Source organism: Rattus norvegicus, chromosome 2 (genome assembly GCF_036323735.1).
Source record: "Rattus norvegicus strain BN/NHsdMcwi chromosome 2, GRCr8, whole genome shotgun sequence".
In the NCBI taxonomy this organism is placed as follows: domain Eukaryota; kingdom Metazoa; phylum Chordata; class Mammalia; order Rodentia; family Muridae; genus Rattus; species Rattus norvegicus.
In genome coordinates, this window is record NC_086020.1 from 131,024,452 (window position 1) to 131,168,630 (window position 144,179).

Below are 144,179 nucleotides of genomic sequence, written 5' to 3' on the forward strand. Positions count from 1 at the left end.
ATTTCATTTTTTTTTATTTTAAAGATACTGTTTCTGTGTAACAGCCCTAGCTGTCCTGGAACTCACAAAGATTCACCTGCCTCTGATTAAAGGCCTAGTGAAGAACATTTAATTTATTTTTCCATTTTTATTAACGTGAGTATTTCTTATTTATATTTCAATTGTTATTCCCTTTCCCGGAGTCCAACATCCCCCTAGCCCCTCCCCCTCCCCTTCTGTATGGGTGTTCCCATCCCCACCCTCCCTCCATTACCGCCCTGCCCCCAACAATCACGTTCACTGGGGGTTCAGTCTTGGCAGGACCAAGGGCTTCCCCTTCCACTGATGCTCTTACTAGGCTGTTCATTGCTACCTTTGAGGTTGGAGCCCAGGGACATGCCTGCATTTCTTATTGACAGGATAAAATTTGGGTTGAACGCTTTATGGGTGGGTTGGTGTTTCCATTGCTCCACTGGGGTTCCTATCTGGCTTCAGGAGGAAACCTCTTCTGGCTCCATATCCTAATATACTGAGTCACAACTAAGGCCACTCCTATCGATTCTTGGGTGCCTCTTTAATCCCAGGTCTCTGTTTAGTTTTGGGGATGCAGCACCCCACAACCTTCTTATGCCTGTCAATTGCAGATTTCCATTCATTTCCATGGAATTTTTGTGGGAATTTTGCCATCTCTCTTGTCCTTCCCAACACCTGATCTTGAACAACCCAGTTCTACTCCCTCTCAGTTCTCTCCCTCCATCTGCCTCATTTGACTATTTTATTCCCCCTAATAAGTGAGATTCAAGCATCCTTGCTTGGGCCTTCCTTCTTGTTTAGCTTTTTTAGATATGTGGAATATAACACGGTACCATTATTTTGTGGCTAATATCCACTTAAAACTGAGTAATACTATGCATGTCCTGTTAGGACTGGGCAATCTTACTTAGGAGGATACTCTCAATTTCCATCCATCCACTGGCATGTGAAATTCATGATGTATTTGTTTTTTAATCACTGAATATTATTCCATTGTATAATCTACAACACTTTCTTTATCCATTCTTCAGTTGAGGAATGACTAGGTTCTTTTCGGTTTATGGTTATTACAAATAAAGCTGCTATGAACATAGTGAAGCAAATGTATCTGTGGAATGTTGGAGCATCTGTTTTTGTTGTTGTTATTTTCTTTTTTCTTTTATTGGCTATTTTCTTTATTTACATTTCAAATATTATTCCTTTTCCTGGTTTCCCCTCTGGAAATCCCCTCTCCCATGCCCCTTACCCCTGCTTCTGTGAGGGTGACCGCCACCGACCCACTCCTTACTGCCTCACCACCCTGGAATTCCCTTACACTGGGGCATAAAGCATTCACAGGACCAACGGTCCCTCCTCTCATTGATTCCAAACAAGGCCATTCTGTGCTACATATGTGTCTGGAGACATAGTTCACTTCATATGTACTCTTTGGATGATGGTTTAGTCTCTGGGAGCTCTGTGGGATCTGGTTGGTTGATATTGTTTTTCTTCCTATGTGACTGCAAAACCCCTTTAGCTCCTTCAGTCCTTTCTCTAACTCCTTCACTGGAGACCCTGTGATCAGTCTGATGATTGGCTGCGAGCATCCACATCTGTATTGGTCGGGCTCTGTTAGAGCCTCTCAGAGACAGCTATACCAGGCTCCTGTCAGCAAGGGCTTCTTGGCATCAGCAATACTGTCCGGATTTGTTGTCTGCAGATAGGACAGATCCCTAGATGGGGCAGTCTCTGGATGGCCTTTCCTTTAGTCTCTGCTCTACACTTTGTCTCTGCATTTTCTTAGGACAGGAGCAATTCTGGATTACTGTTTTTGAGATGGGGGAGTGGTCCCATTCCTCAGCCTGGGGCCATGCCTATCCACTGGATATGGTATCTAAATTCTCCCCTTTGTTGGGTATTTCATTTAATGTTAGCCCTGTTGGATACTGGGAACTTCTTGGGTGTCTGGACTCAAGGACTTTCTAGTGGCAACCCCCAGTTCCCCAGACACCACTTCTACATAATTCTTTTCAAATTCCTGACCCTGTATACTTCTCTCCCATCTCCTCTCATACCTGATCCAAAGTCCTTTTTCCCTCTCCAGATCTCTCTCTCCCTTTACTACCTATGATTATTTTCTTCTACCTTCTGAGTAGGACTGAAGCATCCACACTTTGGTCTTTCTTCTTAGGTTCCATATGATCTGTGAGTTGATTTGTGAGTATTCAGAGCTTTTTTCTTTTTTCCTTTTTCCTTTTTTTGTTTTGTGCCAATATCCACTTATATGTGAGGACATGTCATGCATGTTATTTTGTGATTGGAATACATAACTGAATGAGTACCACTCAGTTGTCTGTGAATTTCATGAAGTTATTGTATTTAATAACTGAGTAGTACTCCATTGTTTAAGTGTACCACACTTTTTGTATCCATTCCTTTGTTGGGTTGTTTCCAGCATCTGGCTATTATAAATAAGGCTGCTATGAACATAGTGGAACATTTGTCCCTGTTATTTTTTAGAGCATCTTTTGGGTAAATGCCTAGGAGTGGTATACTTGGGTCCTCAGGTAGAACTATTCCCAATTTTCTGAGGAACTGCCAGACTGATTTCCAGAGGGTTTGTAACAGCTTGCAATCCCACCAGCAATGTAGAATATTCCTGTTTCTTCGTATCCTCACCAGCATCTGCTGTCACTGTGTTTTTTTTTATCTTAGTCATTCTGACTGGTGTGAGGTAGAATCTCAATATTGTTTTGATTTGAATTTCCCTCACAACTAAGGATATTGAACATTTCTTTATGTGCTTCTCAGCCACTCAATATTCCTAGTTGAGAATTCTTTATTTAGCTCTGTACCCCACTTTTTAATTGGGTTATTTGATTCTCTGGATCTTAATCTTGAGTTTTTTTTATATTTTTGATATTAGCTCTTTATAGGATGTAAGGTTGTTAAAGATCTTTTTCCCAATCTGTGGGTTGTCTTTTTGTCCTTTTGATAGTGTTCTTTGCCTTACAGAAGCTTTTTAAGTTTATGAGGTCCTATTTGTCAATTGTTGCTATTAAGCATGAGCCATTGGTGTTCAGGAAATTTTCTCCTGTGCCAATGTGTTTTACATTATTTCCCAATTTCTCTTCTATTGGACTCAGTGTGTCTAGTTTTATGTGGGGATCCTTGATCCTCATGGACATGAGCTTTGTACAAAGAAATAAGAATAGATCAATTTCCATTTTCCTATACATGGACAGACAGTTGAACCATCACCATTTGTTGAAAATGCTGTCTTTTCCACTGGATGGTTTTTGATTCTTTGTCAAAGATCAAGTGACCTTAGGTGAGTGGGATCATTTCTGGGTCTTCAATTCTATTCCATTGATCTACCTGCTTGTCTGTACCAATACTATGCTGTTTGTTTGTTTGTTTTATTTTTTATCACTATTGCTCTATAGTGCAGCTTGAGGTCAGGGATGGTGGTTCCCCCAGAAGTTCTTTTATTGTTGGAAATGGTTTTGCTATCCTGAGTTTTTTGTCAAGAGTAATATAGAATTACTCTTTCTATATTTCCAACCAAAAACAGCACAGGACCAGATGGTTTTAGTGCAGAATTCTATGAGTCCTTCAAGAAGAACTAATACCAATAATTCTCAAACTACTTCATAAAGTAGAAACAGAAGGAACACTATGAATTTACAGTTACACTGGTACCGAAGCCACACAAAGACACAACAAAGAAAAAGAACTTTAGGTCAGTTTTCTCCATGAATATTGATGAAAAAAATACTCAATAAAATTCTCGCAAACCAAATCCAAGAATGTATCAAAAGAAATATTCAACCTCCTCAAGTAGACTTCAACCAAGGAATACAGAGATGGTTCAATACACAGAAATCCATCAATATAATACACTATATAAACAAACTCAAAGTAAAAAAAAAACCACATAATCATCTCATTAGATGGTGAAATATCTTTGACAGAATGCAAGACACCTTCATATTATAAGTATTAGAAAGATCAGGAATTCAAGGTACATGCCTAAACAATAAAAGCAATATACAGCAAACCAATAGCCACCATCAAACTAAATGGAGAGAAACTTGAAGCAATCCCTCTAAAATCAGGGATGAGATAAGTTCCCTTTCTCCCTTATCTACTCAAAGTTCTGGCCAGAACAATTAGGCAAATTGGATACAAAAGGAGGAAGTCAGGATATCCCTATTTCTGGATGATATGATATTATACATAAGGAATCCCAGAAACACTACAAGAGAACTCCTACAGTTAATAAAGAACTTCAGCAGTGGCTGGATATAAAATAAACTCAAACAAATCAGTAGCCATTCTCTACTCAAAGGATAAAGAGGCTGAAAAAGAAAGTAAGGAAATGACACCCTTTACAATGATCACAAATAATATAAAATATCTTGGTGTAACTCTAACCAAGCAAGGGAATGAGCTGTATGATAAGTACTTCAAGTCTCTGAAGAAAGAAATCGAAGAAGACCTCAGAAGATGGAAAGATCTCCTGGATCAGCAGGATTAACAAAGTAAAAATGGCCATTTTACCAAAAGTAATCTACAAATTCATTGCAATCCCTATCAAAATCCCAGTTTTATGAGAAACTACCAAATTGATTTCCAAAGTGCTTGTACATATTTGTACTTCCACAAGCAGTGAAGAATTGTTCCCCTTGGTCCACATCCTTGCCATCACATGCTATCACTAGAGATTTTGATCTTAGTCATTGTGATGGCTCTGAGCCTCAGAAATTATTTTTTTTCTTTTTTCTTTTTTTTCGGAGCTGGGGACCAAACCCAGGGCCTTGTGCTTGCTAGGCAAGCACTCCACCACTGAGCTAAATCCCCAACCCCACCTCAGAGATTATTTAATTTGCCTTTCCCTGAAGACTATGGAATTTGAATATTTCTTTAAGTGCTTCTCCACTGTAATATTTCTCTATTGAGAATTCTTTGTTTGGATATGTATCCCATATTTAAATTGGGTTATTTGGATTATTGGTGTCTACCTCTTGAGTTCTTTGTAAATTTTGGATATTAGCACTCTGACAGATGTGGGCTGTCTGTGAGCTGCCATTTGTAATATTTACAGTGTCCTTTGCCTTACAGAAGTTTGTAGTTGCATGAGGTCCCATTTATCAAATGTTGATCTTAGAACCTGAACATTTGGTACTCTGTTCAGGAACTTGTCTCCTATACCAATGCATTGAAGCCCATTTCCTACTTTCTCTTATATGATCTTAGAACATAAGCCATTGGTGTTTTGTTCAGGAAATTTTCCCCAGTGCCCACATGTTTGAAACCTTTCCCCACTTTTTCTTCTATTAGTTTGAGTGTATCTGGTTTGATGTGGAGGTCCTTGATCCACTTGGACTTAAGCTTTGTACAGGATGATAAGAATGGATCGATTTGGCAGCAGCTCTCTGCTCCCAGACCCGGTGAGAGAGAGACCCAACCGCCTGGTCAGGTGGGCACTCCTGAGGCTGCAGAGCGGAAGAGACCACCAACACTGCTCACCCCTGCCCACATCCCTGGCCCAAGAGGAAACTGTATAAGGCCTCTGGGCTCCCGCGGGGGAGGGCCCAGGAGCGGCAGGACCCCTGCCACAGACACCGCCGGACCCTGAAGGAAACAGACCGGATAAACAGTTCTCTGCACCCAAATCCCGTGGGAGGGAGAGCTAAACCTTCAGAGAGGCAGACAGGCCTGGGAAACCAGAAGAGACTGCTCCCTGCACACACATCTCGGACGCCAGAGGAAAAAGCCAAAGACCATCTGGAACCCTGGTGCACTGAAGCTCCCGGAAGGGGCGGCACAGGTCTTCCTGGTTGCTGCCGCTGCAGAGAGCCCCTGGACAGCACCCCATGAGCAAACCTGAGCCTCGGGACCACAGGTAAGACCAAATTTTCTGCTGCAAGAAAGCTGCCTGGTGAACTCAAGACACAGGCCCACAGGAACAGCTGAAGACCTGTAGAGAGGAAAAACTACACGCCCGAAAGCAGAACACTCTGTCCCCATAACTGACTGAAAGAGAGGAAAACAGGTCTACAGCACTCCTGACACACAGGCTTATAGGACAGTCTAGCCACTGTCAGAAATAGCAGAACAAAGTAACACTAGAGATAATCTGATGGCGAGAGGCAAGCGCAGGAACCCAAGCAACAGAAACCAAGACTACATGCCATCATCGGAGCCCAATTCTCCCACCAAAACAAACATGGAATATCCAAACACACCAGAAAAGCAAGATCTAGTTTCAAAATCATATTTGATCATGATGCTGGAGGACTTCAGGAAAGACCTGAACACACTTAGGGAAGCACAGGAAAACATTAATAAACAAGTAAAAGCCTACAGAGAGGAATCGCATAAATCCCTGAAAGAATTCCAGGAAAACACAATCAAACAGTTGAAGGAATTAAAAATGGAAATAGAAGCAATCAAGAAAGAACACATGGAAACAACCCTGGACATAGAAAACCAAAAGAAGAGACAAGGAGCTGTAGATACAAGCTTCACCAACAGAATACAAGAGATGGAAGAGAGAATCTCAGGAGCAAAAGATTCCATAGAAATCATTGACTCAACTGTCAAAGATAATGTAAAGTGGAAAAAGCTACTGGTCCAAAACATACAGGAAATCCAGGACTCAATGAGAAGATCAAACCTAAGGATAATAGGTATAGAAGAGAGTGAAGACTCCCAGCTCAAAGGACCAGTAAATATCTTCAACAAAATCATAGAAGAAAACTTCCCTAACCTAAAAAAAGAGATACCCATAGACATACAGGAGGCCTACAGAACTCCAAATAGATTGGACCAGAAAAGAAACACCTCCCGTCACATAATTGTCAAAACACCAAACGCACAAAATAAAGAAAGAATATTAAAAGCAGTAAGGGAAAAAGGTCAAGTAACATATAAAGGGAGACCTATCAGAATCACACCAGACTTCTCGCCAGAAACTATGAAGGCCAGAAGATCCTGGACTGAAGTTATACAGACCCTAAGAGAACACAAATGCCAGCCCAGATTACTGTATCCAGCAAAACTCTCAATTAACATTGATGGAGAAACCAAGATATTCCATGACAAAACCAAATTTACACAATATCTTTCTACAAATCCAGCACTACAAAGGATAATAAATGGTAAAGCCCAACATAAGGAGGCAAGCTATACCCTAGAAGAAGCAAGAAACTAATCGTCTTGGCAACAAAACAAAGAGAATGAAAGCACACAAACATAACCTCACATCAAATATGAATGTAACGGGAAGCAATAATCACTATTCCTTAATATCTCTCAATATCAATGGCCTCAACTCCCCAATAAAAAGACATAGATTAACAAACTGGATACGCAACGAGGACCCTGCATTCTGCTGCCTACAGGAAACACACCTCAGAGACAAAGACAGACACTACCTCAGAGTGAAAGGCTGGAAAACAACTTTCCAAGCAAATGGTCAGAAGAAGCAAGCTGGAGTAGCCATTCTAATATCAAATAAAATCAATTTCCAACTAAAAGTCATCAAAAAAGATAAGGAAGGACACTTCATATTCATCAAAGGAAAAATCAACCAAGATGAACTCTCAATCCTAAATATCTATGCCCCAAATACAAGGGCACCTACATATGTAAAAGAAACCTTACTAAAGCTCAAAACACACATTGCACCTCACACAATAATAGTGGGAGATTTCAACACCCCACTCTCATCAATGGACAGATCATGGAAACAGAAATTAAACAGTGATGTAGACAGACTAAGAGAAGTCATGAGCCAAATGGACTTAACGGATATTTATAGAACATTCTATCCTAAAGCAAAAGGATATACCTTCTTCTCAGCTCCTCATGGTACTTTCTCCAAAATTGACCATATAATTGGTCAAAAAACGGGCCTCAACAGGTACAGAAAGATAGAAATAATCCCATGCGTGCTATCGGACCACCACGGCCTAAAACTGGTCTTCAATAACAATAAGGGAAGAATGCCCACATATACGTGGAAATTGAACAATGCTCTACTCAATGATAACCTGGTCAAGGAAGAAATAAAGAAAGAAATTAAAAACTTTTTAGAATTTAATGAAAATGAAGATACAACATACTCAAACTTATGGGACACAATGAAAGCTGTGCTAAGAGGAAAACTCATAGCACTGAGTGCCTGCAGAAAGAAACAGGAAAGAGCATATGTCAGCAGCTTGACAGCACACCTAAAAGCTCTAGAACAAAAAGAAGCAAATACACCCAGGAGGAGTAGAAGGCAGGAAATAATCAAACTCAGAGCTGAAATCAACCAAGTAGAAACAAAAAGGACCATAGAAAGAATCAACAGAACCAAAAGTTGGTTCTTTGAGAAAATCAACAAGATAGATAAACCCTTAGCCAGACTAACGAGGGGACACAGAGAGTGTGTCCAAATTAACAAAATCAGAAATGAAAAGGGAGACATAACTACAGATTCAGAGGAAATTCAAAAAATCATCAGATCTTACTATAAAAACCTATATTCAACAAAATTTGAAAATCTTCAGGAAATGGACAATTTCCATGCAGATACCAGGTATCGAAGTTAAATCAGGAACAGATAAATCAGTTGAACAACCCCATAACTCCTAAGGAAATAGAAGCAGTCATTAAAGGTCTCCCAACCAAAAAGAGCCCAGGTCCAGACGGGTTTAGTGCAGAATTCTATCAAACCTTCATAGAAGACCTCATACCAATATTATCCAAACTATTCCACAAAATTGAAACAGATGGAGCCCTACCGAATTCCTTCTATGAAGCCACAATTACTCTTATACCTAAACCACACAAAGACACAACAAAGAAAGAGAACTTCAGACCAATTTCCCTTATGAATATCGACGCAAAAATACTCAATAAAATTCTGGCAAACCGAATTCAAGAGCACATCAAAACAATCATCCACCATGATCAAGTAGGCTTCATCCCAGGCATGCAGGGATGGTTTAATATACGGAAAACCATCAACGTGATCCATTATATAAACAAACTGAAAGAACAGAACCACATGATCATTTCATTAGATGCTGAGAAAGCATTTGACAAAATTCAACACCCCTTCATGATAAAAGTCCTGGAAAGAATAGGAATTCAAGGCCCATACCTAAACATAGTAAAAGCCATATACAGCAAACCAGTTGCTAACATTAAACTAAATGGAGAGAAACTTGAAGCAATCCCACTAAAATCAGGGACTAGACAAGGCTGCCCACTCTCTCCCTACTTATTCAATATAGTTCTTGAAGTTCTAGCCAGAGCAATCAGACAACAAAAGGAGATCAAAGGGATACAGATCGGAAAAGAAGAGGTCAAAATATCACTATTTGCAGATGACATGATAGTATATTTAAGTGATCCCAAAAGTTCCACCAGAGAACTACTAAAGCTGATAAACAACTTCAGCAAAGTGGCTGGGTATAAAATTAACTCAAATAAATCAGTTGCCTTCCTCTATATAAAAGAGAAACAAGCCGAGAAAGAAATTAGGGAAACGACACCCTTCATAATAGACCCAAATAATATAAAGTACCTGGGTGTGACTTTAACCAAGCAAGTAAAAGATCTGTACAATAAGAACTTCAAGACACTGAGGAAAGAAATTGAAGAAGACCTCAGAAGATGGAAAGATCTTCCATGCTCATGGATTGGCAGGATTAATATGGTAAAAATGGCCATTTTACCAAAAGCAATCTACAGATTCAATGCAATCCCCATCAAAATACCAATCCAATTCTTCAAAGAGTTAGACAGAACAATTTGCAAATTCATCTGGAATAACAAAAAACCCAGGATAGCCAAAGCTATCCTCAATAATAAAAGGACTTCATGGGGAATCACTATCCCTGAACTCAAGCAGTATTACAGAGCAATAGTGATAAAAACTGCATGGTATTGGTACAGAGACAGACAGATAGACCAATGGAATAGAATTGAAGACCCAGAAATGAACCCACACACCTATGGTCACTTGATTTTTGACAAAGGAGCCAAAACCATCCAATGGAAAAAAGATAGCATTTTCAGCAAATGGTGCTGGTTCAACTGGAGGGCAACATATAAAAGAATGCAGATCGATCCATCCTTATCACCCTGTACAAAGCTTAAGTCCAAGTGGATCAAGGACCTCCACATCAAACCAGACACACTCAAACTAATAGAAGAAAAACTAGGGAAGCATCTGGAACACATGGGCACTGGAAAAAATTTCCTGAACAAAACACCAATGGCTTATGCTCTAAGATCAAGAATCGACAAATGGGATCTCATAAAACTGCAAAGCTTCTGTAAGGCAAAGGACACTGTGGTTAGGACAAAACGGCAACCAACAGATTGGGAAAATATCTTTACCAATCCTACAACAGATAGAGGCCTTATTTCCAAAATATACAAAGAACTCAAGAAGTTAGACCGCAGGGAAACAAATAACCCTATTAAAAATGGGGTTCAGAGCTAAACAAAGAATTCACAGCTGAGGAATGCCGAATGGCTGAGAAACACCTAAAGAAATGTTCAACATCTTTAGTCATAAGGGAAATGCAAATCAAAACAACCCTGAGATTTCACCTCACACCAGTGCGATTGGCTAAGATGAAAAACTCAGGTGACAGCAGATGCTGGCGAGGATGTGGAGAAAGAGGAACACTCCTCCATTGTTGGTGGGATTGCAGACTGGTAAAACCATTCTGGAAATCAGTCTGGAGGTTCCTCAGAAAATTGGACATTGAACTGCCTGAGGATCCAGCTATACCTCTCTTGGGCATATACCCAAAAGATGCCTCAACATATAAAAGAGACACGTGCTCCACTATGTTCATCGCAGCCTTATTTATAATAGCCAGAAAATGGAAAGAACCCAGATGCCCTTCAACAGAGGAATGGATATAGAAAATGTGGTACATCTACACAATGGAATATTACTCAGCTATCAAAAACAACGAGTTTATGAAATTCGTAGGCAAATGGTTGGAACTGGAAAATATCATCCTGAGTGAGCTAACCCAATCACAGAAAGACATACATGGTATGCACTCATTGATAAGTGGCTATTAGCCCAAATGCTTGAATTACCCTAGATCCCTAGAACAAACGAAACTCAAGACGGATGATCAAAATGTGAATGCTTCACTCCTTCTTTAAATGAGGAAAAAGAATACCCTTGGCAGGGAAGGGAGATGAAAACAGAGACTGAAGGAACACCCATTCAGAGCCTGCCCCACATGTGGCCCATACATATACAGCCACCCAATTAGACAAGATGGATGAAGCAAAGAAGTGCAGACCGACAGGAGCCGGATGTAGATCGCTCCTGAGAGACACAGCCAGAATACAGCAAATATAGAGGCGAATGCCAGCAGCAAACCACTGAACTGAGAATAGGTCCCCTATTGAAGGAATCAGAGAAAGAAATGGAAGAGCTTGAAGGGGCTCGAGACCCCAAAAGTACAACAATGCCAAGCAACCAGAGCTTCCAGGGACTAAGCCACTACCTAAAGACTATACATGGACTGACCCTGGACTCTGACCCCATAGGTAGCAATGAATATCCTAGTAAGAGCACCAGTGGAAGGGGAAGCCCTGGGTCCTGCTAAGATTGAACCCACAGTGAACTAGTCTATGGGGGGAGGGCGGCAATGGGGGGAGGGTTGGGAGGGGAACACCCATAAGGAAGGGGAGGGGGGAGGGGGATGTTTGCCCGGAAACCGGGAAAGGGAATAACACTCGAAATGTATATAAGAAATACTCAAGTTAATAAAAAAAAAAAAAAGAAAGAATGGATCGATTTGCATTCTTCTACATGCTGACCTCATTTCTTTAGGGTTTATGGGTCTGTTTAGTTTATCTGATCTTGACTTAAGTTTGGTAAGTGCAATAATCTGTGTTGAAGATCGTCTATTTCTTTAAGACTTTCCAATAGTGTGGAGAACACATTTTGGAAGGAAGCCCTAGTGATTCTTTGAATTTCCTCAGTGTTGGCTATTTTGTCTCTCTTCTCTTTACTTTTAAAATTTGCATACTGCCTCTCTATCTTTGGGATAGTTTGGCTAATGTTTTGTCTATCTTGTTGATTTTCTGAAAGAACAAGCTCTTTGTTTCATTGATTCTTTGCCTTGTTTTATTTGTTTCTTCTTGATTTATTTCAGCCCTGGTTTTGATTATTTCCTGCTTTCTACTCCATTTTGATGTGGTTGCTTATCCTTTTTTCCCTAGAGTTTTCAGGTGTTTTTCAAAATGCTGATATGAGAACTTTATTATTTCTTTATGGAGACACTTAGTGATATGAACTTTGATCTTAGCAGTGTTTTAATTGTGTTTCATAAATTTGGGTATGTTTTGCCTTCATTTTCATTGAATCATAGAATTTTTCTAAGTTCTTTCTTTATTTCTTCCTGATCATTTAGTAGAGAGTTGTTCAATTTCCATGAATGTGTAGGCTTTCCAGTGTTTCTGTTGTTAAAGTCCAGCTTTAATCCATGGTGGTTTGATTAGATACAAGAAATAATTGCAATTTTCTTGTATCTACTAAGACTTGCTTTGTGACCCATTACATTGTAAATTTTGAAGAACTATCCATGAGGTACTGAGAAGATGTTATATTCTTTTGTGTTTGGGTGAAATACACTACCAACATCTGTTAGGTCCATTTGATTCATAATGCCTGTAAGTTTCATTATTTCTCTGTTTACTTTTTGTGTAGAAATAATGCCAGTTGGTGAGAGTGGGGTTGTGAACACACCCATTATGAAAGTATGGGATTCAATATATGATTTAAGCTTTAGCAATATTTCCTTTACAATTGAGGGTGCCCTTGCATTTGGGTCATAGATGTTCAGAATTGAACATCTTGGTAGATTATTCTTTTGATGATTATGAAGTGTTCTTCCCTGACTCTTGATTAATTTTGGTTTAAAATTTATTTTAGTAGATATTAGAATGGCTACTCCAGGCTTCTTGGGTTCAGTTGCTTGGAAAATATTTTCACTCCTTTATTCTGAGCTAATGCCTATCCGTATTTGTGAGATGTGATTGGTGTATGCAACAGAATGATGGATACTGCATTTATATCCATTCTGTTAGTCTGTCTTTTTATTGGGGAAATAAATCCATTGATGTTGAGATATATTAATTACCAGTGATTGTAACTTCCTGTTATTTTGATATTGGTGGTGTGTGTTTTTGTGTGTGTGTGTGTGTGTGTGTGTGTGTGTGTGTGTGCGTGTATACTTGCCTCTTTTTTGTAGGTATGGAATTACTTAATTCCTGTGTTTTCTTTGATGTAGTTTTCCTTCTTGGTTTGGGCATTTCCTTCTAGTATTTTCTGTAGTGTTGGGTTTGTTTTTAAATACTGTTCGGATTTGGATTTGTCTTGAAATATCTTGTTTTCTCTATCTATGTTAATTGACTGCTTTGCTAGGTAGTCTAGATTGGCAACTGCAAATTTTTAAAGGTTGCAGGAAATCTGTCCATTCTCTTCTAGCTTTTAGGGTCTCTGTTGAGAAGTTGGTCTGTCTTTGTATGTTAAGTGGCACTTTTACCTTGTTGCCTTTAATGTTCTTTCCTAGTTCTGTAGATTTTGTATTTTAATTATGTGATGGGAGGATTTTCTTTTCTTTTCTTGTCCAGTCTAATTGGTGTTATATAAGCTTATTGTATGTTTATAGGCATATCTTTCTTTAAGTTGAGAAAGTTTTCTTCCATGATTTTGTTGCAATTATTTTCTGGGCCTTGAAGCTGGAACTCTTCATCTTTTTCTCTTCTTATTATTCTTGGGTTAGGTCATTTTATGATATCTGAATGTCTTGTGTCTGAAAAATTTTTAGATTTAGCGTCTTCTTTTATTGATGTCTCAATTTCTTTCTTTCTTTTTTTTTGTATCTTCTATGTCTGAGATTTTTTCTTCCTTCTCCTGTATTATGTTTGTATTGCTTGCATGTATTGTATGTGTTCTTTTCCCAAGGGTTTCCATATCTAGAATTTCCTTAGTTTCTGTTTTCTTTACTGCTTCCATTTCTACATACAGGCCTTGCTTTCACAGGTTGGTTTTCTTACTGTCATCTACTTAATTGTATTTTTCCATATGTCCTTAAGGGATTTATTTGTTCCCCTCTATCTTTTGTATTGTATTTCCCTGTATTTCTTTAGGGGATTTATTCATTCCCTCTTTTAAGGCCACTATAATCTTTATACAATTGGATTTAAGGTCACTCTCTTGTGTTATAGTTGTGTTGGGATATCTAGGGCTTATTGTAGAGGGTTAGCTGTAGTTTGGGGGTGTCATACTACCTTGGTTCTTTTTCATTGCGTTCTTTTGAGGTCCATCTGAATCATTTTAGTTCTGAGTGTTCTTGTTATAGAAGGTATTGGTAGAGGGAGAAACCTTGATGTTTCTAGGGTGGCAGCCCTCTAATAGGTATTCTTGTGCTGTATATTTCTGTACCTCTAGTTCTACAAAGTTCAAGAGATTCAGGTCATATGAAGGTGGATATAGAGATGGGAGGAGAATGCACATCCAACTCAATGGCAAGCTTTTCTGGGCAGTCTGACTTGGCCCAGAGGACTCAGAGATCATGGAGGATGACTAGAGAAGGGGAGCTAACCTTTATGGTTTGAGAGTTTTAGGTCTGATGGAGGAGAAGAAATAGATGGTGGCAGAATGGAGGTCCCCCTTGAACAGCAGACTGATCAAGGCAGTTTGGCTTAGCCCAGAGGTCTCAGAGAGTCCGGAGGATGGGTTGAGGAAGCAAAGATTTCCTCTATGACTCAGCACTCTGATGGAGCTGGAGGAGAGGCAGCTGGAGAATGGACTGAGGTTTATTTATTTATTTTTTAATGTCTCTTAATGTTTCTCATGCTTCTCACAGGTTACTGACAGGTTTCCCTTTTTGTTTTGAATGACATAGTGTGGCAATGCTAACATTGTAAGGTTATCAATCTGATTTGTATACTTTTCCTTCATGTCTTACGTTTAAATTTAATTTGAATAGATGAAGACTAGCCTAAATTCCTCAGGGACTTCAGTATTCATTCCAAATGGAAATGAAAACACATAAAATATCTCTTCTTGGAATATCCTATACTGTAGTTTAGTCACTGGGAATCAGATCATCACATGTTTTATCAGTGACAAGAAAGAATTAGCTAATGGATGAGTCTTATCTAAATAAAATCTTGTCTGATTCCAATTACTCTCAACTGTGAGTTATGTCTCCAAGGGTATAAAATTAGTGAAATCCCTGGAGACGTTTTTCTATCCAACAGCTTGTCATGTTATAGATTCTTCTTCTGGTTGTGTATCATATTGGTAACAGGAACACTTCTAACTAACTTTGAAAGATTTATGGCTGTGAACATCTTTTCTGTTTAAGTTACTCCCTTGCCCATTGACCAAAAATGATATAAGATTAGAGCTGTATACCAATTAAACTCTGTATAACTTTAAAAGAGATTGGGGACTATGAATAATACAAATAGATGTTTAAGTATGATTTCAGTGGACCTTATTTGCTTTCTGAAAATTTGCTGGCTCGGTCAGGATTCACCTTACTCATCATAGCCTATCTTGAGCTAATATTCACTAAAGGTTTCTTACACTACTGAATATGTTATTCAATATTTTCCAAGGGGAGACTATTTCATAGGCATGAGTTCAAAGTCTTTGATCTTCAATGAAACACTCATTTTTTAATTTTTTTATGCTGAACCCTTTATGTTAGTTCCTTTGGAAATTCAATAAGCACATATTTATTGACTTTCATAACTTTCTTCACTGGAAAAAAGAACTACTAAATAAAACTTGTTATACACAATTAACGTGTAGCTTGGATATTTATTTTATCTTTGCAACCATTTTGGCAAAAAGATGCAGGTATTCCATCACTAAGAATAAATCATTAAGTGGAATTAGTCCTCTGGTGGACTGAAATTCTAAATTAGATAATTACTTATAGAGAGTTATGATAATCCCCTTTTCAAGCAAGCCGGAGGCCAAGTAATATATTTTAAAAAGTACATCATCTATCATATTTCCTCATTTATATCATTATAATGCTTACTATTTGATTATGATTGTTGTTGTTGTTGTATAGGATCTGTGCATGTGCACGTCTGTGTGTGCTTTCATGAGTGTCTCAGTGTGCCACTGAAGATCAGGGAGCACTTTTGTAGAGTGTTTTTTTCTCCCAAGCCAACATATAATGACTCTAGGAATTCTTAGGTTTGCACTATAACATGCTTTACCTGCTTTACCTGCTATATTTTTAGCCCAGTACAAAGCTCCTGTGTATTACATTAGCTAAGAAACTAGAATAGTATATACCACAAAGAAAGATGGCAGCTATCTCCCTAAGACATCACTTGAAGTAATGCATATAGATTTATACCACACTTATTGCATTCAAGAAATATTTTAGGAATCCCTTTATTGACAAGTGAATAAAAACAGTTAAGGTAAATTTCACTACCGCTCCTGTCTGAGATAGTAGTAGAAGATATGCTCCTGTCAATAGTTACGGATTTAATGATGTACACAATCAAATTTGTCTTTAGGTTGCAGCTTGATCTACAAAGGAAGGCAGCTTTCACTGTACATTACCATGTGGGCAAGCTGAGGAATTTAAACACACACCTAAATTATCAAACTAATTGCCCCAAATCTATTCCTAGGGTATAAAACCATCTCTTTTTCTACCAATTTTTTCTTTAAAACATTTATTTAAATGCAAAAGTTTTTAACGTATGAGTCATGACTTCTTTGGGGGTCAAACACCCTTTCACAGAAATTGCCTAAGACCATCAGAGTATACTGATATTGACATTATGATTCATAACAGTAGCTAAATTGCAGTTACGAAGTTTCAATGCAACTAATTTTTATATTGGTGGGTTCACCACAAGAAAACAGTATTAAAGGATTGCAGCTTTAGGAAAGTTGTCAAACACTGCTTTAAAGACTTTGTTTTCCATGAGAAGAAAGTGTATTTTTGACAATAAAATTTCTATAAAAAGCTTTAAGGGAAATCACTTTTAAATCCAGGAAATTATCTACATTGTTAAAGAACTTCATGTTCTGTTCCCACTGCATTGATTGAAAACAACATTTGAAAGGAAGATTAGCCAATGTGATAGCACTGACAATGGCAAAGGAATCCATCATGATCGACAGGACTATGGGAATATCAGAAATGCAGCCAGAAAGTCTGCCAACACTGCAATCAGTTACACTTCTGTATGTAACTTTTTGACCTAAACAGTAAATGTAGATGTACTGGTCTGGCATCTCTACTGCTCTATTTTCATTGAACTAGATTTCTTTCTAAGGCATAGTTATGACTCATAAGGACTTCAGAATAATCAAAGACAGTCCCATAAATTAGCTACTGTCCCTTTAGTAGGATTATTATGGATAAAAGGGAAAGAAAGCAGACATACAGAGTCTACAGGGATCAGGGGTTCAATACAATTGAACACCAATAGAAATGCTGCAGCTCGTATTTGTATGCCAAGTATTAAAAAACACTCCAGGCTTTCTAGAAAGCAGCGAAGATTTGGTAGTTTAAATAGTGTCAGTCCTTTTTCTTTGTTCTAAGGCTCAAGACCACTCACTCCTTTCCTGGATACATATTCAAGATAGTTGTCTGTTTAATGGGCTGATCTTTCTTGGTTTTATCCCCTGTAACTAATTTATCAAATATATTCCACCATGTTTTAATACTCACCTGTTTGTCCTGGAACGTACACGGTCTGTAGACCATGTATGCCAAATTCCCAGAGATCATTTTGCTCCTGCCTTCCTTAGGGCTAGTGTTAATGGTGTATGTTACCACTGCTTGGCTCACCTGATTCTTTCTAATGACAAAAAATTGTAGAGTTTTATGGGAAATGTCTTAGACAGCAAAAGATTTTTGCTTTTTTGCATAGTTTCACACAGGTCTCTAGGAAAATTTGTTTTGTTGAGATTTATCAAAAAGTTCCTGATTAAAAGATTGATTAAAACTGTTACCCACAGTATCTTCTACTAATTTTACATTCTGTAGAGAATTTTCATTTTAAGCTGCTTTACATTTGCTTATTTTGTGTTCAAAACATAGTTACTGCCATATTGTTCTTGGTTAGGTAAAATAGTATTTCCTGATACTTGGGGGCTAAAGGCATGTGCCACTATGCTATGCCTAACAACACAAGTCCATCTCTAGGATCCACATGTGGGAAGGGGAGACTCTTTGCAACATTATCTTCTGACTTATGCATGCATAAAGTATCATGCAAATGTACAATAAATAATTACAATGTACTATACATTGTAAAATTTCTCTTTTTTTAGTATGGAGGTCATATATGAATCAGATAGCTATAAGAACTAAATATAAGCATATTTATATAAAGATATACTAATTATAATTTTAAATCAAATTTTAATTATTTTCCAAATTATAATTGTATATTTACATTCATATTAAATTTTACACTATCATTGTGACCCAGTTAATGTCTACTTATAAAATATGAGGGATAGTAGAGTAACCAGTGAAAGTTGGTTCTTTCCTTTTATTATATGGGTCCTAAGAACTGAACTCAGATGCTTAGTTTGGCCACTGGTACCTTTACTGAACACTCTAGCTCATGCCAATTCCCTTCAAATGCTTAAGAAAATAAAAATGAAAGATAACTTGGTTACTTTATCAAACAGAACAGTGAAAACTGTTTTAACACTGGACTACAATATGGATACTTTAGATGACAACTTTTATCCAACATTGGATTAGTTTCTATTCAGTCAGGAACAATGAAAAATTTCATTGACACTAGGAATGAAAGAGATAAATTCTTTTATTTATAGACATCATTGTACAACTACATAATGCACTAAATTGTTAGATTATTAGGACTAAGCTATTAAAAGTAACACAGTATTGTAACTATGCATCACAAAATCTGGATGGAAAAATATGTTGTGCTTTCGTATGGTACATTAAATATTCATGAACTAAAGTAACTTTAAAGTTCCACTTATGTAGAAATAAAATCTGACAAAATACATGAAAGAAAATCAAAGATGACCTAAGTCAAGTGATAATCATTATTCTTGAGAAAGAACTAAATATTATTGCTAATGCTACACAGACGTAAGTTGAGTCAGCCCATTGGTACTACAGACTACCTGAGCGCACTTTTCAGCACCAATGTCCTATGTTTTCCTATCACTTATGACACCAGTTTCAGGTCTCCTACCTCCTTTTCCATCCTCCTTGACTTCTTACACACATGTAGTACACATTCAAGACAACACACACTCATACACATAAAACACAAATAAAAATTAAAGGATATACATCATTTTTTGCAGAACAATTTCCTATTGCTTATTAACCACATTATAATATAAATTCTTCTATCAATGAATCCCTGGGCATCAACTACCTTTTACTTATGTTGAGGAATGCTGCCTTAAAGAAAAGTGCCCATATGTTAATATCGTGGTGATATATCTATTTCTGAGTTGATATCCAATGCTATAGTATAATGCCATTTGATTTTTAATTTCTTCAAGTCTCCATTGACGTTTTCATATTGATTGTTTTCATCTATATTTCTAGTAATAATGTGTTACAAAAATCCCATTTTCACATCACTGAAGAGTTCTTTGCTAGTTTACTGATTAGGTTTCCTTGAGAGACAGGGGTATCCATATCCACCAGTGTAGTGATTCTAATCACCACTGGCCATGGTTGTGTCCCTTTCTTTAAAATCATTTCTGGAAGTTCACTTCCTATTCTCATATCATGTTACTTAAAGTTCCTAGACCAAGTTTTATGTTCTTTATATACTTTGTTTTGGAATGGTTTTTTTCCAACTGAATTGTCTTTCGCTGCTCTATAACTTGTTTCCTTTGCTACATAAAGAAACTTTTCCTACAACTAAAAAATTAGAAGAAATTGATTGCCTGGAAAAGGTGGAAGAAGACGTAATACATACACAGCACAGCTTTAGAGCTATACAGCTATGGAGACTAGTCATGGGTTAAAAACACTAGCAGGTTGCCGCCCTCACGGAGAGCTGACAGCCAGTGTCCAGGAGCGATTACATGCCTGAGAGCAGAGGTAAGACCAACTATTTTGCTCAAAGTGACCTACCTACCTTGTCGACTTAGGACACAAAAAGGCAGATGTCCTATGGGACCGGGCAATTTTGGTTTCTGGCTGTGGCCTGAACTTCTCTAATCCAGGTCCAGAGTTCCCTGATCCCAAATGCCACGGGAGAGAGAGCTGAACACACTGAGGTGCGGGCAATACTAAAACTGCAGGGCAGGACAGATTGCCACTTCTGCCCACCTTTGCCCACATCCTTGGCCAAAGAGGAAACTGCATAGTGCCTCTAGACACAGGAATATGCGAGCAGTCAGCTGCCAGAGCCTCATGGTAGAGAACCGCACCCAGATGAGAACTGAACCAGTCAAAGAGCTCTCTGGACCCAAAACCCTTGGGGGGAAGAGCTAGACCATCAGAGGTGCACACACTCTTGAGGACTCAGAGACTACTCTGCTCACATTTCTGACTCAAGGGGAAAATGCCTAGCTCCATTTGTGCACCCCTGTGCACAGGGACCTAGGAACAGTAGGGGCAGGACCCTTCTGGTTCCTGCCCTCGTGGAGAGCTGAAAGCCAGCCACCAGGAGAGACTACATGCCTGAGAGCAGAACATTCTATCCCCATAATTGGCTGAAAGAAAACAGGAAAACAGGTCTACAGGAGTGCTGACACACGGGCACCCAGGAAGGTCAAGCCACCATCAGAAACAGCAAGACAAGCTAATAACAGAGACCACTTGATGGCAAGAGGCAAGTGCAGGAACCCAAGCAACAGAAACCAAGACTACTTGGCATCACCAGATCCCAGTTCTCCCACCAAAGCATACAGTGGATATCCAAACACACCAGAAATGCAAGATCTAGATTTAAAATCACATTTTATCATGATGATGGAGGACTTTAAGAAGGTTATAAATAGATCATTGAATGCGGAGCCAGCTCCCGGGGTCTCTGTGTGGTCTCCTTGTCAGCAGAGCTGGGCCTACACGAAAGCAACCATGTCTAAGGGACTCGTATGGGCATTGATCTTGGCACCACCTACTCCTGTGTGAGTTTCTTCCAGCATGGAAAGGTGGAAATAATTGCCAATGACCAGGGTAACTTCACCACACCGAGCTATGTTGCTTTCACTGACACAGAATGATTAATTGGGAATGCGGCCAAGAATCAGGTTGCAATGAACTCCACCAACACAGTTTTTTATGTCAAACGTCTGATCAGATGTAGGTTCAATGATGCGGTTGTTCAGTCTCACATGAAGCACTGGCTCTTCAAGGTGGTGAATGACGCAGGCAGGCCCAAAGCCCAAGTCAACTACAAAAGGGAGACGAAAATTCTCTACCCAGAGGAAGTGTCCTCAATGGTTCTGACAAAGATGAAGGAAATTGTAGAAGCTTTCCTTGGAAAGATTGTTAAAAATGCAGTGGTCACAGTGCCAGCTTACTTCAGTGACTCTCAGTGGTAGGCAACAAAAGATGCTGGAACTATTGCTGGCCTCAATGTACTTCGAATTATCAAGGAGCCAACTACTGCTGCTATTGCCTATGGCTTTGATAAGAAGGTCAGAGCTGAAAGGAATGTGCTGGTTTTTGACTTGGGAGGTGGCACTTTTATCATTATCAAGGATGGATTTTTGAAGTCAAATCAACAGCCGGAGACACCCACTTGGGTAGAGTTGACTTTGACAACTGAATGGTCAATCATTTCATTGCTGAGTTTAAGCAAAAACAAAAGTGAGAACAAGAGAGCTGTCAGGCGTCACTGCCTGTGAGCGAGTCAGGTGCACCCTCTCCTCCAGCACCAAGGCCCGTATTGAGATTAATTCTCTCTATGAGGGAATTGACTTCTATACCTCCATTACCCGTGCTTGATTTGAGGAGTTGAATGCTGACCTGTTTCGTGGCACATTGGACCCTGTAGAGAAGGCCCTTCGAGATGCCAAACTAGACAAGTCACAGTTCCGTGATATTGTCCTGGTGGGTGGTTCTACCAGAATCCCCAAGATCCAGAAACTTCTGCAAGACTTCTTCAATGGAAAAGAACTGACTAAGAGCATTAACCCCAATGAAACTGTTGCCTATGGTGCAGTTGTCCAGGCAGCCATTCTATCTGGAGACAAGTCTGAAAATGTTCAGGATTTGCTGCTCTTGGATGTCACTCCTCTTTTCCTTGGGATTGAAACTGCTGATGGAGTCATGACTGTCCTCATCAAGCGCAATACCACCATTCCCACCAGGCAGACCCAAACTTTCACCACCTACTCTGACAACCAGCCAGGTATACTCATCCAGGTGTATGAATGTGAAAGTGCCATGACCAAGGACAACAACCTGCTTGGGAAATTTGAGCTCAAAAGCACACCTCCAGCACCCTGTGGGGTTCCTCAGATTGAGGTTACTTTAGACATTGATGTCAATGGCATCCTCAATGTTTCTGCTGTAGATAAGAGCACAGGAAAGGAGAACAAGATCACTATCACCGATGACAAGGGCTGCTTGAGTAAGGAGGATATTAAGTGCAACAAGCTGGGAAGTACAAAGCTGAGGATGAGAAGCAGAGAGATAAGGTTTCCTCTAAGAACTTTCTGGAGTCTTATGCTTTCAACACGAAAGGAACTGTTGAAGATGAGAAACTTCAAGGCAAGATCAATGATGAAGACAAACAGAAGATTCTTGACAAGTACAATGAAATCATCAGCTGGCTAGATGAGAACTAGACTGCAGAGAAGGAAGAATTTGAGCATCAGGAGAAAGAACTGGAGAGGGTCTGCAACCCTATCATTACCAAGCTATACCAGAGTGTTGGTGGCATGCCTGGAAGAATGCCTGGTGGCTTCCCTGGTGGAGGATTTCCTCCATCTGGTGGTGCTTCTTCAGGCCCCATCACTGAAGAACTGAATACAATCAGTCTAAGTAGAGAGTATAGCATTGTTCCACAGGAACCCAAAATAAGTAATGTGGAATAATGAAACTATTTAAATTGGCACCACACCAAATAAAAAGTTCATAAATAACTACCTTAAGGAAATACAGGACAACACAAGTAAACAAGTAGAAGCCCTTAGAGAGGAAACACAAAAATGCATTGAAGAACTACTGGGAAAAAAAAAACAAACAGGAGAAGGTAATGAACAAAACCATCCAGGAGTTAAAAATGGAAAGAGAAACAATAAATAAAGCACAAAGGGAGACAACCCTGGGAATAGAAAACCTAGGGAAGAGATCAGGAGTTATAGATTCAACCATCACCAACAGAATACAAGAGATAGAAGAGAGAATCTCAGGAGCAGAATATATCATAGAAAAACAGCAACACGAGTGTCAAAGATAATGTAAAACGGAAAAAAATTCCTAGCCTACAGCATCCAGAAATTCCAGGACATAATGAGAAGATCAAACCTAAGGACAATAGGTATAGAAGAGAGTGAAGACTCCCAACTTAAAGGGTCAGTAAATATCTTCAACATAAACATAGAAGAAAATTACCCTAAGGTAAAGAAAGAGATGCCCATAAACGTACAAGAAGCCTACAGAACTCGAAATAGATTGGACCAGAAAAGAAATTTCTCCCATCATATAATAGTCAAAATACCAAATGCACAAAACAAAGAAAGAATATTAAAAGAAGAGAAAAACGTCAAATGATATATAAAGGCAGACCTATCAGAATTACACCAGACTTCTCCCCAGAGACTATGAAAGCCAGGAGATCATGGACAGACATCATACAGACCATAAAGAACAAAAAATGTGGTACATCTACACAATGGAATATTACTCAGCTATCAAAAACAATGACTTTATGAAATTCGTAGGCAAATGGTTGGAACTGGAAAATATCATCCTGAGTGAGGTAACCCAATCACAGAAAAACACACATGGTATGCACTCATTGATAAGTGGCTATTAGCCCAAATGCTTGAATTACCCTAGATGCCTAGAACAAATGAAACTCAAGACGGATGATCAAAATGTGAATGCTTCACTCCTTCTTTAAAAGGGGAACAAGAATACCCTTGGCAGGGAAGAGAGAGGCAAAGATTAAAACAGAGACTGAAGGAACACCCATTCAGAGCCTGCCCCACATGTGGCCCATACATATACAGCTATCCAATTAGACAAGATGGATGAAGCAAAGAAGTGCAGGCCGACAGGAGCCGGATGTAGATCTCTCCTGAGAGACACAGCCAGAATATATCAAATACAGAGGCGAATGCCAGCAGCAAACCACTGAACTGAGAATAGGACCCCCGTTGAAGGAATCAGAGAAAGAACGGGAAGAGCTCGAAGGGGCTCGAGACCCCTTATGAACAACAATGCCAAGCAACCAGAGCTACCAGCCACTACTTAAGGACTATACATGGACTGACCCTGGACTCTGACCTCATAAGTAGCAATGAATATCCTAGTAAGATCACCAGTGGAATGGGAAGCCCTTGGTCCTGCTAAGACTGAACCCCCAGTGAACGTGATTGTTGGGGGGAGGGCGGCAATAGGGGGAGGGTGGGGAGGGGAACACCCATAAAGAAGGGGAGGGGGGATGTTTGCCTCGAAACCGGGAAAGGAAATAACACTCGAAATGTAAATAAGAAACACTCAAGTTAATAAAAAAAATAAAAAAAATAAAAAGATCTGGGCTGAGAAGAAATGCAGAGAGGAATAACTTAGAGACTATAGGTAACATAAGAGAGCAATGTGCAGAATGCAGAGGAAAAGAGGATAAAAGAAGAAGCTGGAGAGAGCAGAAGAAGCAGCCAGGTTTCTCCTTACCATGGGACAGAACAGGTCATTTCTCAATAGCAACGCAGGCTTAGTCTTATTAAAAGGAACAAGTCTTTTCTCTTACAAACGGGTTTAATTCATTTAGCATTAAAAGGGTAGAAGCTATTTCTTTCTCTATTAATAAAGATTGGAGCTCATGTTTCACCCAGAAAAAAAAAAAGAACACAAATATCCAGCAAAACTATCAATTAACATTGAGGAAGAAATGAAAATATTCCATGAAAAATTCAAATTTACGCAATGCCTTTCTACAAATCCAGCTCTACAAAGGATAATAAATGGCAAAGCTCAACACAAGGAGGTAAACTATAACCAGAAAAAGCAAGAAAGTAGTCTCCTTGCAACAAAACCAAAAGAAAAGAAGCACACAAATATTATCCCACCTCCAAGTATGAAAATAACAGGAAGCAACAATCACTATTTCTTAATATCTCTCAAAATCAATGCACTCAATTCCCCAATAAAAAGACAGATTAACAGACTGGATGCATAAAGATGAACAGGCATTTTGCTGCCTACAGGAAACACATGTCAGAGAAAAAGACAAAAGATATCTCAGAATAAAAGACTGGTAAACCACTTTCCAAGCAAATGTCCTGAAGAAAAGCTAGAATTGCCATTCTAATATAAACTAATATTGACTTTCAAACAAGAGTCATCAAAAAAGATAAGGAAGGACACTTCATAATCATCAAAGGAAAAATCCACCAAGATGAACTCTCAATCTTAAATATCTATGCTCCAAACACAAGGGCACCTACAAACATAAAAGAAACTAAAGCTCAAAGCATACATTGGACCTCACAAAAAATAGTAGAAGATTTCAACACCCTAATCTCATCAATATACAGATCATGGAAAGAGAAATTAAATGGAGACATTGAGAGATAAACAGAAGTTACGAACCAAATGGACTTAACATATATTTAGAGAACATTCTACCCTAAAACAAAAGGTTATACCTTCTTCTCATCACCTCATGGAACCTTCTCCAAAATTGACCATATAATCGGTCACAAAATAGGCTTCAACAGATACAGAAAGTTAGAAATGATACCTTGCATCCTATCAGACCACCACGGACTAAGGCTGGTCTTCAATAACAACAATAAGGAAAGAATACCCACATATACATGGAAGTTGAACAATGATCTACTCAATGATAACTTGGTCAAGGAAGTAATGAAGAAAGATATTAAAGACTTCTTAGAATTTAATAAAAATGAAGGTACAACATATTCAAACTTATGGGACACAATGAAAGCTGAGCTAAGAGGAAAACTCATAGCTCCGAATGCCTGCAGAAAGAAACAGGAGAGAGCATTTGTCAGCAGCTTGACAACAAAACTAAAAGCTCTAAAACAAAAGCCAATATATGCAAGAGGAGTAGAAGGCAGGAAATAAACTCAGGGGTGAAATCAAACAAGTAGAAACAAGAAGGACTAAACAAAGAATCCACAGAACCAAAGCTGGTTCTCTGAGCAAATCAACAAGATAGATAAACCCTTAGCCAGACTAACCAAATGACACAAAGAGCATGCCCAAATTAACAAAATCAGAAATGAAAAGGGAGACATAACAAGACAATAAGAGGAAATTCAAAAAAATCATCAGATCTTATTACAAAAGCCTATATTCAACTACACTTGAAAATCTTGAAGAAAAGGACAATTTCCTAGACGAATACCAGGTACCAAAGTTAAATCAGTAACAGATAAATGATTTTAACAACCCCATAACTACTAAAGAAATAGAAGAAGTCATTAAAAGTCTCACACCCAAAAAAGCCCAGGACCAGATGGGTTTAGTGCAGAATTCTATCAGACCTTCATAGAAGACCTCATACCAATACTGTCCAAATTTTCCATGAAGCCATAATTACTCTTATACCTAAACCACACAAAGACCCAACAAAGAGAGAGAACTTCAGACCAATTTCCCTTATGAAATTCGACGTAAAAACACTCAATAAATTTCTTACAAACTGAATCCAAGAACACATCAAAACAATCATCCATCGTAATCTAGTAGGTTTCATCCGAGGTTTTCAGGGATGGTTCAATGTAAACAAAACCATCAGTGGAATCCACTATATAAACACACACAAAGATAAAAACCACATGATCATTTCGTTAGATGCTGAGAAAGCATTTGACAAAATTCAACACCCCTTCATAATAAAAGTCCTGTAAAGAACAGGAATTTAAGGCCCATACCTATACATAGTAAAAGCCATATACGGCAAACCAGTAGCTAACATTAAACTAAATGGAGAGAAAGTTGAAACAATCCCACTAAAATCAGGGACTGGACAAGGCTGCCCACTCTCTCCCTACTTATTCAATATGGTTCTCAAAGTCCTAGCCAGAGCAATCAGAAAAAGAAAGGGGGGCAAATGGATACAAATTGGAAGGGAAAAATCAAAATATCGCTATTTGGAGATATGATAGTATATTTAGGTGATACCAAAAGTTCCACCAGAGAACCAATAAGCCTGATATTCAACTTCAGTAAAGTGGCTGGGCATAAAATTAACTCAAAAAAAAAAAAATCAGTAGCCTACATTTACACAAAAGATAATCAGGCTGAAAAAGAAGTTAGGGAAATGACACCCTTCATAATAGTCCCAAATAATATACCTCAGTGTGACTTTAACCAAACAAGTGAAAGATCTGTATGATAAGAACTTCAAGCCTTTGAAGAAAGAAAATGAGGAAGATCTCAGAAGATGGAAAGATCTTACATGCTCATGGATTGGCAGGATTAATATAGTAAAGATGGCCATTTTACCAAAAGCAATCTACAGATTCAATGCAATCCCCGTCCAAATTCCTACTCAATTATTTATAGAGATAGAAAGAGAAATTGGCAAATTCATTTGGAATAACAAAAATCCCAGGATAGCGAAAACTATACTCAACAATAAAAGAACTTCTGGGGTAATGACCATCCCTGACTTTAAGCAGTATTAGAGCAATAGTGATAAAAACTGTATGGTATTGGTACAGAGACAGGCAGGTAGATCAGTGGAACAGAATTGAAGACCAAGAAATGAACCCACATTCCTATCACCACTTGATATTTGACAAAGGAACTAAAATCATCCAATGGAAGAAAGATAGCATTCTCAACAACTAGTGCTGGTTCAAGTGGAGGTCAGCATGTAGAAGAATGCAAGTTGATCCATTCTTATCACCATGTACAAAGCTTAAGTTCAAGTGGATCCAGGACCTCCACATCAAACCAGATACACTCAAACTAATAGAAGAAAAAGTGGGGAAGAGTCTCAAACACATGGGCACTGGAGAAAATTTCCTGAACAAAACACCAATGGCTTATGCTCTAAGATCAAGAATTGACAAATGAGACCTCATAAAACTGCAAAGCTTTTGTAAAGCAAAAGATTCTGTCATTAGGACAAAAGGGCAACCAACAGGTTTGGAAAAGATCCTACCAAGCCTACATCTGATAGAGGGCTAATATCCAAAATATAAAAAGAACTCAAGAAGTTAGACTCCAGAGACCCAAATCACCCTATTAAAAATGGGGTGCAGAGCTAAACAAAACATTCTCAGCTGAGGATTATCGAATGGCCAAAAAGCACCTAAAGACATGTTCAAAATCGTTAGTCATCAGTGAAATACAAATCAAAACAACCCTGAGATTCCACCTCATACCAGTCAGAATGGCTAAGATAAAAATCTCAGGTGACAGAAGATACTGATGAGAAAGTGGAGAAAGAGGAACACTCTTCCATTGTTGTTGAGACTGCAAACTGGTATAACCACACTGGAAATCAGTCTGGACGTTCCTCAGAAAATTGGACATTGCACTACCTGAGGATCCAGCTATATCTCTATTGGGCATATACACCAAAAATGCTCAAACATACAACAAAGACATATGCTCTACTATGTTCATAGCACCCTTCTTATAATAGCCAGAATCTGGAAAGAACCCAGATGTCCTTCAACAGAGGAATTGATTCAAAAAATTGGTACATCTACACAATGGAATACTACTCGGATCTCGAAAACAATGACTTCATGAAATTCATAGGCAAATGGATGGAACTAGAAAATATCATCCTGAGTGAGGTTACTCAATCACAGAAAAACACACTTGGTATGCACTCATTGATAAGTGGATATTAGCCAAAAAGCTCAAATTACCCAAATGCAATCCACAGACCACAGGAAGCTCAAGAAGAAGGATGACCTAAGTGTAGATGTTCCCACTCCTTCTTAAAATGGTGAAAAATATTCATAGGAGTGGATATGGAAGCAAAGTTCTGAGCAGTGCCTCAAGGAATGGCCATTCACAGCCTGACACTGACACACCTGTGGCATATATACATATATGTATGTATATATCCACCAAAACTAGATAAGATTGATGAAGCTAAAAATGTAAGTAAAGAAATATATAATAAAAAATTAAAAAATAGAATTTTTGATAAGTACATTCTGAGTTCTTAAAAGGTCATTGAAATGGCAATTGGTATAAAAATTTCAAATCCAAACTCTGTTCAACCTTGGAAGCAACCACATTTTTACTCAAGGAAGCAATTCATTTAGATACTTTTCTCTTCATTGTAACTGATGATTTTGCAATGTTTTCTGAAACCAGAATATACAAGATTGCTGTATTTCCTGATTCCAAAGTTCATGTAAACAACCTTAAGAAAGGAATCTGATTTATATCTCTTCTTTGAGTATCTTAGTAATATTTTCCCTTCTCCTCGGACTTAATTTTGTCCTGAATTTAAATTATTTATGCCAATCTAAATAACATAACTAACACCTACTTTGTTCATATGAAGGGTCAAAATACAAAACTTCAGTGAGTGTTTAACACTAATGCCTTGTGCACAAAATTATGCATCCATTATATGTATTCATACATACATACATACATACATACATATATATATGCACACATATGTATATATGGAACTTCCATTTCATTAAGCAGAATAAAAATGTGATTTAATTCACTATTTATGTATAAATTAATTATCTCTAGGGATTTAAGAAGAATTTAAACAAACACTGTGTTTCTTTGAATCCCATATGTTTACTGATCTATGGCAGCTCTGAACTTATTACAATACTATTTTTTATTGTATTTTTTTTATTTATATTTCTTTTACCTTTCTCACATTACATTTCTTTTCTGAGTTTCCCATCCATAAATCCCCATCCCAACCCCTCCCCCTTCTATGAGGGTGTTCCCCCATCTATCCACTCACCCTTTCCTCCTCCCTGCCCTGACATTCCCTTATTCTTGGGGTTCAGCCTTGTCATGGCCAAGGGCTTCTCCTTCCATTGGTGCCCAACAAGGTCATTCTCTGCTACATATGCAGCTGGAGCAATGGATCAGTCCATGTATAGTCTTTGGGTAATGGTTTAATCCCTGGGAGCTCTGGTTGGTTGGCATTGTTGTTCTTATGGGGTTGTAAACCCTTCAGCTCCTTTAATCCTTTCTCTAACTCCTCCCCTGCCCTACTAGGGGATTAAGCCCATACACATACAGTCAACAAACCCAGACAACATTGTTGATGCCGAGAAGTGCATGCTGACAGGAGCCAGATATAGCTGTCTCCTGCGAGTCTCTACCAGAGCATTTTAAATACAATACTATTTTTAAGACTTATTTTTGTTTTAGGTATATGAACATTTTGCGTAGAGGTCTATGTGTATCCCACATATATGCTGGGTATGCACAAAGACTATAAGGAAGGAATATATGTGATATAAACACCTAATTCCAGGTAAAACACATATGGTGGTGAAACACAAAGTGGGTCCTGGGAACTAAACTTCACCAGTCTTTGAGTGCATCATGTATATTCAAATCTCTGAGCATTCTCTCCTGTACCAGGTATTATATTTAATGTAGACAATTTATATATTTTCACCTTACTGGTTAGATATTTACCTGTTGTATATGTGTGGGTACAATCTGACCAATATTATCAATAGTTAAGACTAATATTTCAATACCTAGAGAGTTTCGGTGCAATTAAAAAGTTCTTTGAGTTTGATTTTAAACATATAAGTGAACATTTTCTTTTCCAAGATTTGGGTGGGATATCTTAATTTTTACTGTATAGATTTAACAAATACACACCACAAACATAGGAAAAATAGCATCTGAGATTATAGATATTGTTACTAAGCATGTCAGCCGATTTTTCTATTAGATGTTCATGGGGCAGGAAAGCCATACATCTCAAGATGTTTTCAAACTTTGAAAACCTTGTCTTTGGACCAGCAGGAATTAGGACTGTTCCCTCCTTGTTCTGGGCCTGCATGGCTTAGTAGCACCCATAACCTTTATAACCCTCACCTCTGCTACCCTTGGGATAGTCATGTAACCTGATGGCCAAATTATAGGTTTAACATCCTCTCCCCCTACACCCTGTAAGAGCATGGCCATAAATACCTGGAGTTCCTCTTCTTGCAAATAAAGCATTCCCAGCGACTCAGCCACAGTCATAGTGTATACTCAATCCCAAAACCCTTACCCCTAGCCCATGGTTTATATAACTCTTGTTACCCCAAAAAAAGGTGAGCTAAAATTGTCTCAGAGAAGGCTATTTCTCCGTGCACTCATTGATCAAGGTCTTCTGGAGCCCACCAGGCAAGCTCCACCTCATTTACTCCAGCCTGGCTGGTGTGCAATAGGGCCTAGACACCCCAAGGGCAGAAGCATACCTGGAATGGCAGTTGTTGATACAGTAACTGCAAGTTACTACACAGCCAGATTCCAAGTGATCTTTCTGGACCAAATTTGAGTGAAAGGAAATAATTGAAATTCTAAGAAATGTGGTACTCAACCTACTGCTGACTGTAGTTAGAACAAAATGAATGCGAAAAATGATTATCAATCAACTGCGCAGGTGTTTGGAAATGTATAACATTAGGACCCAGAAAATTTTAAAACATTTGCTGTCTTCCAGGAAGAAGTGTTTGACACTGAAACCATTCAATTGTCTGTAGAAGCCCATATATGCTTGACTCAGAGAGTGGCACTATGAGGAAGTGTGGCCTTGTTGGAATACATGTGTCACGGAAGAAATGGGCTTTATACCCTTATCCTAGTTACTTGGATGTCATTCTTTCACTAGCAGCCTTCAGATGAAGATGTTGAATTCTCAGCTTCTCCTTCACCATGCATGCCTCATACTGCTATGCTCTTGCCTTGATGATAGTAGACTGAACTCTGACCGTTTAAGCCAGACCCAATTAAATGGTGTCCTTAGAAGAGTTGCCTTGCTGCCCACTCTCTCCCTACTTATTCATTATAGTTCTCGAAGTCCTAGCCAGAGCAATCAGACAATAAAAGGAGATCAAAGGGATACAGGTTGGAAAGGAAGAAGTCAACATATCACTATTTGCAGACAATATGATTGTATACTTCAGTGATGCCAAAAGTTCCAACAGAGAACTACTAATCCTGATGAACACCTTCAGGAGAGTGGCTGGGTAAAAAATTAACTCAAATAAATCAGTAGCCTTCCTCTACACAAAAGAGAAACAAGCCGAGAAAGAAATTAGGGAAATGACACCCTTCATAATAGTCCCAAATAATATAAAATACCTTGGTGTGACTTTAACCAAGCAAGTGAAAGATCTGTATGATAAGAACTTCAAGCCTCTTAAGAAAGAAATTGAAGAAGATCTCAGAAGATGGAAAGATCTCCCATGCTCATGGATTGGCAGGATTAATATAGTAAAGATGGCCATTTTACCAAAAGTGATCTACAGATTCAATGCAATCCCCATCAAAATTCTAACCCAATTCTTCATAGAGTTAGACAGAACAATTTGCAAATTCATCTGGAATAAGAAAAAAAACCCAGGATAGCTAAAACTATCCTCAACAATAAAAAGACTTCCAGGTGAATCGCTATCCCTTAACTCAAGGGGTATTTCAGAACAATAGTGATAAAAACTGCATGGTATTGGTACAGAGACAGACAGATAGACCAGTAGAATAGAGTTGAAGACTCAGAAATGAACTCACACACCTATGGTCACTTGATTTTCAACAAAGGAGCCAAAACCTTCCAATGGAAAAAAGATAGCATTTTCAGCAAATGGTGCTGGTTCAACTGGAGGTCAGCATGTAGAAGAATGCAAATTGATCCATGCTTATCACCCTGTACAAAGCTTAAGTCCAAGTGGATCAAGGACCTCCACATCAAACCAGACACACCCAAACTAATAGGAGAAAAAGTGGGGAAGCATCTCAAACACATGGGCACTGGAGAAAAATTCTTGAACAAAACACCAATGGCTTATGCTCTAAGATCAAGAATTGCCAAATGGGATCTCATAAAACTGCAAAGCTTCTGTAAAGCAAAGGACACTGTGGTTAGGACAAAACGGCAACCAACAGATTGGGAAAAGATCTTTACCAAGGCACAGACTAAAAAATATGCCATGGGTGGCATGATTCTGTATTTGTCACTCTCAGAAAACACATTCTCTAACAAAAGAGAGATAGATGTGACAATATTATCAAAAGGAAGCTACTTGAGGGTGCTGGGAACTTGCCTCATTACATAAGAGCACCTGTTCTGTGAGCATGCAGACTTGCTTTAAATCATTAGCAATCATGTAAAAATTTGGGTATTGTCATATCCCTTAGTAAGCCCCAGACTTAGCAGAGTAGAGTCAGGAGAATCACTGGGCTTCCTGGCTGCCAACTGAACTCCAAGAAAATAAAGAAGAAATAAAAAGAGCAAGACATTTTACATCCTCCACAGCGATTCACACTAGAACACATGTAAACTTATACATGCGCGCGTGCGCGCACACACACACACACACACACACACACACACACACACGCACACACACACACATCCTTGATAATTGAGAGAAATAAATAAAACATTTTATTTTTAAAATGTAATTCTGACTCATCACTTGTCTTATTCAGCAAGGTACGTAATTCAACACCAACAATTTCACCTGTGACTTCCAATAGAGTATTTACTGATGTTTCTACACATCCTCAATTTTTGTTTCATGCAGTCAAAAGGGAGCATTAATTGAAACAGGGAGGAGTTATAACACCTTTTAGTTGGTCAGATCAGTTTTAGCAGAGAGTTTGCAGAGATGGAAAACTTCTGCAGCATCAGCTTATGAAGACATGATACTCAAAACATTTTCTTCTCTTGTAGTATTGTCAACACCAGGAAACATGCTGACATCTGCTATGACAGATGATATGGGCTGCGAAAGCAGCTTTGTGCATCTGTCCTATTAAAAACAAATATCATCTTCCACAAGAACAGAAACAATGAGTTTCACATGCTTAGAAAACTTTGTTATTACAAAGCCTAGGAATAGTTTAATGTGTCTAGAGTTCTTGCTGAAGCAATGCTAAAGAGCCACAGCTTCTTCGGATTGCAAATGAACTAAAGTATTCTTTTAAGTCTTGGATAAAATTAAATTTAGGAATGTATTTCAAGTTATCTGGCGGCATAACTTTAAAAAAATATTTCGACATTTTTTCCAGACATAGTACTTCTTACTGAAGGAAAGAGGAATGCCAGTTAAATGGTCTCCACTTAAAAGTTTAGTATTTGTAAGCATTTTAGGTGAAAAAATGAGCAAACTTCCCATTCATTTCATTTTCATAATATTTTAATTTGAATCCCAAAGCCACCTATTTTTGTCAGTACTCTTGGAAAGTTTCTCCTTTCAATGTCTCTGCTTATTCAGAACATTGCACATTTATTCTGGACCTTTCTTATTTTGGAGGATTGTGCTTTATTTTCCTCTGTGACTTTATGAAGAGAGATAAAAATTGCAATCTGTCAGTGACTTTTCCTCATAACCCTGGACCCAGTTCTCCACTGCAAATTGCAAACTTGGCAAAAAGTTGTTTCCATTTGCTTCATTGATTTTAAAAGTGATTGGATTTGGGAACTGCTGTTGAGGATCAAATCCCATCACAGTAAAATTTGTGTTTGTATTCAATGGCATCTGTTGCCTTGTTGCTAACCCTCTCCTTTCGATTTAATGCAACTACAGGTTATAGTTGAGAACAGTGAAAGTCATTTTCACTGGCTAATTGGGGCAAAATTTCACATTGTATGAAGTCTGTGTCTTCAAAAGGAATTTTTGTGAGGTCCTTTGTAATGTACTCCTAGTTCTTGAGCTTGAAATGTAAGATATTCTGTGTTAAGTCACTTGGTCTCCAGATAGTGGCACTGTTTTGGAAGGTCATGGGGTAGATGGTGGGGAATTGCTGAAGGAAGCACATCCCTGAGCATGGGCTTTTTCTTTCTGTTTCGTGAGTGAGGAAGCAATGTGATCAGCCACATTGTCTTTCCTTCCCTTATCACATTGGACTCTTATCCTCTGGGGCCTTAAATCAAAACAAACAAGGAAAAGTAACAAATACATAAAAAACAATAAATATTTTTCTCCCAACAAACTACTCTTTTGTAATTTGTCTTTTTTTTTTTTAGGTTATTTTATCACAGCCAAAGCCCAAACCGAAACAAACCCAAAGAAATACAAACAAAACATTAAAACTTGCCAAAGTTCTCACAGAACTTACAGAGTTGCCAGCCAATATCAGGCTTAACTTGATCCAGATTCCTTAAAAGGGATACCATCATTCCCTACACTGCCTGGATGGTCAGAAAAAGGCCTGGATAGCTCAAAGGTCTAAACAAACAAACCAACAAACAAATACATTGAAATCAGATGATATGGTTCCTAATGATATTCTGCACTACTCAAAGATCAGTTCAGTAGTCATCAGGTATATTTCCTCCAGCAGCAGATAGAAATGGTACCAAGCTACAGCCTGAAATAATGTAGAGAAAGTGTAAAATGGAGGTCTCCATCACATTTATGGAGTATAACATGAGAACATGGCTCACTAAATCAACTAAGCAAGACACATACTAACTCAGACATTGAAATGGAAAGTGTGGATCTTCCATTGGTCTGAGCCAGGTCCTCTATGCATGTATATGTTATGGCTGCTGGCTTTTCGTTTTTGTGAAACTTCTAATAGTGAGAGTGGTTGCATCTCTGACTCCTTTTTGTTGATGTTGTTTTTGTTTGTTTGCTTGTTTTTTGTTTCTTGTTTTCTCATCATTCACTGTGATCTCTTGGAGGCCAGCTCTTTTCTGAATGGAAATAGAGGGAGAGTGGGTCTAGGGAAGAGGAAAGGTAGTGGGAAGTCTCTTTTTCTTTCTTTCTTTCTTTCTTTCTTTCTTTCTATCTCTATCTCTATCTACACACACACATATTCACATATATGTATATATGGAAAGATTAACATATAGATATGTATATATGTATATATGAATTTCTAACTTATCCAGAAAATAATGTGGTGTGTATGTAGTGTGTGTGTGTGTGTGTGTGTGTGTGTGTGTGTATGTGTTATGTGAATGTATATGTGCATATAAATGGCAGGGAGACACACATACACAAAGAGACATAGAGACAAAGAGAGATAGAGGAATGTAAATATTGTTGTTTATGTTATTTTCTTTTATTGAAAATATTTCATATAGCATATTTAGAGCTTCTCCTCTGCCACTTCAAGATTCTAGCCATCTCTCTTCCATCTCAATCTATTCCCATTTTTCTGCCCTAGAAAAGAAGCAGACTTATAAATAATAAGAAGGAAATAAGAAAAGATAAAACAAATACAAACAACAGTAGAGAAAGAACCAAAGACAAAGTCACAACAAATGACATACAGGGGCAAAGACACACACATTCACGCACAGAGCAATTGCTTAGAAACACAAAACCACAGCTATGACATATAGGCAAAGGATCTATATGGTAAAAATAGGTAAATAGTGGATAAATAAGGATAAATTAAAGAGTTAAAATATAAACAAACAAACAAGTAACTAAATACATGTCCTCACTAAACATTATGAGACAAAGAACATCCACAAATGCCCTTGAATCAATTTGCTGTTGGCCATGAGCTGCTGGGGATGCAGCATACACTTGAGAATGATTTGCATAACCAGAGAGACACTGAAGAAGAAAATTAATCCTTCATTTATGAGTGATTATCAATGGGAGACGTCTTCTAGATTAAGTATGTGGGCTTTTGTCCACTTTTCCTCTGAGTGCTAGGATCTCTTCTGGCACAGACCCCTGTTGGCTGTAAGCATGTCCCAGAGTAGTAGTATTTAATTTTCTCTTAGGTTTCTGGCCTATAGAGTACTTGCCCACATGTGCAATGTCAGGGATATGCTTCATGTCATGGAGTAGGTCTTAATATTGGTTGATTATTATCCCTAACTCACTCTTAAACCCTACAAACCACAGCCCAGCATTTTATCAAGACCACCAGTTACTCCCCAAAATCTGACAGTAAGTCCAAATAGCTTAGTATGCTATTTTCAGAAATCCATTCACATCATGTCACCACTATTCAAAATTGGCTAACAGGCTAATAATTCACAGAACATCTGAATCTGTCCTCAAGAAGCCAGAAGTTGATGGTCTCATATTAGCCGTGTAGTTGAGTCTTTATGATCATCAAGGCTGCATATGTGAGGACCATCAACAGTCACTGAGGACAATTGGTTTCACTGAGAGCTCATTGATGTAAATGTTAATGTTATAAAAATACTTCACAACAATACCACTAATCAAATATTTGAGTGGCATTCTCTATCCTTGTTAAAACATTAACTATCCCAATACCCAATGATTTAGTAATTTGATCCTTGGAGCCAGGTGGTGCCTACAGAAATGAGAGTGTCAAGGACACTTCTGAATTTCAGAAATACTTATGTACTATCAAAGCAAGCTACGCTCAATGCACAACATAACAATGAGGAGAGTAACAGCATTGTTGCATGATCTTTCAGAAAACTGTGGCACTGCATGCCATAGCCTTGAAATGCCCCTTCCTTCCTTATGTTCACATAAAATAAAAGTCAAATCAACTAAACAAAGGGGAAAAAACTGAAATGAATAAAAATGTGTGCTATTACCTGAAAAAGAATTAAGCACTAATATGTGTCCTGGGAATTCAGCAAGCTATTATTATCTGCTCAGTAACCCATGTTCCTTTTGTTTTGGAGGATGCTATTCATAGAAGGACATGTTAAACTAAACTGACAATGCCACGACTTGCAATCTCTATGTTAAGCAGAGTAAGAACCAGTATAAAAAATCCAGTGACTCTGTTCAAGGTGGCACAATAGGATACACTGGTTACTTACCCTCTCAACTTGTTCCCAGCAGCCTTGCTCTGTTATTAAGAGGTCTCACATCCTGTCTTGTATTTTTCTCAGGTTCTCAATCCTCTTTCTCTAGCAAAGTTGAGTATACCTCTCTGGCATTACAATAGCCATGCACAGAAAATAGAATCTTAATCATGAATTGGTCTTACTGATGTAGGCACAGACAATATATTTATTAGGGTTTAACTTACACACTGAGAAGACCCACCTTGAGGCTTGAATATGAAGTGGTCCTAACACATCCCCCTTACTTTCAGATATTTGAAAGTTGTTCCCTTGCTGAATATTGAGAAGGTGCTAGAACATTTAAGAGGGAAAGCCTTATTGAAGAAATTGGGTCACTGGGGTCTTGCCTTGATTGTTATCTCTGATTCATTTCCTGATTGCTCTCTGCCCTGGACTCAGATGCAATGTGAACAGGTACTTCAGGAACCTGACCCTCTTCCTGCACTGCAACAGACAGCATCCTATCAACCTATGAGCCAAAGTAGTCCTTTCCCCTCACATTGCTTACTGTCAGATACATGATCACACCAATAAGAAGGGCAAATACTACAACCACATAACTTACCACAGATCGCTTCCAGTAGCAGAGGTTAATATTTGAAAATGGCTTGGACTTGGGGATTTGTGTGGAACATGTCTGGCAGTAGTCTTCAATTTCAAACTAGTTACATTTCAATAATGTCTAATTAATAATTTAGTTCTTTCCCTACAGCAAATTATTTAGTCCACCCAAAGAGAGTTGAGTATCATCTCTTAGTTCTAATTATCATGATGTTCTATTTTATTCCAAAAATCTACGTCTCTGAGTGAAGAATGAAACTTTGATGCTAAGAAAGCATCAGAGCAACTCTAGGGCCAGAGAGGAGAAGGAGAATGTAGCACTATATCATGGTTCCTCATTAGAGCTCCTCTCACTTAAATTTTTACAATCCTTGTCTCATCTCAATTTACTGTTTGTCTGATCACTATCTTTCCAGGATGATGAAAAGCCAACTTCACTAGATCCAGACATTTCAAAACTTGTTAAAAGTCTTTTCCCTTCTCTATATAGATGAAAGAAAAACCAGAACTTTTTGGGACATCTAGGAGATTTGATCTACAAAGTTCAAGTAATATTTAGACTTAGTAAGTTTGTGTGTGTGTGTGTGTGTGTGTGTGTGTGTGTGTGTGTGTGTGTAAGAATAATAAATAAGAACTCGTAACTTTTTGAGGGACTAGGGGAGGACACAGAAGACAGATCAGGAAAAAGTAGGAGGTAAATTATGTAAATTCATAAAGAACACTTCAAGAATAAAGTTATTTCACATCAATAATACCTTAAGTTAGTTAATTTAGTTACATTAACCGTAAGTTAGCCAATAAAATAGTGTGTATATTTTATGCTCCTAAATTCCAGCATGGTGAAGATTTCACCACCATAGATTGAATATATTTCTCTTTAATGCATTGTGTTCAAATGTTCAGATAATGAAAATTTGTCCTTTATGTTTTTTCACTTGTGTAAGACATCAAATTTTAACATGCATAGGGGAGGTATTCTTTGGAAATATGTACATTTATAAATATTTCTCATATCTGTGCAATGCATTTAAATCATTTCATTTTTTTCTACCAATACTCAAGTATATTCAGTCTGTGTATTATTTACCTATGGCAATAAATTCTTATCAGTCTCTGATGTCAGGGTGAGAAACTGTAATTGTCCTTTGGCTTGCTGTTGTTTTACTAAGGGATCAACGTTTCTTAAATAAAACAAAACAAAACAAAACAGTGTGTGTGTGTGTGTGTGTGTGTGTGTGTGTGTGTATAGGCATGCTTCTCTCACCTCTTTCTTTGTGTGTGTGTGTGTGTGTGTGTGTGTGTGTGTGTGTGTGTGTGTGTGTGTGTGCATTTCTGTACATGTGCCTGTAGAGGTCAGAAAAGGGCATTGAGACTTCTAGAGCTATAGTTGCCTTTGAAAATGCATGCTGGGAAATAACCAAGAGACCTGTAGAAGCACAACAATCACTCTTAAACTTTCACCCATCACTCCAGACCCCAGGTTTTGAAGAAGTTAAGAGCACAAAATGTTTAATTGCTGGTCAATGTCCAAAATTATGTTAGCTGGTCAGAGAAGGGAAAGGTATGGACTGTTGTTTGACAGAGCAATGAATTCACATTTGCAATGATATATAAGGTCTTTTCATAAAATACATAAAAACTGAAAGATGGACTCTAAGGCACGTTCCATAAATCACATAGGGTCAGGCATACTAAGTCTTCTGGTCTCCACTTTCCTTATTTGCTCTACTAGCATCTCCATGTGCAACTGTGCATCTACAACTTAATGAAAAACAGGTGCACATCCTCTCTACTCAGCAGGATCCAGGCTCCATCTGGGCTCCAGGGTACATCAGGGATTACTGAGTGTCTTAGTTAGGGTTTTACTGCTGTGAACAAACACCACAACCGAGGCAACTCTTAAAATGACAATGTCTATTAGGGCTGCCTTGCAGGTTCAGAGGTTCAATCCATTACCATCAAGGTGGGAACATGGCAGTGTCCAAGCATGCATGGTGTAGGTAGAGCTGAAAGTTCTACATCTTCATCTGAAGTCTGTTTGCAGAATACTGGATCCCAGGTAGCTAGGACAAGGATATTAAAGCCCACACCCACAAGGCTAAACATACTCCTACAAAGCCATACCTCCCAACAGTGCCACTTCAGGGGCCAAGCATATACATTTCATCACACTGAGGGTTAGATTTAGAGAACACTTACACTTCAGATCACTGTCCAATAGCAGGTTTCCAGTCCTCTCTTTCACTTGAAACTCAGAACAATGTTGGAAATGTTTAAATTAACAATAAGAGGAAATATTTATTTATATATTGTATACAATATAGAAATATGAAATATATTTCACTTACTTTATCTATAATATGTAATATTTATTAATATTTACATTATTATTCTGAAAGTATAGAACCTTATGAAATTGTAGAGATTAATTTAGGGTTATCCACAGCTAAATATTAAGACCACATCTATAAATTATCTTTCATCGGTTACACATTTACTTTTAAAATTCTTGTATTTTTGTGCGTTTGTACAAGTATATTTATGGATCTGTCTAATCAGTGTGTATATTAATTTCAATTATCTGGAGACCTTTTCAATATTTTTAATATTTGAACATGTGCATGAAATAACTTAATAAAAGATATTGTTTACAATTTGCTATGTGTATTTTTGTACTAGGATGTTCATTTGTGGAGTAACTGAGTTCATCCTAATTCAAATAGCAAATTGAGCTATTTATATTTTTCAGTGTACTCATTTATAAGGTAGCAGATCTGATATTGAAATGGAAGGGAAGCTGGGCAGCATTTCTGTGTAAGACTCAATCAACTCTAAACATAGCTCACAGAGTGATCTGTGGTAAAAAGCAGCCGCTGTCCTTTAGCAAACCACTGAAGTGAATTTAGTGGCTGGGAAAACTGCCAGACAAACAAAAATGCCCACCAAATTCTTCCAGCCATACAATTACAACATCAAACCAAGCTTAATTGCTACTGCCGATATCTGTCCTTACTGGGCCCTTCACCTCACCCTGGCACAACCTCTAAGCCCTTAAACTGTAACAGCAGACTGTACTTTAGTCTGAGGGAAAATAACTGTTCTCAAATGATTATGTGAAATTGAGTATGCATTCATAGTATAGTTTCTTTTAAAACACAGAATGTTTATTTTTTAAATTGTTTTAGTTTTACTTATGTGCATGTGTCTGTGTATGTTCACATGAGTTCAGGCACCTATAGCATCCAGGGTAGGTTTTAGTAGCTCTTAGAATTGGAGTTACAGGTGGTTGTAAAAGGTCCTATTAAGGTGTCCTCTGAAAACACAAAATAGGCTTTAAAATGTTGATATAATATATTTTATATGAATAAAATAAATAAAAATTCAAAGGTAAAGTATAATTATATGATTTCTTCCACTGCTTTTCCTTCCTCCATTCACTTCATGTAGCCTTTCTCACTCCCTCAAAAATTCTCAAATTCATAATCTCTTACATATGTGTGTGAGTATGCTCTCATGTTTCTGTGTGTATGTGTGTGTGTGCATGTGAGTCTGTGTATGCATGTGCATATATGTGTGCATGTGTGTGAACACATGTGTATGTATGTATGTATGTATGTATGTATGTATGTATGTGCATTTAGTGTTCTATTTAGTGCTAATTACATGTATATGATTTCAGGGTTGTGCACTTGGTATTGCATGACTAAACAGAGACTCTTTGTTCACTACACATTCTAAACCACTGAAAAATCTCACTACTCCAGAAATTCCTGCCTTCTACTGCTCTACATTTTCCTCCAGGTAACAGGTTTTATATTTTTCTCAGTTTCAATCTCTAAAATCAGAAATTTAGCTGAACTTTCAGTTTTGTTTTTATTGATTTAGTTTTAGAGGCAGCCCCCCCCCCCACCTTAAGCTCATTATATTCTGCATATGCTGAATGGCTATTACTAAGTTTGCAAAACATTTCATAAATATTAAAAGCTACACTTAAATTGAGTTGTTAGTCCAGTTGTGTTTGTTTATGCCGATAATCCCAGCCATTGGAGGGTGTAGGCAGGGGCATCAGAAGTTTTAGATCAACCTAAACTTAGTGAGTTTGAGACCAGCCTGAATACGTGAGACCCTCACAAATGAAAACAAAACAAAATCATAAGTGATTATTTTTAATCTAAATTACTTTCTGATAGAATGACAAAATCATTTTTATTATGTCTCAAGCACTCAGTATGCAAGTCTGCACAAAGAGTCCCTAGGAGCTCTGGTTGGTTGGCATTGTTGATCTTATTGGGTTGCAAGCCCCTTCAGCTCTTTCAAACCTTTCTCTAACTCCTCCAATGGAGACCCCGTTCTCAGTTCAATGGTTGGCTGTAAGCATTTGCCTCTGTATTTGTCACACTCTGAACTTTTCAATTCTGAAATATCTGCTAAGTTTCTTGATTCTTTTGTTGAACTCATTTGTGTTATAGCCATATAAAATGTCTATATTTTTTATCCAGGGTTTCTACTCTGCCTTTGCCCATTTTTCCCTGGATAAAATATATACAACTTTTTATGATTAACAATGTGCCTTAAACAGCCAAGAGCTGGGCAGATATCTATATTCTATCCTGTTAGAATCTACTTTCATACTGATAACCCCAAGTTATTGCTAACTATGTTTCATCTGGACTTAACTATAATTGGCCAGCCATTGGGACCATGTTTTTATGACCTCTATCCCATAGTGGTTTTTCTCCCTCCCTCACTTTCTTCTCTCCCTCATCTGGTTCTCCTTTGACCCTAAGCCTGGAAATCCTAAACTCCCTCTATGTCTCTTTTGCCTACCTATTGTTTATTGCATCTTTTTTACTAATCAGAAATAATTTGGGGCAGGGTAATATAGAACAATTTGCGTTTACAAGTAGACTTCAGGTCTTGGGGGCCTGCACTTAACAATATATTAGACAGTAAGACCATACCTCAACAAAATAGCAAAATAAAGGTATTTTTATTATGTCACAATCAGTCAGTATGCAGGTCTGTACAAATATCTCTACTTTTTATTGAAAGAAAAGACATTTTATGGCTATAATGCAAATAAGTACAACAAAAGAATCAGGAAACTTATCAGGTATTTCAGAATTGAAAAGCTCAGGGTGTGCTCATTTTTTTTCCATTTCCTTTTGATGCCATATTTAAAGTCTATTGCTCTTTAAATTTGCTCATTACAGCTGCCAAAGTATTTGTAGTGTGGGTGTTATGACACACGAGTACAGGGTATGCCATTTGATATACAGATTACTTTTCCAACTGCAGACAATGGAAGTAATGGATGTTCCAAGTTCTCTGCCCTTCACTCATTTGCCTAAGAGCAGGATGGAAGTTGTCAAAGCACTGCTGCTCCTCCCTTTGGATAATAAGCATTAGTCACTGCAGATTGAGGCTACTCTCGATCTTAGTAATCCACTGTCTATATTGAGGAATCTACTCACCAAATCTCCCATGGGCTATGATTCTCCCCTTTAGAAAACTAAAATTCTGTTCCCTGTTTTATCATTTTTCTAATACTGTATTGTCTTTCTGCTAGGATGTTACATATGCCCAAAACTCAGATGAAGCCTCAAGTTATTCATCTCTGAGAAATCATGGGTATAGATCCCTGTGTACAAACGTAATACTTGTTTCTTTAATTTTATGCATCCTCACCCCAAGTCTTGTTTTAAAATTATTAGCTGGAGGATCTGGAAGTGTACTAGGAAAAAGAGTTTTCTTCCTCTAACATGGGAAAAATATAATACTGATTTCTTCCTAGCCCAATTCTGAAACAACTGCAATCTCCTTACTGATCAGTTGTGGAACAATCAATATAATCCCTGTAGTGATCAAAGATTATTGACAATGTTGCTGTTATGCTCTGAGAATACCACTGACTACTTGAGATCATGCATGCTGTAATGACATTGATAATGATGAAAGCGATTTCGATACTACTCACTGTTACAAGATATCAAAAGAGCTTACCTTATTCAATCTTAGTAAGAAGTACATGAAGTTTCCTTAATTATGAAATCAAGAAAAAAACGTTGATACTGATGAAATGATTATGGTAGAATTGCAAAATATATAATGGTGGGTTTGCACTTAGAATGAAGAAGCAACTAGGTATTTGGAAAACAATAAAAAGTCCTTCAAAAATACTTAGAAAAGGAGGTGCTCAGCTTCACCCTGGTACTTTTTCACTCTTCACAAATTTCAGATGAGTATTTTAAAAACAGGATGATCCCTGCAGCTCTGTTTACTTTCTGGCTGATTATGTATCATTTCTTAAGTACTATGGCTCTCTTTTGTCCCTACAAGTGAGGTAACTAACTCAAAGTTATTATTTCAGAAACATTTAAACACAACATGTATTTCAGACTACTTGACACATAAGCCAATCTGTCCACAACACTCTCCCAGTTGTATAAAGTTTTATATAAATTATTTAATTTCCGATAATTCCAGGAATTCCCTTAACATAAATAGATGAGTAAAAGTTCAATTATTTTACATATATTTAAATCATCATAGAAAAGGCATACAGTGATGCTTCACATTTGACATGTCGACATAATACAGTTTTGTAATATCTTTCTTTTAAAGTCCTACAGTTGGATTATCTCTTGGGAAACTCTATATGAGAATCATGGCCTGGGTTCTTGGTGACCTTAAGTCAAAAAGAACACACACACACATACACACACACATATGTACAGCTCTATGGATGTAAATGATCTTCTCAAGCATTAGTATGTGAGAAAATTATTTTACTAGTATAGCTGCACAATATTGTTAATAAATTATTGTTTCTTATTTGTTTTGTAGATTTTCTTAATTTATTTCAGGCACTTAGGAAATACTTTTTTTCAAAGTCTTTAGGTCCATGTCCACTGCTGAGCCTACCAGGTTCTAACTGATACTTGGACACACTGATAGCACTTGGTAATCTCAGTGGGTCACAAGAGAAAAAGACAACATGTGAGGAAGATTTGTTGGGTAATGGCTGTGACATTAAAAGAGGTACATATTGTTGTTGTTTACATGAGGAAACCACCCATAGACAAATGCAATTAACATCAAACCAGACACACTCAAACTAATAGAAGAAAAACTAGGGAAGCATCTGGAACACATGGGCACTGGAAAAAATTTCCTGAACAAAACACCAATGGCTTATGCTCTAAGATCAAGAATCAACAAATGGGATCTCATAAAACTGCAAAGCTTCTGTAAGGCAAAGGACACTGTGGTTAGGACAACATGGCAACCAACAGATTGGGAAAAGATCTTTACCAATCCTACAACAGATAGAGGCCTTATTTCCAAAATATACAAAGAACTCAAGAAGTTAGACCGCAGGGAAACAAATAACCCTATTAAAAAATGGGGTTCAGAGCTAAACAAAGAATTCACAGCTGAGGAATGCCGAATGGCGGAGAAACACCTAAAGAAATGTTCAACATCTTTAGTCATAAGGGAAATGCAAATCAAAACAACCCTGAGATTTCACCTCACACCAGTGCGATTGGCTAAGATCAAAAACTCAGGTGACAGCAGATGCTGGCGAGGATGTGGAGAAAGAGGAACACTCCTCCATTGTTGGTGGGATTGCAGACTGGTAAAACCATTCTGGAAATCAGTCTGGAGGTTCCTCAGAAAATTGGACATTGAACTGCCTGAGGATCCAGCTATACCTCTCTTGGGCATGTACCCAAAAGATGCCTCAACATATAAAAGAGACACGTGCTCCACTATGTTCATCGCAGCCTTATTTATAATAGCCAGAAAATGGAAAGAACCCAGATGCCCTTCAACAGAGGAATGGATACAGAAAATGTGGTACATCTACACAATGGAATATTACTCAGCTATCAAAAACAACGAGTTTATGAAATTCGTAGGCAAATGGTTGGAACTGGAAAATATCATCCTGAGTGAGCTAACCCAATCACAGAAAGACATACATGGTATGCACTCATTGATAAGTGGCTATTAGCCCAAATGCTTGAATTAACCTAGATCCCTAGAACAAACGAAACTCAAGACGGATGATCAAAATGTGAATGCTTCACTCCTTCTTTAAATGAGGAAAAAGAATACCCTTGGCAGGGAAGGGAGAGGCAAAGATTAAAACAGAGACTGAAGGAACACCCATTCAGAGCCTGCCCCACATGTGGCCCATACATATAGAGCCACCCAATTAGACAAGATGGATGAAGCAAAGAAGTGCAGACCGACAGGAGCCGGATGTAGATCGCTCCTGAGAGACACAGCCAGAATACAGCAAATATAGAGGCGAATGCCAGCAGCAAACCACTGAACTGAGAATAGGTCCCCTATTGAAGGAATCAGAGAAAGAACTGGAAGAGCTTGAAGGGGCTCGAGACCCCAAAAGTACAACAATGCCAAGCAACCAGAGCTTCCAGGGACTAAGCCACTACCTAAAGACTATACATGGACTGACCTTGGACTCTGACCCCATAGGTAGCAATGAATATCCTAGTAAGAGCACCAGTGGAAGGGGAAGCCCTGGGCCCTGCTAAGACTGAACCCCCAGTGAACTAGTCTATGGGGGGAGGGCGGCAATGGGGGGAGGGTTGGGAGGGGAACACCCATAAGGAAGGGGAGGGGGGAGGGGGATGTTTGCCCGGAAACCGGGAAAGGGAATAACACTCGAAATGTATATAAGAAATACTCAAGTTAATAAAAAAAAAAATCAAAAAAAAAAAAAACTTTTATCTTTCAGGTTGACAAAGGAAAGGGGAGACTGTTGGGGAATAGTTTGTACATTTACTCATCAGAAATACACCATTTTAAGGAAAAAAATATTAATAAATTATATACTATTCATTTTAAATTAAATTTACAACATAAAGGAACAGGTTTTATAGGTCATTCACTTATATGGAAGCACAAATTGAAAGTTTCTCTGATCAAAATTAATGTCATTGCGTCATTACAGACCATTTGTAACCTGGAGAATAAATGACTGTTGAGGTGATGTTTGAATGAGACATAATTTATCAGATAACAACCACAGGTCATGATGCATTAAAGATAGCTATTTGCAGAAATGACTTTTTCCAAAAAAATAATTTAGTTAACATGTTTAAAGCAATTAATTCATTAAAGGCTACCAATTTATCAACAAAAGCAAGGCATTTTTCTCTCCATCAAATAAGACACTGATGAGGACCTACCCATCAGATTTTTTAAGTTCCTCACAGTTAATAATTTTTAAAAACATTGGTGAGCAAAAAATATTGACCACAAAGTACAGTTAATACTGCCTATATTTCTTAAGTATGAAACTATATACTGAAGCACAAAACACCATCAATGAAGATTGATCCTTTCTCCACCATCTTTAAACGATGGGACCTACAGAGCACATCTCCCATGTATATTAGAATTTTAAATCTTGTACTGGTCTGATCAGGGAACTACACCTGATGTAAGAACAGCAACAAAAATTCACAATGAAGATAAACAAAATATTTTTTTCCGAAACTACCTCATGTTCCTTAGAATATTTTCTTTCTAAATTAGGGTTAATGTCAAATATACAAGCTGGCAGTTGCCTTGGTGTGGATCACGCTCAATCCTTATGAGGCAAGGAAACAAACAAAATGTCTTTAACTGGACTTTACAGAGGCACGATTCAGAAGGTTCTAAGCTTGAGCATAGCCACTGCTGTTGAGCAAGATGTTGTTTCTAATATACAAATAGTGAACCAAGCAAACAAACAAGCAATCAAGCAGGCAAGCAAACAAACAACCTGACAAGATTACATATTCATGGTCTAATTTGTAAATGTGATGTTAATAAAATGCAAAGGACCTCCATTTTAATGACTACTACTGTTTTTCCTATATGTACACTATTATTCAACAGTATGTATGTTGGCATAAGAATTATATTTCATAGAAAGTCTAAGTAGGTGCTAAAAATGTACAAGAGTTAATATTTGATACTTTAAAAGTATCATCTTTGGATCACAGTATTTTTTTCAAAATCAAAAACTAATAAGCAAACAATATTAATAAATTATTATATACTATACATTGACATTTAATTTACAATATAATTTTATTTATATTGTATTTGTTATAAATAATTGAATCAAAAAATCCTTAACTATTACCTCTCAAGTTATAATGTGTTCTTACTATAGATAATAAAAATATTTGTACATATAAATTTCATAGGTTATAGCTTTCTTGAAATGAAAGTTAATGTTTAACTGTGAAACAGTGTAAAATAATTTACTTCTCCCTTAGTTGCTTAGAGGAAGAAAAGTATCTCAAAGTTTCTGAATATAGATACCATGCTACAATTTGAAAGGTCTATTAGTCATGTTAAATGTACTAAAACCTAGCTTCAAATGGCACCAACTCACTGTAACCTGCTGAGGCAGGGGCATACATTTTCAGAGATGCAGTGTTCAAAAGTCCCCAAATGACAGGAACCAAACTGGTGCAGAAATCTCAAGCAAAATAACACACTTTGCTTTTTTTTTTATCTTCTTTTAAGAACTTAAAACCGTTTTGCCTAGTGTGTTTCCCTTTTCAATCTTTCACTGGATACTAACATCTCTCTACTTCATCCCTTAACCTTTTCTTCCCTTTTGTTGAAGTAGCTGAGAGTACATGCTGAACTCCTGATATCCTTATTTCAATAACAGTATAGCAGCACCTACTTTTCTCTTTGTCTGCTGACACGTCTCCAAGAGAACAGCAAGTGAAGGCTGTGAGGATGTGATTGCATCTCCTACAGAGTTGAGATCAGAACCTTCATCCGTCGAAGCCTTCATCTACTGTGAAAAGTACTGAAAAGTCTCCACTTACACTTTAAATACAGAACCATGCCTACTCTTCAGGAATCCCCACCTCCCTGATTCTGGCTTCTTTTTGGTACACCCAGGACACATTTCTTTCTTCTTTTTTCAGCTTCTTCTCTGAAGGTGGCGTTGATTGAACATTTGTATATTCTGTCTCAGAGCCTTTCTTGTGTGAGGATGAAAGCTGATATTTTCCTTAGGCTGAAGAAACTGGCTCTCTATTGTATGTAATAGAACAGAAATGGATTAGTCTAGTTTAAAACTATTAAAAGTTACAAAAGTTTGGTTTACGTGTCATAAATTTTACATTGTTTATTTCCATAGGGGAAATGTTTACTATTTCCTATACACTTTTAAATTATTTTCAATTCTTGTTGTTTTGTGATCTTAAGTTTATTTTCCTCCATAGTTTATATTTGAGGAAACAAGAATGGTATTTTGCAGAGGGAATCATATGTAGTTTAGGTGTGATACAGAGTTGAGACTGGCTTTGAAATGAATATACCTGCTTACATTCTCTAAGTATTGTGATCACTGGCATGCATCATGAAGCCTAGAGTACAACCATTATTAACAGTAATTCTCACACAAGATATTGAGAATAACTCTGTATTTGAACATTCACTTAAATGAGATGGGATTTTACAAACTTAACATAATCAATGTCTCCAAAACCATTACTTCATGAGAAATACTTAAAGAAATAGTTATGAATTAAAAGTAGATAAAGATAAAATTAAATCAATTAAAAATATGTAACAATACTATTTCTTGATTCCAAAAGATATATACTTGGTATTAAAAGCTCAAGATTAAAATGTATTGCATTTCTGATCTAGTTAGAATCACAGATAACTTTCTCAAGACACTTTGGAATTAGTTGTTTTCTGATCACAGGGCTGGGTTAGAGCTACAATTACTACCTGACATTGCAAAGTAGCATCTAAACAATTATTACCATGCTGGGAAAGACAAAAATATGGATCAAAGTTTGATTTCTGACAAATGAATATCACTTCTCATCAAAAAATAAAAGAAAATGTCAGCTGAGCCTTCTCAAGTTTGTGCGGCATGTAAAATAAATACTAAATAATTTAGACAATAACATGAAGTAACTCTGATTTATTTTCTTTAAAATAGAGGTTCATAGCAATAACTTAGTTCATTGAAAAGTAGATTAATTACACCCATCATAGGAGAGGAATTTCAAATATGATAATCATGGAAATGTAGTGTTACTATTATCAGGATCAAAATTTTCAATTTAATCATAACAGTACTTATTTCACATCACTGCAACCCTCATACTTATGTCTCCTATTTATGAACATACAGTTGATTTTAGAAAGAAAAACAAATAAGAACACTTGGTTCACTCGAGATCAAGACTCACCTATATTGTTGAAATCTCAAAAGTATTTATTTACTTTTTGCCAAGAGAATTGTTTGGTTGCCTAAGAATATAATTCATTAGCTATTGGCCATCCAACAAGGAGAAGGAAAAGTTAATAAAACACAGGATTTCTGTGCAGATAATAGCTATCACTCCATCCCTCACAGAGTCTCTGTTTATGAATATTTTAGCTGTGAGAAGCACTATGAGGTTGAGCTGACACAACTGGCAAATGGACCCCAGAGAAGTCAGTTTAAGCATCAAGGATCAGGAGAGAGAAGAATTGGAGTTCTTCCCTTTTAGCAATCCAGCATTATCTTCTCATTACATTTCCTTTGTTATGCCATTAACGAATGGTGCCAACTTTATTGTGCTTTCCTGGTATGCTAAGAGATTAGGAAAATAATGGGAAAACACACACACACACACACACACACACACACACACACACACACCGTACTATTTTATATATACATTTATATAATAATAAATGAATAATATGTGTATTCAATCTTGAAGCACCAAAGATCTTTGAATATATTAAATACTTTATACTATTTGCTTTCCACATGTTAATACTTCTCTGTAAACGGAATTTCAGTCCAAATGGATTTAGAGCATATGTCAAGGAATCCAGCAGGCTAAGTTTGAAAATAGTTGGAGCTAGATTAGCTTATCAAATATTCTTGAATTCCTAGTCCCTGATCTTGGCCTAATCATGACAGAAAGATATCTATAAGAGGCCAGAGGTATAACTTAGCAAGTTCCAAAATAATTTAATTAGATAATGTTAGTCCATGGTAATTGGATAGAATGTATAGGATTATTTCAATATTCTAGTGTCTTAGTTAGAGTTTTATTGCTATGACCAGATATCATGACCAATGTAAGTTTTATAAAGGACAACATTTAATTGGGGCTGGCTTACAGGTTTAGAGTTTCAGTCGATTATCATCAAGGCAGGAGCATGGCAGCATAGCAACATCCAGTCAGGCATGGTGCAGGAGCAGCTGAATTTTACATTTTCACCTGAAGGAAGCCAGGAACAGACTGAGCATCCTCAAGAAGCTAGGAGGAGGGTCTCTAAGCCCACCCCCACAGTGACACACTTCCTCTAATAAGGCCATGCCTTCTAATATGCCACTCCCTGGGTCAAGCATATGCAAATCATCACATCTAGTATCAGTTGAGGCTTGTTTTATGTCCCATTAAATCATCAATTGTGGAGAAGTTTCCATAGGTAGTGAGAAGGTATATTCTATTGTTTTGGGGTGAAGTATTCTCTAGATATCTATAAAATCCAATTGGTTCATAACTTCTGCTAGTTTCATTGTGTCCATGATTAGTGTCTGTTTCAATGACTTGTCCTTTAGTAAGAGTGGAATATTGGAGTTCCCCACTATTAAATGTGAGGTTCAATGTGCATTTTAAGCTTTAGTAAAGTTTCATTTGGGCCACAGATGTTCAGAATGGAGATTTTCTCTTGGTGGATTTTTCCTTTGACAAATATGAAATATCCTTCTCCAACTCTTTTGATAACTTTTGGTTGAAAGCCTATTTTATTGGTTATTAGATTGACTACTCCAGCCTATTTCTTGGGACCATTTGCTAGGAAAACTCTTTTCCAGCTCATTACTCTGAAGTAGTGTCTGCCTTTATAACTGAGGTATGTTTCTTGTATGCAGCAAAATACTGGATTCTGCTTATTTATTCAGTCTGATAGCATTTGTCTTTTTATTAGGGAATGAGTTCACTGATATTGAGAGTATTGAAGACTGATGGCTGTTAGTTCCTGTTATTTGTGATTTTGGAGGTGGTAGTGTGTGTGTGTGTGTGTGTGTGTGTGTGTGTGTGTGTGTGTGTGATTCTGTTATTTTAGGTTTGTTGTAAGTCACAATGGAATATATTCAGCTGTTAAAATTGAGGACACCATGAATTTTGCAGGAAAGTAGAAGGTGTTAGGAAATATCCTTAGTGAGGTAACCAAGACCTTAAAGGACATGCATGGTATGTACTCATATTAACCAAAAATTACAGAATACCCAGGATACAACCCATAGACCTGTCCATAAGAAAGTTAACAAGCAGGAAGGCCCAAGTGAGGATGCTTCAATCCCACTTGGGAGGAACAACAAAATAATCACGATGGAAAAGGAGGGGAGGACCTGGGTGAGAGCAGGAAGGAGGAGGGAAAAAGTGTAAACAGGATCAGGTATGGGGTGGGGGACAGCAGGAGTGAATCCCAGAGGGCTAAGAGAATGAATGGTACAATGCAGTGTTTGGGGGTGGGAGGTGATCAGGGACCCTCTGGAAAGTCCTGGAGACCTGGGAGATATAAGTACTCAATGGGGGTGACCTTATCCAAAATGCCCTACAGTGAGAAAAGGGAATTGAAGAGTCTACAAACAGTAAACAGACCCTCAAGTGGAGGAACAAGATTACTAACCCATAGTCAAATTTCTGATCCAGAATTATTCTTATAAAAGAACTACAGGGAGAAAAATGAAGAAGAATGTTGCTGTAAAATTATTAAAAAAAAACATGCTGTCTTTTATCCCACACTAGATCTGGCACTCTAGTGCCCCAAGATATCTGGTAGATATCTTCATCTCAGTCAACAAAGTGTTCCACCTGCTTTGTTCTATCCCATATCATATTGCCAAGGGCTACTCTCTGAGTCTGACAACAATCTCTCTATACATCTAGTTCCCAAGGGAGTTTACCACAATGCCAGACATACACATTCCAATTTTGTGGTGGGCTAGCACGTCTAGCTACCACATGCTCTCTTGAACTTAATTGCCACATAAAAGAATACATAACACAATAACCTCTGATCCAATTGATAAGATATATTTGCCCACCTAGATAACATACACTTTGTTCATCTGAATATTCAAACTCCTGTACCCATCCATCCCTTAAGAATATTCATAACAACCTGTACATATGCAGAGAGGAATCTTAACATCCACCTCCATGTTCTCTCGTCTGCGTCTCTTCTCTTGTCTAGTCTCTTCCTCCTCTCTAAAACTTTTCTCCCTCCCATTCTTCTTTCTCATCCAGTGACAGGCCTCATTCTATCTTGTACCTACCTACACCTGTATAATGACATCATCCTACAGAAGAGACTGAAGGAAAGGCTGTCCAGTGACTGGCCCATCTTGGGATCCATCTCAAGGAGAGACACCAGGGCCTGACACTATTCCTCATGCTATGATATGTTTATAGACAGGAGCCTTGGTTGTCTGTCTTCTGAGAGGCTCTACCAGCAACTGACTGAGACAGATGCAGATACTTTCATTCAACCATTGGACCCCTATGGTTGGGGAACCCTATGGTTGAATTAGGCTAAGTATTGACGGAGGATGACCCCATAAGAAGACCAGTAGTCTCTATTAGCCGGGACCCCTAAGATATCCCAGAGACTGAGCTCCAGCCAGGGAACACATATGGGATGTTCCCAGCCCCCCCAATTGTGTGTGTGTGTGTGTGTGTGTGTGTGTGTGTGTGTGTGTGTGTTTGTACATCCTGGTCTATCCTCAGTGAGAGAATATGTGTCTAATCTTAGAGAGACTTGAGGCTCTAGGGAATGGTGATGGGGGGGTGCTTGTCATGTAGTACCCTTTCAAAGGCAAGAGAGAAGGGAAATGGGGTGAGAAACTGTGGGGGGTAGTGGGAGGAGGCAATAGCTAGAATGTAAATAAATAAAATTAATTTAAAAATCCATCAGTAACTTATAGAGAATGTTAATTCTGATGTTTCTAACATCTGCAATGATCCCCCCCACTGTGGTTTAAAGCATGTTTTGTAAATGAATACAAATTTAATTAAAAAAAAGAAAACATTAGCATCTTATTGTAACATGAGTCTCTACTGAAGTTATACAACAATATTTCCAAAGTTGATAATTTAAATATGACTTGCTCTATGTACTCATATCATCTTTCCAGCATCCTATGTGCTATGGTCTAATCTTTTGATTATCTAAATAGCACTGTGTTCTCTATGGACAGGTGTGTTAGAAGGATTAGATTGCTTACTATCAGAGGAGAACTACTGCCTTTTAAATATTCTCTTCAGTTGTGCAGAATCATCTGTTATTTAAAATTAAAATTAACTTATTTATAATTTTGAAGACATTTTTCCATTTTTAAGGGTTATAAAATGATAGGAATAGTAGACTATTGTGACAAAAGAGATGGGTCATCTGGCAAAAACCTTCCCCATACAAAGCCTGCATGTGTTTAATCCCAACAATCTGCATAAAGATGGAAAAAGTGAAGTTACTCCCAAAGGTGTTTTCTGAAATGTGATATCCAGGGCATGGCTTCTTGAGCCTGCTTCTCTAGTTTCTGTGAAATGCCTGTAAATTCTAATTACCCTCATTATCCCTATTTGATTCCTAGCTCTCATAATTAATGATTGAGCCATCAAAATTCATTATAAATAGTCACCAGATTTGGATGCTAACTATGGTAAAGGTCTTTGGTCATCTTCCAGCAATCGATGCTAGAATTTCTGAAAAATTGAACAATCATATTCCTCAAATGATATCCCAACCATTTAATTTGTAGTTGTATTTATAAATTATCAAAGACAATAGAGTGCTTTCACAGTGTTATTCAGAATATCTTGGAGGGGTTGAGGATTTAGCTCAGTGGTAGAGTGCTTGCCTAGCAAGCGCAAGTCCCTGGGTTCAGTCCCCAGCTCCGAAAAAAAAAAGAAAAAAAAAAAGAATAGCTTTGGTTAACTTGGAATGTTTACAATATTAAAAACCAAAAAAACTGCAAACAAAAAGAAGAAAAACATACAGAAAAGTAAGAACATATGAATTAAAATCAGATGTTTAGGATTAATTAGAATATAAGAATTCAAAAAAAAGTGAGAAGTGAAAGTTTATATGAGGATAACGACCTCAAGATGAACCTGACCTCAGAAAAAGCCTGAAGCAGTTTTATATAAGAGTGTTGATACCAACCAGGGCTAACAACCTGTTTCCATTTTCATTAAGACAGACGAATGTACAAGAGAACACAATTCTTTTTTTTTATTAACTTGAGAACACAATTCTTAATACTAATATCAGCCTTAATATTTAAAACTTTAGAAGAAAATAACCTCTTGATATATTAGTATCAATATAGCAATGATACTTGATATGGTGAAATGACTCATTTATCAACTGAAAATGTTGACAAACTTTTAAGATTAATGCTTCTTAAAAGCTCCCAAGGCCTCAATTGTACAGAGAAAAATACAGGCACTTAAGGAGAGCTGGGAATGGGCAAAAAAAGTCTTCCTCACTCACAAGCCCAGTTAGAAGCACAACCCCATGTCAAATGATCATCTGTGAACACACACATAAAAGAAACATTACATGGATTCAAGAGGTACATTTAGAAATATATATTTCTTTCAAATACATATATCCCTGAAAAAGGTGGCCATGAATTTAAAGGATAGTGGGGAAGTGTGTTTAGGAAGGGTTTTAGGGAGGAATGAGAAGGAAATATGTTATAATTAAATTATAATCTCAAATAAAAACTATACCAAAATTATTAAAATGGAACATTTTATGATACATGTACTTTGCAGCAATTAAAATTGAGAAAATGATTTATAAAACTTAAAGAAAATGTTTTTGTTTTTTCATATCAGGGAATGATTAGGTTTTGCAATTGATTTCATCAATCTTGATTACTGTGTCTGTCTCTACACATAAAGTACTTTAAGTTTTTGTTGTTCTTTGCATTTAGCTGTTTTCTGTGTAGTATTCTTAAGCCTCTGTGTAACCTTTTCCTAAGTAGCTGTTGTCCTTCTGCTCTGACCTCCTGTCCTTAATTTATCAAGTAGAAACACAAATGAAAGAGTTATTATGAAAGGATATTTTCCCTTAACATTTAGCTTTGATAGCAAATCAAAAGAACTCCTGGATGCATTCTTCCATGGCTGGAGAATTTCAAAAAGTCTATAGGCACTTTGTAGTATGGAACTGTACTTGAAGGAAGCACTCATGTAGCCAAGTAATAAATAGTTTAGCAGTTATAATTCATGAATTCATTGTATTATTCTCATAATACTTCCAAATCAACTTGTATTATGATCAGCATAAGTGTTTCTATGCTGAGAAACGTATGTACCATGACCATAATCATCATTCATAAATCAGATAACATCTACAAACTCCTTTTTAGAAGTTTTAAACATTTCATTACTTCCTTGGAAATTTCAAGGGTTTTGATTATATTCACCCCCTCAGTTCTCAGGTCCACCTTCCTTTTCTATCCATCCAACTTGATGTCCTTTTCCCTCCATCAATACCAATTGTGTTGCCCAAATATGTTTAGATGTGGGGTGCATCACTACAGCATAATCAGTTTGGCAGGTGCTATACTGTTAGTGAAATTAAACTTGCCTTCTTCCAGGAATTGCCAAAAACTCTGCTGTTAGTGATAGAATATTGAAACCAATAAGGTTTCAATGTATTAAACAATAAATGAGGACAATTAATTTACTTTGGCTTCAGGTTTTTTTAATATATTTAAAAATTATATTTTATATATTTTTATTTATATAATATTCCTTAGTCATCTTAATATCCTGTTATGTATTTTAATAGCTACTTCCAGATTTCAGTTGTTACAAAACCTGACCTATGACAATACCAGTTGGCTTGCTAACACTAAAGGGAAAATCTCATGGGCTCACAATTCTAGATGAATAGCTGCAGGCAATTAATGAATGTGGATGCGCTCACTCCATGATATCCCCTCATGCAGGAAACACAGCTGCATAATCTGTGGTAGAGGGGGACTGTGTTCACACTCTTCCCTGGAAAATAAATGAAACTATGGTCACACGTGTATATTTGATGCTTTTCTCCATTCTGTACACAGGAGCATTGATTACATATCTCTCAGTATGGTAACCACTTCCCATTCACTGTGGCATGACATAATGCTCATGGAATTCTGAGGAAAGGCAGCAAAATAAATGCAAGTTCCTTTTCCTTTCTTATCATTTCCCCAGGTGGGAGGATTCAAGTTTTAGAACATATTTTAGTGAGCTCAGCATGCTAGTTTGTTAGTTTGATTCTTCTTAATTTTCTTTATTGAATGGATAACTTCGACTTTCTCACTTTTAGGGTCACTTCATGGATTATCTATGTCACATTCAAATTCCCTGGGTCACCAGCATCACCCCTTAGTGATAATACACAGCATGAGAGCTACCCAACCACAGTCAGTCACAGTGAGAAGGTCGATATGGTAACAGAGTTGTCTATTGACTGACTGATGGGTGGGTATCAAGTGTGGACATAATAAGTTAAAGGATTGGAGAGGATGCAGAGCTGAATGCTGGGACACTCAGTACCATTCCCAGAACATCAGGAAATATTAAAGTTCAGAATTATTTACTTCCAGAATTCTTGCAGTTAATATTCTTTACTTTTTAATTTATTTATTATTGTCTCATATATTATACCCTGGCCACAGTCTCCCCCTCCTCCTCTCCTCTAAATTCCTCACGCCCAGCTCCCCTCTCCCACACATTTACCCTTCCTCCATTTCTCTTTAGAAAATAGCAGTACTCCAAGGATTACCAACCAAACACAGCAAAACAAACTACATTCAACTTGGCACATACCTCACTCATGTCAAGGATGGAGAATGCAATCCAGTACGATGAAAAGTATACCATGTTTGGCCACCAAAAAAATAAAACTATGACAATCAAAATTATAGTGATAACAGATAAGAGACATTTTATTACCACTAGAATCTAAAAAGTACAGAGTACAATTATTGTTTCACCATGTATGTAGGTGCTAATTTACAGAGCACATGGTTTCTCAGCAAATGTAGGGACATACATTTAATATTTAAGTGTTTCTTACAAGTATAAAATTTCAGATACCATTCAAAGGCACATGATGAAATCAACAAAATCAACATGATTTTTGCTCATATGAAAATACAGCTTTATAAGGAAGAAGTAGTTTAACTAAAAAATTATAATAATTTTAAATAATTTCCCTTACTTTTTATTTAAGAAAAAAGGATGCAAATAAAGAAGAACTAGTAGATATAAGAAATGAATATACTGGGGGGAGGGCCCAGGAACGGCAGGACCCCTGCACCTGAGACACCACCTGAACCTGAAGGGACAGAGCAGATAAACAGTTCTCTGCACCCAAATCCCGTGGGAGGGAGAGCTAAACCTACAGAGAGGCAGACACGCCTGGGAAACCAGAAGAGACTGCACTCCACACACATCTCTGACGCCAGAGGAAAACACCAAACGCCATTTGGAACCCTGGTGCACGGAGGCTCCCGGAACCGGTGGCACAGATCTTCCTGGTTGCTGCCGCCACAGAGAGCTCGTAGGCGGCAACCCACGAGCAAACTTGAGCCTCGGGACCACAGGTAAGACCAACTTTTCTGATACAAGAGACCTGCCTGGTAAACTCAGGACAAACGGAGGCAAAATTCCTCTAGGACCGGGCACTTCCGGTGTTTACCAGGAGTCTCAAACCCGCGGATCCCAGCCCACAGCAGCTCTCTGCTCCCAAACCCCGTGGGAGAGAGACCTCACCGCCTGGTCAGGTGGGCAGTCCTGAGGCTGCAGAGCGGAAGAGTCTACCAACACTGCCCACCCCTGCCCACATCCCTGGCCCAAGAGGAATCTGTATACGGCCTCTGGGTTCCCGTGGGGAAGGGCCCAGGAGCGGCAGGACCTCTGAACCTGAGACACCGCCAGAACCTGAAGGGACAGGCCTGATAAACAGTTCTCTGCACCCAAATCCCGTGGGAGGGAGAGCTAAACCTACAGAGAGGCAGACACGCCTGGGAAACCAGAAGAGACTGCACTCCACACACATCTCTGACGCCAGAGGAAAACACCAAACACCAATTGAAACCCTGGTGCACGAAGGCTCCCTGAAACAGCAGCGCACATCTTCCTGGTTGCTGCCGCCACAGAGAGCTCATAGGCAGCACCCCACAAGCAAACTTGAGCCTCGGGACCACAGGTAAGACCAACTTTACTGCTGCAAGTGACCTGCCTGGTGAACACCAGACACAGGCCCACAGGAACAGCTGAAGGCCTGTAGATAGGAAAAACTACACGCCCAAAAGCAGAACACTCTGTCCCCATAACAGGCTGAAAGAAAACAGGAAAACAGGTCTACAGCACTCCTGACACACAGGCTTATAGGACAGTCTAGCCACTGTCAGAAATAGCAGAACAAAGTAACACTAGAGATATTCTGATGGCGAGAGGCAAGAGCAGGAACCCAAGCAACAGAAACCAAGACTACTTGGCATCATCGGAGCCCAATTCTCCCACCAAAGCAAACACGGAATATCCAAACACACCAGAAAAGCAAGATCTAGTTTCAAAATCATATTTGATCATGATGCTGGAGGACTTCAAGAAAGACGTGAAGAACTCCCTTAGAGAACAAGTAGAAGCCTACAGAGAGGAAGCACAAAAATTCCTGAAAGAATTCCAGGAAATCATAAATAAACAAGTAGAAGCCCATAGAGAGGAGTCACAAAAATCCCTGAAGGAATTCCAGGGAAACACAATCAAACAGTGGAAGGAATTAAAAATGGAAATAGAAGCAATCAACAAAGAACACATGGAAACAACCCTGGACATAGAAAACCAAAAGAAGAGACAAGGAGCTGTAGATACGAGCTTCACCAACAGAATACAAGAGATGGAAGAGAGAATCTCAGGAGCAGAAGTTTCCGTAGAAATCATTGACTCAACTGTCAAAGATAATGTAAAGCAGAAAAAGCTACTGGTCAAAACAAACAGGAAATCCAGGACTCAATGAGAAGATCAAAACTAAGGATAATAGGTTTAGAAGAGAGTGAAGACTCCCAGCTCAAAGGACCAGTAAATATGTTCAAGAAAATCATAGAAGAAAACTTCCCTAACCTAAAAAAAGAGATACCCATAGGCATACAAGAAGCCTACAGAACTCCAAATAGATTGGACCAGAAAAGAAACACCTCCCGTCACATAATTGTCAAAACACCAAACGCACAAAATAAAGAAAGAATATTAAAAGGAGTAAGGGAAAAAGGTCAAGTAACATATAAAGGCAGACCGATCAGAATTACACCAGAGTTTTCACCAGAAACTATGAAAGCCAGAAGATACTGGACAGGTGTCATACAGACCCTAAGAGAACACAAATGCCAGCCCAGGTTACTGTATCCTGCAAAACTCTCAATTAACATAGATGGAGAAACCAAGATGTTCCATGACAAAACCAAATTTACACAATATCTTTCTACAAATCCAGCACTACAAAGGATAATAAATGGTAAAGCCCAACATAAAGAGGCAAGCTATACTCTAGAAGAAACAAGAAACTAATCGCCTTGGCAACAAAACAAAGAGAAGAAAAGCACACAAACATAACCTCACATCCAAATATGAATACAACAGGAAGCCATAATCACTATTCGTTAATATCTCTCAACATCAATGTACTCAACTCCCCAACCAGTGAGAATGGCTAAGATCAAAAACTCAGGGGACAACAGATGCTGGCGAGGATGTGGAGGAAGAGGAACACTCCTCCATTGTCGGTGGGATTGCAAACTGGTACAACCATTCTGGAAATCAGTCTGGAGAATCCTCAGAAAATTGGACATTGAACTGCCTGAGGATCCAGCTATACCTCTCTTGGGCATATACCCAAAAGATGCCTCAACATATAAAAGAGACACGTGCTCCACTATGTTCATCACAGCCTTATTTATAATAGCCAGAAGCTGGAAAGAACCCAGATGCCCTTCAACAGAGGAATGGATACAGAAAATGTGGTACATCTACACAATGGAATATTACTCAGCTATCAAAAACAATGACCTTATGAAATTCGTAGGCAAATGGTCGGAACTGGAAAATATCATCCTGAGTGAGGTAACCCAATCACAGAAAAACACACATGGTATGCACTCATTGATAAGTGGGTATTAGCCCAAATGCTTGAAGTACCCTAGATGCCTAGAACAAATGAAACTCAAGACGGATGATCAAAATGTAAATGCTTCACTCCTTCTTTAAAAGGGGAACAAGAATACACTTGGCAGGGAATAGAGAGGCAAAGATTAAAACAGACACAGAAGGAACACCCATTCAGAGCCTGCCCCACATGTGGCCCATGCATATACAGCCATCCAATTAGACACGATGGATGAAGCAAAGAAGTGCAGGCCGACAGGTGCTGGATTTAGATCTCTCCCGAGAGACACAGCCAGAATACAGCAAACACAGAGGCGTATGCCAGCAGCAAACCACTGAATTGAGAATAGGACCTCCGTTGAAGGAATCAGAGAAAGAACTGGAAGAGCTTGAAGGGGCTCGAGACCCCATATGTACAACAATGCCAAGCAACCAGAGCATCCAGGGACTAAGCCACTACCTAAAGACTATACATGGACTGACCCTGGACTCTGACCTCATAGGTAGCAATGAATATCCTAGTAAGAGCACCAGTGGAAGGGGAAGCCCTGGGTCCTGCTAAGACTGAACCCCCAGTGAACTAGATTTTTGGGGGTAGGGCGGCAAGGGGAAGGATGTTGAGGGGCACACCCATAACGAAGGGGAGGGGAGAGGGGGATGTTTGCCTGGAAACCGGGAAAGGGAATAGCACTCGAAATATATATAAGAAATACTCAAGTTAATAAAAAAAAACAAATGAATATACTAAACAGCATATTCTGAGGGCAAAATGTATTTCTTTCAGGAAACATATCTCAACTTAAGTGTTGATATACAGGCTATGGTTATCCCTAGGTCATCTCTAGATAATGGATACTTATAATAGCTTTATTCTTTGTTATCCCATCTTTAACTTCATCTTGGAGATGAAGAACACATATGGAGAACACATAAGATAGAGGAAGAAAACATGATTGAGTTTTATGATTGACATCTTAAAAAGAATATTAATATCAAAATATTATATAATAATTTTAACTGACAGTATATTGCCAATAAAATGTATAATAACACAAGCACATACACACAATATTTAAAGTATATACTCTTGTGCCTTAATTTTCTCTATGCTCTAATGAATGGATATGTCATTTTTTAGTATGAAATAAATCCTCCATAATCTATTCAGTTTTGCTTCACAAATCAAAGGGTGGCTTGGTTCTCCTGTAAGCCTCAAAAGGTCTCGTGTTTGGTATTCAACCTTCAGTCTTGCAGGATGATTTACATCTCAGTGTCTAAGACAGAGAGGAAAATGAGGAGAATTTAATAAATAGCTGTTAGGAAGAGGAAGTAGTTCTCTGCCATTATACCCCAAAAAATTGTATTACATAAACTAACACTGATTTAGTGGGATATAAAGTGAGTCGACGCAAAGGAGAAGTGAATAGGTCTCTCAAAGAGATGGATTTGAGGAAATTCAAATGTAATATTATCTCATCTTGGGGAAGGGGAAAATACTTGTGGTCAAATTCAGGATCTTATTAATGCTATACAAGTGCTGTACTCATAAGGTACATCTTCAGTCCCATCACTTCTTTAAGATAGCCATTCACAAATCTATTTACACAGGATTAGTTTAATGTAATATTTAAAATTTATTTATTATATTGAGGATTCAATTTGTTTAAACTTTTAAAAGAAGACAATATGAAAATTGTATTTCCTGATTTTATTGTAATCAATGACTAAATAATTAGTTATATAGTTTCTTTAAATCTAATAATTTTTCTTAATTTTATTGGTATATATAACCACATACTTTTATAAAATAATTCTATGTTTGTGTTTTATAAACAACTAGTATATATAACTATGCTTAAATTGAGGGCATTATTAAACTCTCTGAAAGTTATTTATGCCAGTAGCAAGCTTTATCTTAAGCACATAAATTATTCTGAATTAAGTATTCATCGTGTTTATGGTGTGTTGGTTTTACAGGTAATAATGTGACTTTGGAAACATTTTTTATGAATATAAACATTTTACCCCATGTATGTTTATTCTACGTCATGTATGCTATGTCCAGAGAGGGTAGAAGAGGCTATCTGCTCCACTGAAACAAATTACAATCAGTTGTGAGCTCCCTTGTAATTGCTGGAAATCAAACCGAAACTCACTGAAAGAGTAGCCAGTGTTCTTAACCACTCAGGCATCCTCCCAAGTTAACTTATGCCATTGTTTTAAAAATGTCTTAATTTGTTTATAAATACTTTTCTAACTACATTGTCACTGTAATTGTTAAAACTGAGAAATCACACTTACACTGAAAATTTAGTGGTTTGTTTTATATTTATGCCCTAATAAACCATTTTAAAAAGCATTGCTGAACTATGATTATCTTTTATCTTTTAGTTCATCTTTAAGTGGTCCCATGTTACTACTTAGTGGTTGGACCTTCGAAGTATCTTTATAAATCTTGAGATTAATGATGAAGGCTGTAAAACAAGCTTGGAAATGCACCCTGCTGTTCCTTGTGTTCTATTATAAAACGTTTTCCATATTTTCAATATCTATTTCTTATATTTCTCTTTGAAGACATCCATAGAATTAATCATGTAATATAGTGATGGTTGATGAATATTGAAACAGCTTATATGGTGGTGGTTCCCCACACATTAACACAGTGAAATTCCTTTAATAAAATTAAAATTAATTTATATCTCTGTCTCTTGTCCCTCTGTGTCTCTCGCACATATACTCAAACACAAACATATACACACCAAAGCTGTGTAAACTCTAATCAGAACAGGATCAAAGATTTATTGTTGGTTTTTTGTTTGTTTATTTGTTGTTGTTGTTATTGCTGTTGTTGTTTTGTTTTTTGCACTTTGTTTTTTGTTACTAGAAGTAAATTTTTCTTACACTACTTGAATCAAAGAAGAAATTCCAAGACTATTTCTCAAATTAGTGACTATACTTATTAAAGAGAATTTTGACTGTTAGTTTAAGGAAATCATCCATAAAACTTTTTTCCTTCATGAGGCAATATTAAAGTGTTGAAATTACAATTGTAAATCATGTAATTCAAAATCCTAAGCATTACTTCATAACTATTACACCCCTGAAACTGAGAACAACGAAAGCACCCTTTCTGCTTGAGAATGCTTTCAAGGCCTCCATCTGTCATCACCAATCTGATCAATACACACAACTGCCACGACCTTTTCACGGGTTTTCTCTATTTAATAAGAGGAACACTATCTCCTGAGGTGGGCCACTGGCTAAGAGAGTAAATCTCCAGATGTACAAGAACAACAACTTATGCTAGTATCTGTAGAGCACATAAAATGCCAGGCATAGCCATATGTGAAGCCAAGGACAGGAAGCTCTCTGAAGTTCACAGGGCAGCCATAACATTTGGCTGTATTTATGAACTTAAGGCTCAATGAGAGGTCCTGCCTTAAAAGATGAAGGAGAATAATCTAGACACTAACCTTTTGTCAGAAGAGCAACTGGCAAAGATTTCCTTCCTCTCTCTCTGTCTCTGTCTGTCTGTCTGTCTGTCTGTCTGTCTGTCTGTCTGTCTCTCTCTGTGTGTGTACAACTGTGAGTGTGCATGCATACACATGCATATGACCTCTCTTTCTTACTAGTTAAAGTCCATGAGTTGAAGCTTCTTAGCTTCCTGAGAATCTATATGTTGATTGTTGCTATCATTTTCTGTGTTGTCAGATTCTAATTCAGACTTAAAATTGTTTCTACAAACTGAAGCATATTGTATATTTGGACTCAGTAGAATACAGTGATTCAAAAGGGAGTTTAAACTATTGGTAGCTAAGAGATCAAGGGAGGATGGAGTGTAGTAGACAAATTAGTTTATTAACTAGAAGTAATAATAATGCATGACCACAGCTTATGGAAACTTAGCAGTTAGTAAGGTATTTTTAAAAGATAGCCTAAAAAATAAAATTGGGGATGGAATGACTGTAATGACTGTTAGTGCATGTTTGTACATTGACTCTGATACACAGGATCTATTTAATGGAAGTCTTAGTGCAAGTCCTGGGTACTCTTCTGAAGTTATTGGTCAGAGTCCCAAGAGGCCTCCAAAACAAAAAAAGTCATTGCCATTGTCATTGGAAACACAACATGACTACTTGGCAAGGAGATGATGGGTTGTACTGGACACCATTTGCTTTGTCACTCACACACACATACAGAAGTGCACACACACACACACACACACACACACACACAGAGAGAGAGAGAGAGAGAGAGAGAGAGAGAGAGAGAGAGAGAGAGAGAGAGAGAGAATGAAACACTTCCCCTAAAAAAAGATGTTCATTTTACTCCTCTGAGATCATGTATCTGGTCTAACACTTTCACTTGCACATGATGTTTTTGAATTCTATTACCCAGTTCTGTCACCTAAATTTGTGTCATGCTATTCACATAAACCCCATTCCACCCTTCAATCCAAAGTATTCTCTAGAAATCTGTTAGCAATAATGTTAATAGTATTGCAGTGTAATGAGGATTTTATCTTTTCCTTGTGTGAATGATTTTTAATAATATTTTTCTGACACATACTCTTCTAAAAATGAGACCTAGCAGTTCATGAAGGAAGGTATGAATTTATCCACTTGAATGGGATAGACAAGATGCTGTGCACTCGGGAGGCAAGCCCAAGGGATAACAGTAGCGCTCCGAGTTGCTCAGTAGTGTGGAGACTCTTGGTACCTTTAACATCAAAGAAGCAAGGTGACTGCTAAAGCTGAAAGCCAAAACCAAACTGGCATTTTCTTATTGAGTGATTTGTGTGAAGGAAAAGAGGGCTGGGCTCTGCTCCAAGGAGTGGGGTTTGAAGATCTGACAACCTCCCTTCCAGTACTGAATGAGAAGTGGGGGCAGACAGCAGAAGAATGTGGGATCCTAACCCTCAGAAACAGTAACAAGGGAAAAACATCTTCATTCAATTCTGTTTGGTGTTTCTGTAAGTGGGAGAGTTGGAGTCCCGGCCTTCACAGTACTAACACTCTTACTATCCCATTAAGGAGACCCACTAATAAGGTGAAGCAGAAAAAAATGTAGTTATACAGTGCAGCCATATTTTGGAAGAAGAAGAACACTCTTTCTCCCCTGGGCCTAAATACCTCACCAGTTCTTGGGAGGAAGTTTAGTTCTCAATAGAGAGCAAGAGGAGAGAATATCTAAGCAATTGTAGCCAAGGAGAGGCTTTGTCTATCACCTGTTCTATGCTCATGACTCTCTTGCAAGGTTGTCTGACAACTTGCCAGAATCTGTGCAATCTCTGCATAGGAATGAAGTGTCTTCTCTGGTTAACACCAGGCTATGGTCTTTTCTTTCTCCTAGCAGCAAGAATCTTGAAAAATTCCAGTCGCATGAAGCCCATAGTTTCAATAGTCTAATAGCAAAATGAGGATAGCAAAAGTGACTCTTAACAACACCATTCCTACTAGGATAGCGATGTTAGTAGTTATTTTGTTATGCAATATCTGGGAAGCAGGAACATTTTCAACTTTGGAGAAAATAGTCTCAATTGTTTGCTTAAGGGAAAGCAGTAAAACATTAGCCAACACCTTCCCTGCCAGTACTGCCATGCTCCTGGCCTTGCGATGAAGTGGTTGAAATGGAATTTTGTGTGCAGACTTCTGGATCTGCCTCTTCCCTCCTTATTGAAGGCTTATGCTGCAAACCCTGAATTAGAAGCAGTCGCACCTTTTGTTGAGTCTTCTGTGCTGTCTGTCCCACTGAGTATTCAGCTTCCTTAATATTCTCCCGATGTGTCAACTTACACGGTTCTCCTGGGAAGAGAATTTTCACTTTGTGTATTTGCCTCAGCAAATTATTTTTTGCTTTCAATTACTTCATATTGTTAAAAAGATTTGTTTTAGTTTTACAGGCATATGACTATATTGGTGTGTGGGTGTGTTCATGGGAGGGCAAGTGTCCATATAAGGAAGAAGAGGGCATTGGGTCTCTCAGAGCAAAAGCTACTGGTGTTCATAAACCACCAAAATGAACACTGGAACTGAACTTGGATAGTCACCAAATTCAGAACATGCTTTAAAATATTGAGCCACCACCAGACCTTTTTAACCTTCTCTGGTCATTTCATTCCTTCCCCAGTGTGTCCCCTCTTATATCTTAAAATTTCATAGTACGTTACATTTGCTAGATTTCACATATATTCTTGTGACGAGAATGTTTCTTATAAGTGTGATATCCATTGCCTAAGCAGTTGCTTTTGTCTCAATGAACTAACATACATTTAGGACTCAAAAATGCTTGAACACCTCAAGGTAAGTTGGGGATAGTATTTACTTCCGAATCCCACTTCTACCTCATATATGATCACTAAGATTCAGTAGTTTTCATACTAAACTAATTGTGGAATCTATAGGAGCAAAATTGCTTTTGGCTATTCCTTTTATCTTCTTCCATAGAATTTGTTTGTTTAATTTTGTTTCATTACTATTATGGTGCTAACATTTATTATCAACTGTGGCAACACACCTCTAAGCTTGTTAAATTTTTTAAGAGATAGGGTCTCATCAACCTTTATTCCTATGTAGTATTTCAAGCAGGATAAAGAAAATATACTTCCTAATGATTTTTATTGTTAAAATAATTTTGATATTTTATCATTTTATTTTGAATCTATTTTGTTCTCTCTCTCTCTCTCTCTCTGTGTGTGTGTGTGTGTGTGTGTGTGTGTCTGTGTGTGTGTGTGTATGTGTGTGTCTGTGTGCTCTGTGTGCTCTGTGTGTTCTGTGTGTCTATATACTTGTAGGGTTGTAGACTACTCTTAGGAGATGGTTATCTTCTTCAATCTTGTAGGATCCCAAGCATCAAACTTAAGGCTTTAAATATTCTCTCCTTTTCCTACTTAGCTCCTTGTCACGGAGTCTTTGTACTTTCCAAACGTTGTAGGTGAGTCAAAACAGGAATTGATTTTTCAGTACATGACAACTCACCATGAGCTATAGAAAGCCCTATGACAATTTAAAGAAAATCTATTCTCTGACTTTCTCTGAAGAGATGCGAACAAATATTTACTTGCTCTAGACAGCTGTTAGCAACAGCAGAAAACATCCTCCAACGTCTATCTTGGTGAACCAATGAGTTTGTTAGCATCATTTAAAGGAGTAAGAGTGAAGTCCAAAAGCCATAAAACTGATTCATGACAACCTTATCTCTGGATCTAGTTGCCCAACCTCTGACAACTTAGTCTTTTCTCCACAGAAACAGTTTACTTGCCATCTAACTATGGGGAGGGGCCTAGTATATCCTGGAAACTCACTGAGCCTCTTAAGCCTTTAGATTCCAGAGACTTTATTAACATGTCTTCTCCCAGGACATAGCATTGCAATCTTTTACATCATGGCAAGTGAACCACAAAGATGGTGAGACTATGTAGTATATAGGATACATCCTAACACCAGGCTGTACCTGAGTCTCTAGTGCAGTGGTTTTCAACCTTCCTAATGCGAATGCTTTTAATATCTCTCCTCCTGTTGTGATGACCCCAATCATAAAGTTACATTCATTGCTACTTCTTCCCTATATGATATGAATCATAGTGTAAATATTTGTCTTTTCTGATGGTTGTAGGTGACCCCTGTGAATGGCCTGCAGATTGAGAACCATCGATATGGAGAAAAAAAGAGGAGAGCATTTGCTTGCACATCTCAGTGAATGTTGTACTTCCCTGGATGACAAAGACCACATTGTGTCAGTAAACTCAGGGATACCATAAGTAAATACTGGGCTGAATCTATCCTGTGTTCTCTGTGCAGTAGTTCCTCACTTATAACCAAATCTTTGCAAATCACGAGTGTAATCTTTGGGTCATAACCAATTCCATTTAGAGTTCATCCCTCTAGAAAGAAGCTGTTGTGTGTTGAAGGCGATATAGAGACATTCTCATGCAGCAGAATAACAATGGAAGCTCAGGGAGCACAGGTTACAACAAGGGTTACTGTTCTGTTTCTAATGTGCTGAGGTAATACAAGCCATCAATGTGCCAAAGAAAAACCAGCTTTACAAAGCCTCAAGTCCGATACCATTTTTGGTTTTCTGTAGTCAATTTCATTGTTTCTTACATTCTATGTCTGAATAAACATCCACAATTGATTAATGTTTTGCTTTAAATTATGATGTATTTATTTTCATAAAATATTATAAATTAGAATATTAATGAATATATATAGCATTTATTGTTATGCTATAATTAAAACTTGTGTATAAATAAATGAGTGGCAAGATAAAAGTTCTCCTTTATTTTATACTAAACTCACATTAAGAAGGTTGATGAATAGCTTCAGGAGATACAAGAAAAAAAAGCCTTTTCTTTTTATCCTTCACAGAAATGAAGTAAAAACTTACATTCGGTAGGAATTAAGAATATGAAAAGCTTACAGTATTTTATGTCTAGGAGAGTCTTCATAAAATGCATAAACTTTGAAGGTAAAAGAAGAGGAAAATTGGATATCCTCTCAACCACAATATTTTTAAAATTATAAATTGTTACAAATGCCTTTAAAACATAATTGACTTAAATAATAATATACCTGGGAAAAGTGCACAAGAAAATATTTTTATATGAACTATACTCATAGCAGTTGACATTGATAAGAGAGTCACCAAAATGAGGTGAAAATTGAGGGAATATTCACAGCCACTCTAAGTGCCTTGAAAAGTTGATCTGAATTGCTTGCATCAAAGAGAAAATAGACTCTTTAATGATCACTTCCCTGACAACTAACAGTAACATCATTTTTAGCTATGACTGCTAAAATTAGATACCTTCCTGGTGGAATATGCACCCCCTGACAGCAGTAGGGGATGACAGCCTTCAATGCACGATAAGAGAGAGAGTAATAATTCTTTAAATGAGCAATTTTTGTGATGAAGGAAAAATATTACTTAAGAAGGATTTGACGGCAGTATAACAACAACAAAAGAAATCAACACTAATTACTTGAACAGTATTTAGCAAGCGACTTGCTTAGATTTCAACTGATACCATGTTCAAGATATTCTCTCATTATTAGGTTTGTTCATAACAGGAAAAGAACATTTTATTGGTGACAAAAAGCCTTTTAACAACTTTTTATACAATTTTGCTTATTTGAATGTGCTACACAATGCAGTGCTCTTGTCAGAAGTGCAAACAAATGACTTTCATACTGCTGCTTTAGGCTGTTAGATGCTGATAACTAAATGGGCCTGCTGGTGCCACAGTCATTTGCTGGGCAGAGCAAGGCTAAGCTAAGGGACCTTGTCAGACCATCCATCAAAGCTTGTCACCTGAAGACTTAAATAAAAAATTCAGCATTTCCCCAGAACTATTCGAGGTTTGGGGTATCTATTAGGTCTCTTCATGACAAAATTATGGCTTAAATTAATCACCTTAAGATATATGTATACACTAGTCCTTGCACAGGTAAGGAGAAAACATTCCTTTTGTAAAGTTAAAACAAAACATGCCGTGGAAATTAGGCTCAAAGTGAGGGAAAGAGCTACAGACATAATATCAAGTTAAAAGCCTCTAATTTTATAAATCATGGTAATTTGACAGATCAGTGTGTTAATGGGAAAGAATTGCATCTATTATGGCTATATAGAATTGCCAAAACGTCACAGGAGAGGAAAATTAGCCTTCTCGTTCTCTTGAAACATTTTACTAAAACACACTCTAAGTGAAAGCATAGGTCAGAAAACTTCTACACACATCTAGAGTCTATTAGGACTTTATTCCTTTCCTAGGACTGGCAGAACATGTATCAGATTTTTAAAGGCTGTGGATGGTCTCTGATACAAATTTGCAGCTCTGTTTAAAAGCTCTTATTTTCCTAAGGATTTGTCTTAGGTGAGCAGAGGTCTACAAAAATTAGTGTGCACTGGCTGCATTTGACCTCTGTGTGTCATAAATTATAGACAAGCAAACGAGCAAACAAATATTCAAGCAAACAAATACTTTTATAGTGAACAAATTTTCTTTATGCAATCATCTTAATGGAAACAGTTCTATAAATGTGGGCTAGATTCCATGATATCAGAAAAGGAACTGTCACCCTCAATCCCTTTTGCCTAAGTACATTTTCAATCAAAACCATATTTCATGCAGGGTAAAGTAAGTTAGATGTGTTTTCAGCTTTCTACTGTCATTAGAAATTGTACAGTGGATAATTTGGTGGTATATAGCTTTCATATACCCTATACACAAAGCAGTAGCTTGAGTGTTTTAGTCTGATCTGCAGACATGCCCATCTTTGTGAGTCTGTGGAGTATAGCCTTAATATGACAATTTTAACTACAACAAATGATCAGAAGCAAAATAAATGTTAAATCTTGGACAATCTCTCTCTCTCTCTCTCTCTCTCTCTCTCTCTCTCTCTCTCTTTGTGCTTATTATGCAAAGAGCAGTGACTCATACTATTTTTTGATGGGGTAAGAAACAATCCCAGTTTAAAACAAACCAAACCAAACAAACATGAATAAAAGCATTAAAAGCTTAAACTTATTTTTTTTACTGTTGCCAAAGGCAGCATTGTTATGAGTTACATATAGGGTATACATGTGTTCTTTAAGACTCACTGAAATAGTCACTAAAGGCTTATATATGCTTAAAAATGCTTTGAAAACTCATTGGCATTTTGTCACTCAGTGCAAATTTACCACCTTCAATATCTTCAATACAACATGCTTACTTATCTGACGTTACAATAAATCTGCAGTTTTATTGCTGTGCTTTTGTTTTAACCAAATATTCTTTTATGTCAGTAACTCTTTGAACATCAAATGCATAAAATCTTTGGCCGTGGGGCTGGAGAGACATGTAAGAATCTTGCTGCTGTTACAGAGAAGCAGTGTTCAATCCCAAGCACCCCATATAGTAGATCATCACCACTAGGAATCCCAGTTCCAAGAAATCCAACTCCATTGCTGTCCTATGCAGGTATTATCACACACACACACACACACACACACACACACACACACACACACACACACACACACACTATACATAGCCATGCACTGGTATGAACACACACACAGACGTGCACACCCACATGTTCAGACACATTAAAATAATTTTAAATTATAAAGAGAAGAGATGTTGGGGCCAAAATTTTTTACTAATATTTGATTTACTTACTTTAATTTTTTACTTTCTTCATTAATATACAATTATCACTGTGCTGTAGTGATAATTTGGGTCTGTTATTGGAAAGTCTTCAAGGTCTTATTTTAGAATAGACAGACAGGGAGCTGTAGCTCAGATTTAATATTTAGTACATGCTGGGCAGCACTAATACCCAAGATGCTTTCTACAGTGAAAGCACCAGAACTCTTAACAACTAGAGCCCTGTTACAAGGTAATCATCAGGCAGAACTAAGCAGTAATTTCATAGGTTGATGTTAAACGAGTAACCCCCAGGTAGACAGATGCAAGCAACACATAACCAGTTGTAGATGGATTCACTTGGACTCTACAATCCTACATATTTTACATGCTTATGCTCCACCTCAAGCCCAGATTGATACCTAGCCTTTTATTCTCATGAGCAAAAGAAAGCACCAGAATGTCCTAACATACACACAGTTATAATACTTTAGAAATTGGACTTGAGCATGTGTGTGGGCATTTTATTAATTGCTAATTGAAATAAGAGAGTTCAGTCCTCTGGTAGCAGTGCCTTTCCTAGGCAAGTTTGCCTGCATTGCATTAAAAATTACAATGGAATATTATTCAGCTATTAACAACGGGGACATCATAAGTTTTGTAGGCAAATAGATGGATGTACAAAATATCCTGAGTGAGATAACTCAGACAAAAAGGAACATGTATGATATGAACTCACTAATAATTAGGTATTAACCAGAAAGTACAGAATACCCAACATACAGCCTGCAGAACTCAAGAAAATTGTTAAGCAGAAGAGCCCAAGTGAGGATGCTTCAATCACACTTGGGAGAGACAAGAAAGCAATCTCTGGAGGCAAAGGGAGGGAGGGAACTGAGTGGGAGAGGGGTGGTGGGGAGGAAGAGGAGCAGGATCAGGTATGGGGTGTAAACTGGAGATAAGCCCTGAGGTCCAGCAGAATAAATGGAAATATGCAACATTAGGGGGTGGGAGGAGAGGAAATGTGCTATAAAGAGAAAGTGAAAAAACAGAACATTTTAGAACCAGAAGTTTACAAGGAGAGTAGACAATAGAAGCAGGTTAAAGTCATCCTGCAGGAATGTTCTTTTAAGATAAGATGTAAAGAACTCAAAAAACCTCCCAGAAATCAGTGAAAATGACCAGATTCACAAGGTGCCTCCCTTCCCAGGAGTAAGCAGCAAGGATTGCTCAGATCCACTCACAGACTCTCAGACCACAAAATTTAGAAAAAAAAGAAAGCCTAGTGTGTATGGGTAGCATAGACGAAACAGAGACTGGCCAATTTGCTAGAACAGACACAGACCAGCTGAGCCACCAAGAAAGGACATCCACTACCCTGCTGAATTGGCAGCAGGCTGGGCAGTATGACTCAGGTAGCATGGTTTTGTTATTGTCACCCATGCTCAGGTGGGCTGTGGTAATTCCTTCATTTCATTTCAGTCCTTTCCCATCACTCATGCTCTTGGTAAAAATCCCTGGTCACCAATTTAGATGACCATATTTGGTCATCAGTGAAAGGGACATCAACATCGCTTTCTAGGGTAATGCACATTACTTTTATCATCCTTGTCTGTCATACACAGGGCATTATCTTTTAAGTAGAGTGAAAATTATGGAAAATAAAGAGGTGATGGAGGCTTGTTAGAAACTTATGTTTTAAACTTTGTTGAAAAACATAATTGGGCACCCTTGATAGTTGGTGGATATCTGTGTACTCCCTGAAATGACACTGAAATATTATATTATACCCAGGGAGAGAAAATGATGGCTTCAGGTGGGGGATGGTAATGAGAATGTCACAGTGGGGGATTAATCAATTCTGCATAGAATATTTGGTCAAGAAAAGAACTATTGGTGTGAATTTTACTGAGTAATAGGGTGTGGTATCAGTATTACTGAGAAACTCCTCACAGGGAATTGAGAGTTCAGTTAGAAAGGAAACAGGGCTTTCATTTTAAAAATGTTGATTAGATGCTCATCGATATCTTATACATTTTAAAACCTGACAAGGAACAGAGCATATTTATAGATTACATATTTTATGTTAGAATTAAGAACTTACTTAATTTATCTAGACAATTTATCAACAAATTCACGACAATGCATCATTTTGTAAAGAAGAATGCATTATAGGATGAGATAAAATGCCCTGGTATGAGTGCTAGATGATTCTAACTCAAAGTGATCAAGAAAATAGGAGAGAAGTTATCGTAGGAGAAGGAACAGAATTTGTGGTGGGAAGAAATTGTGGTATGTCTTTAGCATGTGTGTAAAGATTAAATAGAGATATTTTCTAGGCAGATAGTTTCTCCCCCACACACATACCTCAGATATAGTGGAATTCACCTGACTAGAGAGCCCTATAATGGATAGACAACCATTTTTTCTTTGCTTTATGTTCGTTTGTTTAAGTTATTGCAAAGGTGAAGTCTAACAGGAGACAGTCTTAAGGCAACAGTTGATCACATGCATCCACACTGTATTATTCAGCCCCACCCAACACCCCTCCCCACTTCCCTCCCCCATCATGAGATCTTTTTGTTTATTTATATTGTTATTTACAATTTTCTGGGCCCAGTTAGTGTTACACACCTATACCTACAAAGCAGCTAAAACAGAAAAACCTCTTTGAGAAATTTCAACTACACATCTCTTAACTGGTGTCTGACTACTTTAGAGCTGAAAAAATATCTTAACCTGAAATTTCAACTAAAACATTCTATAGAGTGGTTTCTCTACCAGACTCAATATGTGTGTCTAGAAGAGCACACACACACACACACACACACACACACACACACACACACACACACACACACACAGTGTTCTGTTTAATGGCACTCTCTGATTCCCACCATTTGTCCTTACCTCACTTCAGCTTCTCTGCATTTTCGCATCCCTTCTTGCTATGCCACTCTGCAATGTAAGGACCATTGTCTCCCAAATATTCATTGGCCAGCAGGTGTCCTTCCAGGCTTAACCCTCAGCAGTGGACAGACTCCGGTTAGGTGACCATGAGTACTTCTGCTCAAGATGCCACATCCTCTTTTAAAATTTTCACAGATACACTTCGGGGCATCTGTGATGATACAATTTCCTATATCTATAGCTAGACAGAAAGCCTGGGAGTAAACACTCTTTAAGCACAATGCTGAGACAACACTGCATTCCAGATGGTAATAGAGGGGTTACATATCCACCTCATGCATTTTTCTGCATATCATGCAGGCACAAGGATTAAATATCCCTTGATTTCTGTGGTTCATGACTTCCCACTTTTTTGAAATTCAATTAAGATGAAGGAACTCGCTCTGCACCCAAATCCCATGGGAGGGAGAGCTAAACCTTCAGAGAGGCAGACAAGCCTGGGAAACCAGAAGAGACTGCTCTCTGCACACACATCTCGGACGCCAGAGGAAAAAGCCAAAGACCATCTGGAACCCTGGTGCACTGAAGCTCCCAGAAGGGGCAGCACAGGTCTTCCTGGTTGCTGCTGCTGCAGAGAGCCCGTGGGCAGCACTCCACGAGCGAACTTGAGCCTCGGGACCACAGGTAAGACCAACTGTTCTGCTGCAAGAAAGCTGCCTGTTGAACTCAAGACACAGGCCCACAGGAACTGCTGAAGACCTGTAGAGAGGAAAAACTACACGCCCGAAAGCAGAACACTCTGTCCCCATAACTGACTGAAAGAGAGGAAAACAGGCCTACAGCACTCCTGACACACAGGCTTATAGGACAGTCTAGCCACTGTCAGAAATAGCAGAACAAAGTAACACTAGAGATAATCTGATGGCGAGAGGCAAGCGCAGGAACCCAAGCAACAGAAACCAAGACTATATGGCACCATCGGAGCCCAATTCTCCCATCAAAACAAACATGGAATATCCAAACACACCAGAAAAGCAAGATCTAGTTTCAAAATCATTTTTGATCATGATGCTGGAGGACTTCAAGAAAGACGTGAAGAACTCCCTTAGAGAAAAGTAGAAGCCTATAGAGAGGAATCGCAAAAATGCCTGAAAGAATTCCAGGAAAACATAAATAAACAAGTAGAAGCCCATAGAGAGGAGACACAAAAATCCCTGAAAGAATTCCAGGAAAACATAAATAAACAAGTAGAAGCCCATAGAGAGGAGACACAAAAATCCCTGAAAGAATTCCAGGAAAACACAATCAAACAGTTGAAGGAATGAAAAATGGAAATAGAAGCAATCAAGAAAGAACACATGGAAACAACCCTGGATATAGAAAACCAAAAGAAGAGACAAGGAGCTGTCGATACAAGCTTCACCAACAGAATACAAGAGATGGAAGAGAGAATCTCAGGAGCAGAAGATTCCATAGAAATCATTGACTCAACTGTCAAAGATAATGTAAAGCGGAAAAAGCTACTGGTCCAAAACATACAGAAAATCCAGGACTCAATGAGAAGATCAAACCTAAGGATAATAGGTATAGAAGAAAGTGAAGACTCCCAGCTCAAAGGACCAGTAAATATCTTCAACAAAATCATAGAAGAAAACTACCCTAACCTAAAAAAAGAGATACCCATAGACATACAAGAAGCCTACAGAACTCCAAATAGATTGGACCAGAAAAGAAACACCTCCCGTCACATAATTGTCAAAACACCAAACGCACAAAATAAAGAAAGAATATTAAAAGCAGTAAGGGAAAAAGGTCAAGTAACATATAAAGGCAGACCTATCAGAATCACACCAGACTTCTCGCCAGAAACTATGAAGGCCAGAAAATCCTGGACTGATGTCATACAGACCCTAAGAGAACACAAATGCCAGCCCAGGTTACTGTATCCAGCAAAACACTCAATTAACATTGATGGAGAAACCAAGATATTCCATGACAAAACCAAATTTACACAATATCTTTCTACAAATCCAGCACTACAAAGGATAATAAATGGTAAAGCCCAACATAAGGAGGCAAGCTATACCCTAGAAGAAGCAAGAAACTAATCGTCTTGGCAACAAAACAAAGAGAATGAAAGCACACAAATATAACCTCACATCCAAATATGAATATAAAGGGAAGCAATAATAACTATTCCTTAATATCTCTCAATATCAATGGCCTCAACTCCCCAATAAAAAGACATAGATTAACAAACTGGATACGCAACGAGGACCCTGCATTCTGCTGCCTACAGGAAACACACCTCAGAGACAAAGACAGACACTACCTCAGAGTGAAAGGCTGGAAAACAACATTCAAAGCAAATGGTCAGAAGAAGCAAGCTGGAGTAGCCATTCTAATATCAAATAAAATCAATTTCCAACTAAAAGTCATCAAAAAAGATAAGGAAGGACACTTCATATTCATCAAAGGAAAAATCCACCAAGATGAACTCTCAATCCTAAATATCTATGCCCCAAATAAAAGGGCACCTACATACGTAAAAGAAACCTTACTAAAGCTCAAAACACACATTGCACCTCACCTAATAATAGTGGGAGATTTCAACACCCCACTCTCATCAATGGACAGATCATGGAAACAGAAATTAAACAGTGATGTCGACAGACTAAGAGAAGTCATGAGCCAAATGGACTTAACGGATATTTATAGAGCATTCTATCCTAAAGCAAAAGGATATACCTTCTTCTCAGCTCCTCATGGTACTTTCTCCAAAATTGACCATATAATTGGTCAAAAAACGGGCCTCAACAGGTACAGAAAGATAGAAATAATCCCATGCGTGCTATCGGATCACCACGGCCTAAAACTGGTCTTCAATAACAATAAGGGAAGAATGCCCACATATACGTGGAAATTGAACAATGCTCTACTCAATGATAACCTGGTCAAGGAAGAAATAAAGAAAGAAATTAAAAACTTTTTAGAATTTAATGAAAATGAAGGTACAACATACCCAAACTTATGGGACACAATGAAAGCTGTGCTAAGAGGAAAACTCATAGCGCTGAGTGCCTGCAGAAAGAAACAGGAAAGAGTATATGTCAGCAGCTTGACAGCACACCTAAAAGCTCTAGAACAAAAAGAAGCAAATACACCCAGGAGGAGTAGAAGGCAGGAAATAATCAAACTCAGAGCTGAAATCAACCAAGTAGAAACAAAAAGGACCATAGAAAGAATCAACAGAACCAAAAGTTGGTTCTTTGAGAAAATCAACAAGATAGATACACCCTAAGCCAGACTAACGAGAGGACACAGAGAGTGCGTCCAAATTAACAAAATCAGAAATGAAAAGGGAGACATAACTACAGATTCAGAGGAAATTCAAAAAATCATCAGATCTTACTATAAAAACCTATATTCAACAAAACTTGAAAATCTTCAGGAAATGGACAATTTCCTAGACAGATACCAGGTACGGAAGTTAAATCAGGAACAGATAAACCAGTTAAACAACCCCATAACTCCTAAGGAAATAGAAGCAGTCATTAAAGGTCTCCCAACCAAAAAGAGCCCAGGTCCAGACGGGTTTAGTGCAGAATTCTATCAAACCTTCATAGAAGACCTCATACCAATATTATCCAAACTATTCCACAAAATTGAAACAGATGGATCACTACCGAATACCTTCTACGAAGCCACAATTACTCTTATACCTAAACCACACAAAGACACAACAAAGAAAGAGAACTTCAGACCAATTTCCCTTATGAATATCGACGCAAAAATACTCAACAAAATTCTGGCAAACCGAATCCAAGAGCACATCAAAGCAATCATCCACCATGACCAAGTAGGCTTCATCCCAGGTATGCAGGGATGGTTTAATATACGGAAAACCATCAACGTGATCCATTATATAAACAAACTGAAAGAACAAAACCACATGATCATTTCATTAGACGCTGAGAAAGCAGTTGACAAAATTCAACACCCCTTCATGATAAAAGTCCTGGAAAGAATAGGAATTCAATGCCCATACCTGAACATAGTAAAAGCCATATACAGCAAACCAGTTGCTAACATTAAACTAAATGGAGAGAAACTTGAAGCAATCCCACTAAAATCAGGGACTAGACAAGGCTGCCCACTCTCTCCCTACTTATTCAATATAGTTCTTGAAGTTCTAGACAGAGCAATCAGACAACAAAAGGAGGTCAAGGGGATACAGATCGGAAAAGAAGAAGTCAAAATATCACTATTTACAGATGATATGATAGTATATTTAAGTGATTCCAAACGTTCCACCAGAGAACTACTAAAGCTGATAGACAACTTCAGCAAAGTGGCTGGGTATAAAATTAACTCAAATAAATCAGTTGCCTTCCTCTATACAAAAGAGAAACAAGCTGAGAAAGAAATTAGGGAAACGACACCCTTCATAATAGACCCAAATAATATAAAGTACCTCGGTGTGACTTCAACCAAGCAAGTAAAAGATCTGTACAATAAGAACTTCAAGACACTGAAGAAGGAAATTGAAGAAGACCTCAGAAGATGGAGAGATCTCCCATGCTCATGGATTGGCAGGATTAATATAGTAAAAATGGCCATTTTACCAAAAGCAATCTACAGATTCAATGCAATCCCCATCAAAATACCAATCCAATTCTTCAAAGAGTTAGACAGAACAATTTGCAAATTCATCTGAAATAACAAAAAACCCAGGATAGCTAAAGCTATCCTCAACAATAAAAGGACTTCAGGTGGAATCACTATCCCTGAACTCAAGCAGTATTACAGATCAATAGTGATAAAAACTGCATGGTATTGGTACAGAGACAGACAGATAGACCAATGGAATAGAATTGAAGACCCAGAAATGAACCCACACACCTATGGGTACTTGATTTTTGACAAAGGAGCCAAAACCATCCAATGGAAAAAAGATAGCATTTTCAGCAAATGGTGCTGGTTCAACTGGAGGTCAACATGTAGAAGAATGCAGATCGATCCATGCTTATCACCCTGTACAAAGCTTAACTCCAAGTTGATCAAGGACCTCCACATCAAACCAGACACACTCAAACTAATAGAAGAAAACTAGGGAAGCATCTGGAACACATGGGCACTGGAAAAAATTTCCTAAACAATACACCAATGGCTTACGCTCTAAGATCAAGAATCGACACATGGGATCTCATAAAACTGCAAAGCTTCTGTAAGGCAATGGACACTGTGGTTAGGACAAAACGGCAACCAACAGATTGGGAAAAGATCTTTACCAATCCTACAACAGATAGAGGCCTTATATCCAAAATATACAAAGAACTCAAGAAGTTAGACCGCAGGGAAACAAATAACCCTATTAAAAAATGGGGTTCAGAGCTAAACAAATAATTCACAGCTGAGGAATGCCGAATGGCTGAGAAACACCTAAAGAAATGTTCAACATCGTTAGTCATAAGGGAAATGCAAATTAAAACAACCCTGAGATTTCACCTCACACCACTGAGAATGGCTATGATCAAAAACTCAGGGGACAACAGATGCTGGCGAGGATGTGGAGAAAGAGGAACACTCCTCCATTGTTGGTGGGATTGCAAACTGGTACAACCATTCTGGAAATTAGTCTGGAAGATCCTCAGAAAATTGGACATTGAACTTCCTTGAAGATCCAGCTATACCTCTCTTGGGCATATACGCAAAAGATGCCCCAACATATAAAAAAGACACGTGCTCCACTATGTTCATTGCAGCCTTATTTATAATAGCCAGAAGCTGGAAAGAACCCAGATGCCCTTCAACAGAGGTATGGATACAGAAAATGTGGTACATCTACACAATGGAATATTACTCAGCTATCAAAAACAACGGCTTTATGAAATTCGTAGGCAAATGGTTGGAACTGGAAAATATCATCCTGAGTGAGCTAACCCAATCACAGAAAGACATACATGGTATGCACTCATTGATAAGTGGCTATTAGCCCAAATGCTTGAATTACCCTAGATGCCTAGAACAAATGAAACTCAAGACGGATGATCAAAATGTGAATGCTTCACTCCTTCTTTAAAAGGGGAACAAGAATACCCTTGGCAGGGAAGAGAGAGGCAAAGATTAAAACAGAGACTGAAGGAACACCCATTCAGAGTCTGCCCCACATGTGGCCCATACATATATAGCCACCCAATTAGACAAGATGGATGAAGCAAAGAAGTGCAGACCGACAGGAGCCGGATGTATATCGCTCCTGAGAGACACAGCCAGAATACAGCAAATACAGAGGCGAATGCCAGCAGCAAACCACTGAACTGAGAATAGGACCCCCGTTGAAGGAATCAGAGAAAGAACTGGAAGATCTTGAAGGGGCTCGAGACCCCATATGTACAACAATTCTAAGCAACCAGAGCTTCCAGGGACTAAGCCACTACCTAAAGACTATACATGGACTGACCCTGGACTCTGACCTCATAGGTAGCAATGAATATCCTAGTAAGAGCACCAGTGGAAGGAGAAGCCCTGGGTCCTGCTAAGACTGAACCCCCAGTGAACTAGACTGGTGGGGGGAGGGCGGCAATGGTGGGAGGGTTGGGAGGGGAACACCCATAAGGAAGGGGAGGGGGGAGGGGGATGTTTGCCCGGATACTGGGAAAGGGAATAACACTCGAAATGTATATAAGAAATACTGAAGTTAATAAAAAAAAAAGATGAAGGAACTCATTAATGATATCATATATTCCGTTAATCAGTGGGAAAAAGAAACAAGCCTTGGAGATATTAATATTACTGTGCTTATAAACTACTCTGACAAAGAAAAGTGCATTTCTAGGAGAAGGGTTTTGAAAAGAATTTGAAGAAACACAGACAATCTTGGAATCTAGTAGCTCAAATCAATTCACTTTACAGAGTGAAGTGAACACTCTTCTTGCTTTCTTTGACTTTTGGCTCATCCCTAGACTGGGATTTTGTTCATTACTGCAGGAGCAAAGTGTACTAAGGGCAAGACTTGGATGCATTTCCAGAAAATATTACTTATCTAAATCACTACAAGCATACTTCTCTCATGAAGTATGCAGAACAACCTGAAGGGAATTTTACAGCATGTATCTTCATGCGTCAAGTGCACTGCTTGCACTGTTGGCTTGAAGTAATTTGCCTAAGTACACAGGAAAGCCACGGATCCATATACAAAAACATAATAGGGATGTCAGGTATGTGGACATAAATATAGCCCATGTTTCAAATAAAACTACAAAGTGAATGACAATTATAATCTTAAGCATTAAGAAATTTGGTTTGAGGAAAGATACAGATTCATAAAATTTTCTGCCTGCTGCTGCGGGTCTCTTTATTACTCAACAACAACAATAAAATGTTATTAGCATCTTTGTTTTCAAGTGTATTTATCATTATTGTAGTTTATTAGACGTCTGCTAGTACCATGAGATAAAAGATTTACTTTTACATAGAGTATTTGCCTAAGCATTTTGATCAAGTTATAAATTATTTTTGTTAGAAGCATTTTTATTTAAATCGAACAACTTTCTAAGCTTTGAAATAAGGTCCATAAATTACAGAGTGTCATTTCTCCACATTACTGCAGCCATTTATTCTTATTATGTTGTTTTATTAAACTTAATGTAATTATCACAGAATCTATGAGCCATGACGTGAAAATATTATGAGTAGAATTAGGTGTTACTGATGTTGATATGTCAAGCAAAGATTTAATGTTATTTACATAAGATGGATAAAGATTACAAGGAAATATTATGGGGAAATAATTTACATGGCAATAATTAAACTGTAATTCATAAATTCACTTTTAAGAATCAATATAGACAATGTACATAGTTGTTACTTGGTTTATGAAATAAGAATCTTAAAAGAACAAAGATGGATTTTAAAATACTGAACTTCACACACTGATGGCTTTCATCTGCGGTGTCTTCATACCCCAGCAACCTGGGATTCACTTCAACTACAGCTAACATATTTGGATCAGTATGCAAAGTCTTTAAATTAATGTTTTATGATTTTCATTTTTGTTTCTTCTACCTCCACTCTCTGTATCAGGATTTAATGTTGGCTTACAGCAGTGTTATTGGAAGATTACGTTTAATTAAGCTGTCAGTTGCTGCTGCATCTCGAATTCTCACAGACATTTCCACGTCTTTACCATGGTTGACCTTTCAGAATCATTAGACACTGTTGTGTTTTCAACCCCTGAATGCTTTACCTCATGTGTATGAGGACCCAGTTTTTTATTTTATTTTATTTTATTTTTTAATTTTTAAAAAATTCTGTTTCTCTGACAGTCCTTCTTTTTCCATTAACCAGCCATAGAACTTTGTGAAAACATTCTCTGTATCAGGTTTCTCTGATTGGGTGATTGGTTCTAGATTCTCTTTTCTTCTACAGCTTGCTGATAATTTCAGCAGGTCTCATAGCTATGCCACTGCAAAAGAGTTCACAGTATAGGACTTCAGCATTCCTTGTTCTAGTTCTAAAATTGTATATTCAATTATTCATTAAACATCTTTATCTGGCTCCGAAGAGTCCTCAAAAATCATATATTAATTATCTCAGAATCAATAATGAGCTCACCTATATTTTGAAAGTGATTTATTTTAAAATATAAGAAAAATAACTATGCCATCATTAACCATTTTAATTTAGCATACCAACAGAAGTACTAACTATAGAAATTAAGCAAGAAAGTAAAAGAAATTTAAATAGACAAAATAAAGATAAAATGTCACTGTTTTCATACATTATTTTGTATGGAGAAACCCTATCCAATCTCAAAATCTGAAGAGCCAAGAAAATAGGTGCAGAGAAATCATATGGTATAAAATTAATAGCAAGAACTTTAGAAAAATGAAACAATGTCATTAAGAAAAATATGAACTAATTAGTAAAAAATTTTAAGCCACATGATATGTACTTCCTGATAAGTGGATAATAGGCAAAGAGTGTGCAATACTCACAATACAATTCACTAATCACTTGAAGCTCAAGAGGAAGGAAGACCAAAGAGTGGATGTTTCAGTCCACTCTTAGAAGGGGGAGCAAAATAATCAAGGGAAGGAGAGGGTGGGAGGGACTTTGGAGGAAGAGAGGAAGAGTAGTGGGAAAAGAGGAGCAGAATCAGGTGTGGGAGGAGATGGAGATGTACAGAGGGTCAGGAAATTGAATAGAACTGTGTAGCAATGGGGTTGAGGATCTGGAGGTAGCAACCAGAAAGTGCCAGATATCAGGAAAGCAAGAACCACCCAGGACCCCACAGAGATGGCATTAGCTGAAATATCCCACAAAGGGGAGGGGGAACCTGTTGAGACCATATCCAGAGGTTAGGCATGGCTTCCCAGTTGAGGAATGGGTTGACCCACAACCCAGATTGTAACCCAGATCCCAAAATTTTAACCCAGAATTGCTCTTGTCTAAAGGAAATACAGGGACAAAGTATGGAGCAGAGAATGAAGGAAAGCCCATCCAGAGATTTCCCTGGGTATCCATCCCATATGCAGACACCAAAACCCAACACTATTGCTGATACCAAGAAATACTTACTGACAGGAGTCTGATACAGCTGTTTCCTGAGAGTCTCTGCCATACCCTGAACAGCACAGATGTGGATGCTCGAAGCCAACCATCAGACTGATCAAAGGAAACCCAATTGAAGAGTTAGGGGAAAGGCTAAAAGAGTAGAAGGGGCCTTATCTGGCAGCAATGGGGGGAGGCCCTTGGTCCTGAGAAAGTTTGATGCCTCAGTGTAGAGAAATGCTAGGGCGATGAGGCAAGAGTGAGTGGGGGCCAAGCACCCTCATAGAAGCAAGTTAAGGATGGTTGGGACAGGGAGTGTGCAGAGAGTAAACCATGAGAGGAGATAACATTTCAAACATAAAAAAAATAAAATATCCAATTAAAAACTAAACCAGGCAAATGTTAAAAAAAAGACTAAGGCTTAATGTAGTTGAATAAAATAACTTAGGAACAATTACAAAAAATAAGCCAAATCAATTAATGCTTTGTAAAATAATCTCTGTATTATTAAATTTCAATAGAAAAATATCAATTTTAAAGAAGAACATATGTCAAACCAGGACTGTAGAAAAGTGAACTCTTATAAATTGATGATGGGAGCTTACAATAGATCATCAAATATGAAAACCAGTATAAAGTTCCAGAAGCATTAAAAAACAGAATATCCACACAAACAACCAAATAAACTTCTAAATATAAACATAAAAGGAAATAAGCATATCACATACCAAAGAGAGGTACATAGCCAATGGTTACATTCCTAATAGGTGTTGGGTGCATGCCCATCTTCTTTGCAAAATTATTTATGACAGATAAGCTATGCAAGCAAAGTATCTGTGCAGACAATGAATAAAGTAATAGTAAAACATGTACAAATATTCAAAACCATCTTCAATATCCTTAGTCCTCAAGGAAATGAAAATTAAAACTACTTTGAGATTTCACCTTATAGCCAAGGTAGCTAATATTAAAAAAAAATAACTGATAATTAATGATGGTCCTTTTTATTGTTAGAGAGAGAATGAATTAATACAGCCACTGCAGAAATGTATGTATATATTCCTTCTATATCTAGAAATAGACATAACAAATGATCTAGCCATACCACTCTTGGGCATGTAGCACAGAAATGCTTGCACATCCTGCCTCGTTTTTGCTTTATTCAGAATGGACAGGAAATAGAAGCAGTCCAGACATCGATCAACTGGTTAATGGATTAGAAAAAAATTTGTTATATGTAAATGATATTTTATACAAATGCTAAGAAAATTGATTAAGAAACTTGCATGTTAATGACTGGAAATAAAAAAAAACAAAAATCAAAAATCAAAAAATAAAAAATAAAAACTGCTTCTAAATGCTTCTAAACTGCTTCTGGACTTAAAATTGCCACATATATTCTCTCATATGTGAGATCTAGCTTTGAGGCTTTAAATGTATGTGTTTAAATGTGGGTGTTATATTTGGAGTTTACATATTAGTCAGGAGACCAGAAAGGCACCATGTAGAATATCAGAAGAGTGGGGAAAAGAACACCAGAGGCATACAGAGAGAAAAGACTTAATGTAGTTGAAAAGGTTATATGTGTTGGAAGACAAAAGGAGCCAGGTAGAGGATAGATTATAGAGAAATATAACTAACAAAAAACCTTTGAGAAGGCCATGTATAAATACAATTTTGTGGATATATATATATATATATATATATATATATATGAGAGAGAGAGAGAGAGAGAGAGAGAGAGAGAGAGAGAGAGAGAGAGAGAGAGTTTGAATGGACTTGCCATATATATCAGGTGGAAAATGCCTCTTCACCACAAGATAGACTATCAAACAAGAAGCACAGAGTTTGTTTTATTTTAATAGGATCTTTGGGGTACCCAAACATTATAGTTACTGTTAATGCTCTTGTATATGCTCCAGAACTTAATAATAAACCCTGTTACTGAAGTTACTCCATCCTTGACTCATAGGACATAGAGAAACCAAGTTGGTACTATCCCACAAACCCTGTCCATATTAGCTATCTTTCACACTGGAAGGCATAGCTAGAAGGTGCAATACATGCCACTAAAGGACAGTCATATCCAGCTGTTAGCTAAAATAGCAACTGGCCTGGCAAGGTACGTTCACTGGTACAATAGTGTCCTGAACATTATGAAAGTAACCAACCACTTTCTGCTTGGAAGCCCCTCAACTGGCCAGAACTCCTTCATGGCACCATTACCATCAGCTAAGAACATATACCTCACTAAATCACAGGCCTTCTTGAAGATTCTGTTATTATTTTGCTAAGAAATGAACACATTAAAACTGCTCCCTAAGTTTTTGTCTTTATAAGCAATAGTGTATGTCTTAACACTCATCATAGTAACTTTTATTTATTTATTTATTTATTTATTTATTTATTTATTTGGTAAATGGTAATTAACACAGAGAACTACAAAATCAATATGCAGAGAACAGGAGACTGAATTGCTCAACCCTAAATAGAAAATCTATATCACATCCTTTCTTCCAATTCCCAGAGTTCATTGCGAAAATGAAGTTGAAATGCCTGTTAGAGCTAGAGCTGTTTGATGAGGCTGAAGACAAACACTGTTTTCCTGACAGAGCCATGGAACAGATGAACTCAGCAACTGTGACTATATGAGCAGTACCTGCACAAGATCAAGCCATTCAATACCTAGTATTCTTGGGGGAAGGGGATATAAAGTTTCACCCAAGTTGACCTGATATTGATATTATATTGCTCGAGGGAAATGGAGAGTCATTTTTTCATGGAGGTGGTTCCTAAGAGATTGTACATGCTCCAGTAGATGGCCATATACATACATACATACATCACACACACACACACACACACACACACACACACACACACACACACACACACAAGCAGCAGTAAGTGAACTCAGTGGAATGGAAAAGGTGTGAATTGATAAAGCAGAAAATCGGGGTGAGTTTGATCAAAATACATTTTATTCATATGTCAAATTTCTCACAAAAGTACAGGAAAGAGTACACATATTATTAGAATTAAAATATTTTGGATTTATCAAAATAGTACTGAAGAAGAAATAAGTGCTCTGAGTATGGGATCTTTAGAACATAATGTAGGATAGCCATGGGTTGGCCTCTTTTACTTTTAAGAATTTTAGCATGAGTGATCTCAGAATGCATAGGCTAAAAGAAGCATAATTTTCAGCTAGAACAAAGGGTGCCTTACATCTCTTCAGTGTTCTTAGGCATTTTCATATTTAGAGCAAACATAGTGAAGTACATGACCACACATTCTGTTTTAAGTCTAATGGTTTCTCCCAGATTATTACACATGAATTTATTTTTCTTAAGCAGCTATATTATTTAAAAACACTTCATAAGTTTATGCATTGCTATATACCAATATTTAAAATATTTGTTCATTTAATATTCCAAATACAGGCATAAAATATTTATAGTTAAATTCTAATTGAGTGAGTAATAATACCAAGACTAAGACATCAGCAGCATTGTATGATTAGACAAAATAGGAAGAGACAGTCTTTATCAGCTACGTATACAATTTTTTTCTTACCAATTCAAGATCTTTACCATTATTATCTCATTTTCTTTAATATTTTGAGAATTTAGTAGATTATACAATGAAATATTTCATATCTACCTACTAGATCCCTCTACTCTGGATCTCCCTTTTGAATGTTTTGCTCCCAATTTCTAATATCCATGATTGTCTCTTTAAATAATACACCATGTCCAATTAGTGCTGCTCATAAATACATGAACATGGAGAGCTCCACTGGAGCATGACTAACCTTTGACGAGGCTGGATTGCCAAAGAAGAATCAATTGCTAATCAATTACGGAAAATTTCTCAGTATGAATTGGGGCTGCAAGAGCATCCTCTTCCTCCACATCAGAACTTTGTCATCATGATCTTGGGCACATCTTTGCAAAATAATCAAAATCTTCCAAGAGTTCATGGGTGCAATAACTGTATCATGAGCAGAAAACAGCATTTCAAAACACTCAGCTCTATATCTTGGTTCTTACATTCTTCATCCACCTCTTTGAATATAGATCCTGAGCCTTGGTGTGAGGGTGACATTTTAGTTGTTCATTTAGGACTGAGCACTCACACTTATTTATCCTTACAACTTTGCCCATTTGTTATTTTTTAAATTGTTGCTTGAACAGAATGATTTTATACTTCACAGGCAAAATATCTATTGCTTAGTTATCTGAATTTTTAAAATAAACAGCATCTAGATTATTCCATAGCACTCACGTATTTATTGTGATCATACCAGAAACATAATGTAATAGAGTATCCACATCCTTCTTGTAATGAGGTCTACATAGTGGTGGCCCATCGAGTTCTGCATACTGTACATATGATCATATTGCATCAGACACAGAAGTGTTGATTTCCTCAAAAGGACTATATGTGAAAGATGCACTAATTTAGTAAATAAGTGATGTAACAGCTAATCCATTTAAATTTAAGTAAACCTTATTTCTGCATTTGTCACTGTTACACCTACTTACTTTAGGCATTGTCTTTTTCACATTGAACATGCTAAAACGCAACAGCCTCAAACTCGTCTGACATTTTACTTTTACACTAACGACATGTGTTTCCTTGTTTTAAAAATGTTACTTTTTTTTAACTGAAAACTACAATACTCTGTGTATAGCTCGATCCCAATGAAATATAAAAGAATATATGAATGCAGATACTTTCAAGAAGAATATAAAATATTATAAAATGTTAAACATGTTAGTTATCTGTACCCCGGTTTGTTTGCCTTGCTTCAGCAGTGGGCAAGAATTGACAGAAAGGAAAGATGCAGCCTAAGGGAAAAGGAGTAGAAAAAGTACTATTTATGCATTTTCCTGAAACTTTAAAATGTGAACATATGGCATTAAGGAAAGCACACCACATTTTTCCTCTTCCATCTTTTTTTTGTTTTTTTGTTTTTTTGTTTTTTCAGAGCTGGGGACCGAACCCAGGGCCTTGTGCTTGCTAGGCAAGCGCTCTACCACTGAGCTAAATCCCCAACCCTTCTTCCATCTTTTCATATGTTGTGACTACCTGATGTACAGGATGCATCGAGGGAGCCATTATCTGTGCCACATTCTTGCTGTGACTGCTTGATTCTGCTTACAGCCCTCCTGGACCCTTAGGTTCAGCCTTATCATTTGAAATACTAATTCTATATGAAAAGTCAAGGAGAGGCAGAAAGGTTTCCTAGCAACCGCAGGGATCCTTCTGAAATAAGTCAGTTAAAAACAGACACTGTGTGCAATGGGTATAATGTGGGGAGTGAGACTCCAATATAGATGTTCTGATTTCCATTATAAAATACAAGAGCCTATATAGGAGCTGAGTAAAGAGATAAACAAAAAAAGATTTCAGAGGCTGAACCAGAAAAAACATTGTTTAAATAATCCTGCTTTATTGTCACTGCTAAGAGATGCTAATATAGGTTTCTAGATGGGGTCTGAACATCACTGACCCCAGCCCACAACTTCCTGCTCCCAAACGCCATGGGACAGAGAGCTAGCTCACCACCCAGACAGGTGGGTACTCCTGGGACTGCAGGGCAGGAGAGACCGCCAGTACTTCCCACCCCTGCCCACATCCCTGGTCCAAGAGGAAACTGGATAGGGCCTCTGGGAACAGGAAGATAGGGGCACTCAACGCTGCTGTCCAGACACAGTGCGGATCTGAAGGGACCCGGTCAAACAGCTCCCTGCACCCAAATCACATGGTAGGGAGAAATAGATAGTCAGTGGGGCAGACATGCCTGGGAAGCCAGAGGAGACTACTCATTGCCCACATTTCTTACTATGGAGGACAACACCTAGTGTTACCTGCAATCTGGGCCCCCTGTGCACAGGGTCCCGAATGAAGGCAGAACAGGTTCTTCTGGTTGCTGCCCTCACAGAGAGCTGAAACCAGGCTCTGAGAAGGAACTCCAGGCCTGAGACCAAAGGTAATAGCAACTCTTCTGTTCCAAGTGACTTCATGGTGGAGTCAGGACACAGGCCCACAGGAACACCTGAAGACCAGTAAACAGGAACAAATGCTGCAAGCCTGAAAGCAGAACACTCTGTTTCCATAACTGGCTGAAAGAGAACAGGAAAAAAGGTCTACAGCACTTCTTTTTTTTTTCCTTTTATTGGATTTTTTTAATATTTTATTTTATTTTATTTTTTTAACTTGAGTATTTCTTATGTACATTTCGAGTGTTATTCCCTTTCCCGGTTTACGGCCCAATATCCCCCTAATCCCTCCCCCTCCCCTTCTTTATGGGTGTTCCACTCCCCATCCACCCCCCATTGCCGCTCTCCCCCCAACAATCACGTTCAGTCTTAGCAGGACCCAGGGCTTCCCCTTACACTGATGATCTTACTAGGATATTCAATGCTACCTATGAGGTCAGAGTCCAGGGTCAGTCCATGTATAGTCTTTAGGTAGTGGCTTAGTCCCTGGAAGCTCTGGTTGCTTGGCATTGTTGTTCATATGGGGTCTCAAGCCCCTTCTAGCTCTTCCAGTTCTTTCTCTGATCTCTTCAACGGGGGTCCTGTTCTCAGATTAGTGGTTTGCTGCTGGCATTTGCCTATGAATTTGCTGTATTCTGGCTGTGTCTCTCAGGATAGATCTACATCTGGTTCCTGTCTGCCTGCACTTCTTTGCTTCATCCATCTTGTCTAATTGGGTGGCTGTATATGTATGGGCCACATGTGGGGCAGGCTCTGAATGGGTGTTCCTTTTGTCTCTGTTTTAATCTTTGCCTCTCTATTCCCTGCCAAGTGTATTCTTGTTCCCCTTTTAAAGAAGGAGTGAGGCATTCACATGTTGATCATCCGCCTTGAGTTTCATTTGTTCTAGGCATCTAGGCTAATTCAAGAATTTGGGCTAATACCCACTTATCAATGAGTGCTTACCATGTGTGTTTTTCTGTGATTGGGTTACCTCACTCAGGATGATATTTTCCAGTTCCAACCATTTGCCTACGAATTTCATAAAGTCATTGTTTTTGATAGCTGAGTAATATTCCATCGTGTAGATGTACAACCTTTTCTGTATCCATTCCTCTGTTGAAGGGCATCTGGGTTCTTTACAGCTTCTGGCTATTATAAATAAGGCTGTGATGAACATAGTGGAGCACGTGTCTTTTTTAATATGTTGGGGCATCTTTTGGGTATATGCCCAAGAGAGGTATAGCTGGATCCACAGGCAGTTCAATGTCCAATTTTCTGAGGAACATCCAGACTGATTTCCAGAATGGTTGTACCAGTCTGCAATCCCACCAACAATGGAGGAGTGTTCCTCTTTCTCCGCATCCTGGCCAGCATCTGCTGTCACCTGAGTTTTTGATCTTAGCCATTCTCACTGGTGTGAGGTGAAGTCTCAGGGTTGTTTTGATTTGCATTTCCCTTATGACTAAAGATGTTGAACATTTCTTTAGGTGTTTCTCAGCCATTCGGCATTCCTCAGTTGTGAATTCTTTGTTTAGCTCTGAACCCCATTTTTAATAGGGTTATTTGTCTCCCTGCAGTCTAACTTCTTGAGTTCTTTGTATATTTTGGATATAAGGCTTCTATCTGTTGTAGGATTGGTAAAGATCTTTTCCCAATCTGTTGGTTGCCGTTTTGTCCTAACCACAGTGTCCTTTGCCTTACAGAAGCTTTGTAGTTTTATCAGATCACATTTGTCGATTCTTGATCTTAGAGCGTAAGCCATTGGTGTTTTGTTTGGGAAATTTTTTCCAGTGCCCATGTGTTCGAGATGCTGCCCTAGTTTTTCTTCTATTAGTTTGAGTGTGTCTGGTTTGATGTGGAGGTCCTTGATCCACTTGGACCTAAGCTTTGTACAGGGTGATAAGCATGGATCGATCTGCATTCTTCTACATGTTGACCTCCAGTTGAACCAGCACCATTTACTGAAAATACTATCTTTTTTCTATTTGATGGTTTTGGCTCCTTTGTAAAAAATGTAGTGCCCATAGGTGTGTGGGTCCATTTCTGGGTCTTCAATTCTGTTCCATTGCTCTATCTCTCTGTCTCTGTACCAATACCATACAGTTTTTATCACTATTGCTCTGTAATACTGCTTGAGTTCAGGGATAGTGATTCCCCCTGAAGTCCTTTTATTGTTGAGGAGAGTTTTAGCTATCCTGGGTTTTTTGTTATTCCAGATGTATTTGCAAATTGTTCTGTCTAACTCTTTGAAGAAATGGATTGGTATTATGATGGGGATTGCATTGAATCTGTAGATCGCTTTTGGTAAAATGGCCATTTTTACTATATTAATCCTGCCAATCCATGAGCATGGGAGATCTTTCCATCTTCTGAGGTCTTCTTCAATTTCTTTCTTCAGAATCCTGAAGTTCTTATTGTACAGATCTTTTACTTGCTTGGTTAAAGTCACACCGAGGTACTTTATATTATTTGGGTCTATTATGAAGGGTGTCATTGCCCTAATTTCTTTCTCGGCTTGTTTCTCTTTTTTGTAGAGGAAGGCTACTGATTTATTTGAGTTAATTTTATACCACGTCACTTTGCTGAAGTTGTCAATCAACTTTAGTACTTCTCTGGTGGAACTTTTGGGGTCACTTAAATATACTATCATGTCATCTGCAAAAAGTGATATTTTGACTTCTTCTTGTCTGATCTGTATCCCCTTGACCTCCATTTGTTGTCTGATTGATGTGGCTAGAACTTCAAGAACTATATTGAATAAGTAGGGAGAGAGTGGACAGCCTTGTCTACTCCCTGATTTTAGTGGGATTGCTTCCAGTTTCTCTCCATTTAGTTTAATGTTAGCAACTGGTTTGCTGTATATGGCTTTTACTATGTTCAGGTATGGGCATTGAATTCCTATTCTTTCCAGAACTTTTATCATGAAGGGGTGTTGAATTTTGTCAAATGCTTTCTCAGCCTCTAATGAAATGATCATGTGGTTTTGTTCTTTCAGTTTGTTTATATAATGGATCACGTTGATGGTTTTCCATATATTAAACCATCCCAGCGTCCCTGGGATGAAGCCTACTTGGTCATGGTGGATAATTGTTTTGATGTGCTCTTGGATTTGGTTTGCCAGAATTTTATTGAGTATTTTTGCGTCAATATTCATAATGGAAATTGGTCTGAAGTTCTCTTTCTTTGTTGGGTCTTTGTGTGGTTTAGGTATAAGAGTAATTGTGGCTTCATAGAAGGAATTCGGTAGTGCTCCATCTGTTTCAATTTTGTGGAATAGTTTGGATAATATTGGTATGAGGTCTCTTATGAAGGGCTGATAGAATTCTGCACTAAACCCGTCTGGACCTGGGCTCTTTTTGGTTGGGAGACCTTTAATGACTGCTTCTATTTCCTTAGGAGTTATGGGGTTGTTTAACTGGTTTATCTGTTCCTGATTTAACTTCTGTACCTGGTATCTGTCTAGGAAATTGTCCATTTCCTGTAGATTTTCACGTTTGTTGAATATAGGCTTTTATAGTAAGATCTGATGATTTTTTGAATTTCGTCTGAATCTGTAGTTATGTCTCCCTTTTCATTTCTGATTTTGTTAATTTGGGCACACTCTCTGTGTCCTCTCTTTAGTCTGGCTAAGGGTTTATCTATCTTGTTGATTTTCTCAAAGAACCAACTTTTGGTTTTGTTGATTCTTTCTATGGTCCTTTTTGTTTCGACTTGGTTGATTTCAGCTCTGATTTTCATTATTTCCTGCCTTCTACTCCTCCTGGGTGTATTTACTTATTTTTGTTCTAGAGCTTTTAGGTGTGCTGTCAAGCTGGTGACATATGCTCTTTCCTGTTTCTTTCTGCAGGGTCTCAGAGCTATGAGTTTTCCTCTTAGCACAGCTTTCATCGTATACCATAAGTTTGGGTATGTTTTACCTTCATTTTCATTAAATTCTAAAAAGTCTTTAATTTCTTTCTTTATTTCTTCCTTGACCAGGTTATCGTTGAGTAGAGCATTATTCAACTTCCACAAATATGTGGACATTCTTCCCTTATTGTTATTGAAGACCAGCTTTAGGCCATCGTGGTCTGATAGCACGCATGGGATTATTTCTATCATTCTGTACCTGTTGAGGCCCGTTTTTTGACCAATTATATGGTCAATTTTGGAGAAAGTACCATGAGGAGCTGAGAAGAAGGTATATCCTTTTGCTTTAGGATAGAATGTTCTATAAATATCTGTTAAGTCCATTTGGCTCATGACTTCTCTAAGTCTTTCTATGTCTCTGTTTAATTTCTGATTCCATGATCTGTTCATTGATGAGAGTGGGGTGTTGAAATCTCCTACTATTATTGTGTGAGGTGCAATGTGTGTTTTGAGCTTTAGTAAAGTTTCTTTTACGTATGTAGGTGCCCTTGTATTTGGGGCATAGATATTTAGGATTGAGAGTTCATCTTGGTGGATTTTTCCTTGGATGAATATGAAGCGTCCTTCCTTATCTTTTTTGATGACTTTTAGTTGAAAATTGATTTTATTTGATATTAGAGTGGCTACTCCAGCTTGCTTCTTCTGACCATTTGCTTGGAAATTTGTTTTCCAGCCTTTCACTCTGAGGTACTGTCTGTCTTTGTCTCTGAGGTGTGTTTCCTGTAGGCAGCAGAATGCAGGGTCCTCGTTGCGTAACCAGTTTGTTAATCTATGTCTTTTTCTTGGGGAGTTGAGTCCATTGATGTTGAGAGAGATTAAGGAATAGTGATTATTGCTTCTTGTTATATTCATATTTGGATATGAGGTTATGTTTGTGTGATTTTCTTCTCTTTGTTTTGTTGCCAAGGCGATTAGTTTCTTGCTTCTTCTAGGGTGTAGCTTGCCTCCTTATGTTGGGCTTTACCATTTATTTTCCTTTGTAGGGCTGGATTTGTAGAAAGATATTGTGTAAATTTGGTTTTGTCATGGAATATCTTGGTTTCTCCATCTATGTTAATTGAGAGTTTTGCAGGATACTGTAACCTGGGCTGGAATTTGTGTTCTCTTAGGGTCTGTATGAAATCTGTCCAGGATCTTCTGGCTTTTATAGTCTCTGGCGAAAAGTCTGATGTGATTCTGATAGGTCTGCCTTTATATGTTACTTGATCTTTTTCCCTTACTGCTTTTAATATTCTTTCTTTATTTTGTGCATTTGGTGTTTTGACTATTATGTGACAGGAGGAGTTTCTTTTCTGGTCCAATCTATTTGGAGTTCTCTATAGCACTTCTAATACACAGGAATGTAGGACGGTCTAACCACTGTCAGAAATAGGAGAACAAGGTATACCTGAGACAATGTGATGGCAAAAGGCAAGCGCAGGAACCCACACAATACAAACCAAGACTACATGGCATCATCAGAGCCCAATTCTCCTACCAAAGCAAACACTGAATATCCGAACACACAAGAAAAGCAAGATCTAGATTTAAAATCACATTTGATAATGATGATGGAAGACTTCAAGAAAGACATAGAGAACTCCCTTAGAGAAACGCAGGAAAACACAAATAAACTAGAGGAAGCCTATAGAGTGGAAATGTAAAAATCCCTGAACGAATTACAGGAAAATACAATGAAACAGGTGAAGGAATTAAAAAATGGAAATAGAAGAAATCAAGAAAGCACAAAGGGAGACAACTCTGGATATAGAAAACCAAAGGAAGAGACAGTGAGCCATAAATACAAGCATCACCAACAGAATACAAGACATAGAAGAGAGAATCTCAGCAGCAGAAGATTCCAAGGAAATCAAAGACATAACAGTAAAAGATAATGTAAAACGGAAAAAGCTACTGGCCCAAAGCATACAGGAAATCCAGGACACAATGAGAAGATCAAACCTGAGGATAATAGGTATAGAAGAGAGTGAAGACTACCAGCTCAAAGGACCAGTAAATATCTTCAACAAAATCATGGAAGAAAAGTTCCCTAACCTAAAGGAAGAGATGCCCATTAACATACAAGGAGCCTACAGAACTCCAAATAGATTGAACCAGAAAAGAAACTCCTCCTGTCACATAGTAGTCAAAACACCAAATGCACAAAACAAAGAAAAATATTAAAATCAGTAAGAGAAAAAGGTCAAGTAACAAATAAAGACAGACCTGTCAGAATTACAGCAGACTTCTCATCATAGAGTATGAAAGCCAGAAAATCCTGGACAGATGTCATACAGACCCTAAGAGACCACAAATGCCAGCCCAGGATACTGTATCCAGCATAACTCTCAATTACCAAAGATGGAGAAACCAAGATATTCCATGACAAAACCAGATTTACACAATATCTTTCTACAAATCCAGCACTACAAAGGATAATAAGTGGTAAAGCCCAACATAAGGGGGCAAGCTACACTCTAGAAAAAGCAAGAAACTAATCGTTTTGCAACAAAACAAAGAGAAGACGAGCACAAACATAATCTCATATCCAAACACAAAAATAATAGGAAGCAACAATCACTATTCCTTAATAACTCTCATTATCAATGGACTCAATTACCCAATAAAAAGACACAGATTAACAAACTAGATACACAATGAGGATCCAAAATTTTGCTTCCTACAGGAAACACACCTCAGAGACAAAGAAAGACACGACCTCATAGTAAAAGGCTGGAAAACAATTTTCCAAGTAAATGGTCTGAAGAAGCAAGCTGGGGTAGGAATTCTAAGATTGAGTGAAATCGATTTTCAACCAAAAGTCATCAAAAAAGATAAGGAAGGACACTTCATATTAATCAAAGGAAAAATTCACCAAGATGAACTCTCAATCCTAAATAACTGTGCTACAAATACAGGGCACCTACATACATAAAAGAAACCTTATTAAAGCTCAAAGCACACATTGCACCTCACATAATAATAGCAGGAGATTTCAACACCACACTCTTATCAATGGTCAGATCATTAAAACAGAAGTTAAACAGAGACATAGACAGACTAAGAGAAGTCATGAACCAAATGTATTTAAGATCTATTTATAGAACATTCTATCCTAAAACAAAAGGATATACCTTCTTCTCACCACCTTATGGTACTTTCTCCAAAATTGACAATATAATCTGTCATCAAATAGGTCTCAACAGATACAAACTGTTAGAAATACTACCATGCGTCGTATCAGACCCCCAGGGGCTGAAGCTGGTGTTCAATAACAATAAGGATAGAATACCCACATATACATGGAAGTTGAATAATGCTCTACTCAATATTATCCTTGTCAAGGAAGAAATAAAGAAAGAAATTAAGGATTTTTTAGAAGTCAATGAAAATGAAGGTATGACATACCCAAACTTATGGGAAACAAAGCTGTGCTAAGAGGAAAACTTATAGCTCTGAGTGCCTGCAGAAAGAAACATGAGAGAGTATATATCAGCAGCTTGACAGCACACCTAAAAGCTCTAGAAGAAAATGAAGCAAACACACACAAGATGAATAGAAGGCAGGAAATAATCAAACTCAGAGCTGAAATCAACCAAGTAGAAACAAAAAAACTATACTAAGAATCAATGGAGCTAAAAGTTGGTTCTTTGAGAAAAACAACAAGATAGATAAACCCTTAGCCAGACTAACCAGAGGACACAGAGAGTGTGTCCAAATTAACAAAGCAGAAATGGAAATGGAGACATAAAAACAGAGCCTGAGGAAATTCAAAAAAACTTCAGATCCTACTACAATAGCCTATATTCAACAAAACTTGAAAATCTGTAGGAAATGGACAATTTCCTAGACAGATACCAGGTACCGAAGTTAATTCAGGAACACATAAAACATTTAAATAACCCCATAACTCCTAAAGAAATAGAAGCAGTCATTAAAAGTCTCCCAACCAAAAGGAGCCCAGGTCCAGATGTGTTGAGTTCAGAATTCTATCAGATCATCATAGAAGACCTCATACCAGTATTATCCAAACTATTCCACAAAATTGAAACAGACAGAGCTCTACAGAATCCCTTCTATGACGCCATACTCTTATACCTAAATCACACAAAGACTCAACAAAGAAAGAACTTCAGACCAATTTCCCTTATGAATATCGATGCAAAAATACTCAATAAAATTCTGGCAAACCGAATCCAAGAGCACATCAAAACAATCATCCATCATGATCAAGTAGGCTTCACTCCAGGGATGCATTGATGGTTTAATATAAGGAAAACCATCAACATAATTCACTATATAAACAAGCTGAAAGATAGAAACCACATGATCTTTTCATTAGATGCTGAGAAAGCATTTGACAAAATTGAACACCCCTTCATGATAAATGTCCTGGAAAGTACAGCAATTCAAGGCCCATACCTAAACATAGTAAAAGCAATATACAGCAAAAAAGTAGTTAATACTAAACTAAATGTAGAGAAACTTGAAGCAATCCCACTAAAATCAGGGACTAGACAAGCTGCCCACTCTCTCCCTACTTATTGAATATAGTTCTTGAAGTTCTAGCCAGAGCAATCAGACAACAAAAGGAGATCAAAGGGATACAGATTGGAAAGAATGCAAATCGATCCATTCTTATCACCCTGTACAAAGCATAAGTCCAAGTGGATCAAGGACCTCTGCATCAAAGCAGATACACTCAAACCAATAAAAGACAAATGTGGGGAAGAATCTCTAACACATGGGCACTGGAGAAAATTTCCTGAACAAAACACCAATGGCTTATGCTCTGAGATCAAGAATAGACAAATGGGATCTCATAAAACTGCAAAGCTTCTATAAGGGTAAGGAGACTGTAGTTAGGACAAAACAGCAACAAACAGATTGGGAAAAGATCTTTACCAATCCTACAACTGATGGGGGATTATATCCAAAATATATAAAGAACTCATGAAGTTAGACTGGAGGGAGACAAATAACCCTATTAAAAAATGTGGTTCAGAGCTAAACAAAGAATTCACACCTGAGGGATACCAAATATCTAAGAAACACCTAAAGAAATGTTCAACATCTTTAGTCATAAGGGAAATGCAAATCAAAACAACCCTGAGATTTCACCTCACACCAGTGAGAATGGCTAAGATCAAAAACTCAGTTGACAGCAGATGCTGTCAAGGATGTGGAGAAAGAGGAACACTCCTCCATTTTTGGTGGGATTGCAGACTGGTACAACCATTCTGGAAATCAGTCTGGAAGTTCCTCAGAAAATTTGACATTCAACTACCTGAGGACCCAGCTATACCTCTCTTGGGCATATACCCAAAAGATGCCGCAGCATATAAAAAAGACACGTGCTCCACTATGTTCATAGCACCCTTATTTATAATAGCCAGAAGCTGGAAAGAACCCAGATGCCCTTCAACAGAGGAATGGATACAGAAAATGTGGTATATCTACACAATGGAATATTATTCAGCTATCAAAAACAATGACTTTATGAAATTCTTAGGCATATGGATGGAACGGGAAAATATCATCTTGAGTGATGTAACCCAATTACAGAAAAGCACACATGGTATGCACTCATTGATAAGTGGTTTTTATCCCAAATGCTCGAATTAACCTAGATGCCTAGAACAAATGAAACTCAAGACGGATGATCAAAATGTGAATACTTCACTACTTGTTTAAAAGGGGAACAAGAATACCCTTGGCAGGGAATAGGGAAGCAAGGTTATAACAGAGGCTCAAGGAACACCCATTCAGAGCCTGCCCCACATGTGGCCCATACATATACAGCCACCAAACTAGGTAAGATGGATGAAGCAAAGAATTGATGGCTGACAGGAACCGGATGTAGATCTCTTCTGAGAGACATAGCCAGAATACAGCAAATATATAGGTGAATTCCAACATTAAACCACTGCACTGAGAACGGAACCCCCGTTGAAGGGATCAGAGAAAGGACTGAAAGAGCTTGAAGGGGCTTGAGACCCCATATGAACAACAATGTCAACTAACCAGAGCTTCCAGGGACTAAACCACTACCCAAAGACTATATACATGGACTGACCCTGGGCTCCAACCTCATAGGTAAAAATGAATATCCTAGTAAGAGCAACAGTGGAAGGGGAAGCCCTAGGTCCTGCAAAGAGTGAACCACATTGAATGTGATTGTTTGGGGGAGGGCAGTAATAGGGGTAGGATTGGGAGGGAAGCACCCATATAGAAGGGGAGGAGGAAGGGTTAGGGCGATGTTGGCCTGGAAACTGGGAAAGGAATAACAATTAAAATGTAAAGAAGAAATACCGAAGTTAATAAAGATGGAGGAAAAAAATCTGATTTACCCTGAAAATGGAGAAGAAAAAAAATACTGTGATTAAAAATTTGCTTTAAATTTTTTCATACAAATAGACCAGAATAAAAAAAAAACCACATACTGCAAAACCTGAAACTTTAAAAAAAGAGATGACAATATAATTGTAAAATATGTAATTCATTTCAATAGCTATCATTTTTGTCAAGCATTTATCTATACTTTTTGTTTATTGAAAATATTTTTATATAAGATATTTTAATTACTATATTCTTTTCTTCTATTTCTTCTAGTTCCTTCCTTCCTCCCTTCTTATACAAATCAGCCTCTTATTTAAAAGAAACAGGCTTTTAAGGGCTAATAAGGAAATAATTTTTATCCTTTTGATCTCCTTCAGTTGTCTTATTCCTCTAGCCAAGAATTCGACATATTGGTTTTTTATTGATTGTTCCTATTTTACTGTTTTCAGACTTTAGCTGATTATTACTTACTATCTAGTGCTTTTGCGTGTATCTTCTTGCTTTTGTTCTAGAGCTTTCAGGTGTTCTGTTAATTACTAATGTGGGATTTTCCGTTTTTCTTCTTTTTTTAATGTAGTTATTTACTGCTATGAATCTGGCTCTTAGAACAGCCTTCATTATATTCCATAAGTTTTAGTATCTTATGTATCTATTTATTTGATCCCAGAAAGGTTTTAATTTTTTCGTAGCTCCTGTCTTGATTAATTTTTCATTCTATAGTAAGTTATTCGGTTTTCATGAGTTTTTATGCTTTCTTTGGTTTCTGTTTCTAATATCCACTTTTAATCATTATTGGCCGGATTGATTTAAGGTGTTATTCAGTTTTTTGGATCTCCTGAGATTTTCTTTGTGTCTCAGTACCTGGTCCACTTCGGCAGAAGTTCTTGGAGGTGTTGTAAAGAAGGTATATTCCTTTGTGTTTGGGTATAATGTTCTGTAAATATCTGTTAGGTCTCTTTGGTTTTTTAATCTCAGTTTCCTTCAGCATTTCCCTGTTCAGTTTTTGTCATGATTATCTGGTCATTGGTAGAATGTGTGAAAGTCAAATTGTGATTTAATGTCTAGTAATGCTTCATTTAGAAATGTGGGTCCCTTTATGATTGTGGCAAGATGTTAAAGTTTATAATGTTGTACATGGGCTGGACCTAGACCTCACTGCTCAGATGTAACATATATGCAGCTTGGTCTTCACGTGGGTCCTGAAAAACTGGAGTGGAGGCTATCCCAAAAGCTGTTGCCTGTGCTTGGGACAGGTTCTATTAGGTGGCTGTCTTTTTCCACCTCAGGGTAGGAAACACCTAGCCTTGAAGAGACTTGAATTGTCTATGTAGAGGGATACGCAGGTAGACCTACACCTGCTCAGAGGAGAAAGGGACAGGGGAGGGAGAAGGATTGTGGAAGGGAGTAGGGGCAGAGATTGGGATGTAAAGAGAGTAAGTAAAAAATTAAAATTAAAAAATTATAATGTTTTAGTGAATTTTCCTTCCTAAGAATATGTTTTGTTTTTGTATCATCTGATTAGTTTTGATCTAAATTTTTTGTCAGATATTAAAATGGCTATGGCAGCTATTTTTCTTAGATCCATTTGCTTTGGATACTTTTCTTCATCTTTACCCTAAAGCGATATCTATACTTGATATTAAGTATAATTCTTGGATGCAGGAGAAGAATGGATATGTTTTCTTATCTAATCTGTAATTCTATATCTTTAAATTTGGGCTTTAAGACTATTGATATGAAAAATATCAATGAGCAGTGTTTATTGATTTATACTTTGTTATAGTTATGGTGGTAGTAGTGATGGTGGTGGTGGTGGTGGTTGTTGTGGTGGTGGTCTGTGTATGTGTGTGTGTGTGTGTGTGTATGTATGTGTGTGTATGTGTGTATGTATGTATGTGTTTGTGTGTGTGCATGTGTGTACATGTGTGTGTGTGTGTGTGTGTGTGTCTGTGTGTGTAAGTTACCCCTCTTTTTATTTGATGATCCTTGCATTTTATTGAACGAGGTTAGCCTACAGACCAGGAGTTTTCATTCTAACAGTTTCTGGAGGGAATATATTTTAGATATATTTTGCTTAAATTTGGTTTTTATCATGGAAAGTCTCTTTTTTCTCATATATTGTAATTGAGCGTTTTGCTCTGCATGGTACCGTGGACTGGTATCTTGGTCTCTTAAAGACTATAAAACATTAATCTATGCTATTCTCTCTTTTAGAGTCATCTTTAGTTCACAGTTAGAAACAAGGACGAACTTTAAAAAGAGTCTGATGATTTTTCAGGATGGAGAAAAGCAGGGCATTTCATTGAGCTCTGTTTAACCCCTTGGGAATGGGAACAGAGGCTGAGAAGTGGACCCAAGCAATTGTCTGCTACAGAGGTGGAGAAAGACTAAGAGGTTGGATATCAATGAGAGGAGGAAGACTAATGCTGTGAAACTTGCCTACCTGCTTTGCGGACTTAGTTGCTTCTCTGGTTGGCTTGACAATTTGTGGGTTTTCAGAGTCTTTTGGATTGGAAGCTTTGATAACAAGATGAATGGAAGAATGTTGGAGTGCAAGATATTTGTGACCCTGGAGATAAGGGCCTGAGTGGGGTTGGAAGTCACAGTAGGTGTTCTCCTGCAGATATGGAGGTGAAGCTGGGAGTTTGAATTTGGAAGAGAGCAGGCATATGGGCAGTTAACCTATATGCTTTTCTGGCCAGGGTGGCCTGTGGGTTCTCAGGAAAATCTTGCTGGAATTAATGACTGGGATAAAGAGGTGTGTGTGGAGCGGTATGGATAGAGATCTATGTTATTCCTGAAGGCAAGGGTAGAGAAGAAGGGGAGACTGCAGCAGGTGTTCTGTTTTGGGGCTAGGCGTGAGAGTATAAGATTGGATTTGAATGAGAGATGGAACCTGTGAAGATCCGCAGTTAGCTTACCTTATTTCAAATATTTGTTTAAGCACAAATAAATAAGAAAAGCAAATGAGGATGCAGGAAGAAATTTTGTGTAAAATGAACACTGTAATTGAAATTGGAAAAATCTCATCAACCATGGGGGTAGAGAAGTATACATATCAAAATAATAGGAAGATTAAATTTGGTTGGAAAGAAAATGATACGGAAAGTGAAGGGGACCACGGCATGAGAGTGACAGTGAGAGGCTAGTAAGGTTGAAAATATTTAGTTTAAACCAACAAATTCTTGAAGGGCTTATATTGGAAAGTTTTAACACAGAAGAGAGAGAAAGGTTATATGGATCAAAACTGAGAAGTGAAGTTTCCTTAACATCCAGTTAATACATATTCTGTTTACTGATCTGTCATTTTTCATGTAATCTGTTCTCTAGCTAGTCCCAAACAAACAATGGAGCATGTCTGATGTTAGGTGGGAGATTTGAACAAGTTGTTCCTTTGTGCTAAGGAACTGGTAGAACATCATCGGAGTAGAGGAAATTTTTCAACATTCTGTCTTCCTCAGACAACAGAAAAGGTGAAGTACTGATAATCACATCTAATGAGATGAATCAACATTGATTATTTTTTAACAAGTGTTATTCATTTTTTCCTGAATACTGAAATACGTATATTACATAATCTGTTCTGAAAATCCCAGCTTCACAAAGTATTTTTTAAGTTATTTATTTTTACACTACAGATTTTATTCCCCCTTCTTTTCCACCCACTGACTGTACCAAGTCCCATACCTCCTCTTCTCCCACCCCAGTCTCCACAAGGATGTCCCCATCCCACCCACCCCACCAGAATTCTAAATTTCCTGGGGTCTCCAGTCTCTTGAGGGTTAGGTGCATCTTCTCTGACTGATCCAGACATGGGAGTTCTCTGCTGTATATGTGTTGGAGGCCTCATCTCAGCTGGCGTATGCTGCCTGGTTAGTGATCTAGTGTCTGGGAGATGTCAGGGTCTAGGTTAATTGAGACTGCTGGTCCTCCTACAGGGTCACCTCCTCCTCAGCTTCCTCCAGCTTTTCCCTATTTCAACCAGAGTGCACATATCTGCATTTGACTTTTCCAGCTGCTTGTTAGGTCTTTTGGGGGGCAATGATAGGTCCTTTTTTGTGAATGCCCTATAGTCTCAGTAGTGGTGTCATGTCTTGGAGCTTCCCCTGGAGCTCGATCCCACTTTGGTCCTGTTGCTGGACCTTCTTTTCCTCAGGCTCTTCTCTCTTTCCATCACTGCATTTCTTTCAGATAGGAAGAATTAATGGGACAGAGCTTTGACTGTGGGATAGGAACCCCGTCCATCAATTGATGCCCTGTCTTTCTATTGGACGTAGGTTAATTAAGTTCCCTCTCCCCACTGTAGGGCATTTCATCTACTGTCACCCTCTTTGAGTCCAGAGTGTCTCTCACTTCCCAGGTCTCTGGTACATTCTAAAGTCTTCCAAACTCCTTTCTCCCAAGGTTGCCTGTTTCCATTCTTTCTGCTGGTCCTCAGGTGCATGTGTGTGTGTGTGTGTGTGTGTGTGTGTGTGTGTGTGTGTGTGTGTGTGTGTGTTGGTGAAGGGTGGTGGGGACCAAGACCAGAAGTGTCACAATCTCCTGGAGCTGGACTTAATTATATAATAGCTAGGAAAGCACTCTAGAAGAGCAATGCATGGTTTTAACCACTGATTCAGATCTTCTGTAACTACATTTTTGAGGTTTTAAATTCATCTCCTTAGCATTGTGAGCTCCACTGAGTGGCTTATAGAAGCTTCTGTATTCTCTGAGGCATGATGCCAAGCAGCTGAGTATTTGCAGATTTCTCACTGTGCTTCTATAACCTAGACACCTGCAGATTTGATTTGATTTTATGAGCAGTGCATGGGTATTGCCTGACACATGTTTGAAGTTTTTATTGCATATTTTCATATATCAGTATTCACAATTACTCACTATACTTTGCTTGTGTATGGTGAAACCTTCCTTATGAATGTTTGCCATATGTTGGTGGCTTACAATTTGAAGAAATACAAGTTTGCAAATAGCAAAACACATGTTTTCCTGATATAAAAATGAAAAAAGGTATAAATACTGAATTATGTTTCATTTTCCTACTTTATGATATTCTAAGGCACTTACAGTCTATAATATATCATAAATGTTTGATCCAGCAGAGATGATGAATATTGTGATTTTATTATTGTACCTTGTTGCCGGTATGGGAATATTACAGTATACTTATGCATGGACCACAATGTACAAAATGAAAATATTAGTAAATTAAAAATTAAATGAGACAAATGTACATTTTATGTATTACTTAATACTTACAAAAAGGGTAAAGTCTATTGTTTCCTGTTTATCTTTCTACATTATCATTTAGACTTGAATTTGGTGCAAAATAGCAAGAACAGTACACAAAACACTAATAAATGTAAGATTTCATGAGAATTCTGGGCCTTAAAATCTTGAGAGTAGGAATTTTGGAATTGAAGGGCAAACTTCTATCCCCTCCTAGGCATTCAGTCATCCTGTCATCTTTGACTTTTACTGTTTCTGGCTTAGAGAGTTACAGAGTAGCACAATGTTTCCTTCCTCTGACTCTGTCCTTAGTGAGCTGAAATGGTTTCATGCACCAACAATCACTCTTTGCTCACTAATTACAACAATGGAAGCAAATGAAAAAAAATTATAAAGCTACACTTTTATTTCTTGTTTTCTGTTTCTTTTCTTTTTATATTTTTTGTTGTTGTTTTTCTCATTGTTCTTGTTGAAACAAATATCATGGCCAAAAACAATTTTTGGAGAAAATATTTATTTGGGTTATATTTCTAGGTCTAGTACAGAATTGCGAGGCGACAGGGCAGAATGTCAAGGCAGGGATTGACCGACAAGGACCATAAATGAAAGGTTTTTGCAGGCCCTTACTTTGGTTAAATCACAGGTTCTTTATTGGCTAACTTTCTTAAACAATATTTTTCTCCTTTCTATAGATGTTGTGTTCAAAGTAGACTGGGCTGTCTTACATCATTCATAAATAAAATAATCACCCACAGACAGACTCACAGGACAATGTGTTCTAAGTAGTCCCACAATTGTGTCTGTCTTGTCAGAGGACAGTAGTCTATTTTGAGTTGTAGTTTGAAGGAAACTAGGTTAACCATTCAAATCATAATATATATCATGAGGACTAGTAGAGTCAAACAAGTTATTACAGACAGTATAGTACTAATTATTTCCAGATGCTGTGTATCAGCATGAGCCTGTCACATGACATTTTCTGAATTTTATTTATGGGGAAACTCAAACTAATAAAATATTTGAGGTACCACTAACAGCAATTGGAAGAAACAAAAAGTTAATACTTGATTGGTCTGTACTTTGTGGTCAGAAATCAACATCATAACCACTAGTAAATATTACACAAACTTTTGACTAGATGTCTCTTCCTAGCCCATAGAAACTGAGGACCAAATATAGGCGTTATCTGAACCTCTTGTATATGTCTGTGTACTTGAATTAGTGTTACTGTCTGGAAATTATGTTTCTTATTCACTTGTCCTTCATTGCTTTCTGAATTCTCCTTTGTACTTACATAGTTTAATGTTCTTTCAAATGCCACCAAAGATCATCTCCTCTCAGATTAATTAATGGGATCTTCTTAATTTAATCCACAAGTCGGTCTGTGTAAGACCACTCTCACCATGGCACTCTTTCTTCCTGTCTCCAGATTAGTCTGAATTTCTTGGTAGTTTACAAAGAAATGGAAACTATTATCTCCAATTCAGGACCAGAACAAGTATTAATTCTTAAATTATGATGGCTACTGCACTATTTCCTTAATAGTAATCCTCACACTCGGGTGACTTAGGCTGTCGCTGATGTTAAATCACAGGACTACCAAGTTCACAGGTCAGGGTGAAGCTGAGCTTTGTAACTAAAGACACCAAGATAAAGGATCCTGCAACAAACATATGCCCCCAAAGAGTAATTCATGACCTCCAGATTTAATTTCATGTTCTAGTTGTATTTTGTGCAACAACAGAAGTTTTTGCTGTTATTCTTTTGTTTATTTCTATTTTGCTTTGTTTTTTTAACTATTTTAGAAAAATGTGAGTAATCATATTAGATTTTTCAAATGTGAAAGACTGAGTAGATAGAAACCGTAATGAGTATGTGTTATCCAAGTATGAGTACATGAGGTTGTGTCCCCGTGGGCAGATAAAACCCAGGGATATTTATGTGGTCCTTCTGGGAGGGGAACCCTAAATATCACTGGCCAAAAGACTAGCCAAATGGAAGAGTGGCAAGTTCAGTGAGCAACCTGATGTCAGAAAACAGAATGGAAAGAAATAGAGAATACACCGACAATGCCCTTTGGCCTCTATGCAGTACAAACATATATGCTCACACCAACATGAACATGCATGTATAGTACATATATGCACAAAAACTGAATTAATAATGCTAAAATGAAGGTTCTGGGAAGCAGATAATCTGTAAAATAAAATTTATCAAAATTGAACCTGAAAGAAATAGAGCACTAATCTTGTTTTTCCTTTATAAAAGTAAAATCATAAAAATATCCTTATTAAAAAGAAAAACTTGGGAATGAAACATATTCATTGGTAAATTAAAAGAAAACAATACTAATCTTAGATATGCTTCATTAGATCACATAATAAATGGGGAACGTTTCTTAATTTTTATTTTAAGGCTCCATGTACACTGTAGAAAACTATGAAAAAATACCATTGTTAATTGCAAATTAATCTAACTTCCAAGTATATTTTCAAAAGCCTTTAAAACATATCAACTAACAAGCTAACAAAAAATATCATATGATAAAAGAAAAAAGATTACAAATATTTTAGTCATTATACAGATAAAAAGTAGATTTAGCTCTTAAGTCAATATGATTAAATTTTTAGATGACAAAAACAAATGCTAAGAGTTACAACATGCAAAAATTGAAAAATACAGTCCTTTAACTTCTTCTGTAAATAGTTTGAATAAATTTAAAATTGCAGAGAAAGTACAAGACACTTTAAAGAAAGTTACAGATAAACGGCAGGAAATATCACATTTAATGAGGATGTTTTCAAGGCACCACACTTAGAATCAGGAATAAAGCAAGTATATTTCCTCTTAGCACTCCTTCCTTATGTGTACTACAATCCTAGTGTGTATAATAAGAATAGATTCTGGACATGTTAAAGCACAGTGAAAGAATAAATGAAGCCATTATGTTCACATAAGCAATTGCCTATAAAAATTATACAACATAATTTTCTAATAAATTATACAACAGATTAATCAGTCTACTAGTTATCGTATATAAGCTAGTAATCAAATGAAGTTTAATTTATATTTAACATGAAGATTACCAAAGTACCTACTATTTAGGAAATTATAGTGACAGGTCTTTTGACACTTTTACCCTTACATATTTTTCACTACATGCATTCAAGAGAAATTTACAGATAAATATGCCAAAAAAGAATAAAAGGAAAACTAACTGTTAAGATAATAAAGCTTCCCAAATGATCTATAGTTTTAAACAAATCCAGCTGATTCTTTAATGTATATGGATGGCCAAGGAATAGTAAGGACATATATGCTAATTCCAGTTTCAAAAAAGCAAACTTCTCTCATGATTGGCTGAGCAAGCCTCTGATATATGAGCATAGGAGAAATTTTAGGAATCATTCTATCACAACAGAACAAATGTATTTGGTTTTCTCCAAGTTCCATGATCTATCTAGCTTTAATTTTTTGCCTGCCTGAGCATTATTAACAAGGTGACCCATAATTGGAAAATGTACAGTGAAAATCTTTGGGAAACAAAGCCCTGAGTTTTCATTCAAGACCCTACCATAAGAGTCAAGAAGTTATGCAAAAAGGAGGTAGATTTTAAGAGCCAGAGAAGACAGGAGACACAAAGTAAACTGTGTATTCAAGATACAATACTGATGCACATGAGAAGTAATTAGAGTCTGTAATGCCATGAACAGAGCCTATGCAGGTTCTGGCCAAATTAGATACCAGAGTAGAGAGAGTGGAGAAGCCAGGAGCTCTCATCCTCAATTAAGAATCTATCTCCAGTTGACATCTACTTTTGAAGGAAATGATTAGTTTTCTCTAGTGCAATCTCATTGGGTATATTAGCCACATTTATAGGTTGACTCCATGACCAGGAATAAAGCAGCAACAAAAAAAATGCTTTCAATGATTTTTTTTGTTTATATTTTGTCTTATATCACATTTTGGGACTTTTTTGTTTCTTTTTGTCTTTCTGGTTTTTGTTTGTATGTTATGGTTTCTGATTTTGTGTTTGATGGATTTTGTTTTTCTTTCTTTTTTTTTTCTTTTTTCTTTTTTTCGGAGCTGGGGACCGAACCCAGGGCCTTGCGCTTGCTAGACAAGTGCTCTACCAATGAGCTAAATCCCCAACCCCCTGGATTTTGTTTTTCTATGTCTTTGTATGTGGTGTCTTCAATTTCACATGATCTTTGTGGTTGTTGTGTATTCTGGATTGTTTACCTTTTATTTGTCTTGTATGGAATTGGATGGTAGCAGGTGGGGAGGATCTCAAATGAGTTATGGAAGAGAAAACCTTGATCGGAATATATTGTATGAAGAATTATTTCCAGTAGAAGAAAATAGCAAGATCATTCACATAGGAAAGCATGGTTTTACAAATTATAATAATTAGCTGTGAAAATTAATCACCATGGTACAAGAGACAAGACAGTTGTGCATATGCAAGGACAGATGATTGAGCCAAGAAAGCCACATAGATGTCTTTGTATACACATTGTTGTGACAAGTGACCATGCTGACACATGGATAAAGGACAGGCTTTTCAGCGAGCTGTGCTAAGTGAATGCCATATGCATAGTTAGAATATATGACATGACCCGTGTTTCCAAACATAAAGGGAAAAATTCAATCCACAGCGTGGATATAAATGGCAATGGCAAAATATCAAATTTCAAAGGTAAACTAATAAAAAAATATAATATGAGAAAAATATTCATAAACTTGAAGCAGAATGAGTGGTCAGAAGGAGAATGAGAGGTGAGGTCATCTCCTGCAACTTTCAAATAAGAGGATCAGATTTACCCGTCATAAATGAAAGAAAACAGAAGGCCAACTATGTAGTGAAACACACCACAGAATATAAATGACTAAGAAATGCAAAAGTAGGTCATGAAATTTTATACATTGAAAATAAAAACAGAGCCACAAAGCAGTGTAAAATAGATTGTTATGGTGCTTCATGAAACCAGATAATCAATGACCATGAAAATATAAAGTGATCTCTAGTTTATTAGTATCATGGGAAATAAAAGTGAAAATCAAAACACAGCTACGGTAGAATGACCACCAAATAGATAAAACATGAACAATACATAAATTTGGAAGAGCTCAAGTATCAAGTAAACTTCTTGTATAACTACAAATCTGTATACAGTAAATATTGTGGGAAACCATAATAAAAATTTTCTCCGTACTTTAAAGACTCACATACCATATAATCAAGTCATTCCCCTCTTTGTCACACACCCTGCAAAACTGTGTGTACACATATGCCAATGGCAAAATATTTTATCTAAGTTAAAACATGAAAATTCTCCCATTATCTTTTTTGAATAAAATCAATATGTTTAATCTCTTTAAAACTTAATATCAGCCCTTTCTTTCTTCCCAGTACCTCCTCACATAAGTCCTTGATTCATTCTTCCTCCTCCTTCTCTTTTGAGAAGGGGAAATCCCCCTTTGGGTGTCAACAACACCCCTTGCCTCTGTATATCAAGTAGTTGTGGGACTAGAGATATCATTTAATACTGAGGCTAGACAAGGCTTTGCATTTAGGGGTGCGGGATCCATAGGCAGGCAGGCAGGCAACAAGGTCAGGTTCAGCCAGAACTTGTTGGGAGACCTGCATGAAGACCAAGCTGCTCATCTGCACTCTCTCTCTCTCTCTCTCTCTCTCTCTCTCTCTCTCTCTCTCTCTCTCTCTCTCTCTGTATATGTATATGTGTATGTGTATATATATATGTATATGTGTATGTATATATATGTGTGTGTATATATATATATGTGTGTGTGTGTGTGTGTGTGTGTGTGTGTGTGTTCAGGAGGTCAAACTCCAGCTGGTGCTTGACTTTTGGTTGGTGATTCAGTCTCTTGGAGACCCCAAGGGTCCAGGTTGGTTGACTGTTGGTCTTCCTGTGAAGTTCCTTTCCTCTTAGGTTTCCTCAATCTTTCTACCAACTGTTCTGTAACACTCCCTGAGCTCCATCTAATGTTTACGTGTGAGTCTGTGCATGTCTTTCCATTGGTTGTTAGAAGGAGCCTCTCAGAGAACAGTTATGCTAGGTTTCTGTCTGCAAACATAACAGAATATAATTAATAGTGCCTGGGAATGGTTCTTACCCATAGGATGGGTCTCAATTTGGGATAGTCAGTGGTTGTCCATTCCCTCAGTCTCTACTTTATATTTGGCCCTGCATATCTCGTAGTCAGAATAGATTTGGGTCAAAGCCTTTGTAGGTGTACTTATCCTCCATTGGTAGACCTGCTTGGCTACATGAAGTGGTAATTTCAGAATATATATTGCCCACTGCTATAAAATCTTAGATAGAGTCTCCCCTCAGACCATATATGGCCTCTCCCCATCCTGAATCTCTGAGATGTGGCAGAGATTGCTCCTACTGGCTGATTTCTCTTCTCTCTCCCTTGCTCCCTCTATACATGATCCCCCCATTCTGTTTCTCTTCGCATTCCCTCTTCTACCAAGTTCCCTCCTTCCACATGTCTTTGATATCTATTTTCTTTCTCTTTCTAAAAAAGATTCAAACATCCTTCCTTGTGTCCATATATAATTCTGTATATTCTACTGAACTGAATGTAATAGATTATAATAACATAAACTATTCCTTAAAATAAATCAAGAAGCCTGTATGGGTTTGAGCTAGGGCTTCTGCATGTATGTTATGGTTTTATTTTTTTATTTTTTTTATTAACTTGAGTATTTCTTATATACATTTCGAGTGTTATTCCCTTTCCCGGTTTCCGGGCAAACATCCCCCTCCCCCCTCCCCTTCCTTATGGGTGTTCCCCTCCCAACCCTCCCCCCATTGCCGCCCTCCCCCCAACAATCTAGTTCACTGGGGGTTCAGTCTTAGCAGGACCCAGGGCTTCCCCTTCCACTGGTGCTCTTACTAGAATATTCATTGCTACCTATGAGGTCAGAGTCCAGGGTCAGTCCATGTATAGTCTTTAGGTAGTGGCTTAGTCCCTGGAAGCTCTGGTTGCTTGGCATTGTTGTACATATGGGGTCTCGAGCCCCTTCAAGCTCTTTCAGTCCTTTCTCTGATTCCTTCAACGGGGGTCCTATTCTCCTCAGGCAGTTCAATGTCCAATTTTCTGAGGAACCTCCAGACTGATTTCCAGAATGGTTGTACCAATCTGCAATCCCACCAACAATGGAGGAGTGTTCCTCTTTCTCCGCATCCTCTCCAGCATCTGCTGTCACCTGAGTTTTTGATCTTAGCCATTCTCACTGGTGTGAGGTGAAATCTCAGGGTTGTTTTGATTTGCATTTCCCTTATGACTAAAGATGTTGAACATTTCTTTAGGTGTTTCTCAGCCATTCGGCATTCCTCAGCTGTGAATTCTTTGTTTATCTCTGAACCCCATTTTTTAATAGGGTTATTTGTCTCCCTGCGGTCTAACTTCTTGAGTTCTTTGTATATTTTGGATATAAGGCCTCTATCTGTTGTAGGATTTTAAAGATCTTTTCCCAATCTGTTGGTTGCCGTTTTCTCCTAACCACAGTGACCTTTGCCTTACAGAAGCTTTGCAGTTTTATGAGATCCCATTTGTCGATTCTTGATCTTAGACCATAAGCCATTGGTGTTTTGTCCAGGAAATTTTTTCCAGTGCCCATGTGTTCCAGATGCTTCCATAGTTTTTCTTCTATTAGTTTGAGTGTGTCTGGTTTGATGGGAGGTCCTTGATCCACTTGGACTTAAGCTTTGTTCAGGATACAAAGCATGGATTGTGATAAGCATGGATTGATCTGCATTCTTCTACATGTTGACCTCCAGTTGAACCAGCACCATTTGCTGGAAATGCTATCTTTTTTCCATTTGATGGTTTTGGCTCCTTTGTCAAAAATAAAGTGACTATAGGTGTGTGGGTTCATTTCTGGGTCTCCAATTCTATTCCATTGGTCTATCTGTCTGTCTCTGTACCAATACCATGCAGTTTTTATCACTATTGCTCTGTAATACTGCTTGAGTTCAGGGATAGTGATTCCCCCTGAAGTCCTTTTATTGTTGAGTATAGTTTTAGCTATCCTGGGTTTTTTGTTATTCCAGATGAATTTGCAAATTGTTCTGTCTACCCCTTTGAAGAATTGGATTGGTATTTTGATGGGGATTGCATTGAATCTGTAGATTGCTTTTGGTAATATGGCCATTTTTACTATATTAATCCTGCCAATCCATGAGCATGGGAGATCTTTTCATCTTCTGAGGTCTTCTTCAATTTCTTTCTTCAGTGTCTTGAAGTTCTTATTGTACAGATCTCTTACTTGCTTGGTTAATGTCACACCGAGGTACTTTATATTATTTGGGTCTATTATGTAGAATGTCGTTTCCCTAATTTCTTTCTCGGCTTGTTTCTCTTTTATGTAGAGGCAGGCTACTGATTTATTTGAGTTAATTTTATACCCAGCCACTTTGCTGAAGTTGTTTATCAGCTTTAGTAGTTCTCTGGTGGAACTTTTGGCATCACTTAAATATATTATCATATCATCTGCAAATAGTGATATTTTTACTTCTTCTTTTCCGATCTGTATCCCTTTGAAATCTTTTTGTTGTCTGATTGGTCTGGCTAGAACTTCAAGAACTATATTGAATAAGTAGGGAGAGAGTGGGCAGCCTTGTCTAGTCCCTGATTTTAGTGGGATTGCTTCAAGTTTCTCTCCATTTAGTTTAATGTTAGCAACTGGTTTTCTGTATATGGCTTTTACTATTTTTAGGTATGGGCCTTGAATTCCTATTCTTTCCAGGACTTTTATCATGAAGGGGTGTTGAATTTTGTCAAATGCTTTCTCAGCATCTAATGAAATGATCATGTGGTTTTGTTCTTTCAGTTTGTTTATATAATGGATCACGTTGATGGTTTTCCGTATATTAAACCATTCCTGCATGCCTGGGATGTAGCTTACGTGAGCATGGTGAATGATTGTTTTGATGTGCTCTTGGATTTGGTTTGCCAGAATTTTATTGAGTATTTTTGCGTCGATATTCATAAGGGAAATTGGTCTGAAGTTCTCTGTCTTTGTTGGGTCTTTGTGTGGTTTAGGTATAAGAGTAATTGTGGCTTCTTAGAAGGAATTTGGTAGTGATGTATCTGATTCAATTTTGGGGAATAGTTTGGATAATATTGGTATGAGGTCTTCTATGAAGGTTTGATAGAATTCTGTACTAAACCCGTTTGGACCTGGGCTCTTTTTGGTTGGGAGACCTTTAATGACTGCTTCTATTTCCTTAGGAGTTATGGGGTTGTTTAATTGATTTATCTGTTCCTGATTTAACTTCGGTACCTAGTATCTGTCTAGGAAATTGTCCATTTTCTGTAGATTTTCAAGTTTTGTTGAATATAGGCTTTTATAGTAAGATCTGATGATTTTTTGAATTTCGTCTGAATCTGTAGTTATGTCTCCCTTTTCATTTCTGATTTTGTTAATTTGGACACACTCTCTGTGTCCTCTCGTTAGTCTGGCTAAGGGTTTATCTATCTTGTTGATTTTCTCAAAGAACCAACTTTTGGTTCTGTTGATTCTTTCTATGGTCCTTTTTGTTTCGACTTGGTTGATTTCAGCTCTGAGTTTGATTATTTCCTGCCTTCTACTCCTCCTGGGTGTATTTCCTTATTTTTGTTCTAGAGCTTTTAGGTGTGCTGTCAAGCTGCTTACATATGCTCTTTCCTGTTTCTTTCTGCAGGCACTCAGCGCTATGAGTTTTCCTCTTAGCACAGCTTTCATTGTGTCCCATAAGTGTGGGTATGTTGTACCTTCATTTTCATCAAATTCTAAAAAGTTTTTAATTTCTTTCTTTATTTCTCCCTTGACAAGGTTATCATGGAGTAGAGCATTGTTCAATTTCCACGTGTATGTGGGCATTCTTCCCTTATTGTTATTGAAGACCAGCCTAGGCCGTGGTGGTCTGATAGCACGCATGGGATTATTTCTATCTTTCTGTACCTGTTGAGGCCCGTTTTTTGACTAATTATATGGTCAATTTTGGAGAAAATACCATGAGGAGCTGAGAAGAAGTTTCATCCTTTTGCTTTAGGATAGAATGTTCTATAAATATCTGTTAAGTCCATTTGCCTCATGACTTCTTTTAGTCTGTCTACGTCTCTGTTTAATTTCTGTTTCCATGATTGGTCCATTGATGAGAGTGGGGTGTTTAAATCTCCCACTATTATTGTGTGAGGTGCAATGTGTGTTTTGAGCTTTAGTAAGGTTTCTTTTACGTATGTAGGTGCCCTTGTATTTGGGGCATAGATATTTAGGATTGAGAGTTCTTCTTGGTGGATTTTTCCTTTGATGAATATGAAGTGTCCTTCCTTATATTTTTGATGACTTTTAGTTGAAAATTGATTTTATCTGATATTAGAATGGCAACTCCAGCTTGCTTCTTCCGACCATTTGCTTGGATAATTGTTTTCCAGCCTTTCACTCTGAGGTAGTGTCTGTCTTTGTCTCTGAGGTGTGTTTCCTGTAGGCAGCAGAATGCAGGGTCCTCGTTGCGTATCCCGTTTGTTGATCTATGTCTTTTTATTGGGGAGTTGAGGCCATTGATGTTGAGAGATATTAAGGAATAGTGATTATTGCTTCCTGTTATATTCATATTTGGATGTGAGGTTATGTTTGTGTGCTTTTCTTCTCTTTGTTTGGTTGCCAAGACGATTAGTTTCTTGCTTCTTCTAGGGTATAGCTTGCCTCCTCATGTTGGGCTTTACCATTTATTGTCCTTTGTAGTCCTGGATTTGTAGAAAGATATTGTGTAAATTTGGTTTTGTCATGGAATATCTTGGTTTCTCCATCTATGTTAATTGAGAGTTTTGCAGGATCCAGTAACCTGGGCTGGCATTTGTTTTCTCTTACAGTCTGTATGACATCAGTCCAGGTTCTTCTGGCCTTCATAGTTTCTGGCGAAAATCTCGTGTGATTCTGATAGGTCTGCCTTTATATGTTACTTGACCTTTTTCCCTTACTGCTTTTAATATTCTTTCTTTATTTTGTGCATTTGGTGTTTTGACTATTATGTGACAGGAGGTGTTTCTTTTCTGGTCCAATCTATTTGGAGTTCTGTAGGCTTCTTTTATGCCTATGGTTATCTCTTCTTTTAGGTTAGGGAAGTTTTCTTCTATGATTCTGTTGAAGATATTTACTGGTCCTTTGAGCTGGGAGTCTTCACTCTCTTCTATACCTATTATCCTTAGGTTTGATCTTCTCATTGAGTCCTGGATTTCCTGTATGTTTTGGACCAGTAGCTTTTTCTGCTTTACATTATCTTTGACAGTTGAATCAATGATTTCTATGGAATCTTCCGCTCCTGAGATTCTCTCTTCCATCTCTTGTATTCTGTTGGTGAAGCTTGTATCGACAGCTCCTTATCTCTTCTTTTGGTTTTCTATATCCAGGGTTGTTTCCATGTGTTCTTTCTTGATTGCTTCTATTTCCATTTTTAATTCCTTCAACTATTTGATTGTGTTTTCCTGGAATTCTTTCAGGGATTTTTGTGACTCCTCTCTATGGTCTTCTACTTGTTTATTTATGATTTCCTGGAATTCTTTCAGGGATTTTTGTGACTCCTCTCTATGGGCTTCTACTTGTTTAATTATGTTTTCCTGGAATTCTTTCAGGCATTTTTGCGATTCCTCTCTGTAGGGTTCTACTTGTTCTCTAAGGGAGTTCTTCACATCTTTCTTGAAGTCCCCCAGCATCATGATCAAATATGATTTTGAAACTAGATCTTGCTTTTCTGGTGTGTTTGGATATTCCATGTTTGTTTTGGTGGGAGAATTGGGCTCTGATGGTGCCATGTAGTCTTGGTTTCTGTTGCTTGGGTTCCTGTGCTTGCCTCTCGCCATCAGATTATCTCTAGTGTTACTTTGTTCTGCTATTTCTGATAGTGGCTAGATTGCCCTATAAGCCTGTGTGTCAGGAGTGCTGTAGACCTGTTTTCCTGTTTTCTTTCAGCCTGTTATGGGGACAGAGTGTTCTGCTTTCAGGCATGTAATTTTTCCTCTCTACAGGTCTTCAGCTGTTCCGGTGGGCCTGTGTGTTGAGTTCACCAGGCAGGTCACTTGCAGCAGAAAAGTTGGTCTTACCTGTGGTCCCGAGGCTCAAGTTCGCTCGTGGGGTGCTGCCCATGAGCTCTCTGCAGCAGCAGCAACCAGGAAGATCTGAGTCGCCGTTTCCGGGAGCTTCAGTGCACCAGGGTTCCAGATGGCGTTTGGTGTTTTCCTCTGGCGTCCGAGATGTGTGCAGAGTGCAGTATCTTCTGGTTTCCCAGGCGTGTCTGCCTCTCTGAAGGTTTAGCTCTCCCTCCCACGGGATTTGGGTGCAGAGAACTGTTTATCCGGTCTGTTTCCTTCAGGTTCCGGCGGTGTCTCATGTTATGGTTTTATAGCTTGGCGTTGTTGTGGGATTCATAACAATGTGAGTGAGGTGGTATCTTGGATTCTTCTGCCTGGTTTTTGGACCCTTTTATTCCTAATTGGGTTGGCTTTCCCAGCCCAAAAATGAAGGATTTTTTATTGAATATTTTTATGCTGTGTTGGGCAAATATCCCTTGGAGGCGTACTGTTTGAAGGAAAGTAGAGGAAGAGTAAATGCGTTAGAAAAGGATTATCCAGGATAGTAGGAACTAGTAGGAAAGGAGGGAGGGGAAACTGGTTAGGTTTCCAATTATGAAAGAAAATTTTAAAATAGCAAAGACATGTTTTCAAATAAAAAGAACATACTAAGGAAATGATGATAGCACTTTCACAGAAAGAAAAGGGTGGACACATTTAGGGGAGATATAAAGAGGGCTGTGGAAGGTGGCTTCCAACCTTATCTGCTTTGTAATGTCTCACATGTTTGATCCTTTTTACTTTCTTTTAATTCATGACTCCTGGTACACAAGAATTTTTAATCATAAGAAGTTAAATACAAAATTATTAGAATACACAAGTGCAGTTTAAATTTATCTTGCCCATGGCATCCTGGTGACTCTGCTCTGAGATAGAAATAACATGAAGACCCTGGTGAAAGAGGAAGAGGGAAAACTCCCAGTGAGTAGCCATGCCAATGCCTTTGAGTAGCCATGCCAATGCCTTTGAGTAGCCATGCCAATGCCTTTGATTTTTTTTCCTTAAATAGGGGAGGACGGGAGCCTTGAACTTTTCTTGTTCTGATTTATTTCTTCTATTCTTGTGTCAGATACCTTCTGTGATTATACCTAATTTCATACAATGCCATTTTTCCTAACTTTTTTTGTGATCTGTGCAACTTCTCCCTATGTACTTTATTTAACATGTTAAATAGGACAATAAGGATGATCATTAATAATAGAAATAAAATGTGTATTTTCCCACGATATTTTTCTATAAAGACTTTAAAAACAATTTCACAGTTTGCGTTTCTGATTACTTTTTAAAATCTTAGTTTATCATCAGCATTCAGTGTACTACAAATTTGAAAAGATGACATTGACTTTCATCTTTTCCTTTTATTGAGAGAAAATGTGGTCTCATGGTGACAAACTTGGCTCAAGAATCATTTTATAGAGAAATAAACAGGTATTTGTTATTAAAACTCTTAAGCCCTGGAATAAAGAGTAAATGTGTGCCAATTTCATTTATACATTCTATAACCACAGTACAAGTACAATAATGTCCCTGTTGGCATACGATTCACAATGTCAGTGTTATCACTTGGCTGCCCTCTCTTGTAGCCACTGGTTTGTAACCTGTGGCTTCTCCAAGTTTCTATTTACTAATTTTCTGGATTTGTTTCCACAATATCCTGAAATAAAATCGAATATCAGATTTAAAAATGACTAAGAGAGTCATTGTTTCATGGTATAATATAATAAGATTTGTCTTTATTCATTGAGTAGTTGTCTAGCTTCTGTAACTAAGTAAAGGCTAGACACATGGAAGTGAGTTTAAGTAACTTGCAGGTTTGTTTCTCTCTACGGTTTGATGCTGTGGAAGCTGTGTCCAAAAGCAGAAGATTAGGTACCTACAAACCAGAATTTGGTTGACTACTTTTCCATAACAAGAAGCTGACTATCACTGAAGGCTGTGGAGATCATTTGCTGTCTGTCTCTTTATGATTGTCTCTTTGTGCTGCACTAATCAAACTTAGATAGAGAAATCTACCTTTCTGGCAAAAGGGTAACTCAAGATTAGAGCACTGGGTGTTTCAGTTTCTGAGGAACTGCAGGTTTCTGTTTCCAAGATGGGACTCCCAGTGCTGCTTCCCACAGAGAGGATAGATACTACATCAAGGCAAAGGGGACCTAATTTATTCTGCATCTGTTTTATTGGATCACTAATTCTATTCCCGACGGCAATTCCCACATGACTTAATTGCCTGCTCCAGTCCTTACTTCTCCATGCTACTACATTGGTAATGCAGTTTGAACACACCAATTCTGTATAGCACTTTCCTATCATACTCCCTCACATCAAGTGCAAAGCAACCTTTGGTGTTTCTGGGTTTGTTAGAGAAAATCCTATCTTTCTGCTGCTTTCATATATATATATATATATTTACTTTCCATGTCTATATCTGAATCATTTTATATTGGCATAAGTAATATTGGATTAAGGCCCACCATAATGAATTCATCTTCCTACTTACTATTGTAACTATTAGTTATATCCTGTTATGAAATATTGGAAATGTTAAACACTGCTATACATGAATCTGGACAGGATTGATTCAATGATAATATAAGACTTTTTAAACACACACACACACACACACACACACACACACACACACACACGTTTTCCTTTTCCTCTCAGATCCTTCTCTGCTAGGTTGAAATGTGGGATTTATCAAACTATAATAAAGGATATGGAAAGATTGTTAGACAATAAGGAACATATCTCTTCTAATCCTTGCATATGAGTGATATGATTGCATCTATGTAAGTGGGCATGAACACCTGTGTGCCTTTCTAAATTAATAGAAGTTATAAGACAATCTTACATATCAGCCCTTACCATCGGAGGTTTGTAGATAATGTCATGGTTTTTGCCTCTGTGTATGCTAGCAAGCTGTGCAGGAAGACACAGGATATTCTTATCTCTGCTTCTCTCTCCTTTGAGAAACACCAGGGTATATGTACCTGCCACTCTTTCTGGCTTTATGTGGGTTCTGGCAATCCAAACTTGTGATTGCAAAGCAATTGCTTTGCCCACTGAGCCACCTCCCCAATACATGCACTAAGATTTTTTGTCATAAGAATCCAAGTAGTGACTAGATGCTCAGAATGCTGTCTGTTTTTAAATTGTTTTCTCACTCAAATGTTATCATCTTTACCTAAAATGTCTCTTTGTCAGAACATGTTCCCATATATTAAATTTAATACTGTTCCTTGTTCATACAAATGACAATGAAATTTCATTAGTCTCCTCAGTTCTCTTCTGTATCTCAATCACCTAGGAGAGTATAGAGAAATTTAGTAAGTTTTGTTAGAGGCCCTGCCATTAAGAATGTCTTATCTTGGACAGCAGAGGGCAGCAAGGGAAGGCCCCCTTTCTTTTCTTGTCATTGGTTCATTCTTTTAATCTTGCTTTGATTTCTAAATTTTTGCACTCATTGATAAGTGGCTATTAGCCCAAATGCTTGAATTATCCTAGATGCCTAGAGCAAATGAAACTCAAGACGGATGATCAAAATGTGAATGCTTCACTCCTTCTTTAAAAGGGGAACAAGAATACCCTTGGCAGGGAAGAGAGAGGCAAAGATTAAAACAGAGACTGAAGGAACACCCATTCAGAGTCTGCCCCACATGTGGCCCATACATATATAGCCACCCAATTAGACAAGATGGATGAAGCAAAGAAGTGCAGACCGACAGGAGCCGGATGTAGATCGCTCCTAAGAGACACAGCCAGAATACAGCAAATACAGAGGCGAATGCCAGCAGCAAACCACTGAACTGAGAATAGGACCCCCGTTGAAGGAATCAGAGAAAGAACTGGAAGAGCTTGAAGGGGCTCGAGACTCCATATGTACAACAATGCCAAGCAACCAGAGCTTCCAGGGACTAAGCCCCTACCCAAAGACTATACATGGACTGACCCTGGACTCTGACCTCATAGGTAGCAATGCATATCCTAGTAAGAGCACCAGTGGAAGGGGAAGCCCTGGGTCCTGCTAAGACTGAACCCCCAGTGAACTAGACTGGTGGGGGGAGGGCGGCAATTGGGGAGGGTTGGGAGGGGAACACCCATAAGGAAGGGGAGGGGGGAGGGGGATGTTTGCCCGGAAAGGGAATAACACTTGAAATGTATATAAGAAATACTCAAGTTAATAAAAAAAATATAGAAATAAAAAAAATTTGTCTTATATTGTCTTAAAATTCTCCCTTTCTTCGGATTGTATTGATATTCTCTCCCTCTGTTTTTCTGTCTCTGTCTTCCCATCTCTGTTCTTGTCTCTCTGTCTCTGTCTTTCTTTGTATTTCTCTCTGTCTCTTTCTCTTTCTCTCTTGCTCTGTCTGAATGTCTTTTTCTCCCCACCCTCATTCTTTGTCTGTCTCCCTCTTTCCTCTTTCCCTGTGAATTAGTTTTACTTTCATTTGTTATGTATTTCTCTCTCTCTCTCTCTCTCTCTCTCTCTCTCTCTCTCTCTTTTGACATGAGGATAATGTAGTGCAGGCTAACCTATCACTGTGCCTGGGATGTGCTGAACTTCCAGATCTCCTGGCTATACCTCCAGTGTGCTGGGAGTCCAGGCATGCAGCAGTCATAATCAAGATTGAAATATAAAATGTCTTAACTCTATGAGTATTATGGAGACAAGGGACATAGGTATAATTTGTGTTGCCTCTGGAAATTGATATATTGATATCGAAAGGATCAACTTAGCCCAAACAACAGAATGTACTTACCCATTAAGAAAAGGACACTTAATTTCAGATTCCAAATTTTTATCATGCTAGATAGAGCTTTAAAAATGAATTTATTATATTGAAAATTAATTTACTCAAAAGTAGACCAAAATGCTACTATACTTCTATCGGTACATTTATATCATGTTATACAATTAGAATATTTAATATTCAGTTTGAAAGTTAAAATAAAAATTTCCCCCGAAAAATTTTGATAGCATTGTTTCTAGCAGTAAACTGTAATATTAATTTAACCTACAACAAAATAAATAGTATTTCTTCATATCTAAATATGAATTTTCATATTGAATCAATTTAAGCCAAACTTCATATTGAAATATATATATAATTAAACTAATTTCATAATAAACAAACTTACTTCTTTCAATTCTTTTCTACTTTAGTTATTTACAGAAACAAAACAAAAAAATTACACCAACCAGATAATTATGTAGCAAATTTTGACATTTTTGCCTCTTAAATAATTAGTGATAAATTAAGAGAAATAATTTTCATTTTGGTGTATATTTTTGTATCATTTTTCATATTATTAAAACTAGAAACGATTAAATGATTTTACTAATTTTATTGGATAATTTATTTACAATTCAAATGTTATCCCCTTTCTCGGTTTTCCCTCCAGAAACCTCCTATCCCATCGGTCCTCACCCTAATTCTATGAGGGTACCCCCCCACCCACTCCCGGTCCCCCTCACCCTTTCATTTCCCTACACTGGGGCATCGAGGCTTCACAGAACCAAGGACCTCTTCTCCCACTGACGTCCAAAATGACCGTCCTCTGTTATATATGCTTCTGGAACCATGGGTCCCTCTATGTGTACTCTTCGGTTGGTGGTTTAGTCTTTGGGATCTCTGTGAGGTCTGGTTGGTTGATAACTGTTTTTCTTCCTATGGGGTTGGATACCCCTTGAGCTCCTTCAGTCCTTTCTCCAACTTCTCCATTGTGGACCCCGTGCTCAATCAAATGGTTGGCTGCAAACATCCACCTCTGTCAGGCTATGGCCGAACCTCTCAGGAGACAAATATATCACACTTTTGTCAGCATGCATTCTTAGCATCTGCGATAGTGTCTGGGTTTGGTGTCTGTGTAATGGGATGAATCCCAAGGTGGGGCAGTGTCTGGATGGCCTTTCCTTCAGTCTCTATTCCAAACTTTGTCTCCATATTTCCTCCTGTGAACACATTTGTTCCCCCTTCTACAAAGAACTGAAGCATCTGCACTTTGGTTGTCCTTCTTCTTGAGCTTCATGTGGTTTGTAGATTGTATCTTGGGTCACCTGAGCTTTTCTGCTAATATCCACTATGAGTGAGTGCATACCATGTGTATGCTTGCTGGTTTGTTTGCTTGCTTGCTTGTTTGTTTTGTGATTGGGTCACTTCTCTCAGGAAGACATTTTCGAATGCCATCCATTTGCCAAAGACTTTCATTCAATCATTGCTTTTAATAGCTGAGTAGTACTCCATTGTGCAATGTACCACATTTTGTGAATCCATTCCTCTGTTGAAGCACATTTGGGTTCTTTCCAGCTTCTGACTATTATGCATAGGGCTGTTATGAACAAAGTGGAGCTTATGTCCTTGTTATATGTTGGAGAATCTATACTTAGGTGACCCCCAAAATTCCACCCGAGAACTCCTAAACCTGATAAACAACTTCGACAAACTGCTGGATTTATATATAAAAAATCAGTATGCTTCCTCTACTTAATGGATAAAAAAGCTAAGAAAGAAATTAGGAAAATGATATACTTCACAATAGTCACAAACAATATAAAATACCTTGGGGTGACTCACCACCCCTAACCTCAAGCTGTATTACAGAGCAATACTGATAAAAAAAACTGCATAATATTGGTACAGAGACAGGCAGGTAGATCAATGGAATAGAATTGAAGACCCAGAAATGAACCCACACACATATGGCCACTTGATCTTTAAAGGAGCTAAAACGATCCAGTAGAAAACAGACAGCATTTTCACCAAATGATGCTGTTTCAACTGGTGGTCAGCATGTAGAAGAATGAAAATTGATCCATTTCTATGTTGTGTACGAAGCTCAAGTCCAAGTGGATTAAGGAACTAATAGACAAGAAAGTGGGGGAAGAGTCTCGGTCATATGTGATCATACAAAAAGAAGATATGAAAGCAGTATTGAGACTCATTTAGAAAGGTGCCTGTGGAAAAGAAAGTGTTAGGATTGGGAAAAATAGGTAAAATTATGAAAATGTACTGTGTATCAGTATGAAATTATCAAGCAATAAAAAATCTGAAATAAAGGTGATGGCCACCAAATAGACAGTCAAACCTACAGAAGCACGGATCAAAACACAGAAATACAGGAAATAAGAAAAGCAAAGTTATGTAACTTCTCTAAAATATTGTAATTGCTGGGGCTGAAACTATGTCCCAGTGGTTATGCGCACTGGTTATTGTTTAAGAGGAATTTTCAGGGGCTGGGGATTTAGCTCAGTGGTAGAGCGCTTACCTAGGAAGCTCAAGGCCCTGGGTTCGGTTCCCAGCTCCGAAAAAAAGAACCAAAAAAAAAAAAAGAGGAATTTTCAAATTCATCACAAGCAATCTACTTGTGCGGTACATCTCACAACACAACCATCTGTAACTCAAGTACCAGGGAAGTCCATGTCCTCATCAGGCTTCCATGATCACAAAACATGCACATGGTGGAAAAAAAAAAAATATATATATATATATATATATATATATATATATATATATATATATATATATATCAAAAGAATGTCTTAATTTACAGATAAAATGCCAGAGCATATTTCAAAAGTTGTCTGGATAAAATTATAATGTTTAGCTATGTTCACAGTGAATGGAAGGAAGAATGCTGAATGTATCAGGTTAAATGACAAGGTACTCAGGATAAGACAGGTTAATAACCTTTACTCAGAATATATGAGCAAAAACCATATGGAATCCTGCTATTCTTAATAAAATATAATTTTAATATAGTTTAAACAAATTGAAATTGCATGGATTATGGTTATCTTTCTACAAGCCATAGTCTAAGAAATAAAGATTCCAGTGCAAGCTATGGGATACCTGTCTATGACTTGTTTGTCAGGGATGCAAAGAGGGTTCAAAAGCAATGCCAGCTATCACATGTGATGTTCACCAGAACTTGACAGTAAGCAGCCATTGGTGAAGGTTTCATATACTTTGGTCACAGGACAAGAGGAATCAAACATAAACTGCGCTGGAAGCCTTCATCATATTGGTGAGCTTTTGTTGTTATTGCAAGTACTATATAGGTTGACAGCAAGAAAAAAAAATAATAATCATCAACTGTGTGAATTCAATGAGCTCTAATGATAAGCATGATAATATGTGTCCACTGGTGTAACGATGCTACAGACCTTTTCTAATGGAGTAATCTCATGTCTGGTACTGCAACCTGGTCAAAAGCTTGTAGCTAGAGAGATTATATGCCCTAGAAAGGAACCCAATACTACATTTATGTTAGGTGGCAAATAAGTTGAACTGCCTTCTCAGTACTTACATTTTATTCATAGGTTGGTGTTACTCCCAACCTTTGTATAAAAGAAGTTACTTATTGAAATAAATAATGCAAACATTCATAAGTGTTTGGAGTGCCAAGAATAAAGTATGGTGGATTGTTTGGTACTAAATAATTCATCAGCAGTACTTTCTTGAAAGCTTGAAGGAAAACAGTGCAGAAAGAATGACAGAGCTACATCAAGGGATGATGATTTTCACGTTGACTTTTTCTGGACCTGACTGTAATCAGGAACTCACTAGAGTTGTGGCTACTAGAACAAAATTAGGTCCATCAATATTTCATCACGGAATGAAGACAGACCTATGAGATATTATACCTCCCTGGGGGGCTGTCAGAAATGACTGGTGGCTGGTGGTTGGAGTGCCATTTTCTTCATTGGTTTCTTCAATGACGGATATATTCCCTACCTTCCAAGAAACAAACTCTTACAAACAACTCATGCAAACAACTTTAATAAAACAGTGGTTCACACACAAAAAGCAAGAGTGAATGGAAAGTAGATGGGAGGCAGAGAAAAATGGGTGATGAAAATGATTAAAATATATTATAATTAAAATGTCAATAAATGAAAAATAAATACATATTCAAATACAAATAAGAAAAGGGAACCTGAAAAGTCTCAAATAACATAATACACGTCAGGACCATAGAAAAGCAAGAACAATTCAAATACAAAAGCGGTGTCAGTAAGAAATAATATAAATCAAAACATTCATTAATAAATTAGAGACTGCAAAAATAGTACAGAGTTTGTTTCTTGGTCCTATTTGCTTGCAACTCCCTTTCCAATCATTTCTCTCTATAGCAGTTCCTATCTTTATAGCTAGAATTAACTTCTTGTAGATAGAAACATGGATTTGTTTTTTCCTCTCTTCAACTAACCTTTATCATTTGATTAGGGAATTGAAGCCATTAATGTTTAAATTTATTATTGAAAGATATGTGTATTGCTGTCATTTTATTTTTGCTATTAGTGCTTTTTGTTCTTTTTTCAATAATTATTACCTCTGTTTGTTTCCTGTGTATACTCTTATTTTCAGGGTGAATTATTATTCCAGAATTAACTTTAAGGATAATTTAGGATACAAATTCTTTTATCCTGTTTGTATAATAGAGTTTCCTTCTTCTTTAACAATGGCAGATAGATTTTCTGGATGGGTTTTCACTTTTCATGTGACTTATATTATTCTCTATTAAAGCTTTTAATATTTATTCTTTGACTTGTTTATTTAGCGTTTTTTATAGCATGATGTAGGGAATTTGTTTTCTGAATATGTACATAGTTCTGTGCATGCTTCATATTTATCTATGACTCTGTGCATCCTTATTTTGGGAAAGTTTTCTTATATTGTTGAAGATCTGGTACATACCATTGATCTGAAGTTATTTTTTCCTATATGTCTGTAATTCAAAAATTTTATCTTTATAAATATATTACATGCTTCCTTTGTTTATGTTTCTATTTTACATGTACTTTATTTGTGTGTTCTAATATGTATACTTTACCCTTATATCCTGATATTAATAATTCAATTTTATCTCTTTTATTTTAAGCCCATCTTTGGAATTTTATCCTTGCATTATTGACTTTTGCAGGTTCATATTCACCTGGGGATGAGTTTTTTCAGCATTATTATTAAATTTTATTGAATATAGTTTTTAATTGTTCCCTTGTCTTTTTCATTCCACTAGGCCATATGTTTATGTTTTTTTTCCATCACTTAGACATTTCTTGATATTCTCAAAGTGTAGTTTTTTCCTATCTTCAAAGAAGTTTCCCTTTTACATCAGAAAGAGATTGATTCAGTACACTTCAACTGTTCAAAAAGAGCCATTGACTGTGCAGTTCCCCAGCCCAATTTATACTTCCACACTTCAGTCTCAAGAAATATCATGGAAATGGAGAAAATAGAATGTTAGAGCCAAAGTTTCAGGGAATCTACTGTGAGGTTTTTCTATAATAAAGAACAGTGATTCTGTCCCCATCAGACTGCAGCAAAATGTAAAACTAAATAAGACCTGAATAATTGCAATATCAATTATGGTTTTATATTTTCATGAGTTCTCACCCCCCAAAAATGCTAAAGGCAATTAATTACTGCTAAGAGGAAAGTCTGTCTTCCTTTGAATGACCCCCTTTAATTGGTTATTTAATAATAATTGGTCAACCCCCAAAACTTACAAATTTGAGTAACACTAAATTGATTCAAAGGGTTGCATTTTATGTTTATATCATACAAGTAGGTGAATATGCAAGAATTACCCATTTATTTCAACTAAGCTGTATCTTTCTTATTATTGAGGTGCTCAAGGTTTTAAGAGAGTCTGGAAAGAAAATGTTGGCCAGAAAAAAATTGTGCATTTTTTATAGATGGGACAAACAAAGAGATGTTTATGATGTTGGGTATGGGATTGAAAACATTCTCAAGGTAACTAGAAGAAAGATAAAGATACAAATTAATAAAATTAGAGATGAAAAATGAAAGATTACTACATATATTGATGGGATTAGATGCATCATTAGCATGTCATTTGAAACATATATTCTCAACCATCTGGTCTTTCTAATGTTCTTAGTTTGTAAAAGATTTACTAATTGTTAACTAATTGGTATTAGATAACCAACTGTTTTGTTTGTTTGTTTTTTTAGTAGGTGTGGTTTTTTTGTTTTGTTTTGTTTGGCTTTTTTGCTCCCATTTCCCAAGAGTAGAATATAGCTCTCTTTCTCTCAACATTCCAAGGTTGCCTAGTTGCCTATAGTTATTTGCCTAGCGTTGGAGGCCATGGACAGTCCCTTATCTATATAAGTATGTCTATTGGTGGTATCTTTATTGAGGTTTTGTTTTGACATATACATATTGATGTAGATTCATTGGTATAGGTACCGTATATTTCCAGAAAACAGTGCTTCATTGTAAACTTCATGTTCCTCTGGAATTCAGGCATTTTGTGGAGTCTCAGATGGTCTTAGGTATCGTGCACAATCACTTGTTCTTGCATTTTTATTGGTTGTGATTCTCTCTAATAATCTATGTTGTAAAGAGGGGTTTCCATATTGAGAGGTAAAATTTATGATACCTGTGTGTATTAGGATAAATGTTTAGAATGCCCTTAAGAATTATGCTGTTTAAATATACTGGTGGCTTTAGGTTCTCCTCTAAGGTCCATGACTACTTTGGGGAACTTTGGAGTACTAAGAGTGAGGGAAATAATGTTCCCTGGGAAACATGTAAAATCAAGTGGTCATCCCTGAAATCATATCCATTTTACTAACCTTATATGGACTGAATGGGTTGAAAGGTTGTATTTATAGTGTGTGTGTGTGTGTGTGTGTGTGTGTGTGTGTGTTGGAAGAAAAAGAGTCCAGAGTACATGATTTGAAAGATAGCAAGAAGGGATTTTACTAGGGAGATGAAGGAGACAGAAAATGATAACAATATATTTGAATTTCAAAAAATGTAAAAATTATATATTAGCCATGCCAATATTATTCTTCATTTACTCAACAAGGATCAAGAAGACTAAACTTGGCTACCTTGCAATAGAAGATCTGTAGGTCCAAACACCAAAGATTTAATTGAATAAATAAACTTTCTAGTGTGCCAAAAACTAGAATTAAATAGATAAGTGACAACTATCCAGTATCTCCAGCAGAAATAAATGCAGTGAAAAGCTGTACAGCAGGCAGAGAAAAAAATCCAGTTTTGAAGATGGCAAATGCAAGCTATCATCTAATTTCATTTTGAATTCAACCACTTTAAAGTAAATTCAAGTTTAGAAAATCTAAGACTTTCAGTTCCATCTCTGAGACACACCAGAGGCCTCCTATATAAAACAAGTTAGTCCCCACATAGTGATATCAATTTCATTTTGTAGAGCTAAAATTTGGGAGAGTTGAGGAAGATATTCCTGGAGCAGTGAGATCAAGCTGTGGGTTAAAAGTCCCAGTTGCAGCTTGACTGAACAAATAAATGCCTTTAGAATTACCTGCATGTAGGGTAGCTTTGCTGCATTATTGGGTTTAGGATGAAAAATGCTAAGAGTTTACCCTGGGGAAGTTCACATGTTGAAATCATGAACAGCCTAGTTATCCACAGAGAGATTTATTTTGGGAACACTGGGGGACCAGTAATACAGTTTACCAAAGATGGGACATGATCTAATTTGTTCTATAAAGAGAACAGTTTGGCTGTAGTGTGGAAAATAGATTTGATTTGCAAACGCCACTATAGGTTGGAGCTCTCGTTGGAATCTATTAGAGAAATTCTAGCCAGAGAGTCTGCTGCCATGGACTAAGTACATCTACATCAGTGGACACAGAGAAGAAATGGACCAATGTGAATCATATTTAGGAGACAGGCTTGACACAAACTGATAATGGATTAGGTATGAGAGACAGGAATAAGAGGACTTGGAAGCTCAGTGATATAGAGGTCTCTGGCCTGAATAAAATGGGTGAATAGCAATGCAACTTTCCCTTAAGGAGATGACAAACTAATCAACAATTTATTTCTTATTTTTTCACATTCAATTTCTTTTCAGGACATAACTCAACAGTTCTAAATTCAGCCTAAGGACATAATATGAAAGAAGTGATTCTACGTAGTGAGCTGCCAATGTCTAACTAGCAAATTTCTCACATTTTTTTTTTTCTGAAATCAGGATATCTGGTAATTGAGCCAAAATACATTTGCCAGACACTTGGCAGGGACGCTCTGTAAGAAAACTCCTAGAGATGTGCTGGCAGAGATTAGACATATGTGTGTTTTCACTTCCTTCCCATTAACGATGGTAGTTAATAAGAATACATCCACAATTGGAAGTCGTCTTAGATTCACCAACTTTATTAGTCCAGATTATCCAGAGAAACAATAAATTGATGCGAGGTGACTGTATATACATCCATGGCACACATCTATTTATAAAGTGAATGTGCATGTTTATGTGTATGTGTGTGTGTGTAGGTGTCTACACACACCTACACACACACATACACATGAGAAAGAAATATTGATTCATTGATTTTTGTCACTACATAAAAAGGACTACTGAAACCTGGAAAAAATAGAATGCTTTAGTATCCACGCAGTCCAAAACTGAGAAAGATGATAAGGGGATTGAGTCAGGTCCTAAGTCTTGAGAATTGTTTGGTTGAAGAGCACTATTGAATGGAGGTAGAGTGGCTCTGAGTATCATTATAATGCTGAGTTGGAAAACCAAGAATAAAGAGTGAGTGCTAATTATGTCCAACAGAAAACAAAAATGATATCTTAGCTGCACTATGAAATAATTCCCCTTCTGTTCTATTCAGGATCTCCCTAGTAAGGAAGCATGTTATTCTGATTGGCAAGGGGCACTTTCAGTCCCAAATATTAATCTTTTTTTTTCAAAATCTCTCAGAGGAACCTAACTCTTGTATTTTTACATCAATTTATTGATCAAGGAAAGCATACTTTCTGTGTATCACGTAGGTTTTGAATTTTGCTTGCACTTTGAAAAGACTGAAGCAAACTTATTCAGACCTTGACTTGGATCATTCATTCCTTCTAATGATAGTATTTAAATTTTTCTCCTTGAAATTAGTAAAAAGGGGAGCTTTTAATTTACCAGGGTATCATTTTTAGCCCAGTCAGGTTAACAATGAAAATTATCTATCATTCAAGTAGAGATTGCACTGCAAAGCAAGTCCTATTTTAGTTACTCAGTGAAGGCTACCATCAAAAGACAAATTAACGTCCATGGGTGTCTTTGTTTCCTTCAGCAGAGAGTACAATCTTTGAGTCACAAAGACTCCGGGTGAGCTAGCTGAATGACTGCTCTTGTCTATGAATGGAAAAAAAAATACGGTTGAGTTTTTAAAAGAATCTCTTTAATATATTTTGGAATAAATCCTAAAAGACAAAAAACTTAAAGAAATCTGAAGAGCAAAAGTACCGTAAGAAGGAAGAGCTCGCTACGCCTCCGTGGTGAGAGAATGTATGAATCCTGGTTTTGTAAGAACGATATGGCCTTACTGGGATGGAGCCTACAAGAAATACTTAATAGGAGAAGTATAAAGGCTACTTACGTCACAGTTTTGGATTTTTGTTTGTTGAGGGAGGGAGGGAGGGAGGGAGGGAGGGAGGGAGGGAGGGAGGGAGGGAGGGACAGGGGATGGGTGTGGGAAAAGAGGGGAACATGTTCTGTTACTGGGTGAGAGAAAAGGACTGAAGCCCTGAGGGCCAGCAGAAAGAAGGAAAGCAGGCGACCTCGGAAGGAAGGAGGTTGAGAGGATGCTTTAGAAAGTACCAGAAACCTGGGAAGTGAGAAACCCTCAGAACTCAAGGGGAAGGGGTAGATGAAATGCCCTATAAGGGAAAGAAGGAACTTATTGAACCCACCTCAAGCAGAAAGACAGGTCATCAATTGATGGACGGGGTTGCTATCCCACAGTCGAAGCTCTGACCCACAATTCTTCCGTTTGAAAGAAATGCAAGGATGGAAATGGAGAAAAGTCTGAGGAAAAGAAGTTTCAACAACAGGCCCAAAATGGGAACCAGCAAAAGGGGAGACCTGACATCATTACTGAGGCTATGGGCGTTCACCAAAAGAGATCTATAATGACAGCCCTCTAAAAATAAATCCCAATGAGCAGCTGAAAGAGTCAGATGCAGATGTGTGCACCCAACCAATGAATGAAGCTGCTGAACCCTGTGGTTGAATTAGGGAATAGCTGGAGGAAGCTGAGGAAGATGGCAACTCTCAATTAGCCTGGACCCGCGAGATCTCTCAGACACTGGATCACCAACCAGGCAGCACACACCAGCTGAGATGAGGCCTCCAACACATATACAGCAGAGGACTCTCGGTCTGTGTTCAGTCAGAGAAGATGCACCTCGCCCTCAAGAGCCTGGAGGCCCCAGGAAGTTTAGAACCTGGTGGGTTGGGTGGGGTGGTGAGATCCTAGTGGAGACTGGGGACCGGGGGTTGGAGGGGGGGGAGAAGGTATGGGAAATGGAACAGTCAAGGGGTGTACCAGGAGGGAAATAATATTTTAAGTATACAAACAAATAAACAAAATTTAAAAAGAAGCCATATGCATTAAAAAGACAAACAAAAAATTAAACTGATCTGAGATCAGTAACCCATCAGGAAGTTTAAGTTGTTCTAGGTATTGTAAGACTCGATAATACTACCCAAAGACTATACATGGACTGACCCTGGACTCCAAATGCATAAGTAACAATGAACAGCCTAGTAAGAGCACCAGTGGAGGGGAAGCCCTTGGTCCTGCCAAGACTGAACCCCCAGCGAATATGATTGTTGGGGGGAGGGTGGTAATGGGGGGGAGGATCGGGAGGGGAACACCCACAGAGAAGGGGAGGGGGAAGGGGCTTGTTGGCCTGGAAACCGGGAAGGGGAATAACAATTGAAATGTAAGTAAGAAATACTTAAGTTAATAAAGATGAAAAAAAAAAAGAATCGTAAAAGCCCACGGAGTCTTGCTTCTGGGATGTCCCTCTCACAGAGACACAGAGACTGAGATCGATGTAATAAACAAGAGGTTTTACTAGTCCAGTGCACTAGGGTCATTATGCAACTGGGGCACTGACAACCCCTGGGAACAAAGGCAATACTGTTTATACCGTTTTAGGGGTACAAATTACATCAGTAAGGTTATAGTTTAAACTTATTGGCTAAGCATATTGACCTTTAAATCTATTGGCTAGTAAGCATGACATACATTCAAGCACCAGCAGGGAGATATCTTTGACCTTGTAGAGGGGGTAGTTGGGGATCCTGCCCCTATTGCGGTTGGTTGTGATACTTCTAGAATTGAGTGTTTACTCAGCAAATTTTTGTGGAGCTCCCTGGCAGGAAGTTGATGTTTTCTAAGATAGCTTTTGTTTGTTTGGTCCCCATATTCCACATTATTAGTTAAGTTTGGGCTATTGGAAGTTTTGCAAACATATTTCAGCCCACTATATTTTATCGCTAAAATATGAAATTTAGCCAGTCATAGTCAAATAAATGAGGAGAGGTTTCACTGTGTGTCCTCTGAAGCTAAGTGCAACTTTACATTTGGGAATTTGTTATGATACTGTTTGTGTTTACACCAGAGGACGTGTGTCACATATCTCTCTCACTGATTTCCTCCACACTTGACTGACCACATCAGAAACACCAGCAAATTACAGTATAATTTAAATTTCTGTCCTATCTTGCTAAAATATTAAAGTATATTCTATTCTATTAAACTTTTCATTAATTATTTTATTTATTTACATTCACATTTTTCCTTCCTGTCTCCCCTCCATGGTACCACTCCCCATTCACCTCCCTTTTTCTCTTAAGTGGGTGCTCTCCCATTCACTCACTCACTCCCTCCTCACTCTTCTAGCATCCCCTTTCTTGGGGCATTAAGCCTCCATAGAACCAAGCACATTCCTTCCCATGGAGGCCAGAAAAGTCCTTTCTGTCTTACATATGTAGCAGGGGCCATGGACCAGCCCAGGTATGTTCTTTGGTGGGTGGCTTAGTTCCTAGGAGTTCTAAGGGGTCTGATTAGTTGATACTATTATTCTTCCTATAGGGCTGCAATCCTCTTCAGCTCCTTAAGTTCTTCCCTTAAGTCTTCCACTGGGGTCCCTGGGCTCTGTCTAATGGATGTCTGTAAGTATCTGCATCTGTCTCTATCATGTGCTGGCAGAGCCTCTCAGAGGACAGCCATGTCAAGCTGCTGTCTACAAATGCATCTGCAATAGTGTCTCTTGGCTTTGGTGTCTGTGCCTAGAACAGATCCCAAGGGAGTATGGTCTCTGGATAGTCTTTTCTTCAGTCTCTGATCCCGTTTTTGTCCCTGAGGCAGGTGGAATGCCCCATCCCTCAACTGGGAGTGGTATCTACAGGGTCTATCTCCCCACTGTTGGGCATTTTGGTTAATGTCATCTCCAATGGGTTCTGGAAGCCCCTCACATCCCTGGTGTCTAGAACTTTCTAGTGGTTATCCCTGTTCTACACCCCACACTGCTATATATCTCTATTCATTTTTCTGACCTGCCTCTGACTACTCTCCTGTCTTTACCCCAATATTTGGTCCTTCTCCCCTTTCCTTTCTGTCTTCCCTTCCACTCTCCCATCCAGGTCCCTCTCTTGCTCTGCCTCCCGTGATTATTATGTTTCCCCTTCTAAGTGGAGTTGAAGCATCCACACTTGTGCCTTCTTAATTGTTAAGCTTCATACGGTCTCTGAGTTGTATCATGGGTATTCAGAACTTTATGGCTAGTACCCAGTAATCCTTGAGTACATACCACATATGTCCTATCTCTGGATGATATTTTCTAGCTCAATCCATTTGCCTGAAAATTCATGATGTCCTTGTTTTTAATAGCTGAGTAGTATTCCACTGTTTAAATATACGAAATTTCCTGTGTACATTCTTCCATTGAGGGACATCTGGGTTGTTTCCAGCTTCTTGCTATTATAAATGAGACTGCTATGAACATAGTTAAGCACATGTTCTTGTAATATGGTGGAGCACAATTTGGGTTTATGCTCAGCAGTGATATAGCTGGGTCTTCAGGTAGAACTAATGCCAATTGTCTGAGGAACCAAGTCAAAATTTCATGTAATTTAAATTGACTTAAAGTAACAACAACATGTAATAAGATTATAGAAAAAGAAATCAAAACTTTTCAGTGTGTTTTTCAAAATTTGTATTTAAAGATGTCATCATTATTGTGCTGTTAAATACTATTTCCTTGATACTGCTCATTTAAAAAGATAAGGATAGGAAAGTTAGAACTAAAACTGTAGATACTTATGAAGATATTCGACCTGGGCAATGTAAGTAAATACAAGAGGTTATATTTCTAATTACACAGTGTGTATACATATAAATAACATTAACTTTTCCGAAGTATCATTTCTGTGTTGCCTAAAGAGCAAACCTATGATATTTACAAAAAGAAGTTGTGGTCAAATCTCTGTTCTTAACCATAGAAATAACAACCCAAAGCTTTATTTGGAGGGGTTAGAGTGTTTCTTAATATTACTTGTATGAGTGTATGTTCAAAAGAAGAATGGCTTTCTAATACTGATAGTCCATATCTCAAAATATGATATGTACTATATCATAAAGAAAATTGTAAAGAGTTTACAATTAAACTATAAAATTTACATAATATAAAGGATAGTGTTGGGTCACTTAAAGCCTTCTTATTTTTTGTCAAGGATAAAGATGGCATTGATATTTGATCTTTCACAGTGACTTCAGTTCACTCTAGGTTCCAAAGAACCCTTTCCTCTTTGGTTATTTCTGTGTTCACATGTGTTAATGCAGCCCATTGCCTCTGTCCTTCCTACCTTGGAGTTTACATGATGTTTTTAAGTTTTATCATACTTATAGTCTCTGGACCATGACATGTTGGCTGGTTTTTGTCTGCATTCTCAGGAAGTTGTCTGCATGAGGCTGAGACTATGGTTTATTAGAAGTTAATCTAAAGGATGAGGAGCATTATCAGTTACACATTCAGTGATCTTAGTACAGACACCTAACCTAGATGATGCATGAAGGGAGACATTCTCCAAAAAGCCTTGTGGTCTCTATAATTTGAAGAAAGAATTGTTGCAAAACATATTCTGTGGAAGTACGTACATATTTGGACAAGCATGGGCTTTGGTTAATTTTGGAAAGTAATAGCAATATTTTTATAAATTATAGTTATAACAATAATATATAGATAACGTTTTCAGTATTTTGTTTTCTAGAAGGGAGTCTAATAATTTTCTTTCTCCTATTTATTTATTTATTTATTTATTTATTTATTTATTTATTTATAATAGATTCTCTCATAAAATGCATTCCAGCCAAAATTTACTCTCCCTCCATTATTTTTAGATTCCCCCACCTCCTCTATCCTCCAGATCCACTTCTTTTTCCACTCAGCAAAGTCAGGACTATAAAAGACTACAACCAACAAGGTAAAACAAGACAAGACTCATGGATATAGAGGCTTAGGCAAGCACAGGGTCTGCAATGGTTTCTGCCACATCCTCTGTGTATATGGCTGTTAGCTTGAGTTTCTGTGGGATACCTAACACTTGGAAGCAATATGTATCTGAGTCTTGCTTTCTCTTTAGATTATTTTCCTATTGGGCTGCATTTATAGCTTTCAAGTTTCTTCAAGTCACTGACATATACATGAGTTCTACATGATTTATGATTATTTTTATTTGAAAATTCAAATGTCTTTTGACTAAATATATCACATGCTATTTGAAAATTGTTCAGATTGTAACAGTTTATATTTATAAATATCTATCTAGATTTAAAGACATTCACTGTACTCTATGTATTTGGTAAGTTTACTGTTGTACTTCCTATTTTGAGAGTAAATGATGATTAGCATAATATAAAACTGATATTGACATCAATGTTAGGATGATACATTTAGAGAAAGATAAGTCCTGCAAATACATAATAAATAAATATAGTTTGGATGGCATAGAAGAATAAAATGAAATTTAAATTTATAAATTAGAGCTTGAAAATACTAAATGGTTAGGAATATATGGTGCTGCATATATATAGATATAGATATTGTAGATATATATAGATATATAGATATATGTGGGTATGAGTGAGTGTGTGTTTGTTTGTGCACATACATATGCAGGAGATAATTAATCAATTGCATTTTACTAAAAGAAGATTTAAAATTTTGTCAATTTAACAACAGGTTAAGCAGGTTGAAATTAACTCTATTCTCCTTAACTTGTGCTACATGAATCCATGATAAATATGAAACAAATGTGGAAAATGCAATGATAGATGCTAAGGAGGAATATTAATTTCTAAGATATATATTGTTCTTTCAATAGATTTATGTTCAAGAATAACGATAATAGAAGATCAAATGGAAGAGTAATAAATAGAACCTTTAGATGTCAGGCAGTTCAAAAAGATGACTTTAAACCGATAAGATCCGAAAAAGGTTTAATTAAGCTAATTGCATTTGTTCCTGTATGACAAGGATGGATATCATCTACACATTATACTTTACACAATGAGTTCACAGAAATTCAGTTTTGAAAGAAAGTGTTCTCTGTAGGCTCTGACATTTGAACCCTACAATTCCAGTTGCTGTCATGGTTGGAGAGGTTTATGAAGTGTGACCTTGCTAAAGGAGATAAATTGCATGGGGTAGGCTTTGAGTGTTAAAAACCTCAAATCATTTTTGTTTTGTTCTTTCTCTGTTTGAGGAGTAGTTGACATGTATCACCTTCCTGATTCAGCCATCATGCTCTCTGCCATTTGCCTCTACCATGATAGACTTTCATCCATCAGGAACAGTAAACATCAACAAGCCAAATAACCCAATTAAAATATAGGGTACAGAACTAAGCAGAGAATTCTCCGGAGAGAAAGCAGGAATGGCTGAAAAACACTGAAGGAACTGTTCAATGTCCTTAGTCAACAGGGATATGCAAGTCAAAACAACTCTAAGATTCCATTTTACACCCATGAGAATGGCTAAGATCAAAATCTCAAGAGATAGCACATGCTGCCGAGGATGCAGAGCAAGAGGAACACTCCTCTATTCTGCTCTGAGTGCAAACCTGTACAAACATTTTGTAAATCAATTTCTTAGAAAACTGGGAATGGTTGTACCTTAAGACTCAGCTATACCATTCCTTGGCATATCCCAAAAGATGCTCCACCCCCTACAAAGATATTTGCTTGACTATATTCATAGTCGTTTTATTCATAATAGCCAGAAACTGGGAACAAACTAGATGTCCCTCAACTGAAGAATGTATGTACTACATTTACACAGTGGAATACTACTCAGCTATTATAAACAAAATCATCATAAATTTTTCAGAAAAGTGGATGGAACTTGAGAACATCATCCTGAATGAGGTAACTCTTTCCCGAAGGAAATCCATGGTACACAGTCACTTATAGGTGGATATTAGCCATAAAATGCGGACACCATGTCACATTCTACAGACCCAAAGAAGCTGTACCTTAGGAAAGGCACAAGCAAGGAAGCTTGAATCTAACATAAAAAGAGGTATAAAATAGTCATAAGAGGGCGATGGAGGGAGGGACCTGGGACAGAAGGGTGATAGGAATGGGGGATTCAGGATCAGGTATGAGGAAGGACAGAAAAGATGACTTTGAAAATGGCCATGAAAACGAATGAAGGATTAAGGAGGTGGGAGTGGTGTCATCTCCCTGACGAGCTGATGGAGACATGGCATAAGTTGCCCCAGATTCAATAGTTATGACCTTAGCTGTGACTACACTGGGGATGTGAAACCTGAACAGGCTATATCCTGTAGCCAGATAGAAACCTATTTGGAATGACAAAGACACCAATCCACCCTCAAAACTTTCAATTCAAAATTTATCCTGTGTACAAGTAATATAGGCACTGGAAATAGAGGAGGGACTGAGGGAATGACCAACCAATAACTGACATAAATTAAGACCCATCCCACAGGCAAGCACCAATCATTGACATTATTAATGATATTCTGTTATGTTCTGTTATGGATGCTGGCAACAGACTATTATCCACTGAGAGGCTCTACCAGCAGCTGACACAGGTAAATACAGAAACCCACAGTCAAATTTGGATTGAACTTGAGCACTCTTATGGATGGATAGGAAAGATTGTGAGCCCAAAGAGGGGAGAAACTCCACAGGAAGAGACACAGAGTCACCTATCCTTGAGCCTTGGGGCTCTAAGAGTCTAAACCACCAATCAAAGAACATTTCACTGGCTGATCTTAGACCTCCCCACTCATAGGTAGCAGATGTGCAGCTTGACCATCATGTGGGTCCTGAACAAATGGAGAGAGTACTATCCCAAAAGCTGTTGTTTGCATATGGAATGTGTTCTACTAGCTGGGATGGCTTGTCTGGCATCACTGGGAGAGAAAATGCCTTGCCTCAGCGATTTGATGTGCCAAGGTGGAGGGATACTCAGAAGGTCCCCTACCTGCCCATAGGAAAAGGGGATAACGGAAAGGGGGAGGGAATGAAGTACAGATGACTGGGAGGGAAGCGAGATATAAAGTGAATATATAAAAATAAAATTAAATTAAAAGTAATAGCTGCAGCCTTATTTTATCCTAATTATATACATAACACATCTATTTTAAAACCATGTCACATTCTGAGATATTTGGATGTAAGGATATGAATATACATTTGAGCAAGAAATAAAGTCAACTGGATCTTGTTCCCCTAGCAGGGTTAATAAGGTATGATGATGATGTATCGTACTTTGGGGATCTTTGTCCTCACATCTGACTTTCCTCTTTCTGATCATTAAAAAAGTCTAACAATCAACACTTATATACAGTCATAGAAACACTCAACCAATACTCCTCAAAACAGTTATTAATACAATAACAAATTTGATGATGAAATTAACATGGACAAAGAGAGACTTATGTATCCTAGTCAAAAACTCAGAACCAAAAAGCACACAATCAGAGCCAAGAAGATCTAAAGTACAGATATTAGATACCACTCTAACTTTCATCCATTAATCCTAACTATGTAAAATAATTAACGCAGATATAGCTAATGTAGAAAACTGATTGAGAATATGTGGAATGTGTGAGAATTTCCTACGCTAGGTTTATAATTTTATTTGATAGAAATGAAAGCTACTCTAAAATATAAAAACATTAAAAGTTATTAGCACTGTTTTTGAAAGGAAAATGATAATGTAATAAACTTTGTGGACAGTGTGTGTAGTAAAAACTACATAGCAGACACGGTCTAGTTTCACTATTCTCATAAATAGCACAGTACTGAATACTAATTAACAACAACTGAAATAAATCTGCATTCAACCAGCTCCTTTCTTCTCATTTCTAGTATCATTGTCTCAGTGTGTGTCTCTTAAAGGGATCTGTAATGTGTGAATATGGTTTGCAAATTTATAGAGTGTGCAAGTCTTTAAATCACAGTTGTCAAAGTTAATACTTTTAAAGTATTTTCCCTTGATTTCAGTATGAGGAAATGTGTTGGAATTTTATCAATTCATGGAATTTAATAATGCTTTAAACTTTCAGATAGAGAGACAAGTCCAATTGCTGCATCTTGACAAATGTTTTGGATCCTGAAACTAAAAGTAATTATAGATGCTGACATTTTTTCAGGGCTGTGCACAGTGTTCATGGTTATTTGGTTCATCTAGTATAATGGAGAAATATGAATCTTTATGAAAAAATATTTCACTAAACATTCAGAGACTGCCAGTCCCTATTTTAGAAGTACAACAATGTTCCTGGGTCTTTTACTGCTCCAGTGGAGTGATGGCTAAGAGTCCAGTTGAGGCTGCAGAATTACAGTATCTAACATATTCTGTCCCATCTTTTGAAGTCATTTCTATCTTTCTGTTATTGCATTTCAAAACCAAATTGCTATCCCTCAAATACACCAAATGCGTAACTAACACAGTGTGTTGAACATCCTTTAGAACATTGTTCTCCATTGTGCCCAGATAGCTGCACTGGGCCTTGCCCAAGTTTACTTAGCATCCTTTCCTTATGTTGTTAACATTGTAGTTGTATCCCCCCCTCATTTCTTTCTGTATCCAACCTTGTGGCATTAATCAAAGAAGGTTTATATCATTTCCAAATGTTAGTTGTAGATGATCTCTTTTCCCTAACTTTACTGTTTTCCATTTAATCTAAGACCTAAAGAGAATGTCCACAGCTCACACCGATGCTCAAGGAAGGGTTGTGGAATAAAAGAATTACAAGAAAAACTCATGCATTTATGTATTTAATGACATTCTGTAAAATAATTTAGTCTAATCTTTTTACTGTTTTGTTTACTTAAAATATCATATATACACATACATAGATCTTAAGCATTTATAATGCCATTGATATTTCAAATCGCTATGGAATTACAGGTGTTTCAAAAGGAGTCATAACACACAAATGTGCACGACAAAACACATTTTATTAAACCTCATAGGGACAAGCAACTGCAAAGACACCCATTTCCCCTTGAAAGCACCTATTGGCGACTGACCGCTCAGGAATCCATTATTTCTACTGGCTTTGGGTTCATCATTTCCACTTAAGAATTTTATGTAGTTGACCCATTATTGAATATAATAGAATTTTCTCTGAAGTTTTGGTAGACCATAACCCATTGACACTATTAGGGAAATACCTATATACCTATATTTTATTGAACAAAACTAGATTCTCAAAATGCACAGACACCCTCAAAGGATGCCAATCATGAAGAATGGCTTACAGGAGTAATAAGCAGTAAATATATACAAAATCCTACAGGCTTTAAGCTCATAGAGGCTTCGAAATTAATCATTAACTAAAATAAAAGGAAAAAGAGAAACTAATGCGATTTAAGAAATATGGTCACCTCCTTAATGAACTAAAGCTTATAATAAGACCAGTGAGAGATATGCTACATACTTCTAGTAATGTGTATTAATTACATTCAAAAACATTTCTAAATAAGTTACCATATAATACACATAGCATTACATTAATAAAATTACATAAGATTTTATTATTATTTAAGAGCTCTTTTTTCCCTATCCACATCATCAGTGGCTCGTTCTTTTTTTTTTTTTTTTTTTCCATTTTGCAAGTAGATTTTAAAATAAATTTCACAAACATATTCAAACTGTAAAAGCAACTGCT

General features: G+C 37.6%; 1 pseudogene; it reads left to right on the forward strand.

The window, feature by feature from the left end:
• Positions 1-21,286: 21,286 nt before the first annotated feature.
• On the forward strand, positions 21,287-22,829 carry Hspa8-ps18 (heat shock protein family A (Hsp70) member 8, pseudogene 18; annotated as a pseudogene).
• The last annotated feature ends 121,350 nt before the right edge of the window (positions 22,830-144,179 follow it).